A 138,371-nucleotide genomic window follows, 5' to 3' on the forward strand; every position below is an offset into this window, starting at 1 on the left:
GGCCGGCCTGCAAACCACCACAGGCCCCGCACCCAGGCCGCCCCATGCCCCAAGGGAACCCCCACCCTGATCCAGGACACCCTTCAGGGCAAACCAGCTGGCCCCCACCCATGCACCAGGCCTCTATCCTATCTAACAAAAGAGTAATATGCAGATTGACCATCACTCCAACACACAAGATGGCTGCCCCCATGTGGTCAAAGATCCTGCCCCATGTGGACACAAGATGGCCATCAGGGGAGGGCAGTTGGGAGGAACCAGGCCTGCAGGAGAGGGCAGTTAGGGGTGACCAGGCCTGCAGGGGAAGGCAGTTAGGGGCAAACAGGCTGGCAGGGGAGCAGTTAGGCATCAATCAGGCTGGCAAGGGAGTGGTTAGGGGGTGATCAGTCTGGCAGGCAGAAGCGGTTAGGGGCAATCAGGAAGGCAAGCAGGCGAGCAGTTGGGAGCCAGCAGTCCTGGATTGTGGGATTGGGCCTAAACGGGCAGCCGGACATCCCTCGAGGGGTGCCAGATTGGAGAGGGTGCAGGCTGGGCTGAGGAACACCCCTCCCCACTGTGCATGAATTTTATGCACTGGGCCTCTAGTGTATATATATAAAAGCCTAAGCGATCAAACGACTGGTCGCAATGATGCGCACTGACCACCAGGGGGCAGACGCTCGACGCGGGAGCTGTGCCCTGGTGGTCAGTGCACTCCCACAGTGGGAGTGCCACTCAGCTGACTAATGGGCACCAGAGGCCGGGCTCACTACCAAGTGGTGGCAGTGGCAGGTGCAATAGGGCTGGGATGAGCAGGAGCAGCGTGGCACGAGGCCCGGGCTCGGGCTCCTCCCTGGTCGCCTGCCATTTTGGGCACTACTGCATCCCTCGGGGGATGTCGGCTGGCCTGTGGGGATCGGGCTGAAACCGGCAGTCAGACATTCCCTGAGGGGTCCGGGATTGTAAGGGTGCAGGCCAGGCTGGGGAACCCCACTGGTGTACAAGTCTGTGCACTGGGCCTCTAGTGTATGTGTGTGTGTGTGTATATATATATATATATATATATATATATTTTTTTTTTTTTTCTTTTAAGAAAAGTAAAGGGGGAGAAGCACTTGTTCTCTCTATGGGGAGGCTTTAAAGGACATACCCTCTTAGCCCTCAGGGCCCATGAAGGCTTTTGCAACCACTTTTCAATGGTTCCTGATTAGTTGGGTTTTGTCTCACTGGATTGGACAGAACTGGTGTGAGTCCTTTCTCCCAGTTCAGCAAAACCTGGTTGAAAGAGGAAATACGACTGGCTTAGGAGTCGGGAAACCTGAGTTTGCCCAGCTCTGCGACGTCTGGGTGACCCTGGGCAGGCTGCTAATCCAGATCTCTCTCTAGCACCTGGAAGTCGGTGGGGACACCTGGTGCCATGGCCAGTCCAGCTTCAGGTCGAGCCACCAGCTCTCTGTGAGGCGGTGAGGGTGGTGGTGCAGACCAGAATGGAAAGCCCTGACCCTAACTCACTGAAATATCCACCCTAACGGGTCTCCAGGGTGAAAAGAGGCTACCGGTGGCATGCCCATTATTCAGTCTCAGGTGTCCTTTGCAATAACCCGCCGCAGCTCGCTGGTCCCGTGCTACCGGGGCTCCTGCGGATTTCCATTTCTCAGGTGCCAGGGCTCTTGTCACTGCGTGCCATTGTGTTCGCTGCAGACCCCAGTGGCACTCAGAGCAAGGTGCAGCAAGCTGCTGACCTCGGGCACGGGCACTCGGAGCTCCAAGGTTATGGTAAGTGTGACCCTAGCATGCGGGGGGGGGGGGGGGCGGGTGGTGAGTAGGCCTCCAGCCTTCCTCCCCATGTCATTAGCTTTGGGCTTGGTGGTTGCTAATGCCCAGTGAAAAAGCAGATTTGGCCCTAACTGGTTTGGCTCAGTGGATAGAGCGTCAGCCTGCAGACTGAAAGGTCCCAGGTTCGATTCCGGTCAGGGGCATGTACCTTGGTTGCGGGCACATCCCCAGTAGGAGGTGTGCAGGAGGCAGCTGATCGATGTTTCTGACTCTATCCCTCTTTCTTCCTCTCTGTAAAAAATCAATAAAATATATTAAAAAAAAAAAAAAAAAGAAGAAGAAAAAGCAGATTTGGATTCTTCAGGAAGGAGCAGGTGTGTGAGTGGGCAGGATTGGAAAGGGGTCTTCCACCCAGGCCGCCTCCACCTCCCTCCCTGAGGCTGGGCCACTCCAGTCCTCCCAGGACACAAGCTTGAGTTCATGGACAGCTGGAAGCCTTTCCTGGAGGCCTGCAGTCTTGTGGCTGTGGCTTCGGGAACGTTCTCTTAAAAAAGTCGGTATGGCCCGGCAGGTGTGGCTCAGTGATTGAGCGTCCACCCAGGAGCCAGGAGGTTACCGTTGGATTCCCAGTCGGGGCACATGCTGGGTTGCAGGCTCCATCCCCAGAGCGGGGAGCATGTAGGAGGCAGTCTATCGATGTTTCTCTCTCATCAATGTTTCTCTCCCTTTCCCTTCTTGTCTCTCTAAACCCAAAACATATTTTAAAAAATAAATGAAAAAGCTGTTTACAAACCTTTAAAAAAAGTCTGTGTGTTCCTAGATCCGATACTGTCATATTTGTGTTTTCTGCTAAGATGCAGTAGATGGTGACTTCAGTGCTTGGGGGTAGCCCATCCTGTTGAGTCTGCTCTGCTAAGGGGAGGAGCGCTCGCTGAGTCCACTCAGGCTCAGGCCCCGGGGCTGGCAGATGGGCTTCCCAGTCTGAGACCTGAGCAGCAGGAATCAAGAGAATAAGAGTTGCGTTTCTTTAACATGCGTTGAACACGTAATGTGTTACAGGTTTTAGAGGGGGAGGCAAGAGCTGAGTCTTCCTTGTGGGGTGTGATTAAAGCCACCCACGTCAGCATGTGAACTAGCCTAGGGACAGAGAACTGAGGGCCCTGCCCGCCAGGCATGGGCACAGGTGCCGTCACAGGAGAGGCACCTCGGCAGCACCGCTGGGAAGAGGCCAAGGGGTTGAGAGGGGGGGAAGGGGAGGTTGGGCTGTGAAGGAGAAAAGGATGGCAGCGGTAGGGGAGGTGGCATGAAGGAGGGGATTCCCTGTTCATGAAGGACAAGCACATCAAACTGGAGAGGGAAGCTTCTCCGGGATGCGTTCCAGGGAGGGGAGAGAAGGATGTATTGAGTCGGAGGGAGGAAGTGTTATACCAAGTGCTGAGGTCCCAGAAAACGCAGTGTATTCATGGATTCCAGATAACCCGGAGGACTAGCTGTGAGAGACGGGGGTGCACCAGGGGCTGCCGGCCGGTGCTGCTGTTTCGCCACCACCCAGACATTCCCAACACAAGGTTTTATGGGGTGACACAGAAAAACAGGCATGCAGGGGGAGTAGTACTTGCATGAGGTCAAAACACCAGCTGTTTACAATCCAGGCGCACATCTCGAAGTTTCTGTTTGACCTTAGATGGAGTTGCTGGCCAGGTTCCCAAGGGCTCCCAGTCCCCTTACTGCTGGCCTTCACTGTATTTCCCACGGGGGAGGGAGGGGCTTGGGCGCCTCGGAAGGGGCCCGTTTACCATACAGGAGGGATGGTCTTTGGAGTCTAGATCCAGCTTCCTCGGTAATCAGAGGAGAGAGGTGGGGGCACTCCCAGCAGGAGGGTGTCTGTCCTGCACATTAGGAGGCAGGGCATTGGGAGTGAGGAGATGGGGGCCCCAAAGCTGGAGCATGAAGGAGGCTTGGAATTGAGAAAGGGAAAGCAAGCTGACTGGAAACCTAGCATCATCCATTGTGCAAGTCTTTCCCGGCACCTTCTAGGTACCAGTGGGCGCCTAGGCACCCACGGGCCCAAGGCTGATGGGAGCACGTCTCTGACAGGAGCAAACCAGGGCTGAGGATGAAGGGTCAGGTGGGCAGGAGCGCCCTGAAGTGCAGGCAGGTCAGGGAAGGGAAGAGTGCAGCCCGAGTGAGCCGGGAAATAGAGGTGCTGGAGGCCTGGAGGCGCTCCGGGGGCGGTGAACATGGAGCAGGGAGTAGACAAGCGTGCGGGAGGACAGGAGGCGGAGGCCAGAGGGGGCTGTAAGGGCAGCATTTGCCATGATGAAGAGGTCCTGGGAAGGTCTGGGGGCAGAGAGTATCCTGGTTCAGAGAGGCCAAGACGTTGGGCAGAACTGAGGGCGCCCGCGTTGACAGCAGACAGACAGCCTTCACCATGAGTCCTGCAGGCCAAGACTGAGCCTGTGGACCAAAACAGAGATGCCCTCCCCAGGACCTGGGGAGGTGGGGAGGTGAGTAAAAGCTCTGTAACTCTCGATGAATGAGTGAGTCAGCCTGCCTGAGGCAGCTTGTGGTGAGCGGCAGACAAATGTCAACCCCCATCAACCCCAGATCTGGCCCAAAGGCCCTGCCCTCAAGGGTCACAGAGTCCAGGGTCACTGGGGCCAGTCACAGTCACGAGGCCTCACCTTTGCCAGGTAATTATCTTGGGTGACAAATAGCAATCACTGCTTTTCACCCTCATTTCCAAACTCTGTCCAAAGGTTATTGTGCAGGTAAGTGGGGTGCCCCACCCCCATTAGTCAAATAGACAGGGAGCTTGAAAAGTGGGCCAGGTGCCACGCATGTTTGCCAGGCCCCCGCGGGCTCTTGTCTTTCTCTGAAAATATGAGTCAAACACGAGGATGCCTCGAGACAGCGGGACAACGGGAGTTCAAGGTTTCCTCCAGCCTGGCCCCGCTCCGCTGCTGTTTTAACAGTGACCTTACACACACATAAAGCTCAAAGGAGGGGCCCAATCTGACCAGAGGGTTTCTGGTGTTACCCCTCAAATATGGCTGTGGTCAACATCAGGTCAGTTTCGGGAAGGGGTGTATTTCCAGAAAGTTGGGTACGTCTCAGAGGCACCCCTGGGAAACCAGCTACACTCGCCACTATCAACGTGTTGAACTCCCAGGGCAGCTTCTTGGGGATGGGGAGTCGCTGTTGATGGGAAGGGACTGGGAGCAAGCCAGCGGCTCTCTTGTCTCCCCGCCTGTGGCGCTTGGAAGAGACCCTCCCAGGCTCACCCTCCCCTAAACCAAACAGAACAACATTTATTTCCTCCTCTTGCCAGTCAAACGACATTCTTCCTCTCGGGCTAAGAGGGCGAGGGAAGGACTGAGCCTTGCCAGCCTCCAAGTGGGCAAGCTGACCCCGGTAAGGGCTCTGTCTGGGTCACGGCTGGCCGCGGGCGCCTGACCTGACACCCCCCCCCCCCCCCCCCCGGCGCCTGGGGCTGGCGGCCCATGCTGCTGACATGGCCTTTGGTCTTTCTGCCCTTTCTTAACTGTGAGCATAGACACCCACTGCCCTTCTCTGGTCTCAGGTTAGTCACCTGTGAAACGGGCTAATCCTAGCATTTCACTTTGGGATTGTTGAGGACTGAGCGTACCAGTGGCACCCAAGTCAGCAGTTCGTGTCGGCTGGCACCAGTATGTGCCCCCTCCACAGTCTGTGCATGCACCCTGCCTCTTATGGGCCTCTTCTCTCTGCCTCTGCCCGCTGCCCTCTCAGCGGACAGCTGCCCAATGGGCTGTAATCGCAACCTCCTCCATCCCAACTTCCAAATGCCCGGCTGCTGGAGCTGGTCTCCACTGCTGACATGGACACAGAGGTTCCAGCTCTTCCCGCCTCTGGCCGGTGCCTCCTGGGCAGCCAAGCCACGCTCACTGCTCACCGGAGGACACCGCTCCATCCCTGTCCCCCCATCCCAGGGCTCTTTCTGGATTCATCTGCTCCCTCGACACTCAGAAGGCACAGGGCCGCACATGATCCCAGCCCAGCCCTCCCCTCGCAGACCGCAGAGACACAAATAGCAGGAAGGCGTGGTGAACGCTGGACTAGAGGCCTCATCCACCTCACTGAGGATTAAATAAGGCAGCGGAGTGCCGCCGGGGCCGCATCTGGCGCACGGCCAGCGGTCAGTCACTCTCAGCTGCTTTGATTTCCTGGAGTCTAATCGCAAAAGCTTCAGCACCAGCAGGGCCTCCCCAGACTCCTCCACCTTCTCCCCAACTGGACCCAGCCATCCCAGAAGGCCAGAGGAGAGAGGGAAACCAACCCCCCCCGCCCCCCCGCCCCGGCCCCGGCGAGGGACAGTGCCTGGCCTGGGGTCACACAGCCAGCAGGAGACAGAGGTGGGTGGGACTTGAGCCAGGCAGTCCTGGCAGCCAGAGCGATGCGGGCAGTGGCACCAGTGCCCAGGCAGGGCTGCTGGTGCCTGAGTCAGTGCCTGGCAGCTGCTGTTGACATGTGATAACGGGTGTTTGTTTAGCGGGGGCCACTCATCAAAGGGGTTAATGTTCAACTCCAGTGGTCAGTCCTCTCAGTCCGGAGCCCCACAGCCTCTCTGCCCTGGACTGTGACCTGAGGCCCCAGGTGAAGGCCCAGGGTCTCCCTGGGTCTTGGGGACACAGGGCCACAGGCTGCACTCCTTGCTGGGAGGAGAAGCCTCAGGCTCCGGACAGTCACACAGCCCGTAGGGACCCACCACGTTGGACTGGGCTGGGGGCTGGAGACCCCTGGGAGGACCCAGTGGTTGTGGCTCAGAGTGTGGGGGTGGGGCTGGTCAGTGGCCCTGAGCTCACTTGAGTTAGGGGGTCTTTGCTTGCCTTTCTCCCAGCCTCACCCCTAATGGCATGGCTCCTCTCACCCTTCAGGTGTCCACCCAGATGTCCCCTCCCAAACCCTCTCAGATCCTCCACCCGATCTTCTCTCTGCTCAGCCCTGGTCCCTCCAGCCTGTGGGTCCTTAGGGCCTGATGGGTGTTGGCACAGGGAGGCCTGGGCAAGCCTCCGGCTGATGGGGAAGGGAGTCCTTCCTGGAGGAAACCACCCGGGCACTCAGCCTCCCTCCTCACGGGTCAGCTGGGCAGGGTTCAGGTCACCCCGAAAAGCCACAGCCTCGGGCTGCCTCCAGGCAAGGGACCCCCGGGCCAGCCTCTGCTCCTCGCTCCCAGTGCGGCCGGGAGGCTGGGAGCCCGTGCAGAGCGATGAGGCTGTGCCCAACCTGTGCCAGGGGCCGGGCCATCCTGCCCCAAGGAGAAAGGGCCTGGACCGGGCAGAGCTGCTTACTCCACGCTGGGCCGGGGACAGAGCCCGAGGTGTGGATGGGACCGGGAGGGCTGAGGGCCAAGGGGGACTTGGGTGAGGCAGCGGCCTCTCTCCCACCTGCCACAGCCGCAGCCTTCACGTCAGGTGAGCACTGGCCAGCCCTCTGGCCCACCTATGGGCACAGAAGCTGCCGCTCCCTGGGGGTTCCCACACAGCCCCGAGGGCCCCCTGAGCACTGAGCTCAAAACTTGGCCTCATCCAGCCTCGAGGAACCTTCCAGATCCACCTCTGTACAGCCAGGAAATCAGAGAGGGAAACAGAGGCGCAGGCGTGAGGGGCAGAGCAGGCATGAGGACGTGAGAAGGACCTCCGTGTCGCTCCAGGCTGGCTGCTGTCCTTGTGGGCGGGGAGGGGAGGGGTGTTCTGAAGAGCGAGCAAATCTGGAGGCACGAGAGAGAACAGGGCACCCTCGGTACCACAAAGAGGAGGACTTGGAGGGGTAAAGCTGAGGGATGCCCAGTGGAGATGAGAAGCCGGGGCAGCTCTGGCCCCACGCAGGTGGTGCTTGAGCCCAGCGCCACCCGATTGAAAAGCTAAGCTGCCCCCTCTGAGCCCCAGTGCCCCGTGGACAGGGGGCACACTGAGGATGCAGTGGGGCAGCCAGGCTGGCATCCGACCCTGGGTAGGAGAATCCACACACTGGGCTGACCTGTGGGTGAGCCAGGGTATGACTCCCCCCACCCCGTGCCAGGCAATATTGAGGGCACTGGGTCAGATAAACAGGCTGCAGCCAGGATGGCAACATGTTGTTGCCACATGGCTTCCAAAGTCCTCGGTGTCAGCCGGGTTGAGAATGGCCTGTGAAGATGGCTGACTTTGGACTTGGGCCATCGGGAGCTACAGAGAACTGGACCCTTCCCTTCCCCAGCGTTGGCCCAGCTCCTGCTGCCACCACCTTGTCACTGCACCCAGTCACTCACTCACTCACTCACTCATTCATCGCAGCTTCTTCCCTGGGCTGAGAACTGAGGCCTCGGATATGGTCCTTGACCTGACAACCCCTCATTCTACAACTAAAGCAGCCTTTCTGTAACAGTGTGTCGAGGACAATTCCAAACGTCAATAGAGGGGTGCAACATTTGTCTCATGAGCCTCAGTTTCTTCATCTGTGAAATGGGTGTTCGTGGGGCTTTGGTGAGGATTAAACACCATGTCTGCTTTAATGGGCTCGGCGTTGTGCCTGGCACTTGATGAGCTTTTGATAAGCACCAGACCTCGGCTGTCGATGGAAGCCCCTGAGACGGTGGCCCCCAAGACAGAGGTTGGCCTGGGCACGGTATTTGTGTGAGGGGAGACTGAATACTCTCCTTCCCCAAGAGAATATCTCTTCCTCCAGGGCGTGTCCCTCCAGCATGTCCCTGCTGCCACCTCTGAAGTCCACGTGTGGCAGCAGAGCTGGAACCAGCGACAGGCTTGGGCCGCGGTTCCCTTGTCGTGGTCACTCACTGGGCCCACCTCCAGGAAGAGGCCACTTCTCTGCTCTCACGTGGCTCAGGGTGGACCAGCCTCCCCAGTCACCCCAGCCTGACTGTAGGGTTGCCAATCAGAGGGCCGGTCCCCGGGCCCGCGACGGTCCAGGGATGGACATACGATCAAGCTGTGCCAACGAAATGCAGCTTCGGGGCCCGAGGCCAGGGAAGCTCTCTCCGTCAGGTCTGACAAAAGCCTGGAGCTGTCATCCGCCTTCTTGCCACCCCAGGGCCAGGCCACCAAAAGGGAGGAGGTTGGGTTGGACCAGCGTTTACAATCCAGGTGCCTTAGCCCACAGCCCAGATACATCCCCCGCGCCTTTAACGCCTGCTACTGCTGGGACTGGGAGTCAGGTGAGGCCAGAGGCCCGTCTGCTCCCTGATTTGCTGTGTGACCCAAATCCGGGTATTGCCCTGCTCCAAGCTTCTGTCAGCAGCAGGCTCTGACCTCTGCCTCGTGAAGTGCACAGGGCTGGCAGGGCCCTGCCCAGGCCACGGGGCTACAGACCTGGGCCTCGGCCACTCGCTGCTCCACTTGGCAGGAAGCCCCAGGAGAGAGTGGAGGCAGGCCGGCGGCCGCCCCTGCCTTCACGCAGCCGCGCCTTTCTCGGACCCTGCCTCACTCAGGCTTGCTGAGTGTGGTGAGGCTGGAGGCAGAGCCGGAGAGACTGAGGAGCCGGAGGTGTCGTGCTCCTGGGTTTGAATCCACGCCTCGCCATCGCCTGGCTGTGTGATTTGAGGCAAATGAAGTTTTTGAGCCTCCCTTTTCTCATCTGCCAAATGGCAATAATAATAACAACTAACTGTCAGCTGTCACCTACATGTAGGTGTTGGGCTTAAATGTTCTGTGTGTTATCTTGGTTTCTCCCCACAGCCCGGAGAGGTAGACCTCACCTCTGCATGTTCCAAATGACAAAACTGAAAGAAAATGACACTAATCCCTGGTTGGGTGGCTCAGTCGGTTCGAGCATCATCCTGATACACCAAGGTTGCGGGTTCGACCCCTGGTGAGGGCACATACAGGAATCAACCAATGAATGCATAAATAATGGGATGACAAACTGATGCTTCTCTCTCTCTCTCTCTCTCTCTCTCTCTCTCAAAATCAATCAATCAAATTAATAAAAAAGAAAATGGCACTAAAAAACATAGACCCACAGAACCGATAGAGCTGGGTCTTGAATCCCTGATTTTCCGTAATAAAGTCAGCTTCCCCAACTACTTACAGGCCCTGTTTCAGGCAAGGTTCGGCCAGAAAAAAAACAGGACTTTAAGCACAGGGACCGAACCCAGGTGCTGAGGGACTTGTAAAACCATTGGAAGAGCCGGGGGAGCGAAAGGCAGGCAGCCCCCGCCGGGGCTTGGAAATCGGAAAGCTCAGGAATTGCAGAATTGAGTTCCTGGTACTCACGATGGGCACTTGTGTGTGTCCTATGGGGGCGTTTGTGAATGGTGTTTGTGAATGGTGTTTGTGAATGGTGTTTGTGAATGGTGTTTGTGAATGGTGTTGCTGGGCATCGTTCACGCATGCCTGTTGGTGGACATAACGCTTGTTTCCATCGGTTATATGAACAGGAGGGCGACTAAAGGTTCCTAACATAGGCGTGTTCACAACCTATTGTTTCTCCACACTTTGTTATAAAACATTTCATACCGACAGGACACTGGGAAGACTTGTTCAGCGAATCCCATGTCCGCTCCACCTGAATGCCCCACTCTAACTGCCTTGGGGGCTCTCTTTCCACCTGCCCATCCCGCTGTCTACTTTTTTTTTCTTTTTATTAATCCTCATTGCTTTTTAGAGAGAGTAGAGGGAGGGAGGGAGTGAAGGAGAGAGAGAGAGAGGAACATCGATGTGAGAGAGACACATTGATTGGTTGCCTTCCCAACTTGCTCCGAACAGGGCTGGGGATTGAACCTGCAGCTCAGGTACAGTACGTTCCCTTGACCAAGAATCAAACGGGAAACCCTTCAGTGCACAGGCCGACGCTGTAACCACTGAGCTTACCGGCCAGGGCACTCTATCTACTTTTGTTGATGCAACAATATAATTTTTTTAAAGAGAATTTTTAAAAGAGTTTATTTGAGCCAAACTGAAGACACATGCCAGGAAGCAACATCCCAAATGCTCTCCAACAATATAATTTTAAGCGGGCGGGGCGGGGGGCGCAAGATACAACATTATCCAAAGCCAGTGACCCAGGGAGACTGGGAGGAGGCACAGCAAACATCTTGTGTCCACATGATCTCTGAGAAGGCTCCAGAACCTTGCAACATTTCGGCTTGTTCAGCCCAAACGGAGATTTAGAAGAGGTCGCTTCCACCAACCCAAAGTACCTGATGGCGCCTGCATTCCAGGGAGTGCTCGCCAGGAAGCAAGCCAACGCCGTGTCCAGGTCACTTGCAGTGGGCTCCAGAGCACTCTTCAAGCTACTTAACTCAGGGCCATTACGATCATGTGGTCCAGTCTGAGTTGCCCAAACTAAGAACAGCTCAGCTGAAAATGACACTGAGCTAGCTCCCCATGGCCCATCCTAGCCCCGTGGCTGTGGCGGTGGCATCTCAAAGATGGGCCGACCTGGCGGCATACAGGCAGGAGGAGGAGGTGGAGCGTGGGTCGTCTGCATTGAAATCCCCTGTGGAAAGTGGTCAAGCGTGTCCGTGAACATGGCCTCCTTCACCTTTGCAGTTGGGTTGGTATCAGCTTAGAAGATGGAGAACATTGACGGGGGATAAAGATCTGGAGAGAAAAGGACTCTTTAGGAAGAACATCAGCTTCTCGCTTATCCCCCAGGACAGGCCTCCAGGGAAACCCTTCGCTCTCTCCGAATGCGGCCCAAGCAGAAGCATTGGAGCTGGTTACCTAAAACTGGCACCTAGGACAGCGAGTGACGGGATTGGCATGGGAAATTGGGAGCTTTACCCGATCAGGGAACAGCCAAGACAACATCGGAGGTCAAAAAGAGCCGCTCAGCTGAAACAAATACAGAATAACATTGAATGTAAACTGTAATTGAAAAAAAATAAGAAGCAGCTCAACAACAGGAAGATCAGGAACAAAGGAAGGAAGAGGATGATGGGCAAACATTGCACCAAGCTCGGGAGTGGGATGACGCATCCAAGGGCTCTGACAACTTAGAGAACCTGGGTTAGCCTTCCCACAGCAAGACAGGACTGCGGGGGACGGGGGTGGGGGGGGCGGCGGAGGGCGAGGCGGGGGCGGGGGCGGCATGCACACATCTTCCCCTCCCTGGGCTCCTGCTTCCGTTCTGGACCACGAAGGCAAAGGTGCTTAATCTTGCTTCGTGTTCAATAAAGTGTCAAGCAATTAAGTATTTATTTGTGTCCTAGATGATGAGCCAGCGACCTTGTTTTGGCATTGTCATCCCTATCAGAGTGTAATCCAATTTCTTAAGTGAGAGAAAAGAGTTCTGAGAAAAGGCTCTGTATAATCAATGGCTTAAAAACTAATGAAATGCCCTGGCCAGTGTGGGTCAGGGGTGGGAGCGTGGGTCCATGCACCGAAGGGTCTTCAGTTCGATTCCCCATCAGGTGCAAGTATTTGTGTTGCAGGTTCCATCCCTGCCCCTGTCAGGCTCTTGGGAGACAGCCAATCGATGTGTCTCTCTCACATTGATGTTTCTCTCCCTCTCTCCCTCCTTTCCTGAAAATCAATGGAAAAAATATCCTTGGGTGGAGAAACCAAGATGGCGGCATAGGTAAACACCTAAACTGCTGCCTTGCACAACAATTTCAAAACTACAACTAAAAGACAAAACGGACATCATCCAGAACCACAGGTAGGCTGGCTGAGTGGAAATTCTACAACTAGAAGGAAAGAGAAAAGCACACTGAGACTCAGAGGAGCTGCAGGAGGCAGAGGTACCGAGGCACACGTGCGGAGAGGGCGGGCAACTGAGTGCGCTGCTGGCTTTCTCAAGCGGGAGGGAGACAAAAGCTCCCGACTGCGCTGAACTCTAGTTCCGGGCGAGACTCTGGGGACCCAGACTCATTCGGGGAGAAACTGGACTGTCTGGCAGTGGGCGGAACTCAAGGGCAGCTTTCTCTTAGAGGTGCTTGTAACGATTACCACGGGACACTGAGACACAGGGGCCTATTAGGGCAGGGCTTACGGGAAACCAATGCTCCATCCAAGCTGAGCACAGAGGCTTTTGCAAGTCTAGTCTCATAAGGGTGTCTCCAGCACAGAAGTTCTCCCAGCGTAGACACAGCTGATCCTCACAGCCAATTGGCCTAAAGGTCAATTCCCCCCAGTGATACCAACAACAATCAAGGCTTAACTACAACAAGACTTTGCACACAGCCCACAAAGGGGTGCACCAAGAGTGTCCACCTCAGGTAACTGGGGAGGCTGAGCCACTGGGCCCTATAGGACACCTAGCACACAAAGCCACTCTATCAACTCAGGGAAGCAGCCAAAATGCGGAGACAAAGAAACAGATCACAAATGAAAGAAATGGGGGAAAGCAAACGACTGGATACAGAGTTCAAAACCACGGTTATAAGGTTTTTCAAGAATTTTCTAGAAAAGGCTGATAAATTTAGCGAGACCCTCAAGGATATGAAAACTAGAAATTAAGCATACACTGACTGAAATAAAAAATATTATACAGAGATCTAACAGCAGACTAGAGGGTCGCAAGAATCAAGTCAAAGATTTGAAATACAAAGAAGCAAAAAACACTCAACCGGAAAAGAAAAAAGAATCCAAAAATATGAAGGTAGTGTAAGGAGCCTCTGGGACAACTTCAAGCGTACCAACATCCAAATTATGGGGGTGCCAGAAGAAGAGAGAGCAAGATATTGAAAACCTATTTGAAGAAATAATGACCGAAAACTTCCCTCACCTGGTGAAAGAAATAGACTTACAAGTCCAGGAAGCGCAGAGAACCCCAAACAAAAGGAATCCAAAGAGGACCACACCAAGTACACATCATAATTAAAATGCCAAGAGCAAAAGACAAAGAGAGAATATTAAAAGCAGCAAGAGAGCCCTGACCGGTTTGGCTCAGTGGATAGAGCGTCAGGCTGGGGACTGAAGGGTCGCAGGTTCGATTCCAGTCAGGGGCATGTACCTTGGTTGCGGGCACATCCCCATTAGGGGGTGTGCAGGAGGCAGCTGATCGATGTTTCTCTCTCATCAATGTTTCTAACTCTCTATCCTCCCCCTTCCCCTCTGTAAAAAATCAATAAAATATATATTTAAAAAAAAAAAAAAGCAGCAAGAGAAAAACAGTTAATTACCTACAAGGGAGCACCCATACAACTGTCAGCTGATTTCTCAACAGAAACTATGCAGGCCAGACGGGAGTGGCAAGAAATATTCAAAGTGATGAATAGCAAGAACTTACAACAGAGATTACTCTACCCAGCAAAGCTATCATTTAGAATTGAAGGGCAGCCAAAACCGGTTTGGCTCAGTGGACAGAGCGTCAGCCTGCGGACTGAAAGGTCCCAGGTTCGATTCCGGTCAAGGGCACGTAACTTTGTTGCGGGCACATCCCCAATAGGAGGTGTGCAAGAGGCAGCTGATCGATGTTTCTCTCTCATCGATGTTTCTAACTCTCTATCCCTCTTCCTTCCTCTCTGTAAAAAATCAATAAAATATATATTAAAAAAAAAAAAAAAAGAATTGAAGGGCAGATAAAGAGCTTCACAGATAAGAAAAAGCTAAAGGAGTTCATCACCGCCAAACCAGTATTATATGAAATGCTGAAAGGTATTCTTTAAGAAGAGGAAGAAGAAGAAAAAGGTAAAGATAAAAATTATGAACAACAAATACATATCTATCAACAAGTGAATCTAAAAATCAAGCGAATAAAAAAATCTGATGAACAGAATAAACTGGTGAATATAATAGAATCAGGGGCATAGAAAGGGAGTGGACTGACAATTCTCAGGGGGAAAGGGGTGTGGGGGGTGCAGGAAGAGACTGGACAAAAATCGTACACCTATGGATGAGGACAGTGGCGGGGGGCGGGTAAGGGCAGAGGGTGGGGTGGGAACCGGGTGGAGGGGAGCTATGGGGGAAAAAAAGAGGAACAATTGTAATAATCTAAACAATAAAGATTTATTATATTAATTAATTAATAAATAATAAAATAAAGTAAAAAGAAAAAATATCCTTGGGTGAGGATATATTTCATGAGCCTGTGCAGGAAAAAAAAAAAAAAAAAAAGGAAAAGAATAAGGAAAAGAAAGGAAAGAAAAACAAAGAAAGACTTTATTTGAGCCAAATTTTGGAGGACATGCCCAAAGCAAAATCTCAACAGACTGAGAAAATGCTCTGAGAACGGCAGTCTTGCAGCTCATTTTATACATTTCATCCAAGGAGGAAACGAGGAGGGTCACGTGAAATCCACTCGTGGTAGATTGATGGGCAGGAGAAAGCAAAGAAGGGAAATGCCTACCATTAGATAAAAGATAAAAGGGAGAGAGACATACTTCTTTTCCATTGGTGAGTCCGAGATAGTTAACATTTCACATGGACAGCGCGCAGCGATGGCATGCGGGCAGCGAGATAACAGCGAGGCGTTGGTGGTCTGTGCTCCGTGGTCTGTGCTCCGTGGTCTGTGCTCCGTGGTCTGTGCTCTGGTGCAGGTGGTGGTGCCCTGAGGGGTCTGGAAATGAAAACCCCTCTGACAATTCGAAGGTGTGCTCTCCTCGATGCAGGAGAACCGTGGACAGGGCTCAGAGCAGAGCTTGAGCTTCACGTGACTACCTGCCATGACCTGCCCAGCTAGGAATTTGGGGTCAGACCATCCTGTGTGGTTACGTTCCGTCACTGAGCTTGTCAGCCCTGCCCCGCAGCCCCCTGAGCCTGTGGGGGCTACCATGTGGCCCCCTCCGGTTCACAGGTTTCTGTATCTGCAAGCATTGCCGCACAACTACAAAGATCGAGTCCTCAGCGTAGTTAAATAAAATCATTTTCCTCGTGTTTCTGCCCACTCTGATTTTTGTAGCTTGACTGTCAATACTCCATTTCGTTTCTTCACTCTTTCCTCAAATCCTTTAATAAAGCCAGTTAGAGCTACAAATGTACTCGGTTGAATTCTATTTTTTAACATTCAAGGGACCATATTCTTTTTTTCTTTAAATATATATTTTTCATTGATTTCAGAGAGGAAGGAAGAGAGATAGATAGAAACATTAACGATGAGAGAGAATCATTGATTGGCTGCCTCCTGCACACCCCCTACTGGGGTGGGGGAGGATCGAGCCCGCAATCCGGCATGTGCCCTTCGCCAGAATCGAACCTGGGACCCTTTAGTCCGCGGGCTGACACTCTATCCACTGAGCCAAACAGGCTAGGGCTGAGTTCTGTTTTTTTAATGAATCTTATCAATCATCTGAAGGAACAGAGGCACAGAGAGAATAATCAATCGCCTCTCCGGCGCTAAATAGGGAATAAGTAGTGGAACTGAAATTAGAAGTCAGGCCGCAGGGTGCCATGACCTCAGTCCACTCATGCCTTCAAACATCCACTGCCCACCTACGATGGGCAGGACCTGGAGGCGGAAGAGACGGGGTAAGTAGATGCAGGCGGCCAGGGCAACAGAGGCTGGGGGCTTGCAGCTTTGGGAAAGGGCTGCGCAGGTGCTGGCCTCCGTGGGAGGCCTGGCTTCGGGAGAATGTGCTGACCGGGCTTGGCTAGCCGCTCACAGCTTCGGGCAGTTCCTTGTTTGCCCCACTGTGGATAGAAGCTCTAATTGCAAAAGCAGCTTCATCACCCTGTGGAAGGAAACAGGTAACGCTGTTGGCTGCTCCCAACAGAACATTTGGGGGTGACTCCCACCAGGTCCCAAGCAGTGTGTGGGGGTTTGGGGCAGACTTGTAGGTTAGGGAGGCCCCACCGTTGACTGGAATGCTCCCTAGAGGTCCTGGTGCGGAGGGAGGTCTGGGGCCCCAGGACCCCTCCCGGAGCAGGCCCTACTCATATCCCCTGATCTCCTGACTCCCCCACCTGCTGCTGCCCTGTGCCCACTGCGGCCTCTCCGTCAGGGGAGCGGCACAGGAATCCTGTCGGGCCAGATTCCTTCTCCCTGGGACAGTGGAGCTGGGGAAAAAGTTGGCCACAGTCTCCCAGGATATGGCAGAGCTTCCGAAGTCGCCTCCCCTCTTCTCTTTCATTCCCCTCCCCCGCTCACTGCCTCCACATCGTCCCCTCTGCCTAGTTAGATGGCATTCTGAGAAGCTCTGGGGCAGGCCACAGTCACGAGGTTCACCAGTGGGGCCCCACCAACCTGAGTGGCTTCTCCAGAGCCTGGTAGGTAGGGAGCTAAAGGGGGTGGGGACAGGGCTGGGGGCATCAGTCTAGGGATGAAGAAAGTGCCCCTGAGGAGTGAGAGAGACCCCCCCAGGAGGTAGGAGTCAGAGCCAGCCATGGGCAAACTACGGCCCGCGGGCCGGATCCGGCTGTTCTCTTGCTCTCCCCTCCGCTCCTTTACTTTGAATTTATATTAGTTCACACAAACACTCCATCCATGCTTTTGTTCCGGCCCTCCGGTCCAGTTTAAGAACCCATTGTGGCCCTCGAGTCAAAAAGTTTGCCCACCCCTGAGTCAGACCCTGGTTTGGAGGAATGGCCCAGTGGCAGCCAGGCATCCTGGGTAAGCAGAACCCCTGACTACAGCCTGGGCCTCAGCTTACCCATCTGTAGGGGGTCCTCAGGTCCTTCTCCACAGAAAGGTGAGCCTGCAGGACCCCGGGCTGACGGAGGAGAGAGGAGCTCAGAGTGGGCAGTGCCTGAACCACGGTTTCCGGACGCCCAGCCCAGAGTCTCATCCCCAAGGCCTGAGTGACTTCCCTCATCTCTGGGATCTTCATTTATTTATTATTTTTAAATCCTCACAGGAGGATATGTTTTTATTAATCGAGAGAGAGAGAGAGAGAGAGTGGTGGGGGGGAATATCAGTTGGCTGCCTCCCTCATGCACTCTGCGCGGGGATCAGGCTTGCAGCCCAGGAATGTGCCATGACTGGGAGTCAGGCTCACAACCTTTTGGTGTATAGATGATGCTCCAACTAACTGAGCCACCCGGCCAGGGCATAACTGAGATCTTTTAAAAAGACACTAACACAAAGGTGAGGCATGTAGGGCACAAAACAACAGGTTTTCACCACATTTGGAAAGTGGATTTGGAAGGTCTGCTTTAAAACATAGGCTGGGGACACAGGAAATCACCTGGGGGGCCCTGGGAGTCACTTCTAGTCGATGGACAGCCACTGCCCAGGGTCTACCACGGGGGACCCAGCAGGGCCTCATGTGCCCCGAGGGCCTCTGGTTCAGACTTTCGGTGTCGTCTCTAAATAAGGGCAACCAGGCTGTCACAGAGATACATGATCAGGCTCCAGAGATGTTCATACCACACCCCTCCCCATGTGAGCTTGTGAACGGGAAAATGAGCTCGTTTGGGATCTTTTGCATGTGTGTTAAAATCATCAGTTTGTTCAATTTAAGTGTTTCAAACCTGCCCCAGTTTGGATAATCCTGTTGAGGTATTTCTTCATTTTTGAAAGTGCCAGGAGCCTGCAAGAATAGGAAAGGGCCCAGGCCCCGTTAGGCCTCTGGGAGGCCGGGGGACGAGCCGCTGCAATCCACCCTTTCTCACAACAGGCAGCATTGCTCTCTTTTGGCCTCTGAGAAGTCAGCTAACAACCCACAGGGCACAGAGACCCTTTGTAGGGCCCTGCCGATGCCCAGCACTCCCCTCTGGTTTCAGTGACTCCCCACACCCCTGCAGAGTAGGAACAGCGATCTCCACTGGGCTTAGAGTCAGGCAACTTGCCCAAGGTGTCGAGGAGCGTAAATGAATCAGGAGGCTTTGCTAAAATTAAAAATGGTAACGATTTATTCAAGGGTCTTAGCATTTGCAAATTGAAAACACAACTAAGTATTCAGAGTGTTCTGAAGAAGAAAGAAAAACTGAATTCTTATAGTAAAGTTGAGAATGTCAATGTAAGAAATGTTCAAAGCTGTGGAGAGTTTTTATGAGTTTATATTTGAGCCAAACTGATGACAATGGCCGGGAAGCAAGATTTCAACGGATTGAGACACTGCTCTGGAAAGCAGGGTTTTACCAGTTATTTTATACATTAGAACCAAAAGTGAAGGTGTAAGGGGTTACATGAAATTCACTGGTGGTGGATTAGGGAGGCGGGAGAAAGCAAAGCTGGGACATCTCTAGGACTGGATAAAAGTAAAGGAATAGGCACACACGTCTTGTACATTTTTGGGCACAGGATAGTTAACAGTCAACAATTAAAACAGCAACAATGAGGCGATTTGTGATCTCCACTCTGGTGCTCTGGTTGTGCCCGGAAAAAAAGGAAATTGCCCTGACATTCCAAAGGTATGTTATCCGAGATGCAAAAAGACAATAGACAGGCTCAGTTGAGATAAAGGTTGACCTTTGTCAGGGAAGATACTGGCCAAGGACAAGACTACCTGCCGTGACCTGCTTAGTTAGAAAGTTCTAATTTCAGACCATCCAATGCGGTTCCTTTCGGTCTCTGAGTTTGAAGGCTGCCATGTGGGCCTCCCCTGAGCTTGTCGGGGTTCGCATGTGGCCCCTTTTTCATCCACAAGCAGAATCAGTCCTGCATTCTTCACCTCTGGGTTGGTTGGAGATGGTGATCCCCTAGATGACCAGGGGTCTGGATACTAGATGTCAGGTGGTCCGGACACCTGGACATTCTTCCACAAGTTCTTCACGGGGTTATCTCTAGGATTTACATACATAGCTCCAGGCACTGATGCACAACTGAGAAATTCAAGTTCAATTTCCCAGGCCAATTAAAGCAAGAATGGAATCATTTCCTCATACCTCAGTATACCTGATTTTAGTAACTTGGTAATATAGTGACTCTATGTTAGTTCCTCAACGGTCACACAGCGGGTGGAGGCAAAAGCTCCAAACACAGGTGTTTACCTTGATGCTATACTCAGGCTCCCTGCAAATGGGGGGCAGCGGAAGGACCTGTCCCATCCACCTACCACACGACATGTGGGCATTCAAGTCACCTGCTTTCATGCTCTACCTGTGACCCCTGGACAGTGAGGCCACCAACGAAGATCACACTTGGGCTCAGAGACATCCAGGAAGCTGCTGGGCCTGCTCAGTCTCTAGCTCGATCTTGGGGTGGGGCCAAACCTGGGCTCTGTGAAGGGGCCAGAACCCTGTCATTCTGCTGGCAGGGCTGTAACCCAATCCTTAGCATGTAGGATTTCAGCCCGCTGGCCTCTCTGTGCTCACATCAATATTTCAAGGCTCAGAACTGAAGTGGGGCACCGGGTCCTGGGGGCAGCCTGGAAGGGATGGTGAGCACTGCCCCGCCAGGGCTCTGCCTCTCCAGCTCCCTAGTGAACCTCCTGGGGCCAAGCGCCTAGTGCTTCCTGGGCCAAAGGTGCTTTTGGTGCAGAAGGACGAGGCTCCCTGCCTCCAGAGGGAGGAGCCCTGGTGGGTCCCCGGGTTCTGCCCTTACTAGCTGCCTGCTTTGGACAAATGGCTTCAGCCCTCTCACCTGAGAGACGCATGCTGGCTACGCTCAGCTCACTCAGGTCATGAACGTTCAAAGATGCTGGATCTGAGTAAAGGGCTGGCACAGTGCTTGACAAGTGGTCCCTCCATTTGTGGGTTGGCAGGCTCACAAAGCCCTTCTTCAGAACGGGCCTTGCAATTGGAGTTAGTGGCAGGGCTGGGGCCCATGGGTGGATCCCTCTCTACCCTGGTGGAGGCCCCTGGTCTACCCTTTGGCCCTGAGGATACCCTCAGGCCAGACCAAAGGAACCATTCTGCAGGAACGCTAGGGACTTCCCAACTCCCCTGTTTCTGAGGCTCATCACCCATACCGTGTCTGCTCAGAATTCAGCGTCAAAGAGCTTTTGGAAATTTTTTCTTATGTCCTAGAAGAAAAGCTTTGTTACAAAACACCCTCTCCCCTGTACCGGTACCTGCCATAACAAATTTCTCTCCGAGTCTTGTCCACTTCCTCCCAAATGTCAACATTCTACTGATCAGAATGTACGTTCCAGTTTGAATTACTTTCTTACACAACATTGCCTTCCCAGGCTGAGTTGCTACAAGTGTGTGCATTATTCATTACCAAACGCCAGCCGCTGGCAGATGCTATGCCATGCAGCGCACCACGTAACAGCAATACGGGGTGCTTCCTGCTTGCTGCAGGCATTGCACACATCCTCTCATACACCCCTCACCACAACCCTGTGCCCTGGGGACTGTAATCCCTATTTTACAGTTCAGAAAACTGAGGCTTAGCCCAAAGTCATCCATCTGGCAAGTATTTCTGAGTGTCTACAAAAACCAGGGCCTACTGGGCACTGTGGTAGGGAACAAGGTATGCAAAGTCCCCAGTCTCCTGGAGGTTCCCGTCTGGGGGAAGGAGCAAACAATACACAATAAACAAACCAAGGAGGGTGAGGGGAGAGGAAGAGGGTGGCAGTGTGTGTGTGTGTGTGTGGGGGGGTGCAGAATCAGTGTTACTATTCTAGAAGGAGGAACACGCAGAGGCTAGAATGGTGAGGGATTACAAATTTACTGGATCATCCGCACACCAGGTGGCTGAGCCTGAATGGCTCCAGCACCCAGTGACGAGGAGTCAGCGGCTTTTAAAGGACTTTTGGAGGCTTTTTCTGGGCAGAGGCTCCTTTATGCATACCCAGGGGGAGAGAATGGAATGTAGTCCCAGTAAGAGAAATGTGGTCTCAGCAAAGGGAATGTCCATAGTGAAATGACCTGAGAAGCCAGTTCCCGGGAGATGGGTATCGATTCAACTGCTTGATCAAACCTAACAGCCACAAATTCCTAACTGGGCAGGTTGTGGCGGGCAGTCCCATCCAGGCCTATAGCTTCCTTAGCAAAGGTTAATCTTCACCTTAATGAGCCCTGTCCACTGTTCTCATGCATCTAGGATAACACACCTTTGAACTTTCAGAGTAATTTTCTTTTCCAGATCCCTCAGGGCACTACCACCAACACTGGAGCACATACCACTCATTTCCTCATTGTTATCTTGCTGCCTGCATATTGTCTCTATGCTGTAAATGTTAACTATCCTGTAACTATCAGTGTAAAAGAAGTATGTGTCCCTCCATTTTGCCTTATATCCAATCCTAGAGATATTCTTGCTTTCTTTCTCCCACCCCCTCAACCTACCACCAATGGATTTCTTGTGACCCTCCTTAAGTTCTCTTTGATTCTAATGTATAAAATGAGCTGCAAAACTGCCCTGCTCGGGAGCATTTTTTCAATCCAATTCATTGAGATCTTGTTTTGGGCATGTCTCAAACAAATGATTAGTTTTTAATTAGAGAGGACAAGAGCAAGAGAAACATCAATCTTGTTCCTCTTATTTATGCATTCACTGGTTGATTCTTGCATGTGCCTGGCTGGTGACTGAACCTACAACCTTGGCTTAGGTGGGACCATGCTCTAACCCAGTGGTCCGCAAACTCATTAGTCAACAGAGCCAAATACCAACAGTACAACGATTGAAATTTCTTTTGAGAGCCAAATTTTTTAAACTTAAACTTCTTCTAACGCCACTTCTTCAAAATAGACTCGCCCAGGCCCTGGTATTTTGTGGAAGAGCCACACTCCAGGGGCCAAAGAGCCCATGTGGCTTGCGAGCCGCAGTTTGCCGATCATGGCTCTAACCAACTGACATACCCCGCCAGGGCAAATTTCCATAGGTTTGGATGTTCTTTTGTGGACACAGTGCTGCCAAGTGTTATGGCTGGCACTGGAGAAATATGTGGAAAATGTGTCCTTCCTACCAACTTCAACCTGGCCACGCTGAAGTTCTGTCTGATACACCAACATGTGGGCTGCGCATTGAAGCTGTTTCCCGTTTCTCCAATGGGAGACAATGGGGAATGGGCCGTTTTCGGCATGGGGCTTTTTGCTTCCGATGACTTATTTTCTTGGAAGTCTTGGGAACGGGTTGCTAGCTTGAGTCCTGTGCGTATTTATCGCTCTGGGTTTCTCCTTTTGGAAAAACAGAGTATGTCTGTCCTGAGGCCTGTGTCCCAGGCCTGGCCCTCATTATACCTCCTCAGAGGATGCAGCTGTAAACAGCAGGAGCTTCCGACTGCCTGGTAGATTCCTCCTCAGCCTTTCCAACCCTGCTCAAACACCCCCCACCTTCCACAGGCAGAATTACTCCTTTTTCATGTAAAACCTATTATTTTAGCATTCCTATATGCCAAGCGTCCTCAGTCTCAGGATTGGGGGTTTTGCCCCAGCACCATGGGTGGGCGCTGACTTCAGGCTGACTATACAGAAGGAAGTTTTGTATCCCTATGGAAGCAAAGCACTTCACAGACAGAGCCAGGACACCTGCCTCGCCCCTCCCTTAGCCTAGGACTTTGGCCAGGGCTCTCAGCTTCCGAGTCTCAGCATCTATTAAATGGAATGGAAGCAAGAGCAGATAAAACTTTTCCAACATCTTTAATGAGGTAACCTCTCACTCCCATAGGGAATTGCAGCCCATAAAGGCGCCGGTAGGTTCTAACAGCCCAAAACAGCAGACACCAGAACAAGTTATTTCCAATGAGAGAGGCCCTACCCTTACTACTTGCGTCCCTTCCTCCTGCCCAGATTTCTAGCATTCCTCTGAGATGATCAGGCTTGTGCCAGGGTACAATGGAAGGGCGGGCAATGCAAGGCCCCACCTCCCTGCAGGCTGGTATTTTTAGACAAAGTCCTTGGCCGCCTTATCTAAATGGCCAGACTGGAGACCTTGATTTCTCAGCTTTCCAAACATCCAATGGGGCTCCCACCGCACCTCCCTCCTAAACCCAGGGTGCTCCCGGCTCCATATAGTGCAACCTCCAAGTCTACCTCCACAGCTATCCCGTGAAAAGCCCCCTTTCGTGATAATCCTTTATTTCAGTAAGACCATTTTTCCTTGTACCAAGCTCAGCCAAGTAAACACTATTTAAAACGAGATTTTTGCTGGAGCAGACTGGGAAATTCCTACAAAGAAGCCATTTCCTGTGCGTCAGGTGCTGAATTTCCCAAGCAGCCAGGGAAACATCTTGTCCCAGCTCACATCCCGTAAAACAGAATCTGTAATTTTTATACTTATCTGTACCCCAAAGAGGTAGTGAGGGATACGGAGTGGATTGTGGCCAATGGGGGCAGGGGCCCTCACCGCGGGCAAAGGTGCGTTAGTCATGGTCACGCGGCGGCCTCCTGCGCAGGGGTGGGCGGGGCGGCGTCCACAAAGCCAGCAGCCCCGTGGCACTCACCTTTGGCCAGAGTTCCGGGCAGCGGAGACGACCCCGCTGCGGGATGCCACCCCGCCCGCCCGCCCACAGTATGTAGGCCCCGGCGTCCTCAGCACCACAGATAGGGAAACTGAGGCTGCAGGAGGCCTCCGAGGGTTGGGCCGGCTGTGCGGCCTGGAACCAGTCCCTTCTTCCCCCCTTTCGGGCCTCGGTTTCCGATCTCGGGACAATCATTCCTCCGGCTCCGGCTTGGAAGGGGCGTGGCCGCGCCTCGAAAAACGCTGAACAGTGGTCGGGAAATATTTTAAAAAGAACACACCCACGGAGCTGCAGACCAAGGTACCTCGTCCCAAGGTCATGCGGAAAAAGAAGCCAGCCTCCGGGCATGAGCTTCCAGCCTGCCCCCCTTCCGGCCCCGGCCTCTAATGTCCTGGGGGTCCGAGAGGGTCCCAGGAAAATTTCGGCCCCCAAATCCAAGCCCAGAGTCCGAACCCCAAGTTCAGTGGCCACCCCCGCCTCCCACCCCGCCCCGCCCCGCCCCAGCCCTCTCTCCGGGTGCCCAGTGCCTCGCTCGCCCCTCTCCATCCCCACGAACACCGCTGCCGTCTCGACGCCCCGCCTTCGCGCCGGACCCGCCCCCTGCGGTCGCAGCGCCCCGGGCGGGGGCGGTGCCGCAGCCAATGGAGAGGCGGCGTGTCCAGGGCGTTGGCGGTTGTGACGCGCCGGGCAGACGGGCGGCGGCCAATCATCGGCGAGCTCGAGGGCGGGCTGTGACGCGGGAGGCGCTCCTCGTGCGGCGGCAGCGGTATAGGAGCGAGCGCCGCGGACAGCAGGGCCAGCCGAACGCAGCCGCCGCCACCGCCACACGCCTCCCGCAGTCTACACGCCTCCCGCAGTCTCCGCGCCGCCGCCGCCTAGCGAACCCAGCCCGGCGCGCCCCCAACCGCCGCTGCCTCCTGGCCGGCCCGTCTGCTACGCCCGGCCGGACCCTGAACCTCGCCTTCTCGCGCTTCGGCCGCCCGCGCCTCCTCGGCTGCCTGCCTGGCATGAAGACCAAGTTCTGCAACGGGGGCGAGGCGGAGCCCTCGCCGCTCGGGCTGCTGCTGAGCTGTGGCAGCAGCAGCGCGACCCCGGCGCCCGGCGTGGGGCAGCAGCGCGACGCCGCCAGCGACCTCGAGTCCAAGCAGCTGGGCGGCCGGCAGCCACCGCTGGCGCTGCCCCCGCCGCCGCCGCCGCCTCCGGCCGACGAGCAGCCGGAGCCCCGGACGCGGCGCAGGGCCTATCTGTGGTGCAAGGAGTTCCTGCCCGGCGCCTGGCGGGGCCTTCGCGAGGACCAGTTTCACATCAGTATCATCAGGTCGGTGGCGGGAGGGCGGGCGGGGTGGACGTGGCCAGCTGCTAGCCGGTCAGGTGACGCCGGGCGGGGGCGCGGGGCCCGGCGAGAGCCACCTTTCCCGGACGCTTGTGAAGACCAAGCCAAATCTCGCGAAACAGGCCCCGCGGCCGCCCAAGACCTTCCAAGAGGCAGGCTTTTGAAAAAAAAAAAAAAAAGTATTTTTTTTTTTTTCGGTTTCGTGGGAAAGCAGGTCTCTTCCGAGGAGAACAATACCGTTCGATCACAAAGTAGTACATTTCGTTCAGAAGCTTAAACTCTGTCTAGAAAGTTCCTTTGCGGTTTAGGGTCTTAAATGAAGGAGGGATGTTATGGCTGGCTTTAAAAAAAATCACTTGGTAACTTTTACTTCCAGTTCCTTGAGTCTACGATTGGATTTTTTTCTCCTCTTTGAAAGAGTCATTTATTAGTGGTGAAAGGGTAACATTTGCTCATTCCCCCCAACACTGTTCAAACCTGTTAGGTGTGTTACTGACCAAAGTTAGGAGGTGTGGCTCCAAAAATCACTGGGGTAAAGTAGAAGGAATTCCACCCCCCCCCCCCGTTATTTTACGGTTAAACGTTTTAAAATTTAAATGTAGTCAAAAACGTATAAGTGTGCATATTCACACGTAACAGGAAAACATAAAGACCCCCTTGATTTTTGTCTCCACTCTGTTCCCATGGGATAACCAGTTAACATTTTAGTGTGCATCCTTCTATTTAGACCTTTAAACTGATGTCTTTTTTCTGCGAATTTCCTCTTACATGGCTGACCAGGTTGAGGGCAGTATCTGGCAACTGGCAGGCTGCCACCAATAATCCCCAAATCCAATTTTAGTCATTTGATGCCTTTTCTGTGCCCAGTCTTTCACCAGAGCTGCAAATGCAGCAAAATTAACTGGGCTTCACTTCCTTTTTGTGCCTCTGGCCTCCTCACAGATATGTTTATGAGCAGTGAGTCAAAAGGCAGAGAAAAGAAAACCAAAAGGTGTTTAGATAATCCCTGAATTGAGTTTTTCATTTCACTTTCCACTTGTTCATTGCTGGTGTGTATGTAGGAAAGCGATTGACTTTTGTATATTAAGTTTTGTATATTATAACCTTGCTTAATTGCTTATCCGTTCCAGGAGGGTTGTTTTTTTTTCCAGTCTAGTCCCTTGGATTGTCCAGCTCTGACTGCTGCCCATGTTCTCCTTCCTGGTTCCTCCACAACTGGCAGCACAGGACAGCCCCTCCTCTTCCCCTAAGAAAGAATTATTGGGCCCCAAACGTCAACAGCGCTGAGGTTGAACAGCCTTGGAATAGAGGACTGAAGATTGAGCTTTCCTCTTTCATCCATCTGGCCATACTCTTAAAGATTAACCTTTGCTTTGTGGTTGGTGCTAATAATGAGCAGCTGACATTATCATGTAATCTTCACATAAATCCCTGTTAGATACCTTATATTATGCTGAGAAAACAGGGTTAGAGGCAATGAGTAACTTGCCCAAAGAGCTAGCAAAGGCCCAGTGTTTTTTTTTTGTTTGTTTTTTTAAATATGTTTTTAATTGATTTCAGAGAGAGAGAGAGAGTGGTAGAAACATCAATGATGAGAGAATATCACCTATCAGCTGCCTCCTGCACATCCCCCCACGGGGACGTAGCTGCAACCTGCGCATGTGCCCTGTCTGGGAATTGAACCTCGACCTCCTGATTCATAAGTCGACACTCAACCCCTGAGCTATACCAGCCGGGCAAGGCCTGTTGGTTTCTCAGCCTCCAGGCTTGGGGTTAAGGCACCTATTTCTGATTACTGCGTATTGATGCTGTCATTTAACTGAAGTATTTTTTATTTCACCTGAGCTGTGGTTGTTTCAAGTTGAGTTTTAGATGACTAGAAGATATTTTCCAAAAATCTTAAAGTTTTTCTTTTTCATTTGCAATCTAAATTCAGTAACTGTTTTGGTGTTATGTTTCCTTCTATTTTCTGTGTATCTAGTCCTTTGGACTTGAGGATTGTTTTTCTGCTGAGGCACTTTATGTTGTGAATTTTTTAAAAAATACATATTTTTATTGATTTCAGAGAGGAAGGGAGAGGGAGAGAGAAAGAGACATCAATGATGAGAGAGAATCATTGATTGGCTGTCTCCTGCATGCCCCATACTAGGCATTGAGCCCACAACCGGGGCATGTACCCTGTCCAGGAATTGAACTGTGACCTGGTTCATAGGTTGACACTCAACCACTGAGCCACACCGGCCAGGCTCTTTAGTGATTTTGACTTTTAGGTGATGGTCTTGAAACTCGTGGGTCCAGGCCCTAACCTCTAGGGAGACTTAGTATGTGTGCTGGACTTGATGCCTGTGACTTATGTACAGTTGGCAGTGGTTTCAATGCCATTTTTGTTTTTCAGCAAAATACAGTTGGTTAGGTGCAAACCAGATAACTTAGCAGAAGAAAATCTTCGTGTTAAAGGTTTCTTTGGAGCAGGTGGTTTCTTGGATTTATCATTGAGCATTGAGCTGTCTCAGCTAGATATGAATTCTTTCCCATATGATTGGAATATGTATAGATTTGTTTCGTTTTTTAAAAAATATTTTTACTGATTTCAGAGGGAAGAGAGGGAGAGAGAGATAGAAACATCAATGATGAGAGCATCATTGATTGGCTGCCTCCTGCAGGCCCCCTGTGGATCAAGCCTGCAATGCAGGCATGTGCTCTAACCGGAATCAAACCAGGAATTGAACTGTGACCTCCTGGTTCATAGGTCAGTGCTCAATCACTTAGCCACAGTGGCGAGGCAAAATATATCTAGATGTTTTTGATGGATGAATGGATAAGCAGAGGTGACATTTACATACAGTGGGATATTATTCAGCCTTAAAAGAGGATATTCTGATACCTGCTACAACATAGATGAACCTTAAGGACATTATGCTAAGTAAAATAAGCCAGACACAGAAGGACAAATACTGTATTGACTTCTGTGAGGTCCCCAGAGTAGTCAGATAAATGGAAACAAAGTAGACTGCTGATTCCAAGGGCTGGGGGAGGGGGAGAAAAGGGAATTAGTGTTTAATGGATACAGCCTTTTAGTTTTACAAGATAAAGCATTATGGAGATGGATGGTGATGATAGTTGTACAAAAATGTGAATATATAACTGTACACTTAAACATGGTTAAGAGGGTAAATTGTATGTTACTCGTATACTTGGAAACATTTTTTGTGAGATCAAGTTGCAAACATTGAAGCCTCTCCTAGATGTAAATACATACAGGAGCTCCAAGACATTGCCCCTGTACATTGCTTGATAACTGTAGTCCACGCTTGTTCTTCAGCAGAATTACCACCTGCTTCCTTTCACAGGCTGGGTGCTTGAAGCCTAGAATGTGACATTCACAAGTGCTGATGGGTTCAAGTGGGTCACATGATACAAATGGACTATATCACATCTAGAATATTCCTCTTCTTTCTTGGGACTGAAAAGGTTTTGATGACATCATTGACTTAGATTTGGCTTCCTTTTACAGGTGGACACATGGAGTATAGTTACAGTCCATGTGAACTTTTCAGAGCAACCAAAGTTAATAGTTTTCATAGCCAACACCCGAAGATAGTATTCAGTGTTTTTGGTAAGATGGTAATAGTCTGTAGGGATTTGTGAAGTGACCTTTGCTTCCTTTGTATGCGCTATAGAACCAAAATGACATCTTGCTCCTATAGCATATGGCTGGTGAGGGTATGATAGGTTTCAGGGCTGTGCTGTGGTGTTTATCCTGAGGGACTGAACATTAGAAAGGGGGGAGGTGGCAGGATCGTATTTTACAGTCACAGCCACCTTCCTTTGCTTCCTCACATTACACTTGGGTTTTTCTTATTGTCTGTTCAAGGGGGAGCATTCCTTCCAACTTCGGCCTCCCAGGTGAAACACAGCTGCGCCTTTTGGTGAACAGATCGGCCTCTGAAATGAAGGGTATTTCCTCATTTGCCTCATAGGGAAAAAAGTCTATTTTACTTCTCCTTGAAAAATCTACAAATTGCCATTAAGTTTTGAAATCAGTTGTACTGTATGCTGATGTTGAACTGTTTGACTTGCAGTGACCTAGTAGCAAATTAAGAGGAGTTTGATTAAATTTTAACCTTGCCTTATTTGGGGGTGTTATGGGTTTGCCCTGGGTGTAGGTAACTTAAGTTTTCCCAGAGGCTTTACTAAGATAAGATAGTCACTAAGATAGTGGACTTGGGAAGGATTGTGCTGTAGGTTCTGGATCAGTGGGGCTAATGTAGAGAAAGACGAGTGGGGGAAGAAAACAAAGTTTGCTAAATCCAGAACTTTCGCTGAAATTGAAGGATGGAAAAGTCACTAAGAAACAAATTTGTTCTTCTTACAAATTGCTATGAATGAAAAACCTTTTGGCTTTTTAAAGGGCTAGATCAGGAAATTCAGGGCAGAGGAGGCCCAGACATAAACAGAAGAAGAAAATTTGCAGGTAGGTTTCAATTAACTGGAGCGCAATTTACTGAAAATTTTCCTTATTGTTATTTCTTTTTTTAAATCCTCATCCCAGGACATGTTCATTGATATTTAGAGAGAGAGGAAGTGGGAGGGGAAAGAGGAAGGAAGGAGTTGCGGGGCGGGGGGTGGGGGGTGGGGTGTGTGTGTGTGTGGAGACAGAGACTGGAGATTGAACCTGCAACAACCTTTTAGTGTAAGGAACGATGCTCCAACTGAGCCACCCAGCCAGGGGTGTAAGTTAATTCTTGATTAGCTGGATATAAAGAGAAGTTGAAATGCTTATTTTTATATCTGATTAGTAATCTATAAAAGAAGCGGGTGGCATTGGTAAAGCACACTCAGCTAGGTCCAGAGGGACGCCTGTTAGAATTGCCAGCAGTGACTCTGCTCTTCAGTTTCCAACATGTGTCACTTACACGTGTTGAATGTGAAATGAATATTCGTGTTATTTTTCATTTTATTTGCTTCATGAGTATGTTGTGCCTCCTAAATTTAATTATGATATGTATATTTATTATAAAGCTGTCCCTGCCAGGTGATAAAGTTTGTAGTTTGAATTCACAATTCTTTGAAATCCTTGAGAGTTCCAGGGCCAGATACTCTTTTTTTTTTTCTTCTTCAAATTGATTTTAGAGAGAGGAAGAGGGAGAGAGGGAGAAACATTGATTTGTTGTTGCATTTATTTATGCATTTATTGGTTGATTCCTGTATGTGCTCTGACCAGGGATTGAACCCACAATCTTGGATCGTGACAACACTCAAACCAACTGAGCTACCCCGCCAGGGCCTTGGGCAGATAATCTTGACAAATTATGCCATAAATTGGGCTGTTGGATGTTTGCTATCATTTCTGTGGCATATTTTCCTTGTATCTCCTTGTTCCTAGTCATTTTATTTGGCTCCTTGGTAACTGGCTTATTTCTGGATGGTTTTCACAGTTTTCATCATCCATAATGGTGACCTTCTATTTTGATTGTCACTAAAACATAATCAATGGTTTACTTCCTCCTCCTAAAGCCTATTGAGCAACAGAGGCTACAGATAATATGAAGGATTTCCAGGTTGTGCGCCTGTTTCTGGCCAAGCTTGGCCTGCCTGCCTGCCTTCTTTAGGAGTATGGGGATAAACTTTGAATGGAGTTACACAACTTAGAACAGTAGTTCATCTGTTTGCTCTCCTTGTTGACTGAGCTCTCAAGAGGATGTGACAGGAAGGAGAACTAGGACTTTTAACTAATGCTTGTCCTGTTGCTTGGGAGCCAGAAGCGCTTGTTGGCTGTGACTGGAGCTACAGGGCAATTCTGATAGCTATGCACACGAGGCCCTGCCCCCAGTTGAAAAGAAAGGTTAAGGGTCCTTGTATCCTCTGTCACTGCACCTATACCATCTGCTTTTCCTCTTGCTGGGTGGGGGATGGGGATACTAGAACCTTGAGTTCCCTTATCTTTCTGTTCCTCCTTAACTGGGGTAGACAACTAACTGGCCTTGGGGAAAATAGATCCTTAACTCTTGTGAAGGCTCCCAGGTACTCGTGATTGCTTTCTCTTAAGCTACTGAAAAAAAAAATCTTAAATTTGACTTTTATTTACATCTGGACCATTGTTTCTGTGAAAGCACATTCAGATTTTTTAGTAGCTTAAAACTCATTACATAGGAAAAAGTCATTTTCTTATTTTTAAAAAACAACTATTGAAATATAATTCACATACCACAATTCCCCCATTTAAAGTGTACAATTTAGTGGTTTTTAGAATACCCACAGATATATGCAACCATCACCACAATCAGTTTTAGAACATTTTCATCATCTCAAAGAGAAACTCTGTGCCCTTTAGCCTCCTGCCCCCTCCCTAGCCGTACGCACTCACTAATCTGACTTCTGTCTTTATTGACTTCCTAGTTCTGGACATTTCTTATGAATGGAATGCATGTGATTTTTTTGTGTTTTTAAGGATCATCCATGTTATAGCATATCAGTGATTCATTCCTTTTTTTAAAATTGTGGCAAGTATACACATAATAAAATTGATTACAATTTTAACCATTTTTAAGTGTACAGGTCAGTGGCATTAAGTACACTCACATTGTGGTGTCACTGTTACCACCATCTTTCTCAAGAATGTTTCTGTGCTTCAAACTGAACCTCTGTGCCCATTAAACATTAACTTTGCATTCCCCTTAATAGCCCCTACCTATCCTTTGAAATTCATTAGCTCAATCAGAGTCTGTTTTTAGTTTTGTGTGTGTTTCCTGAAATGTGGGATATACTTTTGATGTGCAGCTCTGCTGACACCTTGATTTAGCCCCAGACCTTTTTTCAGGCATTTGAACTCCAGAACTAAAAGATAGTAAATTTGCTGTTTTAAGCCGTAAGTTTTCGGTCATATGTTAGGAAATGAAGCAGCTGTAGGAAATGAAGACATTTGTTTTGTGCAGGTTTGTACAGACTAGTCTTGATGTAAGGCTCTTGGTGTCCACTGCACTTGTTACCATGTTTTGCTTTGTCTCTTGTGTCTTGTGGCATCAGAGTTAAAATCAAGGACCCTGGAGCCATACACCTGCATTTGAATCCTGGCTTAGTCACTTCCTTGCTGTGTGCCTCAATTTCCTTATCTATAAAATGGGGCAATACCAGTGTCCACTCGTAGGATTGTTGGGAGGATGAAACGAGTTAATCCTTGTGAAATACTTCATTACTCTGAGCCCTTATAATGACTAATGAAGTCCTACTCTTTATAGAGGAGCGAGTTTGAGGGTCAGAGAGGGTTACTAGTAGTGATGTGCCCAAGATTGCACAGCTAATAAGTGGCAGAAGTGGGATTTGAATGCCAGGCTCCCTGGCTCTGAAGCCTGTGGTCTTTCTCTTAGCATGATGCCTTCCACAGGAAGATGGGAGCTTACGGGCTAATTAGGGAGCTAAGACTAATTTACCAATTCTGTTAGAGAGCACTATAAGGCTGTTTTCAAACATAACAGGGAGGAGTTTGGAGAAGAGGGACTTAGTGGGACAAGAGTGCTGCTGTTTGTTGTCATTTTTGGAAAATCGTTATTGAGCATCCACAATTTGGAGGCCATTGGGCCTTAAGAATTGAAGGTAGACATTACCCTGGCCTTCAAGGAGCTAGCAGGGAAGATGGCAAAAGCTTCTTGTGGAGGTTGGACTTTGAACTTGGTCTTAAATGGTAGGTAGTTTTTAGATAGAGAAGGAGGAGTTTCCAGATTGGAAGAACTCAAGTTAGTGAATGTGGTGATAAGCTCTATCAGTTAGTACTTACAACAGAAAACTCCAGAGTAACAGGAGCTTAAACCACATAGAAATGTATTTTCCTCTGTGCTAGAGCTCCAGAAGTCACCAGGCCGGGCCAGTCTGGAAGCTCCACAGGCTAATGGGGATGCAGGCTCCTTCCAGCTAACTACTCTGCCATTCCTAGGAAGTGGCCCTTATTTTCATAACCTAAGAAGCTGCGAAAGCTCTGGCCGTATGTGCCAGTCAGGCTTTTGCAAAAAACTGGAATAATTTGACATAGAGAATTTAATATAGGGAACTGGGTGGACAGGTGTGGAGGGAACTAAAAAGGCAGAAGTGATTAAAATAATTAATTGCATGAAGTAGCCCCACTCCGGGCCTTGGAGGACCAAAGGGAAGAGGTTGGAGTTATCAGAATCTGGAAGTTCTGAGGAGGGGCCCCACAGAATTGGGATCCAGCCTCCGAGGAGAGGACACTGCTTGGCATCTCACGTTGAGAAGCGTCCCTGTGAAGCCAGAGCCCAGACCTCTGAGCTGGTACCTCTGAGAAGGTGTTCTGGGGCTGGTTCTGGAACAGCTGCCATGGCTGGGCTGACATGTTGCTACTGCAGTGCCAACAGAAACAGGAAGCAACACACCTTCTCCCTCCTCTTGCCTTCCAGGCCCCTCCAGTGCTACAGGGCCCCACTGCCCACACCCAGTGGGGGGAGCATTTGATCACGGAGATCTGGAACTGGTGTAGTCCCAATCCGCATCACAGCAGAAAACAGATGGGTTTGGAGCTCAGAGACAACAGCTCAGCAATTGACACACCATCATTTTCTTGTTTCAGACAGCAGGGTGGAGGGTGGGGAAGAGAGAGGGGCAAAGTGGGAACTTGTCTTATGTTGATTTCCCAGAAGTCACAGGCCTTTTACATTTGCCAACATGTGGTAGCATGGGCCCACCTAGCTGTAAAAGTATCTACTAAGTATAGTTTTTGATACAGGGCACTTCCCGGCTGAATAAACCTGGGTTCTAGCAAGGAAAGGGAGGTGAATATCTGCCACGGGAGCAGAACTGTCAGAGTTGTTAGACTGACGTTCATGTAGCAACATTAATAACCTCCAGACAAAAAAATTTCCCGTTATCTTTCCTCCCTACACAAGTTGAAGTGTTCTCTCTTGCTTTGCCTTTCTTTTAATTATTTTTATTTATTTATTTTAAATATATTTTTATTGGTTTCGGAGAGGAAGGGAGAGGGAGAGAGAGATAGAAACATCAATGATAAGGGAGAATCATTGATCAGCTGCCTCCTGCATGCCCCATACTGGAGATCAAGCCCACAACCCGGGCATGTACTATCCACTGAGCCAAACCGGCTAGGGCTCTTCTATTTTTTATTGATTTTAGAGAGGAAGGGAGAAGGGGAGAGAGATAGAAACATCAGTGATGAGAGAGAATCATAGATTGGCTGCTTCCTGCACGCTCCCCACTGGAGATCGAGCCCGAAACCTAGGTATGTGCTCTTGACTGGAATCAAACCAGGGCCCTTTCAGTTTGCAGGCCAATGCTCTATCCACTGAGCCAAACCGGCTAGGGCTGCTTTGTATTTCTAGAAAGTGCTTGTCATTGTATGCTTACAAATCCCTACATAATTGGACATGTGGTGATGTAGATTCGCTTTGTATTTTAGCCTTATTTTCGGCATCATATCTTGACTAGGCTGGACTGTCCATGGATGGAACAAGGAATGAGACTGGTGGCTCCCTGACTGGGGATGTTATTCTAGAAAGCTGTGGTTCGATTTGCTGGTAACTTCTTGTACAAAAGTTGGGTATATACTGCCATCCAATATCTATGCATCTGACAGGCAGATATAGACTCAGGATGTGCTGAAGCACATAGTTGCAAACACTGTCCCCTGATTTTGAACTCTGTCTTAACAGTTTTATGTCTGCTTTCTTCATCAGAGTGGACATTTGTTGAGGGCAGGGACCAGATCCTATTTTGGTTTTGTATTACCCTAGCTTCCAGCAGAGTGCTGTGCTTATGTAATAACTAGAGCCCGGTGTCCGAATTCATGCACGGGTGGGGTCCCTTGGCCTGGCCAGCGATCGAGGCCTATCAGGGGCCGGCCAGCCAGAGGAGCGGTGGGAAGGATTGCGGGAGGTTGGCTGGCCAGGGGGAGGGGCCGTGGGAGTTTGGCTGTGGGAGTGCACTGACCACCAGGGGGCAGCTCCTGTCTTGAGCGTATGCCCCCTGGTGGTCAGTGCACATCATAGCAACTGGTTGACTGGTTGTTCGGTTGTAACGGTCACTTAGGCTTTTATATAGAGAGACTAGAGGCCCGGTGCACGAACATTGGTGCACTGGAGGGAGGGGTCTCTCAGCCCGACCTGCCCCCTCTCACAGTCTGGGAGCCCTCAGGGGTTGTCCTGCTGACGGCTAAGCTGCAGTCTGGTCTCCCTCTGTAGGAGGTGATCGGGCTGATCAGGGGAAGGCACCACTCCCATCACCCCGCTGCTGCTGCCACTGCTGGCCACAGCAGCTGTGAGGCCTGAGCCCCGGGCCTCGCAGCCTCCGGGCTCATGGCTGCCGTGAGCCCCGGGTCTTGTGGCTTTGTCCGAGGACATCCGGAAGACATCTGCCCTAATTAGCATATTACCCTTTTGTTAGTATAGATTCCTCAAGACTTATTGACTAGTTAGGATTTAGTGGCTCTGAAGTTAATAGAGGTGAGGTGCCTCTTGTCTGTAATTGCTGATTGTGTGGTATTTTGTATTCTGCAATTTAACTCCAATCTCTGCATTAGCTAGCCACCTTCTATACCCAGTCATTTCCAACCTAGGCAGGTGATTTGTCCTTAAGGCTTATTCCTTCCTGCTTGAATGACCCTACAACTTGTTTCTTATCTCCACTAGTCAAGGTGGAAGGGTTAGGGTATTGAGATCTTCCATTTCCTCTGAATGCTCCAAGAATCACTTAATGTTGCAGGTTTTTTTAAAAGGCTTGTTAGTCAAAATTGGTTGAGAAATTTTTACTGACATGGGCATGGAAGAGGTAGGTCTTGGAACTGTACTTCAAATGGAAAGTTCTGGAGGAAGTGGAATCTGCTGTGATGGAAGTTTGAATCATAAAAGAATGTGGGGTTGAAGGACTGCATCTGGGATTCCCCATTGCCAGTACTGGAGAGAGTACTCCTGGTCCTTGTCATTCTCCAGAGGCCAGTGCCACGTGTAGGGCACACATGCGTTTAAAAAAACCTCTCCCCCAGCACTAATCTAGAAGGACAGATTGGGGATTTGCCTGTTTTTGTTTTTTTAAGTATATATTTTTTATTTCAGAGAGGGAGGAGAGAGAGAAAAATCATCGTTGGACTGCCTCCTGCATACCCCCTGTACTGGGAATCTAGCCCACAGCCTGGTCATGTGCTCTGACTGGGAATTGAACCATGACCTCCTGGTTCATAGGTAGACACTCAACCAGTGAGCCACATTGGCTGGGAAGGGTTTGCCTATCCTATATAATAGAAGCCTAATATGCTAAGTGTCTGGTTGTCTGGTCATCCATTCAACCAATCAAAGTATAATATGCTAATGATATGTTAAGGCCACTTAACCGCTCACCATGACATGCACTGACCACTAGGGGGCAGACACTCGACCGTTTGACCAGTCGCTATGATGTGCACTGACCACCAGGGGGCAGATGCTCCAATTGGTCGGTTAGCTTGCTGCTGGGGTCCGGCTGATCGGGACTGAGTGAGACAGGCCGTTCATGCCCTGGAGCCCTCCCATGGTCCCTCTCCAGCTGGCCAACCTCCCGTGTCCCTCCCCAGCCTCCATTGTGCACCTGTGGGGTCCCTTGGCCTGGCCTGTGCCCTATCGCAATCTGGAACCCCTCAGGGGTTGTCGGAGAGCGATTTTGGCCTGATCCCACAGGCCAAGCCAAGGGACCCCAATGGTGCACGAATTTGTGCACCAGGCCTCTAGTTTTTAATGTGACTCATGGAATTGATCTGAAAACTGTGTGGAGTTAATTATTTATGTTGCAAGTATCTTGAGAGAATGAATGAAGACTTAATGAGAACAGTGCTTGTGGGTCCTCACTTTTCATCCATTGTAGTTATCCAAGGAGAGTGACTTAGTTGACTTCAGAATACAGGTATTTACCATCCTCTTATTTTTCACAGAGGTGGCCTCAGTAACATGCTGTTCCTGTGCTCCTTACCCGACACTGTGGCCACTGTTGGTGACGAGCCTCGGAAAGTGCTCCTACGGCTGTATGGTGCGATTTTAAAGATGGTGAGTTCCTGGGCTGCTTAGGGATGGGAGGGACCTGTTAACAGTTTTAATCCTCTTTCCTAAACTACGTGGGAAGAGATTTTAAATGTTTTAGTGGTGTTACTAAAGCTATTTAAATATATTACTTTTATTTTAATTGGGCTGTACAACTTGGCTTTTGTTTCTATTCTAAGTACCTGTTTTTACTTATTATCTATTAGGAAACAAGTGCAAACATTCCTAGCTTTATTATATCCACAGAAAGTTTAATGTTGGTTAAATCTTAAAGAGTGCCTGATGATGCTCGGGTTTTCAGCTCAGACTTAGTTTGTGAACTTCTGATGTGGAGAAGGTGTTTTTATAGCATGATCACAGGTTTTACAGGGTGGTCCCAGTGGGCAGACCTCAGGGAACTGGAATTTATTAACTGCCTCCTTGGAGATTTCTTTAAAAGTTTAAATTTGTTAGATTTACAATCTTTCCTAATTTTTATATTACTTAAATAATTTATTTTTATTTTAATTAAAGTACCTTATTTGTTGAATTGTCTTAATCTATTATAGGGTATCCCAAATGTCTGGATTTTTAAAACTATTTTTAATACCGTGAGTTTACCATTTTACTGACCACATATACAAATATTTGATGGATATATTTCTATGGTAGGATTTTGATACTCTTTTAAATCCTCTTTGGAAGGGCCTATTTTTTATCTTTGTAAAATGGAGAATAGTTTTCTGATTTAATTTTTAAAACACTAGTCTCAGCTCAATCTAAAAAGCAGGTCATGTCCATGTCTATGATAATTTGATTATGTTTAGAAATATTAATAATTAAGATTGGCACTTTATATGTTAATTCATTAAAAATTTGTCATAATTTGACAATCTTTTCACTGGATAATTTTTTCTTGACCCTGACAAGCTGTGAAAGTGGTTAGGATCTGAAAGAGTTGGAAACAAGTTAGTCTGCTGTGAGATTGTGTGCACTTTGCTGAGGAAATCTGAGGCCATTTACAGTTAGGTATATACAGCTGAATTGCAGCTGACCTTGACCCTGACAATGCACAAGCAGAAAAGATTCTTCTGTTTGGTTTTTTTTATTTAATCAAGTTGTAGTTTCAAATCACAGTTTTTGAAATACCTAATTGATGTCCTTTTGGCCCTTTTAATAAAGTCAGTCTTTAGCCACTTTCTTTGAGGACTTTTCCATTCTGTAACAAGCCCCATTTCTGTTTGTTTTTGTGTGCTTTCATTTAAGCAATACTTTTAAACACCTTAATAACCAGCTATTGGAATTGCATGTGATAGAAGACTATTGTTTAAATCTGATTTATGAGGCTTTCATTTCTATTTATAATTTAAACAGGAGTGTTTTAAACGTGTGCTCCCAGACCCTGGCAGGCTAGCTCAGTTGGTTGGAGCATCATCCCGAAACAACAGGGTGTGGGTTTGATCCCCGGTCAGGGCACATACAAGAAACAACCAATGAATTCGTAAATAAGTGGAACAACAGAGTGCTGTTTCTCTCTCAAACCAATAAAAAGAATATTTAAAATCAATAAATATGCACTCTGCACTCCTCTAGGTGCTAGACTAAGCGAGGCGGCAAGCCCTGTGCTCTGTCTAGAGCAGAGATGTGATGATGGAGGTGAGGCAGATGCTCTGGATCTGTGCTATCCAGGATGCTGGTCACCTGCATGTGGCTGATTTAATGCTTAAAATGTGGCAAGTACAACCAAGAAATGAACTTTTAAATTGTATTTAATGTTAATTAACTTAAATGGAAGTAGTCACATGTAGCTAGTGGCTACTGCATCAGACAGCCCAGCTCTAGAACGTGCTGCCTTACTGGGAGGTCACTTAGTAAGAGCCAGCTACAACACAGCCTGTGACTTTCTCTAACAGATTCACTCTCAGTAGTTAGTATGTTGTCCTTTTAAATGTTTTAGCAGCCTAGGATTATTACCTTATAGTAAGTACTTAAGTACAATAGAAATGTCTGGAAATAGAATTGGTTTTAACAGAATTCTATGTTCCTATTTGTTTTTAAGGGGAAAAATAGACTATTGGGTAACTCTGAAAATAAAGAGCAGAATAATTGAAGCCACTTAACATGGAATTAACTCTTACCAAACTAATAGAATGGAATATATTTTACATACAGTTCTAATTTGTAGGGGGATACTCTACATTTAGTTTCTTGATTATATTTTTAGTAGACAAGTTTAGTTTCCATTTCTGAAACTGCATCTACTGATGACACTACTGGAAACTATGCCTGGAGCATGTTGGGTACAAAGGGAAACGAGTAGCTGACAGAGGGTGGGTAATAAGCCAGTGTTGACAGTCACATGACTGACTGACTTACTAGACAATAAACTCATTTTTCTTGGGGGGGAAAACTTTCTTTGCCTCATAGGTGGAAATCTATTTTCAGCATAATTACTTGATTGAGTCCTTAGTTTAAGTAACCCTTTTTTTTTTTTTTTTAGAAATTGAAGTTTGAAACCTACAGCTTCAAATTTAAATATTTTTGGTCCCCAGGTTCTTCAGGATTTATCAGGGGCACTTGTTGCCAGTTAGACTTTCAGACATTAAGACTACTTTTGACAACACTAGGAGGGGAAATGCAGGGACTCCCAGACAAGACCACGGTAAGAGAGAAGGAAAGTAGAGGTAGACTGAGGAGCCAGAAAGAGGCGAGCCAGACAGCAGTTGTTATATGCTTTAAAAGTTGAGCTTTCACAGCACTATCAGGGATTTTACCATGAACTTTAATTCTTTTCCAAATATTTTTAACTCATTTAAAATTTTCTGATATCAGCTCTTTGAATCTGGCCTATAAGGAAAGGAGAGAGATTTATAATCTTCAATGACACTTTTCTTCCCAAAACAATGACAAAATTGCCAGAGTTGACAGTAACTTGTCAGGATTGACATTAAGAGATATAGCTGAAGGCAGAGTTTAATATAGTACAGTACAAATATTATACTTGCTTTTTTTACTTTATGTTAGATGGAAGCACACACCTCTACACATGATTGTGCATTTATGGAAATACAATTGGTATAACCTAAATCGACTATATAAATGCAGTTGTAGCATCCTTTTGAGGTGGATTAAAATAAGCTCCTTCCTTTAAAAATCTTAATTGATGACTGTACATAATATGTATTTTCTCATCACACTTCGCTGTTTTGCTTAATTATATGATAGACTAGTTTAGTGTGTCCCTTTTTCCCCTTTCTCCTTGTTTTAAGCTTTTGACATTTTTAATCTGACAATAAAATATTAAATAAATAGAAATCTTTGATTTACATTTAGTCATTTACAAATGACTTGGTTTGAAATAATGAGATATTTCTCAACTTTTTTGTTTTTCCTTACTTTGGTGTTGTGAGATGTCTAACTTCCTTTATTTCCATAGTGGCAGGGAAATGGCTGCTGATGATGCAGTTCACTAAGGGTTAAGTAGCAGAAAGCCAAGGTAAAACCTTCCAATTGGTCTAAGGCCCAGTTTTTGTCCCTTATTTTTATATAAGATGAGCCATAAGCAGACTTCCTAATTGTGTCTTGGAGGTCTTATTTAGGATTTGTGTTCATTAAAAGGGGCTTATTAAAAGTCCTGTGTTAGACAAGGGAAAGAATGGATCCATTCGAGAATATAAATAAAAGAAACACAGCTTTGAAAAACAGCTATACAAAATATTATTTGTAGGGAATTATTAAATATAAAAATATTGGTGTAATCTTAAAATAATACATGTCAATATAATTTAGTGTCTATTTCACAGACTAGCTCTAATTTTAATGAGGAGGAGGTTATTTACATTCACTGTGTAGTCAGTGAAAACTGAATTAAACTATAAAATTGCCCCTAACTTAAAGTAGGATGGTTTAATAGGAGTTTTTTGTTTTGTTTTGGGTTTAATAGGAGTTTTGAGAAGAAATACTAGTTTACCTTTGCCGTGTAGTAAGAAATGTCATTGCTAGAAAAGAGCTTGACATGATAAAAAATTAGCTATAAATGTAACTTGATGTTTTTCCTTTCTGATACTGGGAAGGAACATGAGCTCTGCAGCATCCAGTAGCAGCCTTTTCAAAGAAGCAAGTTTGGCTGATTACAAATAACCAGTTTGCTTATTTATCATGAATTGTGGAAGACACAAATGTCAGTACGTATTGTTCATTGAATGTAACCTGTGCCAGTTGGTGGAAGTCTCAGAGGATTGCTTTGTCCCTTCCTCTGTCAGAACAGTGACTGTGTTGAGCCAATCCCTTCAGTGCATGAATGGAGAGATTTGGCCTCACCGTTTTGAACGGTCTCACAGGCATGGATGTTTATAATATACATCAAAGATCTCTCGAGTGTTGTCTGGGAAATGTTTTGTTTTTTTGAGTAATAGAAGGCTAATATTAGTGCTTGCTTGAGTACTAACCATAATACAATTAAAGGTATCAAGGCACAACGCAGATATGTGTTAGTGATTCAAAAGATTAAAATTTGGTACATGGTCTTTTTTGAATGCAGAAAACAAAATGTGCTCTTCTCGGTTCCCTGTTAACCCCAGTTTAATTAAAAGTTAACCCACAATAAAATATAGAACAGCCAAAAATATATATATATATATATATAGAACAGCCTATAGATAGTTAATAGTAAACTATTGGCTCCTGAGAAATGGACATTTCTCTTTGGAACTAAGGTCACCTTTACTGTGCAGACAGTATGACTGAGGCCCCTTCACAAAGAGCCCCACTTTGTCCCAAGTGTCTGAAAACCATGTCCCTGGTAACTGAATACTCTGAATTAGGGTTATCATGAGTTTAACTTGTGTTTTTTATTCTGCTTTAAAATAAAAAAAATTCCACTGTACTTTGAGTATGCTGTAATTATATCTGTCTCTAAGGTAGTCAAACTTCCCTCTCAGAAATCAAACTTTTTTCTACTTTTGTATTCCCATTTGGTCCACCCAGTATTTCTTTTAGCTAGTACTTGACAGAGATAGTCACCAAATTACGATCTGTAGTCCTTCCATACCTGCTTTGGTGCCTTCTTTTGATAACTAAATAAACCACGCACAACTGTGTCTAATTTTGACATATACAAAGTGTCTTTGTCTTGCTGGTCTTAAATCATGTTTGAGATTTATAGCATGAAACCAGTACAGATTTCTGGCCCCTGGAACGATGATGTGACCGCAGCCCACCCCTCTTGGGAAGGAATGTCTTTGTGTTGGGTGGCATGAGGGCATTGGGGGTAATGTACCACTTTAGCTGTATGTGCATGTGTTCTCTGCTGCAGGCTTGTCCATGCGATCGTGCCTGGAGCACTCTGGTTTCCAGGTGACAGACACGATTCACGGTATAGTATGAGTCCTCTGAAGTCGGAGCATTCTCTACAGCTTTAATTTCCTTCTTTTAGTTCTTGGTTTCAAGAAATGCTTTTTAAAAAGAAAGTTGTAATGCTTTTGTTAAGTAGCACCAGCTACAGTTTGTGCTGTGTTTAAAGAGGTTCAGTGATTAAGATGTCAGAATATTATATATTGAATATTCCACTTTTTGTTTTTTGAGGGGTTTTGCTTTGTTTTTGTCCCAAGGTAAATCAGATTCCCTTCTTCTGTTTCCTCAGTAGAAAATGACAGACATTGAGTTATTTTAGAAATTTATGGGCCTCAGCCTGAGAAATCAATTGAAGTGTTAACCTTCTTCCTTCATATCACTTTTAGTATTGTATTGAGGTTTTGGTCATAGTTGGAAACAAACTTTCTTCCTTGTCTGATCAGTTAGTATCCTTTTCCATGTCTTGGGTGGGTCCCTGGTAGCTTTATCAAGCTCAGCAATGCTGATCCAGTGTGGAAGCGTACACAGGCCTGAGGAGCCAGGGCACTCTCTCCCTGGAAACAGGTTGCTTCCAAGTCAACCCTTGGGCTGTTTATGCCGAAGGTACTTTCACCTCCAACGCCTCAGGAGTCCTGGGGCAGCTGATTACCCTGGGTCAGACAGACATTTTGGGAAGGTCCTAAAAGGAGCCTTCTTTACCAAGAGCTACTCACCTGTCTTTATTGACTTTGTCTGTAGAAGTTCTAGTCTCCTGTTGATGTTCATCACGTCACCCAATTTTATAAAATTCAAAAGAATGTTCCTTGGGATAATTGAAGATACTGTAGAGACTACTGTAAAATATTAGAACTTGTCTGTCTAAATTCTCATAATTCATATATACTCATTAAATAATCACATAGGCTCTATTTTAAATCATTGCATTGTCATCTAACATTTAAATATGTTCTGTAAAATATTTTCAGGAAATGCTGTAAGAAACCATAAAAGCAATAATTTACATAGAAAATATAATTACACTGAAAAACTCCTAGAAATCCTGGAGAAGGAAGGTTAGGGTCCATGGTAACATTAAGAAGAAAGCATGCTGCAGAATTTTAATGGAAAGAGCCGCGTGACTGCTGTAACTTCTGTGGAGTCATGATTCTCAAGCTCTTTCCACCCGAGCTCAGCAGAGAGGAATCTAGTCCCATCATTAACAGGCATGGTGACAGGTGCCATCCCTGCGCTGAGAATGTTTTCTCCCTGGAGAACGGAGTGTGGTCAGAAACCAGGGTGAATCTTAGAAATCTTCAGCGCTGCAGGCTGCACAGTGAAGAAGCCCATGCCATTCCAGGTTCAGTGTTACTGACATTCAGAAGAGGACGAACAGCTGTTACTCTCAGGGTGACTGAGAGTCTGGGCGTGGGTTAGGACTCAGCTCACAAGTACAATCCCAGGTCAGTGGAGAGAAGGGAGGATTTTCCTGGACCACGTCTTAGATGCCCTAGAGCAGGCGTCCTCAAACTACGGCCCGCGGGCCACTTGCGGCCCGCCGAGGACATTTATCCGGCCCGCCGGGTGCCGCTGCCTGTCCTGCTTAGCAGCCGACTCGTCCCGGGCCCGCAGTGCGCATAGGAATTTGTTCATAGTTTTTTTTTTAAACTATAGTCTGGCCCTCCAACGGTCTGAGGGACAGTGAACTGGCCCCCTATTTAAAAAGTTTGAGGACCCCTGCCCTAGAGGCTGAGTCTAGCTAACATTTGGATTATTCTTTCTTCACTCATTTCTGGATTCCAAAGCACTTTTTAAAAAATATATTGTTATTGATTTCAGAGAGGAAGGGAGAGGGACAGAGAGAGAGAGAAACATCAATGATGAGAGAGAATCATTGATCGACTGCCTCCTGTAAGCCCCCTACTGGGAATTGAGCCCACAACCTGGGCATGTGCCCTTGACCGAAATTGAGCCTGGGACTTTTCAGTCCACAGGCCAATGCTCTATCCACTGAGCCAAACCGGCTAGGAGTCCACAGCATTTTTAAAGGCCACAACCAACTACTTTATCATATTCCGATAGCCTTTGAAAAAGACAGTCCATTTAGTTATTTTTTGATGGGGAAGAGCTGTTGGGAAGAAGAGAATGTCCTCCATGTTTCTATAAAACATTCTTATTTGTATCTAAAAAACTCTCTGTAGCCACCATTGTATTTAACATAGTGGCTACCTCCTTATGATATTATCTATAATTGGTGATGATTTGATTTCTTAGGTAGCATTTTGGGTTTATTACACTATTGATGACATGTCCTTCTTTGTAGCTGATTCATCACTTCTCCCAGCCTGCCCCGCCAGCCGCTCAGCAGTATTGGATCTTTAAAGATATTTTGAAGATAAATGTTTCAGGTAGTACAAATGACATTTGGATAGCTGTATGCCACTTCATGCCACTGGGACTAATTTATTTATAGACACACATACACAGACTCTGGGGAAAACCAAGTGTTGCTTGGTTTAGTCTCACAAATGTTATGGTTGTATTAAAGTAGTCTAGTCATAAAGCTGATTCCCTCATCATTAGAGGAACCTTTTATTAAGAACTGGCCCCTGATAAGAGCTAATCTTGCCCAATGGCTTAAACAAATTTAAAGAAATAAAATGATTAGATTGTGAAACATTAGGTAACTTAAAGACATTTTTGAATCCTAAAATTATATATGACAATTCAATCAAGTGGTATTTTCTTATCCCAGCTCCTAAAGATATTTTATTACCAATGGATTTTTATCTCTGCAAATCACTAAATAGAACATTTTGAAAACTAATAACCTGTAATATGAACATTTACTTTTTTCATGGTCATCTTTAAAATTCAAAAGCCTTTTAAATGTGATTTTGCCAGAAAAAGCAACATTGGAAACCTTGAACCAAATATATTTATTATAAAAGTAACATATACTTTCAAACACTTTTTGAGATATGGAAAGTAAAAAATGGGAGTCCTGCCCTAGCTGGTTTGGCTCAGTGGATGGAGTGTTGGCCTGTGGAGTGAAGGGTCCTGGGTTCCATTTACGGTCAAAGGCACATACCTCAGTTGCAGGTTTTATCCCTGGCCCTGGTTGGGGCACATGCGGGAGGCAATCAATCGATGTGTCTCTCTCACATCGATGTTTTTCTCTCTCTGTCTCTGCCCCTCACTTCCACTCTCTCTAAAAATCAATGGAAAAATATCCTCAAGTGAGGCTTAACAAAACAACCCCCCCCTCCAAAAAAAGTGAAAGTCCTTTATTCTCTCATCTTAGAATTTAGACTTTTAGGAATTTGGGTTTTAAATTTAAACATTCTTGGCCAATCACAATCTCTTACAGTTTTTAAAATCTTCTGTAACATTAAAGCAAAATGTAAACCATACCTCTTTATTATTATTGCTACCACTTTAGTCTTTTATTTCCTACATCACAGTCTAATGAATACATGGATTATAATGAATACTTACACATTCTCTGAAAACCAAAATAGGAAGAAAAGAATGAGGAAGATGAAAGGAAGCCAGTGGCAGTATATTTTTAATTATCGCTGGGTGTCTTCTTTTTTTATAGTAACATCTTTATCCCATTTAAAGTGTACAGTTCAGTGGTTTTTAGTATATTCATAGAATTAGGTGTCTATTTGATGCATTATGACTTCTTAAGTCTTAAAATTTCATTGTTTCTTTTATAAACTTTTTATTATGGAAAATTTCAGATGTAGCAGAAGTAGCCCAGAAGAGTATAATGAAACGCAAGTGCCCAACATACATCTTTCCCTCTGACCAGTCTTCTTTCCTCTTTCCCCACATTCATTCTCCAGGGTTATTCTGAAGGAAATCCCAGACTCCATACTATTTCTTCCATGAATGTTTCAGTCTGTATCTAAGATGATTTTTAAAAAGATGATCAGAATAATGTTCACATTTAAAAATCTTAGTAATTATTTGATATTAAATAATCAGTCAGTGTTCAAATTTCTAATAAATACAATTTCAGCTTTATTTTATAGCTTATGAAAGCTAATTTTTATGAATGTGCAAGTTAGTTGGCAAAAAAAATGAAGTCATGTTAAATTTTTTACAATATATTTTATATCTTCTTCAGATAAATTTGTTCCTCTGAAGTAAAAACCCACAGACTCCAAGCTATATTTTACTTACTGTCTTCCAGGACAGAGACGTCTCTGACCTTTGGGCAGTGTGAGTCTCTCTTCTTGGCTTACCTCAGGAGGAGGCCTCTCTCTCACCTTTTCATGAATATCTCCTTGTTTTGAGGTTTCCTGGATCATTCCCAGGTTTGAGGGAACCTGAGCATTCTGTACTGAGGAAACAGAACCGAAGGTTGACTATGGCAGAAGTCCATCTTACCTTCATGATGGTGTTCTTATGGCAGAAGTAATGCATGCATTTGGGGGTGGGCAGGGTGGGGAAGTTATTTTCACTTAATGGTTGCTAATATGTTCAAAAGTCATGGCCTTGGGAACTAAACCAATTCTAACTTTGGATGAAGTCACTTGCTTTTGAGAGCACCATTAGACAAGGAAAAGGGACTTCTGTTGACTTAATAACCCATTAACTGTATCTAAGAAGATACAGTTTGAGTAATAACAACCTAGGAATAACCATAGTCATTTAGAACTCTGTACAGGTCAAATCCAGTTACAACAAATTTCAGTAAGATATATCTAAGTTCCTTATTTGTCTTCAAGCTTTCCCTACAAAGTATCAGATATATCAGATAATAGAACTTCCTTTATGCTTAACTTTCCTTGGGGAGAAAAAGCAAAAGGATATAATGTTTTGGGGACATTTCCGCCCCATTTTAGTGTTTCAGTTAACACTGTAGCCAGTGTTCCCACTGCTGGAATCACGGATGTGAGTTTGCCATAACTATCGGCTCATCACCCTGAGTTGCACCTTGAGTTAGCCACCTTGAACTTCATGGTGCCAGAATGTTCATTTATTCATGCCATCCTAAAAGTGTTCAAGCACCAGGATTTACTTGGTGCTTTTGGGAAAGACATAAATCAAAGATGGTGTCCATATTCATAAGTACCTTGTAGGCCATGGGGAGAGGAGACCAAGTCTAAGGTAACAGTGTAATCATGAGAGTATTTCAGATTAAAGCTTTCATGATACCTAATTACTCCCTCCTAAGATTTATCACATCCTACACCTAGCCATCAGCAGAGGTCTAAAAGTATTTCTGAAATATTTTCATTTTTGTAGCTCTCATTGTAACGGGATTTAACCTGTACCATATTTTCATCAGAGAGATGCAAATTACACAAAATGTTTTATATCCCATTTGTATTTTCTGTACTTTGTACAAAATGTGCTTAACTGTATGGTAAATACACTATTGAGTATATGTAAGTGCAGGTCTTTGCAGATAGCTTCATGCACATGAATATTTATTTTGTTTAGTTTTATGTTCAGTAAGCTAGAACATATACTGTTTATACAAAACATGTTAAAACGTCTGTGGAATGTACTTCTGTGTATGATGGATGGGATTGTTGCTTTAAATCACTAGGTTTTTTGAATGGTGCTAGAGTAGCTGGAGTTGCTTAACGTGGCATTTTTTCCCTGTCCACACTTTCTACCCTTGGTACAGGTGTTTTTGATAAAGCTGTGGAATGGAAAGGTATGTTTTTCATGGGGTGTTCAAGAATCTTTTACCTTAACATTTTTAAAGAGCTTCCTTTATGGGCTTCCTTCTGTGTCTGACATAAGCAGACTTTAGATTAATTTTAACAACATATTTTTAGAGGCAATATTTGAGTATAGACTTTTGACGTGACACTTAAGTTTATGACTTGCTTCCCCAGGCCCTGGCTAGAAGATAGTAGGAAGGTTTTAAAGCACTTGGGGTGGGGGTTACTTTGAGAAGAAATGGTCCGGGCCATGAAGAAAGAATGTAGGCAGAGTGGAAGATGGTGGTTCATGATGTAGTTGTTGTTATTGCTAGAATCCTGGTTACCAGTCATTTGCAATTTCATTGCGGAAAGTGATGTGAAAATATCCCTTCATATGTTAATATGTGAAATAAGTTTAGAGACTTTATTAAATTTGCACAAACCTCTTTTTGGTGGAGGACAAATTTATATTGAGAGGAACAAGCAGAGTTAGTGTGAAAGTACCAAGTTGGCAGGCTCATCTGCACAGTTTCTGTGCCAGGTCACCTGCCTGCACAGGGCTTTCTTCTCTGTGAGTTCTGTGTTGACCACGCTTGCCACAGGCTTGTGTGCGCTCCCTGTTCTTGCTGAAAGAAGGCCTTTCTCCAGGTAAAGAGCCACCTGGCTAAATAGGGCAGACTCCGCTTGACCACGTGTCTGTGGAAGGCCTCATTGGAAGAGCACCCTCTGTTGCCTTTCCTCCAGCAATGAAATTGTGAAGTGGTACACCAGAGTGATCGAGAATCACAGCTGCTTGGTCTCAATCAACAGCACATCCCTTTCCTGTAAAGAAACGAAGCGCTTCTTCAGGTGTTGGTACTAGTGCTGGACACTGGTGGTGCAGTTTAGACATCAGTGGACTGAGAAACACTCTTTAAAAATCGGTGATGTTTTGTTACCCTGGCTGTTCTGGTGGTTGCAAAGTTAGCGTCTGCTGATTGTTCCCCATCTCACCGGAAGTGTTTACTTTTTCTCATTCATAGAGGTCCTGTAATAAGGAGGGATCCGAACAAGCTCAGAATGAAAATGAATTTCAAGTAAGTAATGAAATCCATTCTGCATCTGTGTGAGGTGTAACCATGTTAGCCGACCTTGGCCGCTCTGGTGGGGCAGTAACTGAAGGACCCTGGTTGTCTGTCTGTCTGTCTTAAGAGGATGGGCTCTTGGTGTATGGGAGCCACCTCAGTAAGCCTGAGAGGACAGTGGCTGTTTCCAGTTCCTACTGAGGTAGTGCATGTTTGGTGTCTTTTGGGCGACCTGAGAGCATTTGGGGGTACTAAGAGATGGCAGTTTGAGGTAACATTTGTGCATGATATTCTGGTGGAGGCCTCCTGGATTTCACTGCTGCGTCGTGTCATCACTGCCCAGTTGTTTCAGTGGCCACTCTTCCCGGGGCAGGTAGGAGTGTTTTTACTTATGTAAGGTACCCAGGTAGAAAGGTGTCTCCCTCAATTACAAGATTTGTGTTAGAATGACCCCACTTTCTAAAATGTATAAATTCCAAAGAGCTTGAGGTCAAGAGCACTGATGTTATCCTGTCCTCTCTTTGAGGCTCAAAGTGGGGAGTCTGGAGCAGTTACCTCCACACTCCAGGGGAGGAAACAGCTTTTGAGCATACTATCCCAAGTTTGTATATAAGGCGTATGTGTGCACAAGTGTGCATGTACACACAACACGCATGTATGTATGTATCTGTACACATAAATACACTGGTTTTTCTAATTACTAAGTCGTGTACTAGTTATTTAAATAATCAAGACAGACATAAAAAGAGGTGAGATAATGGAATAAAAGTGCCGCTAGTCCTCGTGTTCTGGGGCGTTGTTTTACCTGCACCCTGCTCTGGAGACCCTGATCCTGAGGATCTAGAACTGACTGGGAAGTCACTGGGTGGGAAGTGATAGACATTCTGTTTTCACCCATTCTGAGCCCTTTATATGTAGACCTTAGTGCCTGCTGAAAATGTCGGAGCACTAGGACCTCCATGATGCTAAGTCCAAAGTATATTTTCAGTTCTATTATTTTGACTTCTCAGCAGCATTTAACAGGGCCCTCACCTATTTTGAAATGTGGCCTTCCCTAAGGCAGCTGGGACACAGACACAAAGTAAAACTCTGTCTCTTTTTTTCTATTTTTCCTTTTCTCCTTCCTTCTAGGCTCATGTCCTATTGCATTAACTGCTAGAACTCTCCACAGTTTGGTCCACGGCCTCTTCACATGCTGCCCTCTCTCCTCAGGCCACCTGATCCAAACCTTGTCTTTGTATTTCTCCTATACACCAAAGGTTCACAGCTCCTGTCCTCCACCCAGGCCCCTGCTAGGAATTCACACCATCTGCTACCATTCTCTCCTTGGGTGGTCACTTAAGTAGCAAGCAGCAGGGTGCCTAGAGACCTTGTGGTTACAGAAAGATCACCTGTGGTCCATGCACTCATTCTAAGATTACTTGTGAGCCTTCTTAACTACCCATTTGTCTTGTTTGTGACTTAGTGTTTTCTTTCATTTTCTTCCTTTCCAGATTCTTCCCTCCACACACCATTCCCCTTTCTCCCTACTGTGAATAAATACTGAGCTGTAACATCACATAAGAACAAAGATGTTTCTTGTTTACAGTGTTCAGAGCAATGCTACAGAGGTTGGAACATCCTTAAGTCTCTTTCCGTCTTCACCATTTCTGGCAGTGGGTTGACTCAGCTCTGGAGGGTTCTGGACCATGTGTGTGCTTTTGCAGTCATCTCCCAAAAGCCTTTGCACTGAGTGGGCACAATGTGCAAAAATAATTACTGAAATAATAGTGGGGTTTAAATCTATGAAATTTGAAACTTTAAACTGTAAGGGACATTTAGATTAGAAACATGTGTTTTATTCAGTGTCAACCTTAATGACCTTTAACTTAGTTATTCTAAACAGAGGAAACTTAAAAGCAAATTTTAATTCCAACAAAATTAAGGGTACCCAGACAGCAGAAATCTTAGTCGTTGTGCTCTTTGGAAATGACTGGGGAATGGGCTGAAGTTTTGGGTTGGGAGCTGTGCAGATGGCGAGGAGCCACTAATGGGAGACCAGCTGGTCTGGGTGCCAAGGTCAGCTTCCTTGTCCTGCACTCACTTTTATTACGTCCAGCACGGGTGGGGCGCTGGGCTGCTGCTTCCTGGGGGCAGCAGAGCCCGGGTTCAGGTGGAGAGCTTGAGAGATGCTCTGCAGCACTCTCCTATGGGTGTTTCTGGTCCTGGACTTGAGGCCAGCAGCGACTGTACCCCCGCACACAGACAGGTTTGCTGTCCGGTCAGATGAGTGAGTGAAGACATTTTGCCAGCTAAATAAGGATATCAGGAATTTGTTGTCAATCATTAAGAGTTTAAAGATTGTCAGTCAAATCCTGCTTTAAAATCCATTAACTTTTGACAGGTCAACCCTATGGACCTATTGTTACTGTCTTTGTAGTAACAAATTCCCCAGGGGCATAAACTACAGACGCTGATTTCTCGAAGTTTTGGAGGCTAGAGGTCGGAGGACAGGGTGCCTGCATGCTGGGTTCTGGTGAGAGCCCTCTTCCTGCCTTGCCAGATACCAGCTTCTCGCTGGGTCCTCACTTGGTGGAGGGAGAGAGAGAAGTAGTGAGAGTTCTCTGGTGTCTCTTCTTATAAGAACACTGATCCCATTAGGGCTCCACCCTCATGACCTCAGCTAAACCCAGTCACCTTCCAAAGGCCCCACCCAAATACCATCGCATTGGGGGTTAGTTAGGACTGCAATGTATGAATTTGGAGGAGGATGCAGTTTGGTTTATAGCAGTCATTTATATAAAACTTCAAATTAGTAAATGAAGATTGGGCCCCACAAGGTGATGGTTAGATCATAGTTGTGGGGATTACACAAGGTGGTGGTGGCTAGACTAGAACTGTGGGGGATTACCAGCAAATCCACTTCCCCCACCAAATGTACAAGTGACTGAATTACTTTTTGCTTAAATTTGACACCATATCTTTGCAAGTAGCATTTTTTCTTCTTTGTTTCCTTCTCACTAACTTTAGTTTGCATCATTGCCTATGAGTTTGTCTTACTTCATTTTTGTAATGTGAGTGTGATTTAAAGAACTTTTTTTAAAAATCCTCTCCAAAGGATATGTGTGTCTTTGTTTGTTTTGGTTTATTTTATTGATCTTAGAGGGAGAAAATGAGAGAGAGAGAGACACACACACACATAGGTGTGAGAGAGAAATGATGGAACCCGAAACGGGGGTATGTGCCCTGACCAGGAATTGGATCCATGACCCTTCAGTGTAAGGAACAATGCTCCAACTAATTGAGCAACCTAGTCAGAGCTTGTTTTCTTCTTAAAGAAGACTCTTTGCCCTGGCTGGGTAGCTCAGTTGGTTAGATCATCATTCCAGTATGCCAAGGTTATAGGTTCAATCCCTAGTCAGGGCACATAAAAAAATCAATGAATGCATCAATAAGTGGAAAACAAATTGATGTTTCGATGTTTCTCTCCTCCTCCTCCCTTCCTCTAAAATTAATAAATTAAAAAAAATATTTTTAAAAAGAAGACGCTTTAACATTTCATGTAATACTGGTTTGGTGGTGATGAACTAACTCCTTTAGGTTTTTCTGGTCTGGGAAACTCTTACTTGTCCTTCCATTCTAAATGATAGCTTTGCTGTGTCAAATAATCTTGGTTATAAGTCCTTGCCTTTCATAATATTAAGTCTTTCTTGCCAATCCCTTGTGGCCTGCAAACTTTTGTTGTGAAATCAGCTAACAGTCCTATGGGAGCTCCCTTGTAGGTAACTAACTGCTTTTCTCTTGCTGCTTTTAAGATTCTTTCTCTGTCTTTAACCCTTTGTACTTTAATAAAGATGTGTCTTGGTGTAGTCTTCTTTAGGTTTATCTTGTATAGGACTCTGTGCTTCCTGGACTTGTATGTCTATTTCCTTCACCAGGTTAGGAAAGTTAACTATTTTTTTCCAAATAGGTTTTCAGGTTCTTGCTCTTCTCCTTCTAGCACCTCCATAATGTGAATGTTGGCAACTCTGAAGTTGTCCCAGGGCTCCTTTACACTATCCTCATTTTTTTTAGATTCTTTTTTCCCTTTGCTATTGTGATTGGGTGTTTTTTGCTTTTTTATATTCCAAGTTGCTGTTTTTAATCTCGGCTTCATCTACTCTACTGTTGATTCCCTGTAAATTATTCTTCATTTCAGTTAGTGTAGTGGTTGGCAAACTCATTAGTCAACAGAGCGGCAAACCGCGGCTTGCGAGCCGCAGTTTGCCGACCACTGAGTTAGTGTATCCTTCATTTCTGACTGGTTCTCTTTTATGGTTTCCATGTCTTAGTTCTCTCTAAGTTTGTTTACTTTTGCCTTAAGTCATTGAACATCCTTATAACCAGTGTTTTGAACTCTGTATTAGTATTGCTTGTCTGCGTTTAGTTTAGTTCTTTTTCTAGAGTTTTGTTCTATTCTTTCATTTGGGACATGTTTCTTATTCTCCTCCCTGTGTTTGTTTCTATGTATTAGGTACAGCTGTTATGTCTCCCAGGCTTGGTAGAGTCGCCTTGTATAGTAGGTGTCCTGTAGGGTCCAGTGGCACAGCCTCCCTGTTCACCCTACCTGGGCACTCTAGGTGTGCTCTCTCCCCCCCCCCCCCCCCCCCGTGTGGGCTGTGCATACCCTCCTGTTGTAGTTGAGCCTTAATTGCTCTTGGCATATCGACAATTCAGTTGCGCAGGGCCTGCCCCACAGAACAGGACTTACTTCAGCGGGGCTGTGGTGCCCACTGAGCCTGTCTTTGAGTGTCTCTGTGGAGGTGGTTGGATGGTGCTTCAACATGGTCTGAAGCTGTCCACCTGGTGCGCCGATTCTGGGGCATCCCAGAAGCACAGCAGCACGTTTCTTAACAAGGGGTGAAGTATAGAAACTCCCCGACCCCCTGAAAGAATTTTCAGAGCAGCCTGCTGGCGTCTCCTCAGACACACCTGTTTGAAAAGCCTTAAGAGATTTGGGTGCACCTCTGGTTAAGTTCCCATTTCTTCACCCCGACAGATGGAAACTCTTAACCTATAATTTGCTATCTGAGAGAAGAGAACTAAGGAATGAGTTTGAATTGAATCCAAAACATGGATTTTGAAGGCAAAATGATTATAGGTCCACATTCGTTTTTAGGACAGACCATATGAGCATCATAGATGTTTTGGCAAGAAGATGAACATTAAATGACAGAGGAGAAGATTGGGGATAATAGTAGAAAGTAGAAACCTTGAATGCTCCAGGCTCAGGTGCTCTTTGGGCCAGAAAACAGACCCCTGATCTGAATGAGTAATTAGGAAGCTCGCTGTAACACAGCCCAGGTCAGCCGGCAGGCCTTTGGCCCCTGCGCTTACCTTCCAGCACTGTCTATCTTCACCAGCATGGTGGTGGTATGACCTTGGACAAGATGCCCAGGGTGGGACTCACACAAGCTTTAAAATTAACAGGAGCAATAAAGGATTGATAGATATTGTCCCAATTTTGGAGTCGGTGACCTTAATTAAAGTTAATTTTAAGTCTCATCTGTATAGTGCTTTGAACATGGATCCTACAAATTTCCAGATCTTTTATTTAACCTCTGTTTCTTTATATTTAAATATGGGTGATAATAATAATGCCTGATCTTAAGAGTTGGTGCGGGATCCGGTGACACTGCTCGTGGGAAAACACTCTGATGCCTGGCCCAAGTCAGCCCTCGCTGATGTCTGCTTTGTTGGCGTGTTTCAGGGCACTGAGGCCATGGTTCTGGAGAGCGTCATGTTCGCCATTCTTGCAGAGAGGTCGCTCGGGCCGAAGCTCTATGGCATCTTTCCGCAAGGCCGCCTGGAGCAGTTTATCCCGGTAAGATGTGTTTGTGACTCATCTGAAATAGTAAATGTGACTTAAATTCGTTCTTTCTTTTGAAATTTAAATTTTATTTTTAAAATTGATTTTGAGAGAGAGAGAAACATTGATGTGAGAGCAGAACATCATTTGGCTGTCTCCTGCACAACCCTACCAGGGATTGAGCCCATAAACAGGCATGTGCTCTGATTGGGACTCAACCAGCAACCTTTCGGGACAAGGGACAATGCCCAACCAATGAGCCACACCAGCCAGGGCTACCATCACTTTTTAGCAGCTCAGAAAGCTGAGTGAGCTTCTTTAATTAGTCCACCGTGTCCTGCTACTAAAAGCCGAGTGCCCTGTTCCTATCACAGTGTGGTCATTTGTGAAGGATGCAGAGTTGAAGAGAGACTGAGCTTGATGGGCCTCGGCCTGAATCATAGGGCACCTGCTGCTTGTTGAAACTCTCTGGTTAGGTGCTGGCCCGGAGACTCGCCCGCATTGTCTGAGCTAGTTCAGAGCAGTTCTGTCAGGAATTTCATGGCATGTAGGCATTTTATAGACACTGGAAAATGAGGCACAGAGGTGTAAGTAATGTGCCCTTGGCCATGTAGCTTTGCAATGAGTATAGAAGCCAGAAATTGAGCAGGGGGCTATTTCTCTAGCTTGGGGACACTCGCTCTTTACCCTGTGCTATCCCACTTTGGATTTTCTTTCTTTTCTTTTTAATATGTTTTTGTTGATTTCAGAAAGGAAGGGAGAGGGAGAGAGATAGAAACATCAGTGATGAAAGAGAATCATTGATCAGCTTCTTCCTGTCCACCCCACACGAGATCGAGCCCACAGCCCGGGCATGTGCCCTGACTGGGAATTGAACTTTCTGGTTCATAGGTTGACATTCACCCACTGAGCCATGCCAGCCATGCCTCACTTTGGACTTTCAGAGAAATGTCTCTGGGTTTCTATAGGGAAGCAGTTCTTGTGGGAAAGATAGACAAGTCTTAGGTTACTGAGCTCCTGTGAATAGCTATGGAAAGGCAGCCACACACACTTGGCCTCAGGCTGCGGTAGGAAAGCTGGGGATAAGTCCCACTTGCTGGGCGCCTGTTTTCTTGAGAGCCTTCTCTACCAGTCTGGCAGGTGCTGGGGACCCCACTGTGAATAGTGGGACAGGACTCAGCTGAGCTTACAGCACTGCTGAACACCACACCTCACCTGCATGTGTCAGAGGACTGTTCCAGCTGGTGAAGGAGCTGGATGCGGGCCACCTGATCAACTGCTGAAGCCTGGGTTTCTTTGCCTAGAGAAGGGAGCATACTTTTAGTGTTGGGTCAGCAGAGGGCAGTCACAAATTATGTGGGAGAAGGACTTTCAGTTTAAAAATTTCTAAATGAAATCGACCTTTGAAGGTGGTCTGCCCCTCACTAAGAAGTGCCCTGACACCCGGCCCATGTCGCTCAGTGGTTGAGTGTCGACCTATGAATCGGGAGGTCATGGTTCGATTCTAGGTCAGGGCACATGCCCAGGTTGCAGGCTGGATTTCAAGGAGGGGGCATATAAGAGGCAGGTCGTCAATGATTCTCTCTCATCATTGATGTTTCTGTCTTCCTCTCCTTTCCTCTTTGAAATCAATACAAATATATTTAACAAACAAACAACAACAACAAAAAAAAACAGAAAAAAATTCCAGGGCAATTGGTGGGTCACCATCTTCGGGCACAGTGCCCATTCTTAAGGGAGTTTTGTGTATTAGCTGAGACTTAGACACCCACAAAACCTGGCTTCTCATCCTTAGAGATTGTGTGAGCTCACACTTCCTAGGTTACCCGGATAAATGCCATTTTCTAACACCCTCCTTTGTTTCAGAGCCGGCGATTAGAGACTGAAGAATTAAGTTTGCCGAATATTTCTGCAGAAATAGCTGAGAAAATGGCCACATTTCATGGAATGAAGATGCCATTCAATAAGGAACCGAAATGGCTTTTTGGAACAATGGAAAAGTAAGTGGTCATATCACTTTTCTCTAACTTTGGTTTTAACATTGGCAGCTCCCGGTGGTGCCAGAGGTGAGCACTGGCTGGCCACTCAGTTGGAGGGATTCCTTTGTCTGCTGGTGTGCAGCTGTTAGCTGGTGGTGTATGCCTCATGGATAGGTCTTTCTTCCATGTCAGAATCAGTTCCTGAACCAGGAAAGACTTGCCAGAAACACCACTGAACAGGTGGATGGACAGGAAGTCTGCTTCCAGAGCTCCCTGGACCCCATGCCCTTCCCTTTCCCCTTCATGGAGATCCAGTGCCCCTGATGTTGCATAGTTACATTGAACTAGAGCCCAGGACAAGCGTGGTGCTTGAGCAATGCTTTTTGTTCTCTTCTTTTGCAAGATATCTGAATCAAGTGCTGAGAATTAAATTTACCGAGGGAGCCAAGGTGAAGCAGCTCCATAGATTCCTCAGTTACAACCTGCCTTTGGAACTGGAGAACCTGAGGTCAGTAAGTGCATCCGTTTCCTGACTTAGAAAGTAGGCATCCAGAAATGTCACTTGCCTTAGTCACTAACACAGCTGTCAGTAATCGCTTACTAAGCATTGCCTCTGGTCCGGCATTTACATTTGTTCTGCAGGATGGCTTTGAACAATGGGTTTTGTCACCTGGCTTTAGTTTTACTGGAGTGATGTCACAGGTTTCATGGCGGGAGTGCAATCCCACAGGGAGGGTTGCTGGCTTTGGCAGCAGCGCACCCAGGGTAGTAGTTTTTTTCTGAAACAAAACCAAAACAAGCAACCATGGGGACAGACTGGGAGTGTCAGCCAATGAGGGGAACAGTGCACCCAAGCTGTGGGGAAATACAGGAAGAAGCTTGACATCGCTGTCTGAGTAGACGCCACCATGGAGTCTTCGGAGGCCGGGGATGCAGACTCCTACCACACGTGCCCCAAGTGGGAGTATTTACACCTTTAATACTCAGTATGTGAGAGTCTGTTGAGCTGGGCTTTGTGATTGGTGCTGAGGAAACAGTAACCAACACCTTCTTCAAGGCACTTCTGTTCCATCAAGAGAGAGAGAAAACAAGTAAATAAAATAATGTTAAGTTGTGATAAGTGTTCTCAAGGAAACCAGAGGCCAAAACAGGAATGCACTCTGGTCAGTGGTCAGTGGGGCTCTCAGAGGAGGGACTGCAGGAGTAGAGGAAAGTTGAGGTGAGGAGAGGAGTGAGAGAGGAGAGAAGGAGAGGGAGAGACTGAGCACAGGCTGTACTGGAGCCTGGCCCACATAGGACAGTTTTCACAAGTGACAGACATTACGCAGAGGCCAGGTGTTGTTGGGAGCACTAATACAGTGGGGGCTTGTTGAGACAGCAGGACTGTTTGCATTGGACTTCTTAAAAGCTTGATAAGTAATAGAAAATCCTTCCTTTTCCAGATCATTGCTTGAATCCACTCCATCTCCAGTTGTATTTTGTCATAATGACTGTCAAGAAGGTAAGACTTGCCTCCATTGTGTGTGTGTGTGCCTCTAGGGTGTATAGCAAATGCCAGGTGTGTAGGAAGAGAGAGGATTTGAGGCATTAACTTATGGCACAGCCAGACATGAAGTGTAGCAGAACTATTAAAAAGAAAGAGGGAGCATTAGAGATCTTGCTTCTCAGCATGTCATGAATTTGGCTCAAATAAATTCATAAGATTTCTCAAAAGAGAAAAGAGAAAGAGGTTGAATTTTATACAGGCCAATAGAAAAACCTCCAGGATATATTGAAAGAGAAAAGCAAGTTTTAGAAAAACATTTAGAATATCCTCTCATTTCTGTAAAAAAACAATATATTCAGAAAAAATCAGAATATTCACTTAAACTGGGAGGTGGGATAAAGGCCTTCAACTTCCTAAGTCTTGTGCTTGTCAGTGTTGAGGCCTGTCTGTGGGCATGGCTGTTCACCTGGACGAGCAGGACAAGGGCAGGTCCGTCCTGGCCAAGCCCATCATGAGCAGCACCTTGCAGCGTATCAAAGCCACCTTCTCGCGGATCCTTAGTTCACACCTTGTACTGACTTCTGGCTGTGGTGTGGCTTTGCCCTGCAGTCCACCTTTGGGCCCTTGGCCAGGCTGAGCAGTTTTTAATTTTAGAACAGTCTCTATTGAAGACAAGTCATCAGTAAGACCTTAATGTAAGCCAAAGTACCTTTTAGTAATTAGCTGATCGTTGCCAACCAAGTGTGATTAAGCAACATGTAGGCACATCAGCCAGTTTTGTGTGGGAGGGAGGTCAGCTGCCCGTGATGGCAGTGTGTGAGAGGATGGAGTGCGCGGTGTCCATTGACTTTGTTCTGCTCTTTGGGCATCTGCCTCGACTTCTCCTCCATGGCCACCGGAAACAGGTGCTGCTGAAAAGCCTAGAAATGGTGCCACCTGCAGAATCCTTGCAGAGGGAGTGGCCAGCAGATGAGCCAGGTGGTCCCTACTCGCCCACCACCCATGGGAACTGAGATGCTGGACACTGGAGCGTGTGGGGGTCTCAGAATGTAGGCCTGGGGGTCAGTGTGGTGGCCAACTCACTTCTGGCCCAGAATCCAGCCCTAAAGAAAATGTTCAGATGTTGTCTGTGGTCTTGGTTAGGAAACGTGGTGGAGGGCCACGCGGTGGGGCCAGGTGTGGTCCCTGGAGCCCTGTAGTGTCTGACCTCACCTCTGATATCCTCATTGGGAGGACACCGGAACACAGCTTTCCAGCGTCCCCACCTCGGGGCTGTGGGGATGTCGGGGTAACTAGAGTTCTAGCATGGCAAAAAGGCATTTCCCTTTGTGCCTCATGTCCAGAGAGCTCAGGGAGAGCCCAGGGCTGCACTCCTCTGGGGCCAATGTGAACAGACAGGGGCCCTGGCCTTCCCTCACAGGCCAGGCCTCCCAGGACAGTGCTGCTCCAGGTGCCACCCAGGACTTAGCCATGTTCATTCCATGTGTGGTTAGCATCCCTGAAAGGGTCAGAGACTCGCTCTGCTGTTCAGGACTTGTACCTTCAAATGTGAAATCTCCCCAGAGTAAAAGTCATGTCATGCACACCTTTCTGTAGGTAACATCTTATTGCTGGAAGGGAGAGAGAATTTGGAAGACCAGAAACTGATGCTCATTGACTTTGAATACAGCAGTTATAATTACAGGTAAGTAACGGGGAGGAATGGGAGACATCTGTAATACTATCAATAAAATATATATTTTTTTTTGCCCTAACTGGTTTGGCTCAGTGGATAGAGCGTCGGCCTGCGGACTCAAGGGTCCCAGGTTCGATTCCGGTCAAGGGCACACGTACCTTGGTTGCGGGCACATGCCCAGTAGGGAGTGTGCAGGAGGCAGCTGATCGATGTTTCTCTCTCATTGATGTTTCTAATTCTCTATCCTTCTCCCTTCCTCTCTGTAAAAAATCAATAAAATAAAAAAATACATATATTTTTTAAAGAAAGAAAATAATTACAGGTAATGTGTTGGTGTTTTTACTTCCGTACTATTTTTTTTAATATATTTTTATTGATTTTAGAGAGGATGGAAGAGGGAAAGAGAGAGAAATGTCAGTGATGAGAGAGAATCATTGACCAGCTGCCTCCTGCACGCCCTCTACTGGGGATTGAGCCCACAACCCAGGCATGTGCCCTTGACCAGATTCGAACCCGGGACCCCTCAGTCCCCAGGCCGATGCTCTAGCCACTGAGCCAAACCAGCCAGGGCACTTCCATACTATTTTATTTGAGTATGTGTATGAAACACCTATAGGGGAAAATAGGTAACAATACGGTTGTACGTTACAAAGTTTCTTCTGGAAGCAATGCCTTCTGTCCCCAGGCGGGATGGCCTCACACTGCCATGCAGCCCATCCTTGGCGCCTGTTAGGGAAGCAGGGCTGTGCATGATCAGAATCCAGAATCTGGTACTTCCTTTGCTCAGAGATTATTTCCTTTCGTAAGAGGACTGATGGCAGGAAAATGTGCTCGAGCAATTGCTCTGAGTGGCAGGTCAGGAGGTGCTTTGTTGCTTCCATGGCCCCATTGGCTGTCCCTGACCCGGAAGCAGGTGTACTTCTGGGGCCTCAGGAAGTCCAGTGAGTTGCCAGGAGGGATGCTCATGACTCGGCCTCTCTCTGTAAACGGAGTTTGGTGGTGGGCAGGTTGCCTCATTCTCTGCATTTCTGATCTCTTTTTCAGGGGATTCGACATTGCAAACCATTTCTGTGAGTGGATGTATGATTATAACTATGAGAAGTACCCCTTTTTCAGAGCAAACTTGGGGAAGTTCCCCACCAGGAAGCAGCAGGTAAGGCACATTGTACATTGGAGTCAGTGAATTACCCAGGGCAGCCTTATGCAGTTGTGTTGATTACATCACAATTTGGAAAGATGCCTTTTTTAAACTGTGTAATGCTTAGGCAAACCCTCTTGCTTTAAATGTTTTTCTCGTTAAATGTAGACACAAACTTGACATTGGAGTTCAGCTCTGTGCCAGAGATACCAGTATTCAGTCAAAGAGGAACACAGCCCCCTTTGTAGTTGTTTTTATTTATTTTTTTCTAAAAAGTGTAGCCTCTCTTCTGCTTTCTGGCTGCCTTTTGGAGATGACTGATCTGTTTCCTATTGTGCAGAGAGGGGTCGTCTCGGTGTCATAGCTGCTACCATGTTAACAGTTCTCTGTCTTGTCCTGAGTTACGGGAGTCCAGTGACTGGGGATTGTCTCCTGGGACCCCTCTCTCGCACTCCTCAGCCCAACACTGAAGCCTGCGTTGAGGATAAGTAGGAGTGTGGAAGCAGGCAGGGCTGGGGGAAGTACGCCAAGCCCACTCTCCCATCTTACACAGGTGGCAGCTCCACACCTGCCCTCCCAGCACGTCCTGCCTGCTCAGAAGCATTCACAGAGGTCGGGGGAGCGGACAGGGATGCAGTCAGTTGCTTCCGTAGCTCACTGAGCAGGTGTTTGTTAGGCACCACCCCCCTGAGTTAGGCACAGTGATAGTCTTCAGTAGGCAGCGCAGACTCTGGGTGCAGCCTTTCAACTTCAGGCTATTGATGAATGTAACTCCTGCCCAAAACTCTGTTGCTCTCTTCTGGCCATATGTATTATTTTAAAATATATTTTCATTGATTTCAGAGAGGAAAGGAGAGGGAAGGAGAGAGAGAAACATCAATGATGAGAGAGAATCATTGATTGGCTGCCTCTTGCAGGCCCCACACGGGGGATCGGCCCACAACCTAGGCATGTGCCCTGATTGGGAATTGAACTGTGACCTCCTGGTTCATAGGTCGATGCTCAACCACTGGGCCATGCCAGCTGAGCTCTTCTGTTCATATTTTAAGGCTGACTGTGAAGAACTTGAGTATGTCTAAAGTGGTCAGGATGGTCTGGACCTCAAGGTCGTGCTGTATAGAAGAAAGGGTGGGAGAAAGCCTGGGGGAGAGAGAACACAGCATGGTCTCCAGTGTGCTCCTTCTTGCCAGTCAGGCGAGATCTTCAGTACAAAGGCGAGTCATTGCAGTGGGAGGCAGAGCTGTGGAACCGCCAACCCTGCACAGCATGGAAATTGAAGGCAGTTCTAGTCCTGTTTTCTGGGAGGTTTTGGAACCAAGGTGTTGATCTTTATCTGGTTACCTCATAGGCGCAGCAAGGCTGTCTAATGCTTTTCTCTCTCTAATTCATTAGTGAGATGTTTTTAAACGTTAAAACCTCCTGGAATTTCTGCAATAAACTGTGATGCTCTGGTGGGTCCAGTCAGGCAGTACCTTACTTTAGGAGTTCTGCATCTGTGCACATGGGTCTTGAATGTTCATTTTTAAAAGTATTACCTATTTTGGAATCAGTTATATCAGTCTTTTAAAGTGAGCCGAGTCTCCCTTTTTATTTTCTGAAACAAGTTTATTTACGATGAAGATGAAACCTATTTTTTGGAAGTTTGATAGACCTTGCTTGCAAAACAGCCCGGGCCTAGGACTTTTTGGAGGGAGAGTCATTAAGGTGTCCGTCAATTCAACTCAAGTTTTCTGTCATCATATGCCTGTTTCAGCATTTAGTGTCTCCCAGAAATTAATCCTACTAGTGCAGTGATTCAAGCATGGGTTTTAAAAACTAATCATCCCACATGCCCCGCTACTGGGAATGGAGCCACAACCTGGGCATTGACCAGAAATCAGCCAGCAACCTTTCCGTGCATGGGGGACGCCCAGCCAACTGAGCCCGGCCCCTCGTTGTTTCTGTGCCAGGTTTCCTTCAGAGTCAGGCCCCTCTGTGAGCCCCTGCCTAGGACAGCACTTAACCTTGAGTGATCCTTTTTGGTAGTAGAATGTGAAAGCTGATTTAGAGAAGGAAGGTGGAAGAGGCCATACAGGGAAAGGATGTGGAGGAAGAAGTGTGGGCACACCAACTAGGTAACCAGTGAATGAGGAAGGATGACTGACCAGCCAGTTTCTTGTGTACAAAAGAAGGCGTCGGTGCTTTGCTGAGTTCTGTTGCCTTTTGATAGAGTATGAAATAGTCAAGAACCAGGAAGCTCCTGGCCTGGCTGGTGTTTCTCAGTGGTTAGTGTGTCACCCAGGCACTGAAGGGTCATGGGTTCAATTCCTGGCCGCCAAGGGCATGTACCTGGGTTGCAGGTTTGGTGGGAGGCAACCCATCAATGTGTGTCTCATATCTCTCTCTCTCTCTCTCTCTCTCTCTCTCTCTCTCTCTCTCTCTCTCTCTGCCTCCTTCCCTCCCTCCTCTCTTTCCTTCTTTCCCTTCCCCCTCCCCTTCCCCTTCTCCCTCCTTTCCACTCTCTAAAAGCAATGGGAAAATATCTTCAGGTGAGGATTTAAAAAAAAGAAAAACAACCAGGGAGCTCCTAAATCATAATTGACATGTGGAATAAATGTGCAACCTGGGACAACCTTAGGTAAACTTAGACGTCACCCTGTGTGAGCATAAGTGGGTGAATGATCATGGCCTCTTAGAGGGGCCTCACACTGCCTGGTCCAGCCCCCGCTCTGAGGGAGCATTGGGGACCTAGAGCCTCGAGCCTGGCGTGCTTGTGGCTGCGCTTGGGGATAGGCTCACCTGCTCTACGATCAGGCGGTGGGAAGCATGAGTGTAGATTAGAATAAAACGATTCCAGCTGAATTACTGTCTCCAGAAGTAGCCTTAGGTTCCTATGCCTGTCTCGTTGGCAAGACAACACGAGGCCCATTAGAACTCTGACTGTACCCAGTGACTGCTGCCAGACAGGCGCCTCCAGGTCCCCTGGGCAGCAGGGCAGTGTGGTGGGCATGGCCAGGCTTCCGCAGGCTTCTCTGACGCGACCTAGATGTGTGTGCTTCAGCGAAGCTTTGGACAGCGTCTGTTTTCAGCCATCACTGGTCCTTACCCTTTTTTTTTTTTTTTTAGCTCCATTTTATTTCCAGTTACTTGGCTGCATTCCCAAATGAATTTGAAAACCTCAGTAATGAAGAAAAGTTCATTATAGAAGAAGAAATGCTGGTTGAAGTCAATAGGTAATTTTTTCCTTTGCTGATTTGTGAAAATAGCTTACCTCTGTATAGAATGTGGTTGGGATGCCTCCTGGCCGTGGAGTACTTTAAGAGCTCTTAAGGCACATCCCTAGGACTTGTACGTTGTCAAAAACAGGACATTGGTACTTCTCTCGGCTGAGTGTGTTCAGGTGTCAGCAGGTAAGGGGAACAGGGTCTGCCCCCGGGAGGGCAGGACATGCATAAGACTCAGCTGGGCTAGGCTGCTGCCAGCCAGGTCTACGCACTCTTGCCTCTGAGGCTCATGGACTGGAGGGTGCCATCTAATAGCACATCTCCTAGGAAATGGTTAAATATTGCGTATATTCTGAGTCTTACTTTAAACTGTTTTGTTCATCGGTTCTCAAAGCAAAACTCAGAAACTTTCAAAGTAACTTTGCCCATCTTGTACTGTCGGCCCCACTTCACGGGTCACCTCTTCATGGTTCAGGCATGTCCACACCCTTCACCGAGCACTCCACCCCCTGGGTGCCACCGGCAGGATAGGCTGCCCTTCTGGTTCTTAACCAGGTGGAAATAGAAGAGAGGTGGAGAGACCCACACAGAATGGGTGGTACCCGGGGTGGCGAGTGGGGACTGCCAGGAGGATAGGGCTGGGTTTAGTGAGCGAGCCAGAGCACTGGTCCTGGGACTGGCACAAGGCCCAAAGGTATGAAGGTGAGAATTTGGACTCCTATAACAGGCATGGCGCAGCCTGGAGGGGGCACTGGCTCACACTCTCCTGTGCTTGGTTTTACTTCCATGAGGGAAGAGGGGGTGAGGGTGTCGTCCTGCCTCCTGGGACAGGCCGTGAGCTCTCAGAGGCCCGTGGTTCTCCTCTAGCTGGTGATGTGGTGCAGGTGCTGATGCTGCGCCCTCATAAACGGCAGCACAGCGTCGAAATAAGTGTCCCCTAGGCTTCACCGGCATGGCCACCAAGGCCTCCAGGTGAGCCCTGTGAATGCCGATACCTGTGCCAGGGACAGGCAGTTGGCATGTTCACACCTGTCAGAGGCTGCGGTGCTCCCTCTGTGGCCATGGGACATAACCCCACTGAGTTTGCCCAGACGGTTCGCGTCCAGATGAATGGACATGAGTTAGAATGCCCATCTAGCAGAAAGACCTCCCTGGCCTTCGGACAGGTACCACACATTTACTCACGTGTTTCCTGCTTCTGTAATTACAGGTTTGCCCTTGCCTCCCATTTCTTCTGGGCACTGTGGTCCATCGTGCAGGCCAAGATTTCATCCATCGAATTTGGGTACATGGTATGTTTGGGAGGTGCTTTTTCTCTTCTACTCCCGGGGGGGAAAGGCTACATTGTTGTGAATGCCGGTGGAAATGGTCCCATACAGAGAGTTACCCGTTCCCTGTAAGTACCTGAACCAGGGCACCTGGCACCCGGACAGCAGGCTCAGCCAGGAAGGTAGCAGAAAGGCTGTCATTGAAGCCCCTCTGACGGAGGCCACGTGCCTGTGGAGGCTGCCTCACTCCCGGGGCAGCAGGCCCGCCTTCCCAGCATCAGAAAAGTGCTGTATGGCCTCGAGTTCTGACAGGGGCTGTAGAGATGCAGACGTGAGAGGTTTAGCCCCCAACCTTGGTCTCTCATGACACAGGGACACAGAGTAGGAGTGTGGATGCACCTGTCACCACTCCATTCTGTGGTCTCCAGCCTCACCTTAGGTGGGAGCTGTGCTGAGTTAGACATCCTACTCATAGGCAAGTTGGTGCCAAGCCAGGCTATCATTTTATTCCAACCTTAAGAGCTGTCTTGGTCATAGACACTGTAGTTACCCTCCATGAGTGTGGGTGGTGTCCGGGGGCCGGGCACACAAGTCTGGAGTGAGCACCTTGCTTTGGGACAGGTGGCATTTTCCTCCTTGATCCTGTATCAGGATAATTTCTGCTTGGCAGAAGTTAGGGAATACATAGGTACTGGGAGGCAGAGAGTAGGGGATGCACAGGTGCTGAGGGGCAGAGGGTAGGGGATGCACAGGTGCTGAGGGGCAGAAGAAGAGGGGAAGTTTGGATTTTATTTTGTACTTTTTTTTTTTAATTTCATGTATCTTTATTCAGATTATTACAATTGTTCCTCTTTTTTCCCCCATAGCTCCCCTCCACCCGGTTCCCACCCCACCCTCTACCCTTACCCGCCCCCACTGTCCTCATCCATAGGAGTACGATTTTTGTCCAGTCTCTTCCCGCACCCCCCACACCCCTTCCCCCCCAAGAATTGTCAGTCCACTCGCTTTCTATGCCTCTGATTCTATTATATTCACCAGTTTATTCTGTTCATCAGATTTTTTATTCACTTGATTTTTAGATTCACTTGTTGCTAGATATGTATTTGTTGTTCGTAATTTTTATCTTTACCTTTTTCTTCTTCTTCCTCTTCTTAAAGAATACCTTTTAGCATTTCATATAATACTGGTTTGGCGGTGATGAACTCCTTTAGCTTTTTCTTATCTGTGAAGCTCTTTATCTGCCCTTCAATTCTGAATGATAGCTTTGCTGGGTAGAGTAATCTTGGTTGTAGGTTCTTGCTATTCATCACTTTGAATATTTCTTGCCACTCCCGTCTGGCCTGCATAGTTTCTGTTGAGAAATCAGCTGACAATCGTATGGGTGCTCCCTTGTAGGTAACTGTTTTTGCTGCTTTTAATATTCTCTGTCTTTTGCTCTTGGCATTTTAATTATGATGTGTACTTGGTGTGGTCCCTCTTTGGATTCCTTTTGTTCGGGGTTCTCTGCGCTTCCTGGACTTGTATTTCTTTCACCAGGTGGGAGAAGTTTTCGGTCATTATTTCTTTAAATAGGTTTTCAGTATCTTGCTCTCTCTTCTTCTGGCACCCCCATAATTCTGATATTGGTACACTTGAAGTCCCAGAGGCTTCTTACACGCTCTTCATATTTTTGGATTCTTTTTTCTTTTTGCTTTTCCGGTTGAGTGTTTTTTGCTTCTTTGTATTTCAAATCTTTGACTTGATTCTTGGGACCCTCTAGTCTGCTGTTAGATCTCTGTATAATATTTTTTTTTAAAAAAATATATATTTTATTGATATTTTACAGAGAGGAAGGGAGAGGGATAGAGAGCTAGAAACATCGATGAGAGAGAAACATCGATCAGCTGCCTCCTGCACACCTCCTACTGGGGATGTGCCCGCAACCAAGGTACGTGCCCTTGACCGGAATCGAACCTGGGACCTTTCAGTCCGCAGGCTGACGCTCTATCCACTGAGCCAAAATGGTTTCGGTTGTATAATATTTTTTATTTCAGTCAGTGTATGCTTAATTTCTAGTTGGTCCTTTTTCATATCCTCAAGGGTCTCACTAAATTTATTGGCCTTTTCTAGAAAATTCTTGAGTAACCTTATAACCGTGGTTTTGAACTCTATATCCAGTTGTTTGCTTTCCTCCATTTCTTTCATTTGTGACCTGTTTCTTTGTCTCCGCATTTTGGCTGCTTCCCTGAGTTGATAGAGTGGCTTTGTGTGCTAGGTGTCCTCTAGGGCACAGTGGCTCAGCCTCCCCAGTTACCTGAGGTAGACACTCTTGGTGCACCCCTTTGTGGGCTGTGTGCAAAGTCTTGTTGTAGTTAAGCCTTGATTGTTGTTGGTATCACTGGGGGGAATTGACCTCTTGGCCAATTGGCTGTGAGGATAAGCTGTGTCTACGCTGGGAGAACTTCTGTGCTGGAGACACCATTATGAGACTAGACTTGCATAAGTGTCTGTGCTCAGCTTGGATGGGGCGGAGTCTCAGGGCAGAGCAGACAGCATTGGTTTCCTGTCAGCCCTTCCCTAATATGCCCCTGTGTCTCAGTGTCCCGTGGTAATCGCTGCAAGCACCTCTAAGAGAAAGCCGCCCTCGAGTTCCACCCGCTGCCAGACAGTCCAGTTTCTCCCCGAATGAGTCTGGGTCCCCAGAGTCTCGCCTGGAACTGGAGTTCAGTGCAGTAGGGAGCTTTTGTCTCCCTCCCGCTTGAGAAAGCCAGCCGCGTACTCAGTTGCCAGCCCTCTCCGCGCGTGCCTCTGTACCTCTGCCTTCCGCAATTCCTCTGAGTTTCAGTGTGCTTTTCTCTTTCCTGACAGTCCAACTTGACCCCGTATGAGTCTGGGTCCCCAGAATCTCGCCTAGAACTGGAGTTCAGAGCAGTCGGGAGCTTTTGTCTCCCTCCCGCTTGAGAAAGCCAGCCGCGCACTCAGTTGCCAGTCCTCTTTGTGTGCGTCTCAGTACCTCTGCCTCTTGCAGCTCCTCTGAGTCTCAGTGTGCTTTTCTCTTCCCTTCTAGTTGTAGAATTTCCACTCAGCCAGCCTTCCTGTGGTTCTGGATGATGTCCGTTTTGTCTTTTAGTTGTAGTTTTGAATTGTTGTGCAAGGCAGCAGTTTAGGTGTTTACCTATGCCGCCATCTTGGTTTCTCGGGAAGTTTGGATTTTTAAAGCAAATATGAAGTCATGGTCAAATGACACTGAGACAAAGTAGACTTTTTTATTTTGTGCTTGCGAGCACCTGGGGACTTTATGCTTTAAAGGGGGAGCCTTTGTTAATGTCTGTCAGTCAGTATCTTAAACACTTGGAGGAAATGAGTTGGGGAACCAGGAAAAGTCCTGTCTGGGTGGCAGGGCCAGGTGGGCCATGGCAACCAAACTGGGTACCTTTAAGATGAAGGTGTGGGGTGAATACTGCCAACAGCATGAGAAGATGTCTCTAGAACAGGTGGGCTCCTGGGCAGGATCCAAGCAGCGTTCGGGTAGGCAGGAGCCCGGGTCAAGCCACTGTCCTTCTGTCTTCTAGGACTATGCCCAAGCGAGATTTGATGCCTATTTCCACCAGAAGAGGAAGCTGGGGGTGTGACCGCGGGAGGACTTCTTACACTCCGTCCCTGGACTGCGTGGGGCGGCCGAGCCACGGGGCCCTCTGCTCCAACTGCTGTTCCTGCGGCAAGAAGCTGGGATGGCTCGCTGCTGCACACAGATGTGTATGATACAAAAGACTGTATTAAAATTGAGTAACATTTATTTCATATCTTGTTTACGATTTCACTAGGCCTCTGACGAGCTCGGGCAGCAGAAACACAGTTCAGTAGTGCAATAGTGCGATAGCTCAGATTCCTGTAGTCCAGAGAGGCCCCCGCCTGCGCAGACATGCAGCCAGCCAGCATGCCACCACGGGCGCTTCTGGTTACTGTTGATTCTTTACAGGACTTGACCCTGCTAGTGAGCACTGTACCGGCTCTCTGTAGGTAACAATGTGTGTAGACACTGCTCACTCCTGAGGGTGACGAGGGACAGGACAGACCGTGACATTGCTCGTGGCCTGCCGGTAGTCTCCAGAAGTTGTTCGTTCACCCTTTGGTCCAAATGGCTGAAGCTCAAGAAAGCAGCATGCACATGGCAGGCGCAAGCTGCTGTCTCTGTGCGATGACTGTAGCTCCTAGTACCTGTCGTGCGTTCAGTTGTACGGACAGATCTCTCCCTACGTGGGTGTAGCCTCTGCCTCGCCCTCCTCACTGAATGTTGCTTTATTAACCCTGCCTCGAAGGGCCAGCGGCAGGCAAGGGCAGTGTGGGAGTGTGCTGGCCCCTGCCTCCCAGCTGCCTCCCACAGGGACCAGGGGCTTTGTCCCTTCCCTGCAGCCTTTTCTCCTCCACAACTGCAGCCTGGAGCTGACCATTCTGTGACAGGGCTGTCTGCCCCAGGGCCCTCAGGAGCAGAAACCCTGGCTGGGGCTCTTGGTGGCCCCCTCACTGCTCTGACACCCCGATGTCCTCCCGCTGGGACCAGCAGCCTGTATGTGACATGTGGGGCGTGGGTAGAGTATAGCTGTGAAATTTGTATATGTTAAATATCCTTTGGGATAAATTTTTTAAACCTGAACTCTTACTGAATTATTTCTGTGCATACAGTTCTGCTACCACAGAGATTGTACTATACAAACAATAAAAAATAAAACCCCATCTTCAGCTGTCACTTCTGACTGAGTCATGGGACGGCGGCCCATACGTGCACCGGCGTCTGCTCCTGGCGTGCTGACTGACCGGGCATAGAGGGGACACAGCAGTGCAGTCCCTGGGAGTTGGGCCAGGGCAGGGGAGACTTCCCACAGTTCACCTTGTGGACACTTAAAATTTAACCAGGGAAATGTGATTTAATGTTCAAGCAATAAATAATGCTGAGCTGCGTGAGAGCTCATTTAAAACAGCTTCTGACTCCTTCCTGTGCCCACAAGGCCGGGTGGTCACCTGGGCCGGCCTCGTCCCCACTCCCCTCCAGCCTTCTCCCCACCATGCCAGGCTTTTTGCCGACTCTCCCGCTGAGATGCTGGGGGGCCAGGTCTTCAAATGATGGGCTTCTTCACATCAGCTCAAAACAGTCACTATGCAAATGACGCAGTGCCATTCTAGAGACCACCCTCACTCCACCTCCTCCCTGGCTCATCCCTCTTACTACACGTGCCTTTTTCTGAAATTGACTTATTCACTCAGGTGTCTTCTGCTTTAGACAGCAGGATCAGGCCTGTCGCCAGTGTAGGTGACCCATTGTCCCTGTGTCTCCTGATGACCTCCTTGCCCCAGGAGTGCCCAATGCAGTGCCTTTGCATATGCTGGCCCACGGCAACCAGACCTGCAGCCAGGCTGCCAGCCATCCATGTGTCAGCCAGCGAGCGTCTCCCTAGGCCACACCTGCCTTATCACAAAACACCGCACACTAGCTCTGAGCATCTGTCGGGGTCCCTCTCACTACCCCACCCTGCAGGTCTGCCCAGCTCTGCTCCCCAGGGAGGTGTAAGGCTTGGGGCCTGGGCTTACCCTCGTAGCCCCAGTCCCCCACACATCTGTTCCTCACCAGACACGGCCATCATCGTTTCTCGGCCACACCTGCCAGGCATGTGGGATTGCCACACAACTCCCAAGGGACAGGCTCCTGGCAGCTGGCCAGATGAGAGCCACAGTGATGGGGCCAGGCCCCCAGGCTCGCTGTGCTCAGAGCATCTAGCCTCAAAGCGGCCTTTGTTCCCAGGCCGTCCAGCTGGAGAGAGAGGCCTCTGGGAAGCATTGGCTCTGCCTTCCAGTGGTGGTGGGATCCAAGCCAGAAAGCTACAGGAGGCCACTCCTGCCCCACCAGCTAAAGGACAGCCTCCAGGGAGCAGGTCTGGCTGCTGAGGAAGATGGCAAGGCCGAAGCCTCCCAGGACGGGAGACAGGGCCTAGAGCAGCCGTGGGCAAACTACGGCCCTCAGGCCGGATCCGGCTGTTCTATCCGGTTCTCTTGGTCTCCCCTCTGCTCCTTTACTTTGAATTTATATTAGTTCACACAAACACTCCATCCATGCTTTTGTTCCGGCCCTCCGGTCCAGTTTAAGAACCCATTGTGGCCCTCGAGTCAAAAAGTTTGCCCACCCCTGGCCTAGAGTCTGGCTGCGCCCCCTTCCTGACCCTTGGCACTATCCTGGCCAGCCTCTGCCCTTCCCTGCAGGATGGTGGCCTCTGGCATACAACACTGCTCTCCGCATATGGAGTGCCTGGGTCCAGCGCCAGCACGAGGGATGAGAACATTGGCCAGTTCATGCCAGGCACCCCCCTCCACACCCACGGTATCCCGAACATTCTCTTACAGCCAGTTTGCACACCCTCAAGGATGGGAAGCTCACTCCCCTGGCCCAGCATGGGGAAGACACTCATTCTGAGCTAGAATGTGCAGGGAACATCCCTCCTTGGTCCACCCAAGAGTCTGGGCTTATTACAGATGGGCTCATGGGCTCTCTCCCCAACTTCTCAAGGCCCTTGGTCATGGGCCGGTGCCTCCCACCACCTCAGCTGCAAAGGAGGATGTAAGAGGCAGGTGTAGAGGCTGCCATGGGGTCCATGAAACCACAAGAGGCTCATGGCAGGACCAGCCCACGCCCACAGCCCAGAGCCCTGCCATTCTGGCGCGGCCCCGGCTCTGCCACACCAGCCTCCCCAGCCCCTGCTTTGCAGACAGGACTCAGACACAGTCCTGGGACTTCCTCCTCTTTATTCCCTTCCTGCTTCACTCAGCAAGCTGGCGGAGGGGGGCGGCATGGCCACAGGTGGGCGCTATTGGTCTTCCATGGCGAAGGTGAAGGGGTTCAGCTTATAGCCAGTGCCCGAGTAGAACTTGTTCTGGAACTCCACCCTGGAGTGAGAAGGGAGAGCTGGTGAAGGGAAGGCCTTGCCCTGCCCTGAGCCACCCAGCAGTCGGGTGGGCCACTCACCAGTGCAGCCTCAGGGCGTGCAGGAAGGCAGAGAGCCCCTCCATCACTAGCAGGATGGCCACGGTCAGCACGGCGAAGGCGGCAAAGACAGGGACCAGCACCACGGCCACCACACCCATCTCTCGTCCCATGCCCAGGCCTATGCGCATCACCATGGCCCACAGGACCTCTGACAGCTCTGTGGGTGAAGAGGGGGCAGTGGAGACCAGGGGCCAGGGGTGCCCACCCCGCATCCTCGGCAGCCTGAAGCCCACTTTACAGAGGGGACCCTGAGGCCCAGAGAAGTGACCCGCCCAGGCCACTCAGCCAGCAGCTGTGTGTGCAAGCTGGAGCCAGGACCAAACCGTGGCCGGGCCACCCACCACACTGGTCACTCACGGGCATGGGCCAGGCTCAGGGCCCAGAGGCGCAGGTAGGAGGCCGTGTTGGAGATGCAGCCCAGGCAGAACTCGATGGTGTGGATGGCCTGGTGCATGAACACCTCAGAGAGCACAAACTGAGGGGGTGGGGTGATAGTAAGGGTGGGCCAGGCCAGCAGTGACACCCCCCCCCCCCCCCCCGCTCAGGAAGGCACCACACCCACCTTGGCTTCCTCTTGGTCCCCTGGGTGCCCCGCCTTCTCCTCATCAGAGCCCCAGCCGGCCACAGACGCGTCGGGCGAGTCCAGAAGCCCAGTCTTGACCTCATCCTTGGGATGGGGTGTAGGCAGCGTCAGCAGGCCCACCCAGACAGGCCCACACTGCCCCTACTGCCTGCACACAGCCACGCAGAGGAGCAAGGTGGGTCTCAGGCTGGCAGCGACCCCAGCACCAGACAGGCCCACACTGCCCCTACTGCCTGCACACAGCCACGCAGAGGAGCAAGGTGGGTCTCAGGCTGGCAGCGGCCCCACCTCCCTACAGCACCCCCCTACCTGCAGTTGGGGGGTGCGCCTCAAGTGACGCTGGTGATTCCAGCGAAGGAACAAGGGTGTGCCAAGCAGCAGGACGGGCACTGTGGCCAGGGCCAGGACCACTAATGCAGATTGCACCACCTCCTGCAGGGGAGGGGGCTAGGTCAGGGTGCCCCTGCAAGCCACACACCCAGGGAGCCTACACTGCGCTCCTCCCCCAGGGCCCCTCACTGAGCAGGGACATCACTGCATAAGGAATCCTCGGAGAGAAGGGGACAGGCTTCCGGGACCCACTGTGTGCCACCTCGCTGGGAGCCTCCCCCTGTCCCTGGGCCTCCGCATCTCACAGCTCGGGCCAGCATCCCTGTTTCTCAGATGGGGACTTGACCACTCTGAGTGGCCCAGTGACCAGGGCCCGCTGAGGGGTGTGAAGCCACTCGCCGCCCCAGCCCACCTGCCCGGGGAAGAGTGGCCGGTTGGTGGGGCTGCGAGAGAAGAGGAACATGTTGATGAAGTGGATGAGGATGCTGGGGGCGGAGGCGGCGCCGGCAGCCGAGACTCGCAGCCACTTGTAGATGACCATGAAGACCAGGTAGCCGAACAGGCCCAGAAGGAAGACCAGCTCCGGCAGGGTCTCCAGCACCAGCCGGTGCCACTGGCCAAAGTGTCTGGGGTGGGACAAGGGCCAAGTCACCGGACCACCCTGGTCCCGCAGTCCCCACTTCCCCCACCAGAGCCTCGGCCTCACATGTGGTTGAAGACTCCTAGGACCACCCCGAAGGCCATGTGGGTGACCCCCAGGATGACGGACATCTTCATCTTGAAGGAGTTGAGGAAGCTCAGGTGGTTGACAGCCAGGCTCCAGATCTGGGGTGGCAGGAGGGACAGGTGTCACGCAGGGGCCTCCCTTGCCCTCGTCACTCTCACCAACCTATTTGTCTCCTTTAGGGCCTCAGCACCATCTGTCACCTGCCCCCAAGAGGCAGCAGGGAGCACTGGTTAAGGGCACAGACACGGCCAGACCACCTGGGCCAACCCCAGTTCTTCCTAACTGGGTGACCTTGGGTAATCTCCTGTGCCTCAGCTTCATCCTCTGTAAAATGGGAATGACGCTAAGGTATGCCTCGTGGAGTTGTCACAGAAATGAAGTATAAAAAATCATTGCAGCCCTAGCCAGCTTGGCTCAGTGGATAAAGCGTCAGCCTGCGGACTGAAGGGTCCCAGGTTCGATTCCGGCCAAGGGCACATGCCTGGGTTGCGGGCTCGATCCCCAGTAGGGGGCGTGCAGGAGGCAGCCGATCAATGATTCTCTCTCATCATTAATGTTTCTATCACTCTCTCCTTCTCCCTTCTTCTCTGAAATCAATAAAGAAATACATTTTTTAAAAAAATCATTGCACATACAGGGCTCAGAACAGCGCCCGGCACAGAGGCGGCTCCACAGTGCCCCAGTGCTGCCATCACTCTGACAGTCGCTCTGCTTCGTGGCTGCAGGAAGCGCCCAGCGAGGAGGCCCCTCATCTGTCTGGGGCCCCGAGCATCCTGCACCAGAACTGGGCTGCCCGCCTGCTTGCCTGCAGCACCCAGGGCCAGTGGCCAGGACTCACGGGGTCGATGCCGAAGGGGTAGGGTCCCAGGAAGACGCCGGTGATGTTGGGGTCCAGAGAGAGCAGTGGGTGGTTGGCCAGGAAATTGTCACTGTGGCAACAGCAGGCAGGGTGGTCAAGGTGGTGGGGACGGGGCAGGGCAGCGGGGACCCAGGGTCAGTGGGGACGGCGGGCCTCACCTCCAGCCGGACTGGTTGGCCATGGCGGCCACGCTCCAGCCCGAGGGGAAGATGACGGTGGCGCGGCTGAAGCACTCGTTGTAGATGAAGCCGGTGTAGACGGAGAACAGGCCCATGAGCAGGAGCAGGTAGCGGCCACCAAAGAAGGTCTGCCAGATCTGGGGGTGGTGGTGGCTGTGAGACAAGGCCCGGACCGCTCCCCCTCCCCGCCGCCAGCCTTTCCCCCACCCCCACTGCCCTTACTTACCTCATTCTTTGCTGTCTTGATAGCCGGCCGGTCCTCGGCCAGCACCATGGCCAGGGCGAAGAGGAACATGAGCAGCCCGTGGCCCACGTCCCCAAACATCACAGCGAAGAGGAAGGGGAAGGTGATGATGGTGTAGGGCGCTGCAGGAGAGGAGCCGTGTGCTCAGCGGGACCCCACAGCCAGATGTGCATCTTGTACAAGATGCCATGGAGGCCTGGACCCAGACTCTGGGACAGCACCTGATTCAAACTTCTTCAGAAACACAGCGTGGCCAAACAGGACACACCTGCAGGCTCGCTGTGGCCCCTGGCCTGTGGTTTGCAACCCCTGACGACTGCACACCTTCCCAAAGCCGCTCTGATTCCCACTTTACAGGTGAGATAACAGACTCAGAGAAGCTAGGACACTTACTGAGGTGACTGAGTCAGACCCCAAACCCAGGCCACTCCTGCTGCAGGGACTCGGCTCCATGCCCAACCCCTTTGTAAGCTTCACCAGGGGATGCTGGGATAAACACACCCCCACACACCACCGTGCCCACGTGTGATGGGGAATCACAGCGAGTGTGTCCCTCTCATCTGCAGAGGGCGGACAGGCCCAGTGTGTGCGCCACACTCCCAGGCTCCCACCAAAGCTGTGGGGCACCGTGGCTCTCACCGGGGTTCACCTCCTGGTAGCGGCCCACACCGTAGGCGTCCACGATGGCCTGGAAGCTGGCCGTGAAGCGGGTGGTACGGATGAGTGTGGGGGGCATGTCCCGGCAGGGGATTCGGTGAACCACAGCGCTCACACCTGCCTCGCTCTGGGGCACCCGGCAGGCAGACAGGCAGACAGACAGATAGATGAGACTGGGCCTTCAGGGACCCTCTGACCCCCCCAGCCAGGCCCTGATGGAGACATGGAGCACTGAGGGTGCTGGCTGGGCAAGCGCTGGGGATCCTGGGGCAGCCCCGCCCTTCTCTGTGCAGGAGGCTGACCAGCCCCACCAGCCCCCATCCAGGACTGAGGGAGAGCCAGACACCAGATGGACCAGAATCGTTTGGAAAACCGAAATCCACTGCTGCTCATCTAGGTGGCCCGGGAGAGGGCGCCCCATTGCCACCTGTGAGCACTGACTAGGTACCTGCAGGCTGTGGCGTGTTCACGCTACAGCGACCCCTGGAGGCAGGGTCATTGCAGCCTCCCGTCTGAGAAAGGTCATAGGGCCAGTGCCTGCGGAGCCTGCATTTGAACCTGGTTTCTGATTTAACGCCCACCGCAGCCTACAAGGTGCCATGGCCCAGCCCAAGGGCTCTGGGACGTCAGGGGGGTTGGGCCAGGGCCATCCAGGTGGACGCCTTGGGGAGGGGGAGCCCTGGCAAAGGCATAGTGCTGGGAATGGGAAGTGTGTTGTGAGGCAGACACAGGCGGTAGCCTGGGAGCGGGGGAGGGCGGGAGACCCCACCGGGCTCACCGAGCTGTCATGCAGAGCCTGCTGCACGGCGGGCAGGTCGCGCGTGGCACACCAGGCCTCAGCGATAAGGCACTTGTACGTGGCGCTAACGCTGCACTGGTTGAGGGCCAGGTACACAGCCTTCATCTTGCGGATCTGCACCTGCCAGGGCGGCAGCAGCCGCTGCACCCGGCCCAGCACCTGGCTCAGGAAGCGCTCTGTCTCCCCCAGGACCTGAGGCCAGAGCGGGCGGTGAGGAGGAGCAGGACAGGCCCACTGGGGTCAGCAAGGCGGGGGAGGGAGGAGGGGGAGGGGGGCACAGGGTTGGACCAGGCCACGGGCGCCCACCTCCCGCAGCTCGTGGCTCTGCTGCTGGAGCTGCTGCAGGGCTCCTCGGCGGGCCTCCTCCTGCTCCTCGAACGGGAAGACGTGACAGTGGAAGCTGGCAGGGAGGACAGGCGACAGAGGTGGGCCCGGGTTCTAGGCTGTGCAGAGGCTGGAGCTGAGTCTAGGGGGAGCTCACAGGGCAGTGCGGGGGACAGCAGGGGTCTGTCCCTGTGAGCACCTACTAGGCACTGGCAGCCTGTGGTGTGTTCACTCTACAGTGACCCCTGGAGGCAGCGTCATTGCACAAGGGCATCGGGTGGCCAGCCCCCCAGAGGGCTCACCAGTCAGTGATCTTGCGGATCTTCTGCCCAATCTGCTCGCCCCAGTAGGAGATGAGGAAGGTCATCCACGTTGCAGGCTCGCCCTGCCAGAGCGGGGCCCAGTTTACCCTGAAGTCCTGGCTCTGCCAAGCACGTGACCCCAGCCCTGTGTCCCCCCATCTGCTCACCGTCACCGGGTCCTCCAGCTGCTGCTCTGTCTCCCTGAAGCTGGCGATGAGGAAGCCACGGCAGGCCCTCCAGAGCAGGCGCTCGAGGGCGGCAGCCTTGTGGGGTTCCACGGCCCCTGCCACGAAGCTGCCGGCCAGGCAGGGCTGAGGGGGGCTGCTCCTACCTCCCCCTGCATCGCCCTGGCTAGGCTACCCTGAGGCCAGGCCCTGCCCGTGCTGGCCAACCAGGCACACTGGCCCTGCCCCCAGGGAGAAGGCAAGAGCCCATCAGGCAAGGGCGGGACAGGAGGACTCCCCACGAGCAAGAAAAATTCCAGGCCTGAGGCAGGGGGCAGGGTGAGGGAGAGCACTGGACAAGGAGTCCTGGCCTGGCCCCATCACTCAGGGCCTCCGTGATGGCAGGAAAGAGCATGAAGCTGCCCCTCACTTACTTGACCCTCAGGTCCTGGTGGGGTCCCTTGGGGGGCTGGAACAGGGGGGTCCTTTCCGAGGGACCATCCGTGGAGGTGGCTGCCAACTAGGAGTGGAGAGGCACTGTGAGCCAGGGCCCAAATGGGGCCTAGCACCCTTCCCCTTCCCGTGCACCCTGCCTGAGCTGGAACTGACCGAGAGGCCCTGGCCCTGGCCCTGGCCCAGCACGGCCACATGGAGCTGCAGCTTGTGCAGCTGGGCCCGCAGGGCCTGCTCGTTGCCCCGCACGTCCCGGAGCTCCTGTGCCAGGCGATCCGTCTCCTCCTGGATGCGCAGCAGGTCGCGGGGTGGAGGCGCCGGCAGCCCACCATCTGGTGGGGGCAGGGCCAGCCCAGCCCGCCGCACCTCCTCCTGCAGGAAGGCTGGGTGCAGAGGGATGGGTGTCAGGAGAGACCGACCACAGAGGAGCCCCCACCAGCTAATGGCCTCTATTAGCCAAGGGCTGGTTAATGTCTAGGGGATCCCAAATGCAACCCTAAACTCCACTGGCCACCCTCAAACTGATTCATTGAATCCGAGACCCCCAGGAAAACCCCAGGGCACACCTCCATTGCCACAAGTCTGCTCCGCTCCCCGAGCTCATGAGACTACTCTCCTCCAGTCCCTCGGCCACGCCCAGCCAGGGCCTGGCTCCCACAGCGGTCTTCTAGACAGGCCGGCCCTAGCGTGCAGGGCCTGGGACATGAGCTTGCCTGGAGGCCGCACAGAACCAGCCTGGGTACTTATAGGCTATCACCAAGCTATCAAACCATTACAGTGTGCGCGATCCTCCACCACAGGCTCCTCCAGGGGGCGTGCCGGAGTGGCACCAGAGCCGAGGTCCCTCTTGCTCAGGACTAAGAAGGAGCTGCTCCTGGGGCGCCTGACCCTAGATCCTGGCCTCTGCCCACCCCAGTCCATCTGCTGCAGAGAAAGCTCTGCTCGCGCTTAGAAACCACGGTGGCCCCACAGGACAAATTCCTGGGCTCTCACACAGAATTCAAGGACGCTTCCCTGGCCTAGGCCCTCTGCTCCCAAGAATGGGGGATCCGTTCCCAAGATCTGTGGGATCCATTCCCTCAGTTCCGGCTGCCCTCTCCTGGCTCTGCAGGGCCCAGCCTGGACCTCCCTTCTCTGTCTTTCACCTGGTGACCCCGACTCTCCCTTTCATACCAAGCTCCTCCTCCAGGAAGCCTGCCTGGGATGTGGGCCTGGGGTCAACTCACTGAAGGTCTTCTCCAGCTCCTCACAGCGCCGAACATCCACCACAAAGCGTCTCTGGAAGGCACTCACCGAGGCGTTAAGCTGTGGTTGTGGTGTGGAGGAGTCAGTTTTCTGGGGGTGGTCGGGGAGGCAGGGAGGTCCCCACCCCCAGGCCTGGCTCTCCTCAGGCTGTAGCTGCCTCCCCACAGAAGGTGCTATGCACACTGGGAACCTCCAGGTGCCCAGCTGGAGGCAGACCAGGCCCCACATGCCAGGAGCCATGGCAGAGCCAGGAAGGTCTGGCTGAACTCGGGCCAGGTCAGGGTGGCCTCAGCTGTGAGAGAACGGGCCTTCCTGGGAGCAGATGGTCTATGGCCGAGGCCGAGGGGTTCCAGCAGGGCTGTGCCATCAGGAGGGGAGACGGTCCACCAGCTGGGTCCTTCCCACACCCTCCAGCCCACTCACGTCTCTGAACTCCACGAGGCCCAGCTCGCCCAGCTGGCTCACACAGGTGTAGGCAGCAGCCGTGGGCAGGAAGAGCTGGACCAGCGACACCTCCTCACTCCGGAACATGGAACCCATGGTCCTGTGGGACGGGCAGGGCGTGGGGACTCAGTCAGGGGCAGGCCACAGGTAGGAATTCTCTATACCTCAGCTCACATAATCCTAGAAGGTCCTATTCCCATGCCCATCTGACAGATGGGGAAACTGAGGCCCGGGAAGGCTCGATGGGGTGCTGGGGTCACATAGGAAGTAGCCTGGCCCAGATGTAGTAACCCCACATCCTGACCCACGGCCCAACTCCAAGCTCTTTCCTAGCTTGGCTCTGCCGCTCCTGGTAACACTGACCTCTGCTCCCCCTGTCCCTCGTCTGGAACCTGCCCTCACCCTGGATCCTACTCATCCTTGGGGGTCCCATGGCCACTGCTCTTGGGACCCAGGGCCACAGACCTCACTGGTCACTAGTCCTTGTCTTTCTACCCCAGGGACAGGGAAAATCTATGACAACCGACACCCGGCGGAGTTCGGGCCTGTCTCCACAGGCAGCTGGAGCCCTCCCCCGCCCTGCGACGTTTGTGTGTGTTGAGGGATGGGCATCACCACTAGGTTCTCAGGGGCTCAGTGAGGGCAGAGGGCAGAGGGGACACTCATGAATGGGGGACCGTGCAGAGGCCTGGGCTGCCTGGCAGCAGCCATTGTGGGTATGGGCGGGAGCAGCCTTCCAGGTGTTGAAACCATTGAAAGTGAAACTGTGCGAACTTTAAAAGGAGCCGGAAGGGTCTGGCGGGGCCTTGCTCAATCGCCCGCAGGGGGAGGTCCATGGTGGCCTCCAATGGGCCTGCGGATGCCCCCGCCCACAAGCCAGGGCTCCATGGCCGCTGTTCTTGGGACCCAGGGCCAGCCACTTCCCCAGTTTGCTTAGCTCTCAGACTGGGGGAGATGGGGACAGACACCAGTGAAGGCCCCGCTGAGGGTGCGAGTTTGGTGCCAGAGTGCCTGGCCTGCTCAGCTGGGCACTTCCTCCCTCAGGGCCCGGTTTACCTAAGTCTGAATAGGGAATGCAACCCGTCCAGCCAGGGAGAGGAGAGAATGCCCTGGAGGCAGCCTGAGGCTGCAGAAGCTCTGGGACCTGGACTAGGATGAGTGTGTGGAAGGGGCTGGATTCCATTCCCTGAGGGTCAGGAACTATCAGAGGAGCCCTGCCCAAGCTGTGACTGGCTGTGTGGCCTTGGGGGAGTCTCTTGTCCTCTCTGAGCCTCCACTTCCTCTTAGGACTTGGCCACCCCCAGCAGAGACAGGACCAGGCTGGGGAGATGACCAAAATAACCAGAGCCCCATCCCATGAAATCCCTTCACCCACACTATCTCACTTAAACTCAACAGCGATTTTGAAGGAAGAGGGCACTGGAGGAAGCCAGGCCTGGGGGCCCACAGGACGCGGCAGCCCTGAGCATCAGCTGTGGCAAATACAGCCTGGGGGCCCTGGCTCATGCAGGCCTGGCATTTTCCTGGGTGGGACAGGCTGTGGTGGGCATGGGTATGTAGAAACCTGGCTAGACCCTTCCCTGGCCCACAACCCACCCCTCCTCCTTGGCCTCTGCCCGCGCCAGGGGCCACCCCAGTCCTGTTTAAGGAGCAAATGAAGATGCCTCTGTCCTGTGACCTTCAGAGTCCAGTGCACTCCTCACTCTGCCCTCCTCTCTTCCTGGTCCCTCGGGAGGCTGGAGGCTGAGGCCAGATCTCTCCTCTGAGCCCCTGGCACACGATGATGAGCTGGGCTGGAGAAGGTCAGCCCCCTCCTCCATTCCAGAATGGTGGGCTCTGGAGTCAGAATGACCCCACTTGCCTCAAGCTCTGTTTCTTCCTACTTGGGTGGGTCTCAGTTTCCTCATCTGTAAAATGGGTCGCTCCCTCCGAGGAAGACGCAGCAGCGAAAAACTCTTGAGTGCCACCAGGCCTGGCAGAGTTGGGCTCAGTCCTTAGCTGTTAACACCCCATCCTCTTCCTCCTCCTCCTCCTAGTCGCCCCTGTGGCCCCCAGCAAGGCCTCACCCGCTCGAGCACTCACCCCCTTCACTCACCCGGGGCTCGGCGCACCAGCGCCGCTCTGGCTCTGTTCGTTCCGTGTTCCTGGCTCTGTGATACCGGCCTAGGCGCCAACGCAACTCACTTTCCTGGGCGGGACGGAACCGAGAGGGGCGGGGCCAGTTAATTCCCGCCCCCAACCCCCACCCCAGGCTCCTGGGCTGGGACGCGCTCTGGCTCCGGTTTCTCGCCAGAAGCTGAAAAACAATTCTCGGTGGCCTGGGGCGTGGAGGCCCTGAGACACGAGCGGCGACACTGACCACCGCCAACCAGGCTTGTCTACGCGGCCGGACTGGGGGAGGTGCTAAGCCCAGGCCCAGCTTGGGGGCCAGAGAATGGGATCCCCACCACCTAGAGGGCTCGCTGGGCCTATGGCTGATGGGACCCCAACACCCTCAGGCCTGGGGTCCAAGATCCCCCGAGGTTCCAAGACCAGCATGCTCCCCACCTCTCGACCCCTCCTTCTTAGTGAGGCCTCAGTTATACCTGGTCCTTACACCTTCCGGCCTTTGACCACCCAGATAAGCGCTTTGTGCCCCAGGGTGGATGGCTGCCCGCTCTGGGCCTCTTTCCTCAATGACAGCGGGACACGGAGGGTCAGGCAAGGTTGTATTCTCCGTGGGCCCTGCACCCAGCATGTGCTGCGCAATGCTCTGTACTTAACTGTTGCTCTACGGGCTGCTGGGGTGTCCCAGGGACCTGGCTGATTCAACTCCAGGGGGTTCATCATGACCCAGCACTGAACTGGGACTCACAGCTACCCAGCTGCCTGCACTTTGGACAAACCAGGACCATATCCACTGGGGCGCAGGGGCCCCTCAGCTATGGTGATCCTTGAGAGTCACACTGAGGGGTAGGAGTGAGCAAATGGAACCCCAGAACTAGGGCTGGAGACTGAGTCACAGCCAAGGTCAGCACCCAAGAAAAGTGGGGGTATTTGGAACATCATAGGGTTGTTCCCAGAGGGAACCCTCAACACAACCAAAGAGCACCAGTGTGTGTGGAAGGGCGGGGGGTGTCTCAGGTCCATACTGCTGGGTGCAGGGACACTGGAACTCTATCATGTTACAAAAGGGCGTTAGAGCTGCAGTAATGACGCAGGAAAACGTGTAAGGGAAAGAACCACATCAGGAGCAGGACAGTGACGCGTTTAATGAAAGTACCCTAGTTACCTGTATGCTAACACAGGCTCCGTGCCCATTCTTTTTTTTTTTTTTTAAATATATATATATATTTTTTTTATTGGTATTTTACAGAGAGGAAGGGAGAGGGATAGAGAGCTAGAAACATCGATGAGAGAGAAACATCGATCAGCTGCCTCCTGCACACCTCCCACTGGGGATGTGCCCGCAACCAAGGCACATGCCCTTGACCGGAATCGAACCCAGGACCCTTCAGTCTGCAGGCCGACACTCCATCCACTGAGCCAAACCGGCTTCGGCTCCGTGCCCATTCTTTAATGCTGGTTGTCTGGGAAGTGATTTGGGACTTTTAAGCCCCTTTTGCGACTGTTTGCAAGCGCTTTGCCACCAGGACTAGTGGGGTGGACTCCCAGGCACTTCCTGGGCTCTGGACTTCCCTTTGGGTCTGGGCTGTAGGGGCCCAAAAGCCTTGGCCAGTGTTGGGGTCCAGCCTGGCCCAGGGGTCAGCATTGATCTGGGAAAAGGGGATCCCTGGGCATGAGCTGGGGAAAGGCTGGTTTCTTTGCTGCAGGCCTTCTCAGAGCCTTGACTGTGTTTACATGCAGTGCTTGTCCCAGTGAAGAGACTTGGAGCATTTCCCACACTTAGTGACCCATGGAACCCCCTCCCACTTCTTTCCAAGAAGCATCTTGGGAAATGAGTGTTTATAACAAGTACTTCTGGAAATGATGGAGAAGGGGAACTGAGAAGTCAGACTGAGTTAGTTTGTTCATTGGATATAGGCTGATTCTGAGCAAATCACTGCATCTCTCTGAGCCAGCTTCCGCACTGCTCAGAACATACAGAAATCCTTTCAGTGCTTAGCACGAACTAGGGGGCTCATTTTGACTATTCCACTGGCACTGGGCTTGCTTCCCAGAGGGAACCACACCACTTTGCTGGGATTGCAAAGCAGGAAGTCCTGAGCAGAAGCCAAGCCAGCAGCCTGGTCTGGGGAACTTAGCAAGAAAAGGGGATGTGGCTGGAGGTGAGGCAAGGCCAGCTCAAGGTCAGCACAGCCTGTGTCACCATCTCATGACTGTCAGCCCCGGAGCAGGCTTCACTCTGACCAAAAAGAATGATCTGGCATTTCTGAGTTTCTGCCATTGACGTGCTCCTGCCTGCGACTGTGGGAGGCTCTATGTCCCAGTGCCTTAGTTGTGGGGAGCCCTCAGCAGAGGGCAGACCCTGGACCTAGCCTGTGGACACCCCGGATCATGGGCACTGGAGCTGACTGCGGCCTGCCGAGCCCCGGGGAAAGTGCCTGGAAAGACGTGTGGCCAACAGGGCCGCTGTGGGCTGGAGCCCAGCCCCAAGGAGGGCCTAACGCGAAGGCTGGGCTGGCTCAGCTGGCGTGGACAGCAGATACATGACAGAGGCGGTGGGGGTCAGAGCTTCTTTATTGGCAGCAGGGGCCGCGGGCCAGCTGGGCGGCGTCACCGGTAGAGGTAGTCGGCCTGGATGTTGGCGGCGATCTCGGCCTCCCACTTGTCCCCGTTGTTCAGCAGCTTCTCCTTGTTGTACAGCAGCTCCTCGTGCGTCTCCGTGGAGAACTCAAAGTTGGGGCCCTGCGGGTGGGGGTGCAGGCGGCCATGTCAGGCCTCTCCAAGGAGCTTCTGCCCCGGCCTCCCCCACCCCAGGGCCCACTCACCTCGACAATGGCATCTACAGGGCAGGCCTCCTGGCAGAAGCCACAGTAGATGCACTTGGTCATGTCAATGTCATAGCGAGTGGTCCGGCGGCTGCCATCGGCTCGCGGCTCAGCCTCGATGGTGATGGCCTGGGGAGTGGCTCAGGGTGCTGTCATCTGCCAGTCTCCCCCAGCTCGGAGCATGGGGTCCCCCCTCACTGCTCATTTCTACCCCCAAGTCTGCAAGGCCTGGCCCCTTCTGGGCACTCATCCCCTGGGGGCCTACAGAGCGGACCCTCTGTCATCACTTTCAGCCCAATTCTGCCCTTCCTGACTTCTTTCCCAGCAGGCCGCCCGTCACGTCACCTCGTCACCTCATCAGCTTCTCCTTAGCATTTCCCCAAGATGGCATTTTTCTTGTTTGTTTGTTAACATGAGGACATGAGTCTCAGGAGGGGAGGGCTGTCACTTGCTGTGTCTGCAGCGCAGAGCCGTTCAGTTCTCCTGGCTGTATGCTGAACAACCCTACCACTTACATCTAGCTTTCCCCATTGATGGACCAGAAAACAGAGGCTCAGAAGGTTGAGGGGCTTCCCTAACCTTCAAGCTTCTCTAACACAGCAAGCGAGGGGCAGAGCCCAGACCCGAAGGCCAGTCCTTAACTCTCAGTTCCTGGGTACAGCCTGTGCCAGCTGGGGAAGTGGGTGGCCTGGGGCCCCCCACAGCCAGGAGGATCTTCAAAGCAGTGTGGCAAAGCCCTCACAGGCCCACCACTCACAGTGGGACCTTTGGCTGGTAGCCTCATCTATAAAAAGGAGGATAGCCCTGGCCAGTGTGGCTCAGTTGGTTGGGTGCCATCCGTGCACCAAAAAGTCACTGGTTTGTTTCCTGGTCAGGGCACATGCCTGGGTTAGGCTCGATCCTCAGGAGGCGGTGTGTAGGAGGCAGCCTGTTGATGTTTCTCTCTCCCTTCCTCTCTCTAACAATCAATAAAAACATATTTAAAAACAGGGATAACAACCTCTACTTCCCGGAGTTGCTATAAAGAAAAGTCAAGAGCCTGGCACAGTGCCTGGCTTGCGGACGGTACTCGCTCCCTGGGAGCATCCCTGCTGTCGTGTTTGGGTGACTGGACTGAAGACGTCAAGGCCACAGCCTGGGGCCTGGAGGGCCTGGGAGCGGCCCAGAGGACATGCTAGGACTCAGAAAGGAGCCGTCCTGGGTCATGGACACGTGGTCCTGGAGCAGCCCCTGCGAGGGGGTCGCTGTGCCTGCTGGGGCTCCTGCTGGGCATGCCATGGGTCTGTCTGCCACGACTGGTCTGTTTCTACACAACCAGGTCCTGACTTCGGGCGGTCCATGAGGGACCCTCCAATTGAACCAAACACGGGGGTTCAGGGGAGCAGTGACCAGGGACAGTGACAGCCTCGACTGTGGTTTGCGTGTCCTTGGGTCTGGCCCTGTGACAGGCACAGGCAGGGCTCCTGAAACTGCTGCTGTGCCTGGGGGAAATGGAGACCCTCGGGTGCCACCCTGTGGCTCACAGGCCTGGGTGTCACATCCCTGACCAGACCTCCAAGGGCAGCACCCTGGTGTCATGTGGTCTGCTCAGGGTTGGAAGCTTACCCCGCTGACTCAGTGACTCACTGACTCTGAGCTGGCCCCAGCGACAAGGCCTCCTGGTTCCCATTCACAGTGGAAAGTGGCTCAGAGAGGGAAAGGGAGTTTCCTGGAGACACACCTGGCAGTGGCCAGAGTTCTCAGCTTCCCTCTCAGCAACAGGTTTCGACCTCCCTCTCCCCAAAATAGGGGCCAGGTGGCGGTCAGTTGGGGTCAGGGGCTCACCTGGGCCGGGCAGACAGCCTCGCAAAGCTTGCAGGCGATGCAGCGCTCCTCCCCGGACGGGTAACGGCGCAGCGCATGCTCCCCACGGAAGCGTGGGCTTAGCGGGCCCTTCTCAAATGGGTAGTTTATGGTGGCTGGCTCCCGGAAAAGGTAGCTCAGGGTCATGCCCAGTCCTGTGGGCATCACAGGCATGGTAGGTGAGGCCCTCATCCCTGACCGTTGGGTCCCACTCTAGCCCGTCTGGCCCTCCCCCAAGGCCCCACCTCGGATGAGTTCAGTCCACAGAAGGGTTTGAGCTGCCCGGTCAGTCACTGACTTCATGTCCATCGAGGGCTCTCGCAAGTTCACGTACTCTGCAGGGGAAACAGGCAGAAAGGCCTGTGGCAGTGGTTCTCACAGCCTCACCTCCCCTGCCACAAATGCAGCTCAGGGAGATGAGGCCCCACCCCTCTGGCAGGCACAACAGCCCCAGGCGCTTGTGCATTCACCAAACCTTCCCAAACCGGGCTTCTGGCCCTGTGCCTGTGTAGCCATCTGGGCCCAGGAGTTGAGGCCTATGAGAAGGGGCTTAGGTGTTGGGGTCCTGATGAAGAGGCACGGGCACCCAGGGCTCACACCTGGCCGTCAGTTCTCTCCACGCCCCCCACAGGGGAGCTCTGAGATCACACTGTAGCTGAGGGAAGGCCCCCACCCCCTGCAATGAGAGACTCTGTTCCCATGGGTCATATACAATCTTGATCCTCCTCCTCATTTCACAGAGAGGGGAAGACACTGGCAAAGTCAGGCCTCCTCCTCTGCCTCTGGCAGGACCATGGTCAGGACGGCCTGAGGCTCCAGACGCCCTGGGACTCACTGTAGGTGGCTGCCACTGCGCTGCTGTGGAGGCTCCGGGCACTGGGATGCCCTGCAAGGAAAGGGGCTTTGCTGTACAGCTGCGACCTCAGGCCGGGACACTGGCTCCCCTGCGCCCAGGAAAGGTTCACTTGGTCCTACCTGCACGAACAGCCTGGGCCAGGGCCCGAAGCACCGTGGGTGTAGTCAGGCAGTGCATCTGTGGGTATGAAAAGGGAGGGAGGTATGATGGGTCCCAGACCTGGCCCCCCAGAAACTCAGGCTCTGCAGGAGACCTAGCCTTGACCTCAGGGCCACTTCGTCATCTTGTCTCCTACTTAACCCCATTCCTGTCAGAGGCACAGATGGCCTTCCTGTCCCCAGGTATAGCACCTCTCAGCCCGCCAATATGACAGCTCAGCGTGAGACAGAGCCCAAGTTCTATCTTCTCACCTTCTAAGAAATCTTTCAAATCCATCTCTCCTCCCTCCCCCACCAGTGCTCCTGCCTCCCAGCTCTCCCCTCCTGTTCATCCTCCCAACGCAGACCCCAACAACACTGCCAGTGGCCACCTGCAGCCACTGCGAGGCCACTGCACCAACGGCCCACTGTGCTTGGGGCCACTCACAGTTACCTTGTCCTTACCAGGATCCCGCGAGAGAGGCACAGATGAGAAGCTGCAGCTCGTTGTGTTAAGTGACTTGCCCAAAGTCACGCTCCGGGAGGTTGGGACCAGGACCCGAATCCAGCAGACCCCTCCCTTCCCATCCCCAGCCCGCCCCTGCTGGAAACAGAGGCTTAAATAACCCTCAAGATCGAATTCCTTTCCCCAGCACCAAGGCCCTTCTGGAACTGTCTCTCAGACTGTCAAGTGACCCTGGGCAGGTGGGGTCCCCAGGCCTGTTTCCTCATATGAGAAATGGGGGGATTGTAAGAACGAAGGGAGTTCCTACAAACCAAGGGTTTAGCCTAGAGCAGGGCACTTAGCGGGAGCTCAAGACTGCCCCTCCCGTGACCTGTGACTTCTAACGGGTCCATTTCTTTTGACCACTGACTTCAGTTTAAGGCACCCAACCCATCTTCTTCGACCTTCCCTATGACCTCTGACCCCAAGGACGCAGGCGGCGCATGCGCCCTGAGGATGCCAACTTCCAGGTCCCTCTGCTGCACGCTCAAGGGCACGGGGACGGGGGTCTAAGCGGGCCGAGACGAGGCCCAGGGGCAGAGCCAGCAAGACCAACAGAGGCACCACACTCGCTCCCGACGCCGCGCTGCCCAAGCCTGGCCTTAGCAGCGGAGCTCCAGACACCCACCTTGAAGCGTTGCCACTCCTTCCCCTACCAAGCGGCCTGCTCGCCGAGAGGCGGAGCCTACACCCTTGGATGCTGCCATTGGACCGGCTGGTTTCACCGTCTCCGCGCTGACTCTTCATTGTGATCTGATTGGCCAGTGGCGCAACCGAAGAGGCGGGATGTAGAAATATCATTCCTCTGATTGGCTATGGAAGAGCAGGCGCTTGAAGTTATGTTTAGCGCCGCCATGTTGTTTTGGAGAGGCCAATAAGCGAGGACTCCGAGACACTGTGGGCGGGACATCCGGGGCGTGGTTTAGGGAGCGGTTCCGGCCGGCCTCCGTTGGGTGTGTGATAAAGGTGGTGAGAATCGCTTGTGGTGGTGGTCGGTGCGGGACTCCACCCAGGAGGTTTTGTTTCATCCTTACAAAGCCCTGGGACGGTTATTATCGCGTTACCAATGGGGGAACTGAGGCACGGACTTGTTCATTTTGCCCACGCCCTAGACCTGCGAAGTGCAGCCCCCTGAACCGAGTCCTCTATGTGACTCGGGAGCCCGACCCTCACCAGCCACCAAACCTGTGTTTCCTCTCAGTGACTTGTGTGGCAGACGGACACCGGAGGCTGCGGACTCGGAGGCGGCCCTGAGGCCTCCTGTGTCTGGGAGCAGGGTGCGGGGGAGTGGGAGGTGGGCTGGGAGCGCTGAATGCGGTAGGAGTTGAGCAGGCCAACGAGGGCAGAGAGAGCATGCCCGTGAGCATGCCCGTGTGTGCAGAGGTCCTCCCGAAAAGGGAGGACGAGGACAGGCCACAAGTGTGAGCACGGGGCCATGGCGGAGCTTCCAGCCAGGTTTGCAGGGTTTCAGGCCGCGAGCTGGCAGGCTCCTGGGCGGTCTGGGAAGATCAGTGGGTAAACTGAGGAGCAGCGGGGCCTGGGGAGAGGGTGGCCCTGAGCGCAGTGGTTAATGTGTGGATCCGAGAAGTTGTGTGGTGTCATAGAACCATCGGGACTCGCTGAGAGGTGGGGCTTGGGAGATGAAAGGGGATGGGGGTGCCGAGCAGGAGGCTGGTGAGTTGGGCTTTGTGGCTGAGTGTATGGGGGACCAATCCATGGCATCCGGGCCCAGGAGGATGAGCAGGACAGGGAGTAGGATGAGTCCAGTGTGGGACATGGTGCGGGTAAGGTGCCTGGGGCTGGCCACTTGGGGGACAGGAGTGTGTTCAGAGCTCCCCAGAGCCTGAGCTGAAGGGAAGGGAGATCCCCCTGCAGGCGTCTCAGCCTGAGCTGGAGGGAGAGGCGGGAGAGAAGAGGAAGGCAGCTGCACCCCACTTACACCAGGAGACACGATGTCTGGAGCTCGGGGTCAGCAGCTGGTATTTATTAAGCTCCCAAATGTAATCTCACAACCATCTGAGATACTGATTGTTAGTCACCTCCACTGTGCAGATGGGGAGCAGCTCAGGACAGGGACGCCCGGGTCACAACAGGTCCACGATGTGGCCTGGACCAGATGTCCGCGCCCCTTCTGCACCCTCCTCAGGAAGGGCGTGCCTCACAGGTGCCCATGTCTGCCCTCTCCCGGGACGCAGGTGCCTAGCATTGAAGTTTCCGTCCTAGTTTGGGGGCAGCTGAGGGCCAGAAGATGGAAGGCCGAGGAGGAGGGCGAGCCCCGGGCTGGGCTGGGGCCCTGGCAGGTCTTTTCATCTTGTGCCCTGGACCCAAGGCCACATCTCCACCCACAGGTGACAGGAGGACTCGGACATTGCCAGGAGGGACACTTGGTACCCTGGTGCCCGAGGTGGGCTCAGAGCAGGGTGCAGCTGCAGCTCCGGGCCTCCATGGCCACCAGCAGCACCCTCAGGTTGCGCTGCGAGTAGGGTGGGTAGCGGATGGAGTAAATCTTCTCCATCCCAGGGCTGCGAAGCAGGCAGGCGCGGTGGTGGGAGAAGGTGTCGAAGGAGAACTTGCCGTGGTAGCTGCCCATGCCGCTGGCCCCTGTACAGTGGCACAGAACATAGCAGTCAGGCCCTCAGTGGCCAGCTGAGGCGACATAAGACAGATGTGGGCTCTGCCAATTACACAGTGCGACCTGGGTGGGCTACTTCACCCCCTCGAGCCTTGGTCTCCCCATCTGTAAGGCGGGCTGGCTCATCATGAGAGACTGGGTAAAGGGCTTAGCCCTGAGCTTGGCACCAGCTCAATAAGCGTTGGAGACACCAGGTGCCCTGCCAGGTGTTTGACCTATGGCATGTTAGGACCTGGCAGAGCCCAGTGTGGCCGGGGCAGCAGGCAGGGGAGCCGGAGCAGAGGCCGGGGCAGGACCCCAAGGCCAGGTCAGGAAGGGCTGCCTCCGGAAGCTGCCAGGCCCTCAGTGGCCAGCAGGGGCCTGGCTTGATCCTGAGGGGCCTGGGAGCTGTGGGAGGTTTTCATTGGGAGTGGTAGGATCAGATTCACTCCCAGACAGACCCCCCAACACACATGTCAATGCAGAGGCAGGTCTGGAAGGTTCTGGGGCCGTCAATCTAGTAAGGCAAGAATGCAGGGCTCTGCCAGCACCTACCCACTCCTCCGAAAGGCAGGCTGGCGAGGATCAGGTGCATGAAGCCATCGTTCCCACAGAAGCCCCCGCTGCTGGTCCGGGCCAGCACCTGCTTGACCACCTGGGAACAAGCAGCAATAAGGCTGAGTGGCTGGGCAGCAGGAAGCCAGCCTGCTGCGCCCCCATCCCCATTCCAGGGGCTCTGTCCAGCCTATTAGGGCCCCAGGAAGGGTCTGAGGCCACTACGTGACCTGAAGGGGGTCATGGGACCAGTGGAGGGCATTGTTTCGCAGCCTGCCACCAAACTCCTAACTCAGGGCATGTTTCTGAGCATCTGCTCTGGTGTGAAGGGTGCTGGGGACACGCTCAGGCCCCAGGGGGAGGTGGGAACCCAGCGTTTGCCTGGGGACAGGCAGAGTGCAGGGGAGGTGCCAGGTAGTCAGGGAGGTGCCCCAGGAGAGGCATGTGATGTGCCTGTGGTGTCTCGGGGCCAGAAGTCATTCAGGCAGAGACGAGAAAGGGCCCCCCAAGGTGTGCAGATGGGGAGGCTGAGGGACAGGGAAGCGGGGGTTGGGGACTCTGATGTGTGGCACAGGGAGGTCAGACACAATCACGTGATCAGATTGGTATTTTAGAAACATGAACTTGGCCTTCGCTTGCCTTTAGGAAGCCCTTTCCTCTTCATTCTGCAGGTTTATTTGAAGAATGAGAGGGAAAGGGTTAGTAGTCACTAATTGTCATTATATTCCGTTCCAGTGTGTGACCCTCAGATGACAGCTGGGTCAGGGCTCGTCAGTGGTGGGCAGAGTGGAGCCCCCATCAATGGGCTCAGAGGTCAGTTGAGACCAGCAGTCATGACCACAGAGGGTGGAGTGGGGGGACGTCAGTGCTTCGAGGGGAGTAAGAATAAGTCGTCTGGGGGAGTCAAGTGCCTTAAGGGTCCCTGCATCCTGGGACCAGGCCTGGGCAGTCAAAAGCTTGGAAGCCTCTATGCCAGGTGACCCCCATTCCAAAAACCCCGTGTTGCTCTTTCTTATGTGAACATAATCCTGATAAACCAGGGCTCCTGGAGGAGCGGCTGATTGTAGGGCTGGTGGAGAAATTGAGGTGAGCCGGAGGCGCCTTGTAGACCCGGAAAGGAAGGAGGTGGAGAAAAACAGGATGGGCGGGTCTCAGGCACAGCAGCTTCCAGTGAAGCAGAGAGACAGCCAGAGGAGCTGGGACAGCTAAATACACTGAGGGACCCGGCTTGGATCCTGGGGCAGAAAGAAAAACTGGCGAATCTGAATCAAGTTTGGAGTCGCGTTAACTGTGATGCACCAGTGTCCGCCCCTTAATTTTGACCAATGTCAGGGCCCTTCACCGGGGGAATTGGGTGTGTGGTACCTGGGCCATCTTGGTAACTTTTCTGTGAGTCTAGTTATTCCAAAATAAAAAGCCTATTTTAAAAAGCATTGTCGAGTCTGCAAGGGGTCTCATGAGAGCTGGTTGAGGAGGGAGGTGTGCTCTGAACTGAAGGTGCTACCCGCGAGGTGCTGGGGCTGCCTGAGGGCCTTGAATAAAGCTGAGGCGGGTGGTGAGGGGCCAGGAGTGGGGACCAGGGCCCATTCTTGGCCTGTGTGTTCTGGTCCTTCGCCCTCCTCACTCCTGCCCATGTGTGTACCTTCCATGAGCTGGGCACTGAGAAGGGACACTAGCCACCAGGCCGAGATGGAGGCAGGGGGGCCCTGGACGCTGGAGAGCGTGGCCTAGAAGCAGGGGAGGGATGTGGCTGCTCCGAGGGAAAGGACAGAGACAGAACCAAGATTGCCACCAACCAGGAACTCCTGTGACTGCCCAGAGGGGCCAGGACCCCGGCCACCCTCCAGGTCCCTTGGTCCACTGCTGGCACCTGCCCCACCTGTCTAGGCCTGCCCGGGCCCCACCTGGCTGCTGTTGGAGAAGGCGTACAGGGCCAGGGGCTTCTCCCGGCGGTTGATGAAGTCGATGGCCTCGTCCAGGCTCCTCACGGTCACGATGGGCAGGATGGGCCCGAAGATCTCCTCCTGCATCACCGGCTCCGTCTCCTGCACGTCCACCAGCACCGTGGGGGCTGCCCGGGCACAGGGGATGGCTCAGCCCCGGGCGTGGGGCCTCGGGCAGGGCCCAGGGACTGAGGCTCCAGCTCGGGGATGTTCTAGGACAGAGAGTCTCCCCACGGCCCTGAGAAGTGACCAGGAACTGCGGGCTCAGCCTTGGTCTTACAATCTCAGGGTGACTGGATCTCAGACCCCTGGAGCCCAAGGTCCCAGGTGCCAGCCTGTTGGAGCAGCAGCGTCACCACGGAGTCGTGTGGCCCAGAGGCCGGGGCTGCTTTGCAAGGACAGCCCGGCGGGTGCACAGGCCGGGAATCGTGGGCTCACAGGACCCGGGGTCACGGCTGTGGAGCAGCAGATGCTGGGGCTGAAGCTGGGGATCTGAGTGTTCGGGAGCCTGGACACTGGGCCCAGCTCCGAGAAGCAGGACTTGGACCCGAGGATGGGGTCACGGGGTCACAGGCTCAGACCATGGCGACGTGGCGTTAGTGTCCGGGAATCGTGGCAACAGCCGTGGACCTGGCTGGGCTCCATCAGCGGGGCCCTGGGAACCTCAGGGCCCAGACTCGGCCCAGCTGTGGCCTCCAGCGAGGAAGGGCCTTAGCCCGGGGGTCCCGGGGTCGGGAGAGCGGGACTCACCGATGTAGCAGTCACTCTCCTCACTCTGGCCCCCGATGGCCACGCGGCCACAGCCCAGCAGGCCCCGGAGCCGCTGGAAATGCTTCTCATCGATGATGCGGCCCAGGTCTGGGGAGGCCCTGGGGTCTTCGCCATAGAAGCGGGTGATGGCGCTCTGCAGGGCGGGCACCAGCCGCTCCTGCATTTCGGGGCTGCACAGGACATAGTCGGGGGCCACACAGGTCTGGCCAGCGTTGAAATAGCGAAACAAGGCCACTCGGTTGGCCACGATCTGGGGGTCGCAGTTGTCGTCCACGTAGCAGGGGTTCTTGCCCCCTAGCTCCAGCGTGATGGGCGTCAGGTGCTTGGCGGCTGCGGCCATGACAATCTTGCCGACTCGAGGGCTCCCTGTGCATGAAAAAAACCCCGAGTGACCTTCATTCACCTGGACCTGGTGGGATGGCCTCGGTTTGGGGACGGGGATCCCTCAAGGGGGGTTCACTTCCTGCCCTGTGTCTCTCTGGCCAGGGGGTTGAGTCAGGGGGCTGCCAGGCCTCATTTAGCCTTCCCTTGCCAATCACTGCACTAGCAGGACCCTCTGCAATGCCCCCTCACCCCCCCCCCCCGCCCTCCCTGCTTCTGATTCCTGACTCTCCCCTGCAGGTGTCTCTCACGCTGCCCTGCATTCCTCACCACTTCACACTCCTCTAGAATCCCCCACCCCCCTTAGCTGGTTTGGCTCAGTGGATAGAGCATCGGCCTGCGGACTGAAGGGTCCTGGGTTCAATTCCGGTCAGGGGCACATGCCCAGGTTGCAGATGTGGGCTTGATCCCCAGTAGGGGGTGTGCAGGAGGCAGCGGATCAATGATTCTCATCATTGATGTTTCTATCTCTCCCTCTCCCCTCCTCTCTGAAATCAATAAAAATATATTTTAAAACAAAACAAAACACCCCTCCACCCTCAGTGACTCCTATCACCGAGGCCGAGGCCGGAGTCCAGCTGCAGCTGCGGACATTTGGGTCTCTCCTCTCTCTAGTTGACCTGGCAGCCTTGCCACCTTCTGCACCCACTCCTCCCTCCCCTCCTGGCTTGTCCTGCCCTCTTCTCTGGGGTGATCTGCGTCTCACAGTGCACTCCTCCTCTCAGCCTCCGCTGACCCTGCACCCACCCACCCCAGCCTTGGGCCTCTCCTGCCCACACCTGGCCCAGGGCCCCTCGCTGCCTTTCTGTGGGATTGGCCCTGGCCCCACTGCCCCACTGCCTAAAACTAGCCTCTGCTCTGCTCTAGGCTCCTTCCGCTCCCTCCCAGGCTCCTCCCTCAGCTCCGCCTGTCTTTGCAAACATCTCCTTGTCTCTGAGCACTCCTGACCTTCCCCCCGCCCCCCTCAACCTTCCCTTCTTGAATTCCACTAAGGCCTCCCCACCAGTGCCCTTGGGGTGCCTGGGCTCGGGCTGCTCTCTTAGGACACTTCCACTGATTGAGTAAATGAATGGCTGCTTCCCAGGCCACGTGCTACGACAAAGGCTTCTGTGTACAGGCCGGTGACTTGGGGATGGTTCCAGTCTACACGTAAGAACACCAAGGCCTGGCAGAGTGGGCTTTGCTGGTCTGTAGGCCTCTGTGCCGGCTGCCCTGGGGACCTGGCCTGGAACCAGCCTCAGGTCTGCCTGCCTCTGTACCCTCCGTCCTGGGGGGCCAACGCCCGAAGCCCATCGAGCTGTGTGGCATGATGGTGGAGGTTGGGTTGGCACCCTCCCGGCTGCCTCTTTCTATACCTCCCACCCCCCAAAATCGGCAGGAACAGCTGAGGACCCTGGCCCCTCTGCTTCCATAGTCCAACCCTGGCCAGTGGGTGATCCAGGCTGGACACCGAATCTAGAGGTCTGTGCCCAGGGGCGGGGAGGGGTCCCAGTCCTCCCGAGGGTCCCTGGGTCCAGCACTGCTCCCAGCCTCCTCCAGGAGAGAGGAGCAAGCTTGTCCTGCAGCCCCAGGGCACCACAGGGCACTTGCCCCTCTGAGTTCTTCCGGCTACCCATCAGCCTTGGTACCTGTGGCCTCTCTCAGGGTTGGGGACAAGACCCCTCAAGGTGGGGCTAGTGCAGCGCCCCCTCCATCCTGCCCCAGCCGCCTGCAGCAGGCTCCTCACCCGTGAAGAAGATGTAGTCGAACCTGTGCTCCAGCAGCTGCCCTGTCTCCTCGGGCCCGCCCAGCACCACAGCAAAGCAGCTCTGCAAGAGGGACAGGCAGAGGGCTCCCCCTGGGACCCAGTCGGGACTGTTCCCTCCGTGCCTGGCCTGACCCAGGACTGCCAAGGCTCTCAGTGGGCTTCATGGGGGTGAGGTGGGGAGAGGGTCTGGGGCCCGGCAGGGCTGGTGGGAAGGCTGAGGCCACGGTTGGGGGCATAGGGACCCCCAGGAGACAGGCTACTCAGAGCACTGCCGTGGTTGCCACCCCTCTGTGTTACTAGGAGGGAAACTAAGGCTGAGGGGTGGTGACTTGGCCACTCAACCCACAGGAGGCAGGAGTGAGGTTGGAACTGGGTCCTGCCCAGCCCCTGGGGCCGCTTGCTCTGCTCACCCGGTCCAGGTATCGGGGCAGCACCTCGACCAGGATCTTCTCGGTGTTCTTGCTGATCTCCGAGGGCTTCAGCACCACGCAGTTCCCTGCAGGGCAGGGCAGGGCAGGGCAGGGCCAGAGCTGGGCGAGGGGGAACCATGCCAGGTCTCATTCACTCCTCACCCCTGCAGGACAGGTGTCGGCCTCACTCTACCTTCAGGTGAAGAATCTGGCTCAGAGAGGTGACATGGCAGGCCCAAGGCCCACAGCCAGATGCCAGGCAGACTTTCTTAGCCACCTGGTGCCACGGCTCCTCCCTAGCTCTGCGGGCTCCATGAGGCCATGAGGGAGGGGCCGGGTGGAAGGTGGAGGCTGGGCTCTCACCTGCAGCGAGGGCGCCCACCAGGGGCACCAGGGTCAAGTTCAGGGGGTAGTTCCAGGGGGCGATGATGAGCACCAGGCCGAAGGGCTCCTTCCGGATGAAGGCGGAGTCCAGCTGGGTGGCCTGTGCCGGGGCCAGCGTGGTGGTGAGGGGTGAAGGTCTGAGACTCCAGCCCCTCAGCACCACCCTTCACCCCAGGGGCTGCCCAGTGGGTAGCTCCCCCACCCAGAAGCCCACGTGCCTGCCCTACCCCAGGCCCGCTCACCAGGTTCTTGGGCACAGTCTCATCTTTCATCCAGGCCCGCAGGTTCCTGAGGGCCAAGTTAATCTCGCCCTGGCTGATGCTGAACTCAGACACCTCCGACTCAAAGGCTGACTGCAGGGGAGGGGCCGGGTCAGCAGGTGGCCAGAGCCCTGGAGAGGGCACAGCCTCCTCTAAGCAAAGCCTGCTTTTATTTACTCTTCCCCTCATTCTCTCCTGGTCAGTGAGTGCTTACAGTGTGCAGGGCCGTTCTTGAGCCAGGGATGCGGCCGTGGCCGAAACAGACAGAAAACCTGCCCCTGGAGCTGCCATCATGGGACAGTCAGCATGACGATGACAGCACAGGCGACTACCTTGGCAGGAGTTGGTGCAGTGGAAAGATGAACAGGGTAAGGGGATAGAGACTGCTGGGGTGTGTGCGTGTGTGTGTGTGCACGAGTGTGAACAAGCGTGCATGTGTGTGCAAGTGCACGAGTGAGTGATGTGTGTACGAGTGAGTGTGTGACTGTGTGCATGTAGGTACGTGTTTGCTCTGTTTATGACAGATGGTTGGTGCGCGCTCTGGGATGAGGTTACATCTGAGCTGTGAAGAAAGGGAGTGGGGAGCCCATGAATATATGGAGGCAGAATATTCTTGGCAGAGGTCACAGCACGTGCACAGGCCCTGAGGTGGGCACAGGCCTGCTAGGTTCCTGATTGGCCAGGAGCAGAGTGGGTGAGGCGATGGGGCCAAGCAGCCGGGGTGAGGACTGTCAAGCGGAGTAGGGACAGGATCAAGCTTAAGTTTTAACAGGATGGTCTGTGTGTCCCACTGTGGCCTGCTGTGTGCATACCAGTCTGCAGGGGACACTGGGGACAGACATCCTGGGGTAAATGCCATCAGGTCCCACAACCTAGGGGCCAGGCCTCACTGTCAGGTTTCCAGGGCAAAAGGGAGGAGAGACATCAATAGGGACATTGCCCTGGTCTCGGTCTCCATGTGCCTGTCCTGCCCCTACCAGGGAGGAGAGACCCCGTCCATGAGCTGCAGGCTGCATGAGGCCCATAGTCAGGGACACCAGAGCTAGGCTGTCCTGATGCCTGAGACTTGGTCATCGCGGCACAAGCTCCCCCCTGCTAGAGGGCAGGGCAATGGTCCAAGGGGTGCCAGGCCGGTTTGAGGATGAACTGAAGCCCAGAGATGGGGATGCCCTGCTCAGGGTCACTCAGCAAGCAGGTGGCAAGGCCAGGGCCAGAGCTGAGCCCGAGGGGCAGGGGGAGGGGCTGGGACCTTGCAGGAAGATGCCACTCCCACCAGCGCTTCTAGGAGCTAAGCAGGGTTCAAGCATGCTTCCCCCACACCTGTGAGCGCAGCCCAGGGTCCTGCCCAGCGAGCTGTGGGCCTGACCACTGCACCAGGGAGGTCACCGATGGCCGAGTGAGGTTTGGGCTGGTTTAAGGACCCACCTGAACACCGTGATTTTGGAAGAGTGGGCTGTTTGTTTTTGATTTAAATTCTTTACTGTTTAAAGTCTTACATCTGTCTCCTTCCCCCCCGCCCCCCACATTGACCACTCCCCGAGAGTAGGCTGTTTCGAGCCAGGGCTGTGTGTCCTCTGTGCCTGCTCTAGGGGTGACCGAGTGTGGCCACCCGACCTGGAAGGCTCTTTGGGGTTAACTGAGAGGATTCATGCAGAATAGGGCAGGGCAGTTTTGGGACAGAACTTGCAAGACCAGAGGGCGGGACCAGGTGAATTTTCTGGGCTGCTGCTCCCTTTGTGGGGCCGGGCTCCTGGGGCCTTGAGGAGCTGGGATGGGAGGCGGGAATGAAATCTGAGCCAGAGGGAGAAAGGGACCAGACAGACAGTCAGCTCAGGTCTCCGTGGAAGGGCAGCCGGGCCGGCAGGTGGGTGGTGGCAGAGGCCCCGTGGCGGTACCGTCCCCTACCATGCCCAGGGAATGGGACACTCCCCACAGGGAGGCAAGGCCAGCCCCTCGAGATGGGGAGAGCGGAAGAGAGTATGGACGGGAGCCCTGGTTTCATAAACCGGACAACAGATAATTCCAGAAAGGGCGATGAGGGTGCCTGGGTGTCACCTGGCTGTGGCACTGGTAACGAGAAGGTTTGCCGACTCCGAGAAGGGAGCAGGTCTTAGCAGGAGCCACCCTCTCAGACACGTCTTCCTGGCCAGTGTCTGCCAGGATGGGGACACCTCATCCACGACTCCAGGTGCTCCAAGGCACTAGTCTTGAAGTCTGTGGCTGCTCCAGGGACAGGGCAGGCACCTGGCTGGGTGTCTGGGAAGAGGGCGGGTCCCAAGGAGGCTGCGGAGGGACCCCTGGCCCTGCTGGCAGCCGGCATCCGTGTCTCTATGTGACCTGAGTGGAGCGGCTGCCCACTGGGAAAGCGGGGGAGGGAGGAAGGGCAGGGTATGGGCTGGTTGCCCTGAGGGTCTGAAGCAGGCCCAGAGCAGCAAGAGGTGGACCCCAGGGATCAATGCAGAGTCCCATGTGTGGGCTCAGGAGGCCCCAGGCCCTTCCTTGGACATACTCGGGCTTAGGACTAAGACAAGCTCAGGACAAGCCAACGTGGGACTGTTGTCCCCTGGGGACAGGAGGTGACCACCGGGCGGGTGGGCAGCCAACAAGCACCAAGCACTGAGGTCCCCTTCCAGGTGTTAAGGATCAAAACTCCACTTCACCTCGCTAGTTGACAAGGAGCCTCAGGCCTGGCTCTGGGGGCTCCAGGTGGTGAGGGGCCGGTGGGACGAAAGGGGTGGGTCTGGACACTGTGGCCTTTGCAACATGCACAGGAGACATTTTTCCAAAGGACCCGCTGGACAGCTGTCCCAGGGCAGCTAAGCAGGTGGGCCTGTCAGCTGAGGAGGAGTGCATTTCTTGGAGTCTAGCCATGGCTGCTGCTGGAATTGGGAGGGGCTGAGCCCCCGGCCTCCAGGGTTGGGACCCTGTACCAAGTGAAGCTGCAGTCCCCCAGCCCATGAGGTCCTGCATGGTGTGGCCCACGTCCCCGGACCCCACCTTTTGTGTATCTCTGCTGGCCTCCTTGCTGCTCCTCAAGCATAAACACACCAAGCACCTCCGGCCTCAGGGCCTTTGCACATGCTGTGCCTGCTGCCATTCTCCCCTATATCCACATGGATCCTTCCCCTCCTCCTTTATGTCTCTGCTCAGATACCATCTTCTCAGAGAAATCTCCCCTGACCCCCAGTATAAAGCAGCGCCCTGATCCTGGCCCTCTCGCTCCCTTCACACTAGATAGCCTCTCCGTGCCGTCACCATGCTATGTGATTATGCTATGTGACTGTCTATTTGCTGTCATGTTCGGTCAGGAGGCCAGCTTGCTGGGCGCAGGGACTTTGTTTTATTCTCTGTTGCATCTCTAGATCCCAGAACAGTACCTGGCACACACTAGGTGCTCAGTAATAGTCGAGTGAAAGAAGGCATGAATGAATGGGTGAGTGGAAAGGACCAGGTTAGGGCACAGCAGAGGGGTGGAGATGGATGGGCTCTTAGTTCCACTTCACAGAGGATGAAGCTGTCACCAGGCCCCTTGTCCCAGCTCCCCCTCCCCTGCCGCCTCCCGCCACCCCTCACCTTGCGCAGGTCCTGCGCCAGCGCCTCCTGCAGCAGCTGCTTGTTGTCCTGCAGGAAGCGGCCCAGGCCCTTGAGCTGCGCAGCCCGGAACTCTGCCGGCCGCGTCCGCCCCGAGCTGAAGGCCTCCCGCAGCCGCTGCAGCGTGTCCTCGAAGGGGTCCATCCTGTGAGGGCAACAGGGAGCATGGGCAGGGATCCCCACCTTCTCAGGTACCTGCTTCACCCCCTCCTGCACCCATGTGGGCTCACAGACACCCTCACTGGACTCACGTGTAACCCCAGAGGGCCAGGGCTGGCCATGTTTACACACACACACACACACACACACCAATAAATGCACAGACAGCTCCCCTTGGTCAGTGGACAGGAGAGTCCTGGACCCTGCAGACTGGTGTGGGCTTGGGGACAGCTACTCCACAGCCCCTAAGGGTGGGCAGGCAGCCAGGGACCAAACAGAAATTAGCCCCCAGCCAGGGCCCCGCCCCTTCCCAGTGCCCCTCCCGGAGACGGGGCTGCCCTCACCCTGCCAAGCCTGGAGTGACCAGGAGGAGTTTGATAAGGAGAGGGACAGTCCACCAACCGCCACCACGGCCACCACGTGGGGACATTCCAGACACAGAATGCTCTGTTCCCCACCCCCGCCCCCAGCGGGGGGGCATTGCCAAGGGTGGCAGTGGCTCAGAGGGTGACAGAGCAGGGGCCTCCTCTCCCTGTTCCCGGAGAAGACAGGGAGAGAACGGCCTCCCAGAGGCTCTGCTGCCCACCCAGTGGGGGCCAGCCGCTGTGTTGGAGGATCCCCTAGGGAACAGTGGGGACAAGGGGTTAAGGGGCAGTCATCAGCCAGGGCTGGCAGGTGGGGTAGAGGCCCCATATTCCCCCGGGGCCCCACCTGTTTACTGGACAGAGGCGTGCTCTGCCGCATACATTCCTTGGCCTGGTGCCAAGGACCCGGGGGACCCTTTCCTCCTGCCCTTCTGACTTCCTCCTTTCAGGTCTCAGCTTGCCTGATGCCTCCTTCAGGCAGCCTGCCCTGGTTACTCCCTCCCACACCCCACAAGGCCCCTTGGCTCTGCTCCCGCTGCACCGGGTTACATGTGTAATAACTACCCGGTTTCATCCTGTCCTCCTCCCTGGACCTCCCCCTCCTCTCCACTCCCTCCTCCCACTAGACTTAACTCATCACTGGGGGTCCTGGCACCCACTCTCCTGCTCCTTAGGGGGCAGTGAGAGCACCCACAGCTGGCACGGTGTTTATCAAGGGCGAGTCCAGTCTGAGCCCGGGGCCGGCATCAGTGCCTCCAAGGCTTCCCGCTATTGTGCAATGGCTGCTGTCACTATGCGTTCCGCTTTCTGGAAGCTCCATGGCCCTGAGGGCCGAACCTGCTGCAGCCAACAGGATGGGTGCTGAGAGCCTGGCTGGAGCCCTCGCCGGCCCACTGGGTGCGCCTGGGGCCAGGCTGACCCCACAGGCCTCCGGCTCTGGTTGGGAGAAGCTGGGCAGTCACCTGGGCACCATGGCCCTTAGAGAGGGTGGCGGTGTGGCAGAAGGGGACGCGCTCAGAGCCCCTCTGGGCCCCAGGCTCCACCCTTTTTCTGGGAGGAAGGCGCCCTGGCCCTGCGGAGACCCCGGAGCAAGAGCCTGCGGCCTCTGGATCGGCATCTGGGCTGGTGCCCCCGGCTCTGCCTCTTAATGGCCTGACCTTGGGCGAGTCACTCACCCTCTCTCCGCCTCAGCTTCCTTGTCACAGGGTGGGGATGAGAGAGCGCCTGCTGTCCTCCTGAGGGTTAAGGAAGCGTTTTCCTGTGAGCAGGGAGCGCCCAGGGAAGCCGCGGTTATTTCACTGTGCTCCCGGCCCCTCGGTCCCCCTGTCACTCAGACTTCTGATGGGGGCAGCACCCCACCCTCTCCTGCCTCCCAGGGTAGTTTGCACTTTCGTTAGAGTCTCGGCCGAAGCCACAAAAATGTAAGGCACGCACTGGGCACTCGAGTGTGCACTTCAAGGTGAGGGGCTCTGAGCGAGGTGAGGGCGGAAGCTCTGCGGGGGGCGGGGGCGGGGTGGGAGGGTGGAAATCTGGATGGAACCTTCCAGCAGCCTCTCTTGGCAACACGGAGGCAAACTCACCCAATATTGCCCCCTGCTGGTTGGTCACTCTGGACGGAGGCCCCCAGGAGCTGCCCGCTGGGGAACAAGGAGCTGGGCACAACCCAGGCATGCATAGAAGCCAAGGCTGCCTTCCACCAGGACCTGGGGGGACCCTGGGCCTGTGACCTCGCAAAGGACCCACAAATGACAGGGTTCCCTAAGTCCACCGCCATCCTGGGCACATCTGAGCTGCCTAAGTTCATAAGAAAGGCAGGTTCCACTCTGGCCGTTTTGCTCAGTGGATAGGGTCCAGGTTCGATTCCAGGCAAGGGCATATACCTCGGTGGCAGACTCAATCCCTGGCCCTGGTCAAGGCCTGTGCGGGAGGCAACCAATCAATGTGTCTCTCTCACATTGATGTTTCTCTGTCTCTCTCCCTCCCCCTCTCTCTAAAATCAATGGGAAAATATCCTCAGGTGAGGATTAAAAAGTCAGGTTCCATCACCTGCACCCTAATGACTCCTTTAACCAGGACAGCTGGGAGGGGCCACCGTTGCTCTCCCCACTGGAGGAGATGAAGATCAGGCACAGACAGCAAGGAGCCTGCCTGAGGCCCCATCCCCCAACCGAGCCTGGGCGGGGAGAGGGCAGCCTGTCCCTGGGGAGATGGGGCACCTCGGCGGCCTCAGCTGCAGACCCCGGGCCAGGTAGGCAGAAGCGTGCGGTACCCAGCCGGGGTGGAAAGGCATGTTGTCTGTATCCTGCTCCCTTGGCCTCTGGCCCCTCCCTGTTCCTGACAATCCCCCCTCTGCTTCCCCTTCTTGCCTCATCCGAGGTCCCGGGGCTGGCAGGCCAGGGCTCTCGGGGGCACGGACCCTCACAGCAGGCTGAGGGTCCACCCACTCAGCTGTTTCTGTCCTGGACCTGCTGCTTCTGGGTGTGGGGGGAGTGGGCCAGGAGTTGCTAAATCGCTGGATGGTGATAAGGGACAGGCCTGTTTCCCTGGCCTGGGACCTGGGGAGGACGAAGCAGGTCCCCTCAAGGCCACCGGCCTGGGATTCCTCTAAGAATAGCCAGGTGCTCACCGTGCCAAGCTCTGTGCCAGCCTGGGTGTAGCTAGAGCCCAGGGCCCCTAAAGAAAGCGGAGGCCCAGGAAAGTCACATGGGCTTGAGGAGGGGGATGGATGGGGTGGGCACCCAGGTCTGCTGGCTCCAAGGCACCATCGCAAATCTCCTGCTAGGAGACCTCGGGTAGGTGGCATGGCCTCTCTGGGGCTCGCTCTCCCTGTCTGTGAAATGGGGTGGCACCTGCAGCTGCCCCGTGTGCTGCTGGGAGATCCTGTGTGCCATGCTCTGCCAGGCCGAGCCCTGAATGCTCAGCGACGATGTCTCTGAGCGGCTGTATTCAGACTGTGAAGGGCAGCTGCGCAGGGGCTTTGGGGCGGAGACGCTGGAGGGGGAGCCCCAGGAGAACGGAAGCAGCGTGAGCATCAGGGAGGCAAGGACTTCAGCGGAGGCCCAGGTCGGGGCCGGGATGCAGAGCTGGGGAAGATGACTGAGGCGAACGTGGTGCCTGGGGACCCTCTCAGCTGCCAGAGGTGGAGGTCACGGACCAGCCTCGAAGCTCCTGATTCCAATCTGATCTTAACCTGGCTTTCCACAAGGTCCCTGAAGCTCTGGGCAGCTGCCCCCCGCCCTTCCGGAGGGCCGTGGGGTGTTGGGACCGACCCCAGCCCCGCCCACGGAGAGGCTGCGCTGGGCTCCCTTGCCCGCAAAGCCCCTCGATGACCAGTTCCTCATGCTGCGCCCAGGAAACGCAATCATGTTGCCAAATGCATGCCTGACCCCCCCACCCCAGGGATGGGGTGCTCTCCCTCCTGAGAACGCCAGGTCCAGAGCTGGGGCCCTGGGCTCCCTTACAGGATGTATAACCCCAGAGAGAGGAAGGGTGGTGGCCCACCTCAGACAAAACAAGGGTGCCTGCTGTTGGCCTGGCCTCAGGCCCCCCTCCCCACTCAGATCTCTCCTCAGCCCCCCCACTCCCCTTTAGATCTCAGCAAAGGGAAGTCCTCCCTCCTTCCCCTTTCTCCCCAAGCTGGCCGAGGAGTTCTGAGGACAAAGCTGGTCTGTGCAGTGGCCGGGAGTGGCCTGCCTGCCTGGGCTGCCAGCACTGGGAGTCCTGAGCCAGCCCACCAGCCAGGTCCCTGGCCCCGGCTGCTCGCTGCTCTCTCCCGGCCTCCCCAAGACACGGTACCTGAGGCTCTGCCAAGCTGTCCTTCCTCCTGGCGTCCTGCTTTGTGGCCAGCCTGCGTTATGAAATGTCCAAGGCTGGGCCTGCCCTGGGGCGGGGCCACCCTGGCCTGGAGCCTGGGCTGAAACTCACGGCCACCTCCCTTCTGTGCCGGAGAGATGTGACCCCTGCTGGACCCTGAGCTAGATCCGGGCCAGAACAGAGACTTCCTCTCCTAAATCCCCACCGAGACTCTTATCAACCCTCCAGGCGATGGTTCCAGACAGGCCCCTGCCCTTCCCCAGGCAGGCACGTACGGCTTTTCCCTCACGTGTCTGGGACGGTCCCACCCGGTGTCCCCATCCTTCCTGGCCCGTCTTAGGTAACTCCTTGGCGCCTCCCACGAATCCACATCACCTTGCCACTGCCCAAGGCGCACTTCACTGGTAAGTCTCCGTAATGAGCCCTTGAGGTAATGACGGGGTGCCAGCCTCCTACTTTGGTCTCTCAGCCCCAGGGAGCTCTGAGCTGAGGGGTCAGCCCCAGGCCCAGTGGTAGGGACCCAGGCCCAGCTGGAGAAGGAGGAGGGACCAGGCGGTGGCTCTGAGAATTATGCTGTGGGGTAGGGCCCAGTGGCCTGGAAGAGGAAGGAAGACCCTGCCCCCCACACACGCCCAGCTCACCTGAGTCTCAGTTTCCCATCTGCAAAATGAAGAGGCAGATCCACAGATGGCTGGAGTCCAGAAACACAAGCTCAGGGCCACGCCCTCCGCGCGTCTATGTCAACACCTTCAACACCTCATCTAGCGCCCCTCACGGAGCCTGGCCCCGCAGCCCGACATTTTACGGAGGAAATGGAGTCCCAGAGAGGAGACAGGACTTGACCACACAGGGCACGAGTGGCAGGGCTGGGACCCACCGGGGAAGCGTGTTGCTACGAGCAGGGCCTGCGTCCACTCCTAGGTGTCCCCTCCCCAGCCGGGGAAGAGCGCCGCCCTCTGCCCTCTAGGGCAGCTGTGTGATGACAGGTGTCACCATGGTGGTTCCTGTGCTCCCGCTCCTCAGTGCCTGAGCGGGGCCGGGGCACCTGTCCTTTGCCCTGCCCTGGCCTCCACCCCCTCACACCTGTGGGAGCCAACACAAAGGGGGTGATTCCCCAGCAGCTGCTGGTGTCAGGCAGGTGGTTAGGTAACAGGTGTGGGGGCAGGAACATCCTTTGTGCCATCACCCTGTGCCAGCTACCCTGGACCTGCTGCCACGGTCCCCGTGCCCTTTTGCCTTGGTGCCCTGGATCTGCCTCGGATCCTGGCCTGGGGCCTGCGGGCCGCCCTGCCCCTGGGAGAAGCTCCTTGCCACCCCCACCCTCCCTGCTCCCCCTGCCTACCTGGGAGGGCAGGAGAGGTCTCCTGGCCCACACCTGCTCTGGAGGCCTCTGGAGGCGTTAGCCACTTGGGACAGGGGTCAGGGCCTGCGGAGGCCCCGTCCTCTGTGAGGGATGGAGCCCCCAGCCGCTGCCTGTCACGTGGCTCAGCATGTGACAGCCCAGCCCTGCTGCCTGGAGCTGAGCCAGGCAGAGGCAGCGGCAGAGGCAGAGCTGGCTCCAGGTGGGGCTGGGCTAGGGCTGAGCCTGGCAGCCCCTGGCTAGGAATCAGGCTCAGAGAGGGACAGCCACTGGTCTAAGGCCACACAGCAAATCAGGGACCCAGCTGGGGAAGTACTGGTGAGTAGGAGGGGTGTTGCAGGATCTTGAGGGGCTCCTCCCTAGCCAGGGATCTCCCCCTGCAGGGGCTACTCCTGAACTTGTCATGAATTCAGGGACATCCTGGAAGGTCCCCAAAGAGGCCTGACCTCCTGGCACAGGGGTCCTAACTGGGGCTGGCAGTGAAGCCCCCAGGCTGAGGGGCACTGTTCTTGGGGAGGAAGAGGGGCCAGTCCTCTCCCCTCTCGGGGTTGGATGCCTCCGTTACAGATGAGACAGCAGCTCAGACAGGAGCAGGGACCAGGCCAGGGCCACGGCGAGAGGGACCGCTGGGGGTTCTAGCCCCGCCAGACCAGACTTGCCGGCCCTTGTTTAGGGGCTGGGTGGGGAGGTCACCCCTACTCCTGGGAGCCCCTGAGCTGGACATGTGGGTGTCAGGCGCTGGGCAGGGTCCGTGGCACATCTCGGCTCAGGGACCTCCCCACAGCCTGTGATGATCATCGTTCCCACGGCATTTCGCTTTAAAAAGTGGAAAAGTCCCGCCTCGGTGCAGGGAAGTGGTGTCGGGCGAGAGCGCAGTGGGCCCCGCAGGCTCCGTTTGGGACGCGATGCAGGAGCTGTTGTTTCAAGGTGTTCGAATCGCGAGCACATTTCTCTCCTTGTGCTTCTCTGTTAGGACAGCCCTAATTTCACAATGAGAACAAAGAATAAAATGGATTACGAGAAAATCATTTAAAAACAGTGAGGGAGATGTGGCTGCCCATTCCTGGGGGTGTGCCAGTGAGAGTTTGCAGCCTGGATCGGGCGGGAGGAGCCTGCGGCCTCCATCAGTTCTGCGTCCTGCTCCACAGCCGCTGTGTTTGTCTGGGTCCCGCAGTGCCCGCTCACAGGCCGCCCCAGAGCAGGAGGCTGAAGGGGAGGAAAGCGGTGTCATCAGCCTCCAGAGGGTCAGGGTCATCCAGGGGCCGGTCTGTGGGTGCTGGGACCCTGAAGGAGCCAAGCCACGCCCACGTGCCTCGGGCAGGGGTGACAGGGGGGGGGGGGCGGGGGGGGGGATGGAATCCCGTGGTTCTCAGACCCCGTCTTCCACTAGTGCCTCCCATTGGCCAAATCCAACCAGGGGCCCTTTGCTCAAGTATTTGAAAGCTCCTGTCTCAGGAGCAGTTTGCCAGTCGCATCCAAACCCCACCTCTGACTGACCTGGTCCCGTGTTTTCTTGCTAATGGACAGAGTTACTGAGCATCCGCAGGATTTTAGAGCCTTGGGGTTGGAAGCGCTGCCTTTCATACTCATCTGATGAGCACTAGCAAGACGAAATTACTCCTTGCTTCTTGGGACATCCATGTTTGTATTCTTTCTGTCAGTGATGTGCGTGTGTTTGTGTGTGTGTGTGTGTGTGTGTTTTAAAGAATCAGGTTTTTTGTTGTTGTTATTTATGTGTGTGTGTGTGTGTACATATATACTTTTTCCCCCATGAAGTTAGAACACTATCATTAACCATTGTGCCATAATGTCAGGTTTTGTAACAAGCTACCAGAAAAATATTCTGAAGTAAATCAATTCTAATAAAGAAATATGAAACTAAATGTTACCAACAGGCCACAGGAATGCACAAGCACCAAGGACTTAAGGTTAAATACTCAGCTGTAGAGTAACCTCTTTGTCAGGCAGGGACTGTGAGACAGAGAGAGAAACCTGCAACGTTAGGGAAATCAGCACGTCAGAAGGAGCGGCTATCCATGGAGCGCGTGGCGTCTTGCTGCTGGGGTGGGTATGGGAGACATTTGGGACACCTCGGCACCGGTGGGCCTTCCACGAGGCAAACCACCGCTCCCCTCCCACCTTCCCTTTGCTTTCTGGTTGTTTCTTAAAACACTGATTCCTCTCCTCTTGGGAGGAAGACGCAAAACCTGCTTCTGGTGGGGGATTCCAAACGAATGGACTCAACAAGCCTTGTCCCTTCTCCCCCTGAGAGACACGCCCCCCGGACACCTTTGTCCTTCCTTGTACAGCACACACCCACGCAGGGTGACCCACACTTGGCAGCTCCAAGCCCACCCACTGGGCCTGTGACTTCCTCCTCCTGCCCCGCCCAGTGGTGCGGCCCGACCCCCGCCACACCCCCACGCCATGGCTCTCAGGTGCAACTTCTAGCGGAATACCGTGGGGTGTGCCCAACAGTCGGGGTGAAGGGGCTCCCCACACTAAAGCCCAGAGAAGACCAGGCTCCCAGCTGGGAGGACGCCCTTGGGATCCTGCTTCATGGTGAGGGCCTTCCCAGACCTGTCCCTCCCCGGCTCGTCCTGGTTTCTCTGTTGGAGCAGGCGGAGGAGACGTGGCTGCCAGTCCAATGCACTTGGCTGAATTATTTCTTTCCTTAGTGGCGCCAGGCGGCGAGGTGGGCAGAGAGGGAAGGGTCCCTTACGGACCGGAGATGCTAGTCTATACCCAGGCCCAAGGGCCCCTTTCCAATATGGGTTGAGAGGGGTGCACTCCTGGGAGGAGCAAGGGGTCATTCTTGGTGTCTCCCTCACTCTCGTGCAGAGCCTGTGGACCCCGGCCTCCCACCTTCTGCTCCATTAAACCCACCCCCTGGGGACACACCACCCGCCTCCCACCCTCTGCTCCATTAAGCCCACTCTGAGGGCACACCACCCGCCTCCCAGCCATCTTCCCTCCTCCTGGACACATCTCCTGCCGCCCGATGAATTCTACAGGACCGCATCCTCCAGGGCATCAAAGTCCACTGCCCCCACATTACCCCCGCGACCTCCTGTACCTCCTCATCCCTCCCCACCCGGCGCCATGGCCACACCCTGGACTTTGTCTTCACTGGTGTCCATTCTCTGACCATGCCTCCAGCCTCCTGACCTCCCAGCACCCCCTGCATCCTCGCTCCTCCTTGCCCCTGGACCTCAGGTCCTGCCCTCTCTCCTGCTCCTTCCACATGTCCCACCTCTAGGCACCACTGGCATGATTCCACCTGTGTTTCGTACCTATATCTGCACGTGGGTGTGGTCTGGAGAAAGTTCCACCACCTCTCAGCCTGAAGCCTCTGCAAATGCATGCACTCCACACCCCCAGCTCTCCGCCTTCCCAGCAAAGCTTCTAGGATAGGTCTCTGTCACCCATTCATTCGCCCATCCATCCACCCACATTTACTGAGCACCTACTAAGTGTCTGATACAAGCCTCTGCATGAGGGATACATGGTGAGCAGTCGGCTGGGGGACAAACAATTAAACCACAGAAAAGCAGAAGAAAAACAGTCTATACTCTTCTCCGAAATGGTTGGGCCAGTTTACAGTCCCACTACGTGCACAACAGTCCCCTTTCTTCTAGCCCCAGGCCAGCAGTTGTTACCTCTTGTCTACTTGATGCCAGCCATTCTGACAGGTGTGAGGTGCTATCTCATTGTGGTTTCGATTTGCATTTCTCTGATGATTAGTGATGTTGAGCACCTTTTCATTATCTGTTGGCCATTTGGATGTCTTCTTTGGAAAAAAATATCTAGTTAGTTCCTCTTCCCATTTTTTAATTGAATTGTTTCGTTTTTTTTTTGTTTTTTTTTGTTATTGAGTTCTTTGAGTTACTTATAAATTTTGGATATTAGCCTCTTGTCTGACACATGGTTTGCAAATATTCTCTCCTATTCTGTAGGTTGCCTTTTTTTTTTTTTTTTTTTTTTTTTTAGGAGAGAGAGTGGAAGGGAGGAGGAGAGACAGAGAGAGAAACACAGATTCGAGAGATTTGATTGGTTTCCTCTAGGACACACAGGCCAGTACTGTGAATGGAGCCCACAACCAAGGTTGCCACCGAGGTACATGCCCTTGACCAGAATCGAACCCGCGGCCCTTCCGTCCACAGGCTGATGCTCTCTCCACTGAGCCAGGCTGGGTGGGCATCTTTGTATTTTTTTAAAATATATTTTTATTGATTTCAGAGAGGAAGGGGGAGGGAAAGATAGAGACATCATTGATGAGAAAGAATCATTGATTGGCTGCCTCCTGTATGGCCCCTACTGGGGATCGAGCCCGAAACCCAGGCATGTATTCCGACCAGGAATGGAACCAAGATCTCCTGGTTCATAGGTTGATGCTGAACCACTGAGCCACACTGTCTGGGCTTACCTTTGTATTTTTATTGTTTCTTTTGCAGAGCAGAAGCTTTTACATGTGATGTGATTTCACTTGTTGGTTTTTCTCTCCTGTTGTTTGTGCTTTTGGTGTCATATAAAAAATATCATTGCCAAGACCAATGTGAAAAGGAATAAAGGAAACCGCATTTAAAACGGAGTTGGAAGCCCTGCTCTCATGCGCTAACACTCACCACACCTTGCAGACTCCAACAGAAAGAAGCCTATCTTGCTACTCTAGTGGGAGGAGGGAAGATTTTCTCCTTGCCTAGCAATAGACCTAGCCAATGAGAAACGTCCATGACTCAGCCGATGGAAAGCTACTATACTTCAGAACTCCCAGTTTCTTCCAATGGACATCCTATATAATAAAAGGCTAATATGCAAATCAACCAAACAGCGGAACTACCGGTCGCTATGATGTGCACTGACCACCAGGGGGCAGACACTCAACGCAGGAGCTGCCCCCTGGTGGTCAGTGCGCTCCCATGGGGAGCGCCGCTCAGTCAGAAGCCGGGCTCACGGCTGTGCAGCAGCGTTGGCGGGAGCCTCTACCACCTTCACAGTAGCGCTGAGCATGTCCAACTGATGGCTTAGGCCTGCTCCCCACAGCCTAAGCTGAGCCGTCACTTGGACATCCCCAAGGGCTCCCGGACTGCGAGAGGGTTCAGGCCGGGCTGAGATATCTTCCCCATCCCCACCCCCGCCCAGTGCACGAATTTCGTGCACTGGGCCTCTAGTTGTTTATAACAGCCTCTCCCAGCTCACCCTTTTTCTCTATAAAGTAACATTTCTCTCTTTTTTTCTCCAGACTTACCTAAGGTTTGCCATGGCTAATGTCCCGAATTGCAGTTCCTCTGCCATTCCAATTCCTCTGAATAAACCCATTTTGCTGGTGAAATAACTAGCTGCTTTATTTTTGAGATTGACACCAATGTCAAAGAGCTTCTTCCCTACAGTTTCTTCTAGGAATTTCATGGTCTCGGGTCTTATGTTTTTTTTTGTTTTTGTTTTTGTTTTGTTTTAAATATATTTTATTGATTTTTTTTTTTTTTTTACAGAGAGGAAGAGAGAGGGATAGAGAGTTAGAAACATTGATGAGAGAGAAACATCGATCAGCTGCTTCCTGCACACCTCCTACTGGGGATGTGCCTGCAACCAAGGTACATGCCCTTGACCAGAATCGAACCTGGGACCCTTCAGTCCATAGGCCGATGCTCTATCCACTGAGCCAGACTGGTTAGGGCTCGGGTCTTATGTTTAAATATAATCTATTTAGATTTAATTTTTGTATGTGGTGTAAGTTAAAGGTCCAATCTCATTTGTCTACATGTGGTATCCAGTTTCTCCAGCACCATTTGTTGAAGAGACCATCCTGGGAAATGCATGGCTTAAATCTTCCCAAGTGTTTCCAAGCAGGGAAACAGCCAGTGCTATGGTGTCCCCTCGGGTAAGGCTGGAACGTCATGGGCTCCCTCTGCAGCCCTGGACCCAGTGGGGTGGATGTGGGAGGCTCTGAACCCTCCTGCAAGGTGGTCATGGGGTCACCCCACTGTAGCCCACAGCCACCGCAGTCAGGGCCTCCGCGTGGCCCTGCCACAGCTTCCCCTTGCAGATGCCAAAACTGAAGCTGGAGGTGCCCGGGAGGTGGCACAGGCCGCCCTGTCCTGTGGTAGGAGCCCCCTGGGGGGGGGGGCTGCTATGGGGGCTCTTTGCTGACCTGCAAACACACCAATTGGGGCCTGGAGGTGGGGCTAGGGATGACTGTAGTAACACTGAGGGGAGCTTATTATGGGCCTAGCACTCTTCTAAAGCTTTTCTTTAACTCAATCCAGCAACAGCCCTAGGAAGGAGTGCCCAGCACCCCGTTTTACAGATGAGGAAACTGAGGCACAGAGAAGCGGAGTTAATTCCCAAAGACACAAAGCCAGGAGGTGGCTGAGTGAGGATTTGAACCAGCATCTCACATGCCTGAGACTGGGTCCTGGTGTGACATAGTCACTCCCCTCTAACACACACACACACACACACACACACACACACACACACACACACACACACACACACACACACACCCACCTCCGCAGCTGCGCTGGGGGCCACTCCTCCGCGGGTAGGAAGGAGGCGGGGCGGGGGCAGGTCCCCACCTCCTGGAGGAAGTGCCGGACCGCTGCTGGGACACCGGGCCGCCACCACCAGTCCCCTGGCGAGGACAGGCTATGGCCGAGCCGCCACTCTACCCGGTGGCGGGCGCCGCGGGGCCGCAGGGCGATGAGGACCGACTCGGGCTTCCCGACGGGTCCGGGGCCCCAGTGAGTGGGGATGGGACCGTGAGAGGGCGCGGGGGCCCGGGTTCTCCGGGATGGGGTTGAGATGCAGCCCCGGGGCGGGCTGAGGTGGGGTGGGAGCCCCGGGCGCCTTCCATACGAGCGCCGTGCATGCCCTGCAGCTGGACGAGCTGGTGGGCGCGTACCCCAACTACAACGAGGAGGAGGAGGAACGCCGCTACTACCGCCGCAAGCGCCTCGGGGTGCTCAAGAACGTGCTGGCGGCCAGCGCGGGCGGCATGCTCACCTATGCCGTCTACCTGGGTGTGTACCTGCCCCTGCCGGCCGGCCGGGGGGCCGCCTCCGGGGGCACTGGCGCCCGACCCCAGGGCTTCTCGGTCCCCACCCCTCCCTGCCCAGACCCGGCCTGGGAAAGAGAAACCTTAGGGGCCGGTCGGTCTCCCTTCCTCTTTCACTTCCCAGTCCGCTGCCCTCGCAGCTGCAGTTGCCTCCCCTCCCCACGTGGGGGTGGGTGAGACTGGGCAGTGTCTCCGGGCCCCAACCTAGGTGAACGTGGGGGCAAGGGGTTGGGACCCAAGAGACCTGCGGAGCGAGGCAGGTGGGGCCGGAGGCGGGGAATAAAGTCGCTGACGCTGCATAGCTGGTAGGACGCTTGGCCCAGCCTGGCTTCCCCCTCTGCCCTCCAGGCCCCGCCAGGGTGTAGCATTAGGGGACCCTCTGCTTGCTCTGCGTGGCTGCCCCCAGCCAGGCCGCCCCTGCAGCTCCCTGTCCCTAGGTCTCCTGCAGATGCAGCTGATCCTGCACTATGACGAGACCTACCGAGAGGTGAAGTATGGCAACATGGGGCTGCCCGACATCGACAGCAAGATGCTCATCGGCATCAACGTGACGCCCATCGCGGCCCTCCTCTACACGCCTGTGCTCATCAGGTGCGCACTGCTGTCCCGAGAGGGCTGGGCTGTCACCCTGGTCCCGAAGGGGTGCAGGGGCTGCCCTGGTGGGCTTGGGAGTCAGGGAGTTGGGAGACTCCTTGCCTCCCTGGAGGGGCGAGAGAGGACGGGTGAAGCCTGGGTTTGGGGGAGGAAACAAGAGCTGTGCCCAGGACACATTGGGTTTTAAGCAACTGAAATTCACTCCGGCTCCTTCCCTCAGCTTGCCTGTGACCCAGGTGGCATTGGCCTCGTGCCCTCCTCTGTGGCACCCACCCCTGGCCCAGTCAGCTGTGGCTGGCGTAGAGGGACCTTTCTCACGGAAAGGGTGCGGCTGGGCAGGTGCCCCGAAGGCCTGCTCTAGACTGAGCTTGCAGGCATCCAGCCCAGCCTCCGGCCACTACAAAAATCCCTCCACAAACACATTATCCAATGGCAGTAGGTCTGTGCTCAGACAGGCCAGGGACCAGTGGACAAAACAGATGGGTTTCAGTTCCCTTATCTTTAAAAAAAGAATCTTTATCACAATTGCACAAACAGTGTGAGAGTCATAATTGAAACCAGAAAAAGGAAAATCCCTTCCAAGCCCTCCAGAAAGTCGGCTGCCTTTGTTGTCCCACCACGTGCGTGTGTGCGTGTGTGCGTGCGTGTGTGCGTGCGTGTGTGCGTGCGTGTGTGCGTGCATGTGTGCGTGCATGCGTGCCAGGATGACAGTCAAGGCCTTGTCACCAGAGCATCAGTGAGCCACATTCACTTTCTTGCTTTTTTTTTTCTTCAAGCCTCATTACTTTATTTTTTAAATTTATCTTTGCTGTTGAAAGTACTACAGATGTTTCTTTCTTTTTGTTGTTGTTTTTCCCCCCATTGACTCCCTTCTCCCCATCCGCCCCTCCCAGGCCTTCACCACACTATTGTCTGTATCCATGGGCTATGCATATATGCATATAAGCTCCCCGTTATTGTCTCTCCCCCACCCTCCACTCCGCTACCCCCCACCCCACCTTCCCTCTGAAATTCCTCAGCTTTGCTTTCTTTCTTTTCACTGCGCACATCTTGGCCTGCCCGCTGCTTCCCGGGGGCACTCTGTGATGGAGCATCGTCTGCAGAGTTGTGGACACCCAGCTGTGGCTCAGAGTTGTACCTTGCAGCACCCTCTCCTTTTTTTAAAAAAAAAAATATTTATATTGATTTCAGAGAGGAAGGGAGAGGGAGAGAAAGAGAAACATCAATGATGAGAATCATCACTTGGCTGTTTCCTGTAGGCCCCCTACTGGGGATGGAGCCCACAACCTGGGCATGTGCCCTGACCAGGAATCGAACCCTGACCTCCTGGTTCATAGGCTGATGCTCAACCACTGAGCCACGCTGGTAGGGTGCCCTCTCCTTTTTTGCACATTCACTATGTGCTTTGTAGCTCTTTTCTTCATAAAATGAAAAAAGAAAGAAAGTTTCTAGGATAAATTCCCACTAGGGCCCTTACTAGGTTACAGGCCTATGAAAGGCTATATGGCTCTTGAAACCCATCACTATTAAGAACAGCTGCCAGCTCATCTCATTTCCTATGTGCTGGGCTCTTTTATAAGGGTTACCTCATTCCTTACCGTTTGAGGTAGATGCTCTAAGCCAGTGGTTCTCAACCTTTCTAATGCCACGACCTTTTAATCCAGTTCCTCATGTTGTGTTGACCCCCGACCATAAAATTATTTTCGTTGCTACTTCATAACTGTAATTTTGCTACTGTTATGAATCGTAATGTAAATATCTGTGTTTTCCGATGGTCTTAGGCTCTACAGCAGCCGTTCTCAACCTGGGCAGAGTGGCTCAAAACCCCCATCTTTGCTCCTTGCCCAAACCACCAGGCTGATTTTCCACTGGCTGTGTGGACCCGGGCCCTGCGATAGAAGAGAAAGTAATTGTATCAGAAAGCCAGGGTCATTTCACTCCGGGCTGCCTGGAAACAAAGGGAACTAATGAGCACAAATCCTCAACAAACAAAACCAAGATCTGGGCTGCGGTTTTCAGCCTGAACAGCCTCCTGCCCTGAATAGACCTTATCTGTTGCTTGTCAAGCCCCTTTGAATACGGTGTGACGTCTGCTCAGAGCCAGTGAGGAGGAGCCTTCCTGACTGACCACACGGCCTGCAAGAGCAGCGGCAGGGAGGAAGGGATACCGAGGTGCTGGCCCTGCTGCTGGCCAGCACTGGGGCCACTTCCTGTCTCTGCTCCTAAGTTTCCTTGAGCCAGTTTGGGTCAAGTCCCTTGGACATGTGCCTGGGCCCTGCAGTCCCAACACATGAGTGAGGAAAAGGGGGTTGGTGAGTCAGCCCAGAACTCAAATGAGGGCTGGATGTGCCCACAAGCCACTGACACCTGACACCCTCACCCTGCCTTACCTCCTTCTATCCTTGCAGTGGCTAGGAGATAGTCATGGTTTGGGCTCTGTGCCCACATGACAGCCCCGAAAACAGATGTTTGGATGCCTGGCTGACCTGAAGCCACTCAGCAAGTCTCTGAGTTTCTATCTTAGAGTCCTTGATTCCAAGGCCAGGGGTCTCTCCCCACCTCACACAGCCTCATGAACTGAGAGTTGTGGGCACTCTGCTATTGGCCCTGGCAGTCCTGATAAGCCCGTGATACCAGCATCTCTCTCAATGCCCATAGGTTTTTTGGCACCAAGTGGATGATGTTTCTGGGCGTGGGCATCTATGCCCTCTTTGTCTCCACCAACTACTGGGAACGCTACTACACACTTGTGCCCTCAGCCGTGGCCCTGGGCATGGCCATCGTGCCTCTTTGGGCCTCCATGGGCAACTACATCACCAGGTGAGCCTGGTGGACAGCAGGGTGGGAAGCTGGAGACCTGGCTAAGCCTCTGCTGCTTTGCCAACCTTGGCCAGAGGACCTGGGATTGGCCCTTCTGCCCTCTGGGCCTCAGTTTCCCCATCCATAAGATGCAGGGGCTGGCCAGCCCATAGCTCCGGGTGCAGGAAGCAGAGGTGTCTGGCAGAAGTTGGGCTGGGGAAAGCCTTCTCCTTTGTGGTCCAGGATGGCCCAGAAGTACTATGAGTACTCCCACTACAAGGAGCGGGATGAGCAGGGCCCGCAGCAGCGCCCACCGCGGGGCTCCCACGCGCCCTATCTCCTAGTCTTCCAAACCATCTTCTATAGCTTCTTCCATGTGAGTGCCACATGTGGGGCCCTGGGGGTTATTCTAGCCTGAGAACCCACCCATTGGAACCCATTCCAGTCTTTTCAGCCTTCTAGTTCCCCTGCTTGCTTACCCCAATCAGTGGTCGGCAAACTGCAGCTCGCGAGCCACAGTTTGCCGACCACTGCCCCAAGTGATTAAAACCTCATTCCCTGGCTGTCCACAGTGCTGACCAGGGGGAAATCCTCTGGCATTGGGCTATCCCCCTCTACCAGGAGGCCACCCCAGAGATGGGAGGGCTCCTGTCCCCCCAAGGCTATGCCAAGACCCCTCCCAGATCATGCCTGTGCCTCCTGCCCACAGCTGAGCTTCGCCTGCGCCCAAATGCCCATGATCTACTTCCTGAATCACTACCTGTATGACCTGAACCACACGCTGAACAATGTGCACAGCTGCGGTTAGTCCTCATGGGATGGGGTCCCCAAGCCCTGCTCACCTCCCCCATTGAGTTATCCTGCCGACCCTGGGCCCTCCAGGGCAGAGGATGCTCTCTTTCACAGGGTTCAGGGCTGAAAGTCCGGGGTCCCAGGGCTCTGGTGGGCGAGGCACAAGGCCCTATTAGAGTATGTATTTAATCTGACCCAGCAAGGGGGGAGGGATGTATCAGGGAAGGCTGCCTGGGGAGGTGCCATCTGGGATCAAGCTGCCTATGGGATCTCTCTTGGGGTCAAGTCCTACCCTCAAAGCTCAATCAGTGCAAGGTGAATGTATAGATGTGGGGGATGCACTGGCGCCGGCCCCCCAACCCTAGCCTCTGTGCAAGAGGATGGGAAGGGGGATGGATGAAGGTGTTCCTTTCCTTGGAGTGTATTCAGCCTTGGTGGCCCTCACATTCAAACTGCTCTCCAAGGAACCCTGCCTTTGCATGCATTGCCCTCGCCTGTCCCCTCTAACCCTCCCCTCCCGCCCACCCGCCCACCCGCCCACCGGCCTTGCTGCATTTCTTTGTGATTGAGTTGAGAGTGTGCCCTACTTCCTGCCTCACAATGCTCTCACCACCGCTTCTCAGGTACCAACAGCCAGGGCATCCTCAGCGGCTTCAACAAGACGGTTCTCAAGACGCTGCCGCGGAGCCGAAACCTCATTGTGGTGGAGAGCGTGCTCATGGCAGTGGCATTCGTGGCCATGCTGCTGGTGCGGCCCAGGACGGGGGGATGGGGCGGAGTCAATGAAGTCTGCGGACTGAGGCGGGGAAATAAGGGTGCAATCTGGGCGATGGCTGGCTCCTGGGCAGGTTGTGGCCTGGAGGCGTGGTCTGAGTGGGGAGCCAGGGCTGAGTCCTGGGGAGTCGCCCCTCTGAGTCTTGGGGCAATAGGGCAGGAAGATGCCTGTGGACTGAGAGTGGAGTTGGAGGGGTACAGACTTGGTCTGGGGTTGAGGTGGAGACTGGGTTGGAGGGGACTGGCGGTGACCTGGGCTGGGGGTGGAAAGTGTGGGTAGGTACTGAGGGCAGAATGAGGCGTTGGGGGCGTGGCTAGGGTGTGAGCTTGGCTTGGACGCGAGGCGGAGGCCTGTGGGTGTGTCTGGGGGCGGGGCCTTGTGCTGAGAGGCGGGGCGTATATCTAGGGGCGGGGCCGATGCCTGGCTGCCAGCCCCCTCACGGCGCGGGTCCGCAGGTGCTGGGCTTGTGCGGGGCCGCGTACCGGCCCACGGAGGAGATCGACCTGCGCAGTGTGGGCTGGGGCAACATCTTTCAGCTGCCCTTCAAGCACGTGCGCGACTTCCGCTTGCGCCACCTTGTGCCCTTCTTCATCTACAGCGGCTTCGAGGTGCTCTTTGCCTGCACGGGCCTCGCGCTGGTAGGTACAGCCTGCGTAGATGGCAGTGAAACACAGTCTGTGGTTCAGTTTGAACCTCAGATAAACAACGACTAAGTTTTGAATACAGGTCTAAGTATGTACAAATATGTCCCAAATATTCCCCTCCCTCTTCCCTTCCTTTATTTCCCCTCAATCTTGGACACATTATTTTAACCTCTTTGAGCCTGTTTCCTCCTCTGTGAAGTGAGGAGGGGTTCGCTCCCGGAGGGGTTACATGGTTGAGATAGGATAACACCCATAAGGTATTTGGTTCCTTGTGGGGTGCAGCCTTGGTGCCTGGGAACAATGTCCCAGCATTTTCTCTGCTCCCTCCCCCGTCTCCCCTCAACCTTCCTAAGAGCCTTGAGCGTTGGAGGGAGTTAGCCCCAAGGTGGCCCAGAGAGGGCAGGGTGGAGACCTCATGTGGGGAGGGCTAGAGCCTTGGCCAGTTGACCTCACACGTCCACCCCACCCCCACCCCCAGGGCTATGGTGTGTGCTCCGTGGGTCTGGAACGCCTGGCCTACCTCCTCGTGGCTTATGGCCTGGGCGCCTCAGCCTCTTCAGTCCTGGGCCTGCTGGGGCTGTGGCTGCCACGCCAGGTGCCCCTGCTGTCTGGGGCCGGCCTGCACCTGCTGCTCACTCTCAGCCTCTTTTTCTGGGCCCCCAAACCTCGGGTCCTGCAACACATCTGGATCCTCTATGTAGCAGCCGTCCTCTGGGGTGTGGGCAGTGGCCTCAACAAGACCGGACTCTCCAGTGAGTATAGCCATGGGCGCTGGGATGGCTGGGTAGCCCTGTGGCTATCGTGGGGCAGTTGGGGGTAGCACATACATCCCAGGGCCAGACATGGGGTCCCACAGACACACGGGAGGTCTGTCATGGGGTCCTGTATACATGGTAGAGGTCACTGTGGATCCTGTGGACATTACAGGGGTGGATAGAAGTTCCGTGGACATCGTAGGGACAGATAGGGAGAAGTGTGGACACCCTGGGGGCTGGTGTGGGAGTCCTATGCCATGGCCATCCAGTGGATACCCCAGGGTGGGCATGGGGCCCTATGTCAGTGTGAGATCTATGGCTACTTGGGTAGCTATGGGCTCTGTGGAAACCTCTGAAGGACAGTGTGAAAAACAGATTGGGGATACTCTGCTTTCATACCAGGGACAGGGCCCATTTGACATAGTCTTCATGCCACGGGGAGCAGGTTCCGTGTCTGTGCCCTGGGAGCGTGGGAAGCGCAGGCGGCCTGTCCACACCCCAGGGGTAGATGTAGGTATGGCCTTTACAGAGAGGACATGGGAGCCTGATGACGCCCAATGCTGGTCTGCAGAGTTCAGGCCCCCAGTCTGGGCTGCTGGGGTCGGGGCACCGGGAAGCAGGGCCCTGTTGGTAGAAAGGAGGCAGTGGGTCAGAGTTCAGCTCTGTGATGATCTCTGCCCTCCGGTGGGCATATGCCAGTGACATGCAGTGGGTACACACAGCTCAGCCATCGGGGTCCTCCACATCGGCTTCTGCTCCGAGGGGCCGGTGCTGTTAACCGTTTTGAACATCGCCCCTGGGGGCGTGGCATGGTGGAGGTCATGCTTACTGCAGGCGGGGCAGGGCTGCTCAGGTGACCCCAGCACTTACCACCAGAGAGAGCGTCGGCGTGGAGTCCCACGCCCTGGACCACACCCTCTTGGCTGTTTTGCTCAGGGGCAGCCAGCTCTGGGCAGCATCCAGCCTGGGTACCTTGGACCCATGTTATGGCTGGACTTGGGCCTGGTCCCCACATCCTCTTTTTTCCAGCTCTGCTTCCTGTCCCCTCTTTGTGGACCCTGGGACTCCAAGTCCCTTCACAGCAGCTCCTTGGGGTACAGTCACCCTGCAGGGCTTACGGTGGAGGTGTTCATGTCCAAGTGGCAGGCGAGGGTACGATTTGCCAGGTGCTGTGTGGGCTTTTTCACATTAAAACCTCACAGTATGACATATATGCCTGGTCTCATCTTCCAGATGGGAGAAGTGGCCCTGGGGAGCTGACTTCTCTAAGTCACCCATAGAGCCAGCATTTGAATCCACATCTCTGTACCAACTCTCTCACTTTACCGGCCTGAGCCTACAATCTGAGTCCCTGACTCTGTCCCTGACTCTCCCCTGCCCACCCCAGGGAGGATTCTTAGAGAAATACGTTCAAATCCCCCAGCTTCAGGCTTAATTTGTAGAAAGCTTATTGCTGCAAGCAGGTTGCCTTCCCTGAGCCAGGGGTGAGGAGGAGAAACAGTCCTGGCAGGCCTGGCTCTGAACAGCTGGGGTCTCAAAGGGGACAGGATGTGATTGGCACAAATGTTTCCACTTTTCAATTCCCCGTGGCCCAGAGCAAGGCCCATCTGCATCCTATCCCATCTCTACTCTGCTCAGCTGCCCGGGCAGTGTAGTAACCAGCATATCCACTAGGGGGCAGGCCAGGACCGGTCTACAGCTTTCTAGGCGAGGCCTGGGACCCTGCACAGCCGGAGATCAGGACCCTGGGCCCCTGGTGACATTACTCCCGTCCCTGCCCTACTCTGTCTGCCACAGCACTGCTGGGGATCCTGTACGAGGACAAAGAGAGGCAAGACTTCATCTTCACCATCTACCACTGGTGGCAGGCAGTGGCCATCTTCGTTGTGTACCTGGGCTCCAGCCTGCCCATGAAGGTGAGGCTGAGTGGGGTGGGGAGGGCCTCTGGGGCATTAGGCACCCCACCATCCCCCAGCTCAGGCAACAGATCCCTTCTGAGTGCCCACCCGGCCTCGTAGCCCCGGAAGGGCACCACTCACCAAGGGTTGGCCCCAAACCCAGCCTTCACTTGCTGCCTCACCTCCTGAGGGCCTCAGTTTATCTCTCTCAGAGGGGTTCACGGGTTGCTCTTTGCCTGTGGGGCATCCCAGCCGCCTTGTGTGTCGCTGGGAACCTGTTCACCAGGTGTCCGGCTCTGAGAGGGATGCTGAAGGTGTGTCTCCCTTTCCGGCCATGCGGAGCAGGGTCCTCATGCTCTGCTCTCACTCAGCTGGTGGGTCGGTTGAGCAGGTCCTTCCTGACCAGTATTTTAAAAAATGAAACAGAATAGGAAGTAGCCGGGAGTATGCATGCGAGTGTGTAGGTACTGAGTTATGACGTAGAATTCTTTCTGACTGTGGGTTACAGTCGAAACCGGCTGAGAAGCGTTACTTATGGTCCCGCGTGTAAGGGACAGAGTGACCTAAGCCCTGATAAAGGGGGGCCAGGCCTGTGCCCCCACATCTCAACATCTTCACATCTGCCTGTAAAGGGCGGAGCTGGGATTGAGTCTTGCTGGCAGGAGGGTGCTCAGGGAAGCGGTGGGAATGGGCCTATCGGGGCGGGGGACTGGGCAGGGGAGGGGGGCGCCGGCCCGCGAGCCCCCAGCACCCCTCCCTGTGCGCCCAGGCCAAGCTGGCGGTGCTGCTGCTGACGCTGGTGGTGGCCACGCTCTCCTACTTGTCGATGGAGCAGAAGCTGCGGCGGGGCGTGGCCCCGCGCCAGCCCCGCATCCCGCGGCCCCAGCACAAGGTGCGCGGCTACCGCTACCTGGAGGAGGACAATTCCGATGAGAGCGATGCGGAGGGCGAGCGCGGCGGCGGCGGCGGCGGCGGCGGCGGCGGCGGCGGCCGGGGGGACGGCGCGGAGGAGGAGCCGCTGCCCGCGGGGCCCGGCCCCGAGCCAGCCGGCTTCTGCCGCCGGCCCTGCCCCTACGAACAGGCGCAGGAAGGCGACGGGCCAGAGGAGCAGTGAGGGGCGCCGCCTCCCCGGCCTCCGTTGACCGCGTTTTGGGTGGGGCTCCTCTGATTCCTGCGCTCCCTTCAGGAAGGACCTTCAGCCCCCTCTCCCCAGGTTGGAAATACCCCCTCCCAGAACCGGGGACCACTTGAGCCTGGGCTCGGCTCCTCAGCCTCCTCCTAGGTGGGGTGGGACCTGGAGATCCCTCGGCCAGGCCTAGGGTTTGAGGGAGCACAGCCGACCCCACCCCTTGAGGGGCCGCTCTCCATGACCCACTCTCCAGGCCGGCCGCCCCCCAGCACGTGCCTCAGCCCCAGAGCAGGGCGAGGGTCCCCTCGCCGCTCCCCTTCTCCCCTGTCCTACCCCAGCTCTCAGCTACAGGCCTGGGCGGAGCTTGTCATGCGCTTTGCACATCCTATCCCTGTGGCCCACCAAGAGGCACGACTTTTTCTACAAAATAAACAATAAAGAGATTTTGTATCGTCCTGATTGGAAGTCTCAGGCCGTGGAGGAGTGTGGAGCTCCCAGGGTGTGAGTGGCTGACCCAGTTTCTGGGGCACCGTGGTCAGAGGCCTTGACTTCCCCCAGGTGGGGAAGGTCCCCTAGGCCCCGCCCACCAGGTTGCCCCTAGGCCCCGCCCACCAGGTTGCCCCCTAGGCCCCGCCTACCAGGTTGGCTCCCTTGGCCCCGCCCCCCAGATTCCCCCAGGCCCCGCCCACCAGGTTGCCCTCTAGGCCCCGCCCACCAGGTCGGCCCCTCCAGGGAGTCCCACCCCTCCGGGAAGCCGCCAAGTTTTGCCAGGCCCACCCCCACCGCCCAGGAAAAAGAAGTGGGGACCTGGGCAGAGTGACGGGTCTGGAGGATGGGACAGATTCCAGAGACGCTGGTCCCACCGCCCTCTCCAGTAGTCTTCAACAGCATCCCTGCCCACCCCCATCCTTTTTTCATCTGTTGGGGCATTTCTGCCCACATCTCCCCAAGAGACTCCTGGTGGATAGGGTCCACTACTAAGCCGCGTCTAGGCCCAGTGTGGGCCAGCAGTATAGTTGCCCGAGCCCAGGTAAACGTGGCCACTGCCCTCTACCAGCTTCAGCCTCAAGGCCCATGAGAGATTCAGACCCCCTACAACCTGAGAGGCCACTTTCTCTACCCCGCCCCTTATGGGAAAGGCGACTGAGACCCCACTCTGAAGGCTTTAAATGCCTGGGTGAGGACTGGCAAGGGGGCCACAGTAGGGTCATGGAGTCCCCAACTGCACCCCAACAGTTCCTCTGCTGGGGCCACACCATTCCTCATGAGCCACATCCCTCCCCCCCCCCACTCCGAAGGCCAGACCCTGTCCACGCCCACTCTAGCTAGCTTCAGGTCTCCTAGATTCTCCTACCCTCCTCCGCCCCCGACTGCCCTCACTTGAGTTTTGTTCTCTCGGCTTCTAGGGGGCGCTGGAACCAGGCTTGTGACCGCAGGCCAGGGGTCTGCCTGTGGCAGCCGCAGGTTCCTTCTCTGTAAAGTGTATCTGTAAGAGAAAGGCCAGTGTGAGACCCTGGGCAGGTGGCTCCGAGGTTCCCACCTGCAGCACACTCACAAGGCGCAGAGGATATTCTATAGTTCCTACATTTTAGAGGGAAGCCGTGGTCCCATACGTTTCCGAGCAAGTTCAAAGGTCCAGGTGGTTCAGTGTCAGCATTAGGTCAGTCCACATGTCTTTCACGTCGTACCTTTGAGACCCTGGATTTCCTGTAGTTTTGAGGATAAAAAGTGAAAATCACCAAGGAACAGGAAGTGATGCTGGGTGTGCGGGCTGATGTTGAGGTCTGAGAGGCTGGCCAGGGCACAGCCGATCAGTAAGTACTGGTGATTATTAAAAGAATGATAGCCCAGCCGGCGTGGCTCAGTGGTTGAGCATCGATCTAGGAACCAGGAGGTCACGGGTTCGATTCCCGGTCAGGGCACGTGCCCGGGTTGTGGGCTCGATCCCCAGTGGGGGGCGTGCAGGAGGCAGCCGATCCATGATTCTCTCTGATCATGGATGTTTCTTTCTCTCTCTCTCCCTCTCCCTTCCTCTCTGAAATCAATAAAAATATATTTAAAAAAATGATATGAAAGCACTATTTTTTCTTTCTAATGATGTGAATTCTACTTTCTAAATGACTAGTAAGTTATTAACACATACATACTTATAAGTTATTTAGACCTAAAGTAGTTCATAAATAGAACCGTCGGATATTTCTTTTGACCTCGGAAGCACCATGAAAAATGACTGAGACATTAAGGGTGCCAGCAACCAAGAGGGTTTGGGCACCTGGGGGAAGCTCTCAATGAACCGCAGCTATTGCCATTCCGGACCTACAGGGAGTCCCCCTCCCCGGCTGCATCCTTTAGGGGCCCAGTTCTACAGAAGGTGATTAAACCTATAGTCTGTGATGCCTTTGAATGAAGCCCACACAGCCCCTCCCCCCCCCCCATCTGCTGCAAACCCATCTAAGCAGATACCAAGTTGTCTTTGGCAGATTCCGGGGTCCTGCCGTCATGGGGGCAGTGGGAGCTACAGCTGTAGTGAGGGCCACAGGCCACCTCTCCCCAGACTCCCCACCAGGGGGCCTACCCACTCAGGCAGGCGAAGGTCCGAAAGCTGTCAGCTTCACACGCAGACTGGCAATGACAGGCAGGTCCAGAAAGGGTCACGTGGTTTGACCCACAGGCCGGGTGAAGGGCCAGCGTGCTGTCCCTCCAGGGGGTGCCCCCCGCCCCCCAGGAAGACCTCCTTCCCTGTTAGCCTGCTGGTTCAGAGGGTGGCACCAAATTTCACACTGAGGCGACAGGCAGCTTTGGAATAGCCAGCGGCAAGATGCGAAACTGGCTTTGCCTTTGCATGTGCCCTGGCGGCTTTCAATTCCACTTTCCTACCTGTCCCAAGTCAGGACCTGGGCCGTGTTCCTGGCAGCGGGTGCAATCCCAGACACTCTCTACAAGGATCTGCCTAGAGAACCCCCCTGGAGGCGCCGGTGTAGGCCAGTCTCGCTGGCACAGTCGGATCCTGTCTCGGTGGCAGCTGGGGCTTCGCTATGGTTCCACTATCATTGCACTTGACTGCAGAAAAGGGGGTGCCCCGAGGAAGAGCTTGGAAGTATCTCAGATGTCGCTTCAGAAGTCTCCCAGGTCTGCACCATAGAAGGCATCCTCAGAAGAACCTTCACTCATCCTTGGGTCCAGAATGTCCTCGGCGTGAGGCCTTCCTCGGGGAAATGGCAGTCAGATTCTTCATCGCTGAAGTTGTTCACGGTCTCCGGACGTTCTGAAGGAAAACTAAGAGATGGGATTTAGAGAAATGATTTTCTGCTTTTCACAGACAATCCTTGGGGAATTCCGGGTCCTGTGAAGGTGGGTGTTCCCTCCTGCCAAGGTGGAAATGTTCAATAGACACAGCGCTTGCTGTCCCCCTACAGCCCAAGGGCCGCTGCCCCGCCTACCACGCAGGACCGCCGCCCCGTCACTCACCTACCCAGCTGGTGAGACCCTGGGGAACTGTGAGGCCTGCCAGGGAGAGGTGATTTGGAGAAAGGTTTAAGGAGAGGGCTTTGCTCTGGCTTGGGTACTGTTAGAAGCAGGGGAGTGCCCTAGCTGGTTTGGCTCAGTGGATGGAGCGCTGGCCTGCAGACGGAAGGGTCCCAGGTTTGATTCTGGTCAAGGGCACGTGCCGGGGTTGAGAGCTCAACCCCCAGTAGGGGGCGTGCAGGAGGCAGCCGATCGGTGATTCTCATCATTGATGTTTCTATCTCTCCCTCTCCCTTCCTCTGAAATCAATTAAAAAATACTTTTATAAAAAAAAGAAGCAGGGTGTGTTGTGGAGCGAACGCGAGTGAACGACCACTGGAGTCCAGACCAAATTAAAATGTAGGAAGTCTTTAATAGCCGGCCGGCGACGGCTCTGCCTTTCTCCACGCAGGGAGTCCAGAGAGCAGCCCCGACCCTTTGTGCAGGACCACTTTTTAAGCCCATTAACCACATCCTGTTTTTGCAGAGCAAGCAACCTAAGACAAAACAGTTTTTCCCAAGTAATGTCAGGGTCATGCCATTGACGGCCATGTTATTCATAGGGTCATCCTGTTCTTCAGAAAGCTGACAGTGTTCTATCTTGCAAGGCTATTTTGTGAGGTGCAGCAGGGAAGGGGCCATGAGACCATATCTCAAGGCCTGGCCTGGTGTCAGCACTGACAACTCTATCTGGGGCATGGTCCACGGCCTCTCTGGAGTGCTCAAAAATTCCCACTCTTTAACAGGGTGTTTCGAAGGTCTTTGTAACCTTATCGGTAGAGGCACAGGCTAGCACGGGGGTCCAGGAGCCTGCCACGCACACCAGCCAGGACAGAGGAACATTCGGTCACTGATGTGGTCTGGACAATGCCCACCGTTGTCTGTGTTCAGCCATGTGTTTGGAACGGTCTTGACGGGCCTGCTTTTGTCAGTCCATCATGGTCACAGATGGTGAGGCTGATGTTGCTGTTCTGTGAAAAAGTTCGTGTTCGGCAGGAGAACAAGTCTCAGCCGACAGTGCCAACCCAGCTCCTGGGTGTCTGGGCTTGCTTTCCCTCTTCAGCGTTACATTAAAATCCAGCACACAAAGGATGACATCACAGTGTGGAAAGACAGCTGCCGACTCAGGAAGATGTTATCAAGAGACACACTTGGCTTCCAGTGAGGAGCTTAGAAGTTATCAGTCTCTCTTATTATTATTATTTTTAAAATAGTCTTGTTTGTTTTGCCAAAACCGGTTTGGCTCAGTGGATAGAGCGTCAGCCTGTGGACTGAAGGGTCCCGGGTTCGATTCCGGTCAAGGGCATGTACCTTGGTTGCGGGCACATCTCCAGTGGGAGGTGTGCAGGAGGCAGTTGATCGATGTTTCTCTCTCATCGATGTTTCTAGCTCTCTATCCCTCTCCCTTCCTCTCTGTAAGATATCAATAAAAAAATATATTTAAAATAGTCTTGTTTGTTTGTTTTAAATATGTTTTCATTGATTTCAGAGAGAGGAAGGGAGAGGGAGAGAGGGATAGAAACATCAATGATGAGAATCATTGATCGGCTGCCCCATGCACACCCCACACTGGGGACCGAGCCCGCAACCCGGGCATATGCCCTGACCAGGAATCAAGCCATGACCTCCTGGCTCATAGGTTGACGCTCAACCACTGAGCCATGCTGGCTGGGCTTCAGCCCCCTTTAGCCTTCCACATGGGGTAAGGGACAGAGGGAACACCAGGCCACTCGAGCCATCCTGTCCCACCTAAGGGGGAAGGCAGAGAAGCCCGGGCTCAGGCTCACCAGGGGCAGGACCACAGAACACAGCCTCGCCCCGACCCTTCACCTCTTCATTTGTAAAGGCCTGTTTACCGCAGTCCCTTTCACCCAGCACATCACATCTGCCTTTCTAGAGAGATTACATGGCAGCCCTGGCCGGTGTGGCTCAGTTGGTTGGAGCATCCATCCTGTGCACCCAAAGGTGGCATGCCGGAAGCCAATTCCAGCATGTCAGAGGGCTGAATCATCTGGGACGGCTAAAAAGCAACTCCCCCAAACCTGAATAGGACATTTCCCCAAACCTAAAAGATTTGTATATATTATTGTTTGCTGCCAGACAGCTCAGGGCATCTTAAATCTGCATGTTATTGCCTCCTGTTGGCCAAACACCTGAACAGCTGTAGGCTATTCCCCAAACTGACAATGCTTCTGTACCCTACCCTTTGAAGCCCTACCCTTTGAAGTGTATTATCTCCACCTTGCCTTAGGACAAATTGTGTTAATAAATAGCACAGGGTCCTTAGACAAGGGGTAGTCTTTTAGCTCCTTTAGCTGAAGATCCTCTGACTCCCAAAGCCGTTCAAAATTATCTTTCATCTTTGGACTACTTCGTAATCTCTGCATCAGCTCCTTTCTCCAGATTGCTGAACCCTTCATAATGCTGGGACAAGAATCCCAGCAGTGGCAAGTTACTGGTCTGGGCACATGCCTAGGTTTTGTTTTTTTCCCCTGGTTAGTCAATCTATGCTTCCTCTTACATTGATGTTTCTGTTTCTCTCTTTCTCTCCCTTCCTCTCTCTCTCAAAAAAAATAAAAAATAAAAATTACAAGGCAGACTAAAAGGGCACAAAACAATTTGAAGAGATTGAACAAGCATCAGAACCAGAATTAGATGAGGATCATATAAGCGGAGAGATGGGAATCTTGAGAAAGAATAAAAAAGAAATGCTGAAAAACAAAACAAACACTGTAACAGACATAAAGATCAAGGAGCTCCTTGTTCAAACTGGACACGGCTGGCTTCATTCGGGGTCTGACAACAGAAACTTCCTAAAATGAAGAGCAAAGACATGGAGACTCAAAACAGAACAGAACAAAACAAAACAAAACAAAAGAAACAAACATACCAGAATACCCAAGAACTGTGGGAAGCTACCAAACATGTGACATGTGCTGAAGCAATAGCGACTGAGAATGTTGGAGAACTTTACTATGAAGCTGTGATAAACAGGACAGCTGGTACTGGTGAAAGAATAAACAATCTGATTTTAAAATGGGCCAAAGGTCTAAACCAGCCGTGGGCAAACTACGGCCCACGGGCCAGATCCGCGCCATTTCGGCTGTTCTATCCGGCCCGCGGAGCCGAAAGAGCGGAGGGTTCTCTTGCTCTCCCCTCCGCTCCTTTACTTTGAATTTATATTAGTTCACACAAACACTCCATCTATGCTTTTGTTCCGGCCCTCCGGTCCAGTTTAAGAACCCATTGTGGCCCTCGAGTCAAAAAGTTTGCCCATCCCTGGTCTAAATAGATATCTCACCAAACAAGATACACAGATGGTAAGTAAACATACAAAAAGATGCTCCACATCATATGTTATCAGGGAATTACAAATTAAAACAACAACGTGATACCACTACATACCTATTAGAATAGCCAAAATCCAGAACGCTGACACCATCAAATGCTGGTGAGATTGTGGAGCCACCGGAACTCTCCATCATTGGTGGCGGAGGTCGGGGGAGGGGGGAGGGGGGAGGGGGGAGAGAAAAGGGAGTTTTCATCTCACTGTTTAAACAGAGAAGCCAGCAGTCTCGGGGCTTGTCAAGATAAAATTGCCAGATGCTTCTCATAAATTCTGGGAAAGCCATAACAACGTAAAAGGGAAACCTTCAGGGTTAATCTGAGCCAAGATATTTGGCAAAGGAATTAAAAACATTTAACCCTATGGACAGAAGGGTATATAACCCTTTGAATCCCCACCGGAATCCCCACCGCGCTGGCTTCTTGGGCTAGCTGAGAAGCCCAGATGTGCTCTGGGCCGGATGTAGTCTGATAGATTTGCTTGCCTTGCTTCTTTACTAAATGTTCTTGCTTTACTTCTTTAAGAAATTGGCTTTACTACAACACAATTGTCTGGAGTCACTCATTTGAATTCCTTCCTACGAGATTGATAAGAACCGCCCTCTATCTCAACTCAGAGTGTTCGATAATACCTTTGCTGGTATTTGTTGTTTTTTTTTTTTAATATATTTTATTGATTTTTTTTTTTTTTTTTTTTTACAGAGAGGAAGGGACAGGGATAGAGAGTTAGAAACATCGATGAGAGAGAAACATCAATCAACCGCCTCCTGCACACCTCCTACTGGGGATGTGCCCGCAACCAAGGAACATGCCCTTGACTGGAATCGAACCTGGGACCCTTGAGTCTGCAGGCTGACACTCTATGCACTGAGCCAAACCAGCTAGGGCCCTTTGCTGGTATTTGGGGTGCCTATAACAGGTGCAGTTTTACTTAGCCTCTTTGAACACAACATCCAGGCCACATACAGCATACCTGGGACAGGTAAAGGTACACATAATATACACTGAGTGGCCAGATTATTATGATCTCTGAACACATAATAATCTGGCCACTCAGTGTATATCCTATATAATAAAAAGCTAATATGCAAATTGTCCTCTCGGCCAGGAGTTCGACCAGCAGTCGAACCAGGAGTTCCCCCAACCACCCATGTCCCCTCCCCCTGGCCAGGCTGGCCGGACCCCACCCATGCACGAATTCATGCACCAGGCCTCTATTACACACACACACACACACACACACACACACACACACACACACACACACTGAGTGGCCTGAGTGGCCTGAGTGGCCAGATTATTATGCGTTCAGAGATCATAATAATCTGGCCACTCAGTGAATCACCTGCCTGTTTCACTATCCCATGCACATCCAAGGGAAACACAAAGAGACCAGCACCCAATGTTACTTGCAGCAATGTTTGTAATCACCCAAACATAGTGCCCCTAATGTCCACCAGCAGGGGCAGATCAGTCCACTGGGGTGTTTATTGGACATTAGAGGCCCGATGCATGAAATTTGTGCACGTGGGGGGGGGTGTTCCTCAGCTGGGCCTGCACCCTCTCACAGTCCAGGAGCCCTTGGGGATGTCCGACTGCCGGCTTAAGTCCGCTCCCCACAGGGCCTAAACTGGCAGTCAGACATCCTTAGCGCTGCTGTGGAGGCTGGAGAGGCTCCCGCCACCACTGCTGCACTCGCCAGCCGTAAGCCCATCTCAGGGCTTCTGGCTGAGTGGTGCTCCCCCTGTAGGAGCGCACTGACCACCAGGGGGCAGCTTCTGCATTGAGCATCTGCCCCCTGGTGGTCAGTGCGCATCATAGCGACAAGTTGTTCCACCATTCGGTCAGTTTGCATATTAGCCTTTTATTATATAGGATGAGTAAGTGTGGTCCAGGGCAGGAAAACCTCAGAAATAAGAGTTGCAGAAAGATATGTAGACTCCAACACACATGGCCCCAAATTTTAAAATATGCAAAGCGATCCTGGATAGTGTTCAATGATGGTAGGTTTGAAACTTTCTTGGGGGTTTGCAGGATGTGATCTGAAACCCGCCCCTTATGCAGAGGACCAGTAGAGATCGAAGAAAGAGGCAGGTCGCTCCAGATGGGTAGGTGGCAGTTTTAGTGAACCAGAAACTTCCTTACCAGGCTTGTCTTGGGCCCCACACCCAAGAAACTCCCATCCCAACCCCCAAATCTTAAACATTGCATAGAGGCCTTACCTGGTCCAATCACATGTACCATCCAGACAGTCTCAAGACCACGTTACAATCTTCAAGCCACGTTAGGCTATTTCCTCTAAAATAATGTTCCTCTCCTTTGTTTGTTGGACTTGCCTGTGGCTTTTGCTGTAGTTGCTGTTCCAAATTAACCCATTTTTACTGCTAAAATAACTGTTATTTTTAAGGTCAGCATGCCTCCAGAGCCTTGGGAAGGAGCACAGCCCTGCGGGCACTTTGATCATATTTTTAAAATATATCTTGATTGATTTCAGAGAGAGAGAGAGAGAGAGAGAGAGAGAGAGAGAGAGAGAGAGAGAGAGGAACATCAATGATGAGAGAGTATCATTGATCGGTTGCCTCCTGCACGCCCCACACTGGGGATCAAGCCTGAAACCTGGGCATGTGCCCTGATGGGGAATTGAACCGTGACCTCCTGGTTCATAGGTTGATGCACAACCATGGAGCCACGCTGCCTGGGCGAGCATATTTTCATTTGCTTGTGGGCTCTTCAGGCTTCTTGTTGTTCCGTTTTGTTTTAACAGCTTTATTGAGCTACATTCACCCATTTGAGGTGCATACTCCAATGAGTGGGGTGCAGGGCCTCCTGAGTCACTCCACCCATGCCCTTGGACTTCCCTCCCTGGTGTGGCACTGATTCCACTGGGGCTTGTGGGTGGGCACACACGGGTTCTCACATGCTCTGCCTGGAATGGCTGATTTGCTTCCCAGACCTAGTAAGTGCTTGAGAAATACTTGCAGAAATGTGAGCCAGCCACTGTGGGCTCTGGCTTTGTACCTGGAGCTGTGTTTCTTCCCAGGTGATTTTTCTCAAGAACCATGGCAATTAGGTGCTATTGTTATCTCAGAGAGAATCAGAGAGGTTAGACAACTTTCCTATATATATAAAAGGCTAAGCAACGGTCTGACTGGTAGCTATGACATGCACTGACCACCAGGGGGCAAACGCTCAATGGAACTGCGGAGCTGTGGTGACTTGGCAGTGGTGGTTCTCGGGTGACGCACCCTGGAACCAGAGAGGAGGGAGCCCGATTCCGGGGTGCGTCACCCAAGAACCGCCCTCTCACAATCTGGGACCCCTCGGGGATGTTGGAGAGCCAGTTTTGGCCCAATCCCCACAGGCCAGGCCAAGGGACCCACCTGCCAGAGGGACCCTACTCACTCCACAGACGCCCTTCGAGCTGCAGCGCCATCCCAGGTGCTGCCGGCCTGGGAGGGACCGCGGAAGGTTGGCTCCAGGGCATTCCCAGCCTGTCTCGCCCAGTCCCGCCCCTCTGGCCACCTTCTAATTAATTTCCTTTCAATGTGCATGAACCCGTGCACCGGGGCACTAGTAGGAGAATAAAGGGACAAAGGAAGGATGCAGCACTCTGTAGCCACAGCTGCCCTGGCCAGGTCAGGCTCTCTGTGGAGAGTGCAGATGAAGGAGCCTGTGGTGTAGACATGGAGGGGGGGGTGGACATGAGGACTTGGTGCAGGCACCTGGATGGGCTATAGAGCTCTGCCGGCTGAGGGCTTCCTGGAGGAGGCCCCATTTGCTGCCATGGTCCCGCTGACGTTTTCCACCTCCTCCCAGATCTTTCTATTTGTCAGCTAATTTCCTGAGTGCCTGCAATTCCCAGACCTGTTCCAGAGCCAGCTGGGCCGGGGCGGGGAGGGGAAGAGAGGGCAGTCAACTTGGGGAGTGTAGGTGTGTGAACAGGGCGGCAGCTGGACTAGCCCAGCAGTGCTGTCAGGTTGCCCAGGTGCTGCTCCACTTCCAGGTGTGGGCAAAGCGGGCAGAGGGAGTCTCATATGGCCAGCGCCTCCTGGGAGGATTAGCAGCTGGCAGAGACAGGTGTGAAACCTGGGCAGGAGCCGGGTAGCAGAATGTCGGGCACAGAGGGCAAAGGCGTGGTGAAGGATTCAAGGGCGCAGCCTACACTGGGGTATGTGGGGCCGTGGGGCAAGGGGCAGCGGCAGAGGGGCCAGAGGGTGAAAGGCATGGGAGGGACCGCAGAAGGCATGGGGGGGGGCAGGGATGATATGTGGGGCCACAGGGCAGCGCCCATGGGCCAGGGCCTGGCTCCACTCAGGGGGTGGGTGCTGCCTGCGCTGGTCACACTGTCCCCCATGGAGACACCTGGGAGCAGCCTCAGAGGAACCCACGGTCCTGGCCCAGGGCTGGCCTGGCCCCAGGTGGGGGAGGAGGCAGGGGCTAAGAGGGGCCAAGCAGGTGTCCCCAGGGCTGTGCCTGGTAGAGGGGGGGGAGGCGGGGAGGAACGGGGAGCTTCTTGGGAGGAGAGGCCAGAACTGAGTCTGGCTTTAGGTTCTAAAGGTGAGACTGTTTCTGTTTTGTTTGTTGTTGTTGTTTTTTTAATTGATTTTTTACAGAGAGGGAGGGAGAGGGATAGAGAGTTAGAAACATCGATGAGAGAGAAACATCCATCAGCTGCCTCCTGCACACCTTCTACTGGGGATGTGCCCCAACCAAGGTACATGCCCTTGACCGGAATCGAACTTGGGACCTTTCAGTCCGCAGGCTGACGCTCTATCCACTGAGCTAAATCGGTTAGGGCTGTTTCTGGTTTTGGAGGTATTGCATTCCCTCTGTAGACAATATGGAAGCTGCCCAGAGATGCTGAGAAGTGGATAAAAAGCTCAGGCGCAGGCTGGTGCAGGTTGCAGTGCTGTGGGCAGAGCTGGGGGCTGAGCGGGGGCGGGAGGGGGGGCTCGCCATATCCTAGCTGTTGGGAGGGCAACTTGGGTCGGCTCTGGAGCCTGGGTTTCTGATCCTTACAATGCGTGACGGTATGACTTGGAGGCCCAGGTAAGCTGATGCACGCCACACGCTCAGCTCCAGCGGCCAGCTCTGCCCCCTCCCGGGGCTGTGGTACGTCCATCGCCCACAGAAGAGATTCCGATTCCCTAGTGAAGTCCAGCTGCATCTTGCTCTCAAGATCTGCCCTCACAGGGCCTTTGCACGTGCTGGGCCCTCTGTTCGGAGCACCGGCTTCCCCACCGCAGTCAGAGTCTCTGGCCGGCCTCCCACAGAGCCTGCAGCACCCCGTTCGTGTCTGTAAGGCTGTTGTATTCCCTGTCAGCGTTGTTCCATGTCTAGACTGGGTTCCTCCCGAGCGCGGGCCAAGTCTGCTGCGGTGACCTCTGTGGCGCAGGTCCACCAGGGACAGGGGCCTCAGCGAGCCGGTCCCTGCTCCCTGCAGCCGGAGGCGAGGCGGGGGGCACCAAGGATGAGAAGCAGGAGCCGTCCAGCTCCAGCCCCTGTGGGGACCCTGGGGACCTCAGCCCCAGCCACTGGTCTGCTTCCTCATTTTACTGGGCAGTGCTGGGTCTGGGCCTCTGGATTGGGCCACGGACAAGCTAAGCCTGAAGCTGTCCCCGGGCATTCCCGGAGTGCACAGTGCGGACACAGACGAGGAACCCCTGCCCTGCCTGCCTCACCTGGGAAATGACAGCCGAGCTGGGGTTGGGGTCGTGGGATGGGCGTCACACAGAGACAGAGACACACAGACACACAGAGAGACAGACACACACACACAGAGACAGACACACACACACAGAGACAGACACACACACACAGAGACAGACACACACAGAGAGACAGACACACACACACAGAGACAGACACACACACAGAGACAGACACACACACAGAGAGACAGACACACAGAGAGACAGACACACACAGAAACACAGACACACACACACAGAGATAGAGACACACACAGAGAGACAGACACACACAGAGAGACAGACACACACACAGAGACAGACACACACAGAGAGACAGACACACACAGAGACAGACACACACACAGAGACAGACACACACAGAGACAGAGACACAGAGATAGACACACAGAGACAGAGACACACAGAGACAAACACACACAGAGACAGAGACACACAGAGAGATACAGACACACACACAGAGACAGACACACACAGAGAGACAGACACACACACACAGAGACAGACACACACACAGAGACAGACACACACACAGAGAGACAGACACACACAGAGACAGACACACACACAGAGACAGACACACACACAGAGAGACAGACACACAGAGAGACAGACACACACAGAGAGACAGACACACACACAGAGACAGACACACACAGAGAGACAGACACACACAGAGACAGACACACACACAGAGACAGACACACACAGAGACAGAGACACAGAGATAGACACACAGAGACAGAGACACACAGAGACAAACACACACAGAGACAGAGACACACAGAGAGATACAGACACACACACAGAGACAGACACACACAGAGACAGACACACACACACACAGAGACAGACACACACAGAGACAGACACACACAAAGAGACAGACACACACAGAGACAGACACACACACAGAGACAGACACACACAGAGAGACAGACACACACAGAGACAGACACACACAGAGACAGACACACACACAGAGACAGACACACACAGAGACAGAGACACAGAGATAGACACACAGAGACAGAGACACACAGAGACAGACACACACAGAGACAGACACACACACACAGAGACAGACACACACACACAGAGACAGACACACACAGAGACAGACACACACACACAGAGACAGACACACACACACAGAGACAGACACACACACAGAGACAGACACACACAGAGACAGAGACACAGAGATAGACACACAGAGACAGAGACACACAGAGACAAACACACACAGAGACAGAGACACACAGAGAGATACAGACACACACACAGAGACAGACACACACAGAGACAGACACACACACAGAGACAGACACACACACAGAGACAGACACACACAGAGACAGACACACACACAGAGACAGACACACACACAGAGACAGACACACACACAGAGACAGACACACACAGAGACAGAGACACACAGAGAGATACAGACACACAGAGACAGAGACACTGAGTTTCCCCGTCTGCCACTGCCAAAGCTCTGTGGCCTGGGAGGCAAAGAGCCCTCAGAGGCCTGGGTTAGGCCAGAGGGGGCACTGACCAAAGAGTCCTCTCCGGGTTTTGCTTGTGGTCTGGTGTTCTGGGTGGAGGGGAGGCATGAAGGTGTGCAGGGTGCGTGTGTGGGTGGGGTGCAGGGCCAGCCCCGGACCTCTGGGGTCACATGTGAGTCCCAGTAAGGGTGTCTGTGAGCCCATGTGGGGCAGGCAGAGGCAGGATGGGTGCCTGAGACGGTGGAGGGCCCCGGCCCACACTGCCTTCACCCCGGCAGGATGGACCCCTTCGAGGACACGCTGCGGCGGCTGCGGGAGGCCTTCAGCTCGGGGCGGACGCGGCCGGCGGAGTTCCGGGCTGCGCAGCTCAAGGGCCTGGGCCGCTTCCTGCAGGACAACAAGCAGCTGCTGCAGGAGGCGCTGGCGCAGGACCTGCGCAAGGTGAGGGGTGGCGGGAGGCGGCAGGGGCGGGGGAGCTGGCCCTGTCCCAGTTCCGTCCTGTTCATTTCACAGGCCTTCCCTGGCACGCAGTGCGCACAGCACTCGCAGCATTAACTCCTCAAACGGGCGGGTTCAGTGGTGGTTCCATCACCGACGGGGAAACTGAGACACGTGAGGGTTATGTTACTCCCCAAGGCCCCGCAGCCGGGAAGTGGCAGAGCTGGAACTGGAGCCCAGGCCACCTGCCCAGGGCCCTGCTCCTCACCCGCACTGTGCAGTGCCCAGGGGACCGGCTGTGCTGTCCCCGGAGACTGTCTCCATGTCCCTGGCAGGGACCTCTGGGGACCCCTCCCACTAGATCCCTTCCCGGTCCTGCCCCTGGCCTGACCCTTGCATTTCACCCGCCGCAGTCAGACTTTCAGGCGGACATGTCCGAGCTCATCCTGTGCCAGAAGGAGGTGGACCTGGCGCTCCGGAACCTGCACGCCTGGATGAAGGACCAGCCAGTGGCCAAGAACCTGGTAAACTGCTGGCTGCGCCCCTCGCACCCCGACCCAGGGCGAGTCACTGGCTCTCAGGACCCCTGTGTCCTCATG

The 138,371-nt window shown here is 53.0% G+C and overlaps 6 protein-coding genes across 26 annotated transcripts in view; 3 read left to right on the forward strand and 3 right to left on the reverse strand.

Moving 5' to 3' along the window:
* Nucleotides 1-24,622: 24,622 nt before the first annotated feature.
* On the forward strand, nucleotides 24,623-70,828 carry CHKA (choline kinase alpha). Of its 3 annotated transcripts, XM_080641732.1 has the most exons (13): nucleotides 24,677-25,220; nucleotides 37,156-37,267; nucleotides 48,216-48,245; nucleotides 49,260-49,313; nucleotides 55,030-55,143; nucleotides 56,995-57,128; nucleotides 57,511-57,615; nucleotides 58,550-58,608; nucleotides 60,190-60,277; nucleotides 61,313-61,421; nucleotides 64,512-64,618; nucleotides 65,820-65,901; nucleotides 69,429-70,828. In XM_080641732.1, exons 1-13 carry the CDS (start codon nucleotides 24,910-24,912, stop codon nucleotides 69,486-69,488), a joined length of 1,365 nt encoding a protein of 454 aa, XP_080497858.1. In that variant the 5' UTR covers nucleotides 24,677-24,909; the 3' UTR covers nucleotides 69,489-70,828. The 3 variants fall into 3 exon arrangements, with proteins under 3 accessions (XP_080497857.1, XP_080497856.1, XP_080497858.1); XM_080641730.1 differs by lacking the exon at nucleotides 48,216-48,245 and having other exon boundaries at nucleotides 24,642-25,220; XM_080641731.1 differs by lacking the exons at nucleotides 48,216-48,245; nucleotides 49,260-49,313 and having other exon boundaries at nucleotides 24,623-25,220.
* A 1,799-nt stretch (nucleotides 70,829-72,627) lies between these two features.
* TCIRG1 (T cell immune regulator 1, ATPase H+ transporting V0 subunit a3) lies at nucleotides 72,628-82,398 on the reverse strand. Of its 3 annotated transcripts, none has more exons than XM_080641142.1 (20): nucleotides 82,295-82,398; nucleotides 80,179-80,299; nucleotides 79,737-79,815; nucleotides 78,667-78,893; nucleotides 78,492-78,577; nucleotides 78,061-78,187; nucleotides 77,894-77,976; nucleotides 77,574-77,667; nucleotides 77,247-77,459; nucleotides 76,451-76,595; nucleotides 75,794-75,933; nucleotides 75,547-75,704; nucleotides 75,368-75,458; nucleotides 74,509-74,627; nucleotides 74,215-74,428; nucleotides 73,782-73,904; nucleotides 73,452-73,556; nucleotides 73,247-73,364; nucleotides 72,869-73,046; nucleotides 72,628-72,789 (listed from the first exon to the last, which is right to left on the reverse strand). In XM_080641142.1, exons 2-20 carry the CDS (start codon nucleotides 80,293-80,295, stop codon nucleotides 72,711-72,713), a joined length of 2,496 nt encoding a protein of 831 aa, XP_080497268.1. In that variant the 5' UTR covers nucleotides 80,296-80,299; nucleotides 82,295-82,398; the 3' UTR covers nucleotides 72,628-72,710. The 3 variants fall into 3 exon arrangements, with proteins under 3 accessions (XP_080497268.1, XP_080497270.1, XP_080497269.1); XM_080641144.1 differs by having other exon boundaries at nucleotides 82,282-82,368; XM_080641143.1 differs by having other exon boundaries at nucleotides 82,061-82,337.
* A 1,119-nt stretch (nucleotides 82,399-83,517) lies between these two features.
* NDUFS8 (NADH:ubiquinone oxidoreductase core subunit S8) lies at nucleotides 83,518-89,199 on the reverse strand. 2 transcript variants are annotated; one of them, XM_080687166.1, is made up of 7 exons: nucleotides 89,099-89,199; nucleotides 87,948-88,005; nucleotides 87,808-87,858; nucleotides 87,218-87,307; nucleotides 86,955-87,127; nucleotides 85,131-85,259; nucleotides 83,518-85,047 (listed from the first exon to the last, which is right to left on the reverse strand). In XM_080687166.1, exons 2-7 carry the CDS (start codon nucleotides 88,003-88,005, stop codon nucleotides 84,916-84,918), a joined length of 633 nt encoding a protein of 210 aa, XP_080543292.1. In that variant the 5' UTR covers nucleotides 89,099-89,199; the 3' UTR covers nucleotides 83,518-84,915. The 2 variants fall into 2 exon arrangements, with proteins under 2 accessions (XP_080543292.1, XP_080543293.1); XM_080687167.1 differs by having other exon boundaries at nucleotides 83,543-85,047; nucleotides 88,420-89,127.
* A 1,225-nt stretch (nucleotides 89,200-90,424) lies between these two features.
* ALDH3B1 (aldehyde dehydrogenase 3 family member B1) lies at nucleotides 90,425-106,954 on the reverse strand. Of its 15 annotated transcripts, none has more exons than XM_080640520.1 (12): nucleotides 106,803-106,954; nucleotides 106,102-106,151; nucleotides 102,823-102,882; nucleotides 101,106-101,268; nucleotides 97,515-97,625; nucleotides 97,252-97,372; nucleotides 96,889-96,974; nucleotides 96,458-96,539; nucleotides 94,330-94,716; nucleotides 93,541-93,707; nucleotides 91,637-91,736; nucleotides 90,425-91,071 (listed from the first exon to the last, which is right to left on the reverse strand). In XM_080640520.1, exons 4-12 carry the CDS (start codon nucleotides 101,265-101,267, stop codon nucleotides 90,881-90,883), a joined length of 1,407 nt encoding a protein of 468 aa, XP_080496646.1. In that variant the 5' UTR covers nucleotide 101,268; nucleotides 102,823-102,882; nucleotides 106,102-106,151; nucleotides 106,803-106,954; the 3' UTR covers nucleotides 90,425-90,880. The 15 variants fall into 15 exon arrangements, with proteins under 15 accessions (XP_080496646.1, XP_080496644.1, XP_080496645.1 ...); XM_080640518.1 differs by lacking the exons at nucleotides 106,102-106,151; nucleotides 106,803-106,954 and adding exons at nucleotides 103,228-103,284; nucleotides 105,443-105,518 and having other exon boundaries at nucleotides 102,823-102,905; XM_080640519.1 differs by lacking the exons at nucleotides 106,102-106,151; nucleotides 106,803-106,954 and adding exons at nucleotides 103,228-103,284; nucleotides 105,443-105,512.
* Nucleotides 106,955-113,421: 6,467 nt separating this feature from the next.
* Nucleotides 113,422-123,750, forward strand: UNC93B1 (unc-93 homolog B1, TLR signaling regulator; the record flags this gene model as incomplete). Of its 2 annotated transcripts, XM_080688403.1 has the most annotated exons (11): nucleotides 113,422-113,563; nucleotides 113,701-113,842; nucleotides 114,315-114,468; nucleotides 117,130-117,291; nucleotides 117,514-117,646; nucleotides 117,980-118,073; nucleotides 118,686-118,810; nucleotides 119,293-119,475; nucleotides 119,960-120,233; nucleotides 122,034-122,152; nucleotides 122,904-123,750. In XM_080688403.1, exons 1-11 carry the CDS (start codon nucleotides 113,471-113,473, stop codon nucleotides 123,246-123,248), a joined length of 1,824 nt encoding a protein of 607 aa, XP_080544529.1. In that variant the 5' UTR covers nucleotides 113,422-113,470. The 2 variants fall into 2 exon arrangements, with proteins under 2 accessions (XP_080544529.1, XP_080544530.1); XM_080688404.1 differs by lacking the exons at nucleotides 119,960-120,233; nucleotides 122,904-123,750 and having other exon boundaries at nucleotides 122,034-122,150.
* A 10,471-nt stretch (nucleotides 123,751-134,221) lies between these two features.
* Nucleotides 134,222-138,371, forward strand: part of LOC308234057 (aldehyde dehydrogenase family 3 member B2-like) — a gene marked incomplete at its 5' end in the record, with an annotated part of 7,694 nt that continues 3,544 nt past the window's right edge. The window contains 3 exons of the mRNA XM_080641245.1: nucleotides 134,222-134,280; nucleotides 137,613-137,775; nucleotides 138,186-138,296. Coding sequence (XP_080497371.1) covers nucleotides 134,222-134,280; nucleotides 137,613-137,775; nucleotides 138,186-138,296 — 333 coding nt within the window. The remainder of the gene's footprint in view (nucleotides 134,281-137,612; nucleotides 137,776-138,185; nucleotides 138,297-138,371) is intronic.

This window comes from Plecotus auritus, assembly GCF_963455305.1.
Source record: "Plecotus auritus genome assembly, chromosome: 9".
Lineage (NCBI taxonomy): Eukaryota > Metazoa > Chordata > Mammalia > Chiroptera > Vespertilionidae > Plecotus > Plecotus auritus.

Coding starts and splice junctions, on each gene's coding strand:
- CHKA (XM_080641732.1), top strand. CDS start 24,910: ATGAAGACCAAGTTCTGCAACGGGGGCGAGGCGGAGCCCTCGCCGCTC. Junction 55,144..56,994: donor GCCTGGAGCAGTTTATCCCG/GTAAGATGTGTT, acceptor CCTTTGTTTCAG/AGCCGGCGATTAGAGACTGA. Junction 64,619..65,819: donor ATGCTGGTTGAAGTCAATAG/GTAATTTTTTCC, acceptor CTGTAATTACAG/GTTTGCCCTTGCCTCCCATT.
- TCIRG1 (XM_080641142.1), bottom strand. CDS start 80,295: ATGGGTTCCATGTTCCGGAGTGAGGAGGTGTCGCTGGTCCAGCTCTTC. Junction 73,365..73,451: donor GGGACCAAGAGGAAGCCAAG/GTGGGTGTGGTG, acceptor CCACCCCCTCAG/TTTGTGCTCTCTGAGGTGTT. Junction 73,047..73,246: donor CCTGAGCCTGGCCCATGCCC/GTGAGTGACCAG, acceptor CTTCACCCACAG/AGCTGTCAGAGGTCCTGTGG.
- NDUFS8 (XM_080687166.1), bottom strand. CDS start 88,005: ATGCACTGCCTGACTACACCCACGGTGCTTCGGGCCCTGGCCCAGGCT. Junction 87,859..87,947: donor GGCCCAGGCTGTTCGTGCAG/GTAGGACCAAGT, acceptor CTTTCCTTGCAG/GGCATCCCAGTGCCCGGAGC. Junction 85,048..85,130: donor CTGTAGATGCCATTGTCGAG/GTGAGTGGGCCC, acceptor CCCCACCCGCAG/GGCCCCAACTTTGAGTTCTC.
- ALDH3B1 (XM_080640520.1), bottom strand. CDS start 101,267: ATGGACCCCTTCGAGGACACGCTGCAGCGGCTGCGGGAGGCCTTCAGC. Junction 97,626..101,105: donor TGGCGCAGGACCTGCGCAAG/GTGAGGGGTGGC, acceptor CCTCCCCTGCAG/TCAGCCTTTGAGTCGGAGGT. Junction 91,072..91,636: donor CCTGCCTTTCGGAGGAGTGG/GTAGGTGCTGGC, acceptor GCCACTGTACAG/GGGCCAGCGGCATGGGCAGC.